We start from the raw sequence: 144179 nt of genomic DNA, 5'->3' as shown, positions 1-144179 counted from the left end.
CCAATTTCGGCTTTCCTTAGGGACCGCTCCCTTTGTGACTCCCTTGTCCATTCATTCTCCCCGCTGATCTTCCTCCTGGCACTTATCCTTGCAAGTGGAACAAGTGCTACACCTGCCCCTATACCTCCTCCCTCATACCATTCAGAGCCCCAAATAATCCTTCCAGGTGAGGCGACACTTTACCTGTGAGTCTGTTTGGGTCATATACTGTGTTAGGTGCTCCTGGTGTGGCTTCTTGTATATCGGTGAGACCCGACGTAGATTGGGAGACCACTTCGCTGAGTATCTACGCTCCATCTACCAGAACAAGCGGAATCTCCCAATGGCCACCCGTTTTAATTCCACTTCCCATTCTGATGTGTCCTCCATGGCCTCTTCCACTGTTGGGACAAGGCCATGTTTAGGATGGAGGAACAGGACCTTATATTCCATTTGGGTAGCGTCCAACCTGATGGCCTGAACATCGACTTCTCAAACTTCCAGTAATGCCTCTCCCCACCCCTTCATTATTTCCCATCCCCTTGTCCCTCTCTCATGTTATCTTCTTACCTACCCATCGCCTCCCTCTGGTGCTCCTCCCCACACCACCCCACCCCACTTTTATTCTTTCTTTCATGTCTCTTTCACTAATCAACTTCCTAGCTCTTTGCTTCATCCCTCCCCCTCCAAGTTCCTCCTATTGCCTCTCTCCCCTCCCCCTATCAAATCCACTCCTCAGCTTTTTTTCTCCAGTCCTGCCAAAGAATTTCAGCTCAAAACATCAACTATATATTTTTTTCCATAGATGCTGCCTGGCCTGCTGAGTTCCTCCAGCATTTTGTGTGTGAAGCTAGAATCAAACCTATGCCTCTGGAACTACGAGGAAGGAGCTTTCCAGTTGTGTCACTATGCTTTCTACACTGCTGCCCAATGATCTGTACAACTGGACCTGCAAAGCAGCATGTGAGGGATCATTAACTCGGCACCTGTGCATAATTATTTGTGCACCATGTTGAGAGTGAATTGGCTTGCAGGGGGGTCTATGATTTCTCAGGCTCATTTATGAGAATCATCTATCTATAAAGACATCCTTTACACTGCAGGCAATTCTTCTCTCTGCTGCTCAGCTGGGAGATGAGGCAATGGATGCTGAGCTAGGATATTGTCTGCATAGTTACCACTTTCCTCCCACTGCTTTTAAGTTCTGCCTCATGGTCCCCAGGTTCCCAATCTTCTTTCTGCTCTTCCTCTGGTGCTGTTGCTGTCTATATTCATATATTGTATTATGCAGCACAGTGTCGGGCCTGCACAGGCAAGGTAGGCATCTCCCAGTCTCCACCCAGTGAACAGGAATCACCTGCCACTCGTTAAGACCAGATGGAAAGACACACCTTTGTGCCTCTTTTTCACACGTTCAACTCTACACAGTGCTATTATTGAGCAGGAGACAGGGAGCTGCTCACTGTTAAATGGGCTTTGGAGGAATGGAGACATTGTATGAAACATTGAGACCTTCCTGATCTGGACCGACCGCAAGAACTTCATATCCATACAACAAGCCCACCAACTGAATCCACAGCAAGCTTGCTGGGCCTCCTTTTTCGAGCAATTCAACTTCACCATCTCCTACTGACCTGGCTCCAAGAACACTGAGGTGGACGCCCTGTCATGCCAGTTCAACCCAGCTGAAATGGAGACTGACCCTCAGCCCATCATTCCATCCTTGTAGATCCTCACCCCAGTTGTCTGGGACCTTGAGAACCAGATCCGCCAGGCCATCCAGCACGAGCCTGCTCCACCGGACAACCGCATGAACCTGCCGGCATCTATGTGCTTCGAGGCTCTCCAGAGGGCCCACTCCTCATCATTCTCCAGCCATTCAGGCACATTGCAGGCTTTGGATTTTCAGTGATGCTGGTTCTGGTGGCCCACCATGATTGAAGATATACATCAGTTCTTTGCTGTCTGCCCTCAATGTGCCCAGTCCAATTCCTACAACCAGCGTTCCTCTGTGGCCATTATGTTTTCTCGCTGCCCATGGTCACACATTGCCATGAATTTCATCACGGGTTTGCCACTTTCTGATGGGACCACAGTGATCATGACTGTGGTGGACTGGTTCTCCAAGGTGGCTCACTTTATAGCCCCCCCCAAGCTAATGTCAGCTGCTGAAAAGGCAGACCTTGTTCTCCAACATATAGTTCACCTCCATGAGTTTCCCACAGGACATTCTATCAGACCAGGTCCCACAATTCATCTCTTACTTCTGGTGAGCCTTCTGCTTCCTCAACTGCATCTCAGTGAGTTTGACCTCTGGGTAGCATCCGCAGACCAACAGCCAATCAGCAAGTGGAGAGGTTTCTGTGATGCTTTGCTGCCTCTAACCCTTCTACATGGAAGAAGTATCTGCTCTGGGTCAAGTTGTCTCCCAATGTACACACGGCCTCTGCCATGGGCATGTCACTCTTTGAAGTCCTTCATAGCTACCAACACTTATGTTGTCAATGGAGGAGCTAAAGGTGGAGGTCCTGTTTGCCAGACCTTTGGTTTGCTGTTGTTGGAATGCCTTGAAGAGGGCACGGAGTGCCATCCTGGCTGCCAATAGTGCCTACTGTTGCCAGGCCAACTGGCATCAGCACCCAACCAGACTACTCAGACCTGTGGGTGATGTCTGGCTGTCCACCCAAGACTTGCCCCATGTACTGATTCCCACAAGCTCTCGCCTTGGTTCATTGGTCCCTTCAAGAGTACCCATCACATCAATCCAGTCACTTACCGTCTCCAGCTCCCACCGTCCCTCAGGATCACACCTACATGTTCTGTTTTGTAATTCCAGAAACTAATTGAAAGAAAAGTACATGAGCCAGGATACTTGTCTACTTTGCTCTTCTTTTATTTAGTGAGGCACCCACATGTGATATGGTAGTGTAATGATGTATCCCATTCACATAGTTCTACTATATAAAGAATAATGTAAACAAAGAAAGAATGCTTAATCAAAGAATATATTTACAATATTACACATATATTACTGAAATATTAAATACACAACAGAACCTTCCATGTGTTCTGCCTCATTGTCCATAGACCACTTAACCTGCACCTAGGATGTTGGAAGACTATTCAGTATACAAGTTTTTCCAGTTGATGGATTCACGTTGTCATGGACTGGGAAGGGTACAACCTAGAGGAGAGGTCTTGGGAGCCATCCAGATGCATTTTGGATCCATTATTTATCAAGGAGGTCCACCAGACCCACTAGGATTGCCCTGAGCATTGAGGTACAGCTGTAGCATTGGGAGCAGGGCTGCAATCCCAGTCTCTACCCTGACAACAGGAATCACCTGCCACTCGTTTCCAATTCATCACCTGCCACTCGTTTTCAATTCATCAACTGCCACTCGTTTCCAATTCGTCACCTGTCACTCATTTCCAATTGATCACCTGTCACTCGTTTCCAATTCGTCACCTGCCACTCGATTCCAGTGCATCACCTGCAGGCTATTGAAACCCAGCTCATGGCATTTGTTCATTCAGCAAGCTAGCCTGTCTCAACCAGTTGTTACATGTGAGTTCTCTTTTTTGTGGCCCCTGGTGGGTTATTATTTTGTAGTGAATTATTGAAGTTTTCATTCATGGCTAAAATGTTTCTACTGCTCTTCTTTTGGGCCAAGCCTCCTCTACATTTCCTGAGACACAAAACATTGTAGTCTTCACACCTAGTAAGTACTGCACTGATGGAGGCAGTGGACTCTTCTTCAATAACCTTCAGTGTTTTTCATCTCTTGTCATTGAAACCATAATTATACCCAACATGGAAACAACACCTTCAGCCCAACTTGCCCCTATTGACCAACGTTCCTTCCAGGACTAATCCCATTTCTCTGTGTTGTACATACAGTACTCTAAACCTTTCCTTTCCATGTAAATGTCTAAATATCATTTGAAAATTGTAATTGTACCACCTCTACCACTTCCTCTAGTAACTGTTTCCATATAACCTCCACTCTGTTTGAAAAACTGGCCCCTCAGATTCTCTTTAAATCTTTCCCCTCTCACTGTGTAATTATAGAATCAATTGTTGATTCTCTTTGTACTTGTGCTTTGCCAGAGTGGTTGGAAGACTTTTCCCCAGAATGTGGGAAAGATTTGGCTGAGTAAAGACCATCATGCTCCATAATAGCATTGATTTCAGCATGAAGGATTTTCTTAATCCACAACAGCCTGCTCATTAAAGGAGTAGAAGTGTTTCATGATCATGAAAAAGGTCCAGATTATTAATAGGAACTGTTGTAGGCATGTGATTGGCTGCCTGCACTTTGGGGAGACCAGCAATGCTGTCAAATCTCCGGGCCTGAGGTACCATTGTCCCCTCACTGAAATTAAATGAGCTGAAATAATTAATTTGCAAAGTAACATGGTGAGTGGGAATTTGAGAGAAGCAGCAAAACTGAAAGTCAGTGTCAGCTGGATGTTCATAGAGAGACCAAAGCTGAATGTTTTCCCACAGAACAACACACCTACTACTATGTTTACTTTACAGTACTATGACACAAATTGTACATTGAAAATGAATGCAACAAATATAGTCCAGCAACTCCACACTATCTCATAAGAACAAAGCAATAGGTCATTCAGTTATTGGTGTGATTCACCATTTGATGAGAGTATGATACCCTTGGAAAACCAGTCTGTGATCTCATCCATGGGTTGGACATAACTTTAAAAGATGGACAGTGAACATTTACCCACATGGGTACCAACAAGTTTGGAAGTTGGTGCATTTGAATCCAAGTGCAGAAGAACCAGATTTCTGAATGGTCTTCCGAATGGACACTGATATCCATTCACTCCTGAAGGGCTTTTCAGTTATATTTTAACCACATCAGCTGGTCCTAAACAGCCAACAAAAGGAACAGCCCCTCTCCATTCTGCTTTCTCAATCTCACAAAGACTTCAACTGAGTCAACTGAAAGAAAGAAGGTAAGAAAATGACATGACTGTTCTTTAAATATTTCTGCCTGCTGTTTCACCCTTTATAGTTTTTGAATGATTCCAGATGCCAAATTAGGTCTATATTTTCTTGAGTGAAGAAGAACATCAGGAGATACCTTTGAAACATAAATTCTTACAGGTTCAATGGGTTGTCTCCCTTGTTGCTAAGGAGCCTATAACCAGGGGCACAGCTTGGGAATGTGTAATTTATTGAGGACTGAGAAAAGGAGACAGTTCTTCATTGAGGATGATGACCCATTGGAATTTGATACCACAGAGGGTTGTGGAGGCTCTATTAATGTATTCAAAACTGTGATTGATTTCAGGACAATAAAGGATTCTAGGGATATGGAAATGGTGTAGGAGCTGAGCTAGAAGATCAGCCACTCACATACTCCTGCCCCAATGTGCTATGCTCTAAAGTTCCTCTAAACTTGCTGACAAAATGTATATGGACAAATCCGATCTGATTAATTACTGCCCCACTCCACGATATCTATTGTTGTCAATTCTACCATAAACTTGCATACCAATGCTTGTTTGTATTTTCCCAATCCCACTCTGCTTCAGACCTCTTCACAACCTTGGGTCAAACCTAAACCGCTGAGGTGAGAGTGACTACCCTTGATATTAAAACAATATTTTTGACCAAGTGTGGCTTTCTGGACTGACTGTAAAACTGAAATCAATGGGGAAATAAAGCAAAAACATTCCAATGGTGAAAGTATGCACACAGAAAGATGGTTTTGGTTGTTGAAGGCCAATCATCTCAGTCCCAAAGCATCACTGTATGAGTTCTTTAAGGCTGCACCCTCAGCTGCTGCTTCTTTCCATAAGTGTCAGAAGTGGGAACACTTGCTAATTGTGCAATTTTCAATTTTATTCACAACTCTTCTAAATAAAGCAATGCATGCTAATAAGTAGCTTCACCTGAAAGTCCATGGTAATTCACTATCAATTTTGCAATTTGAAATTAGGGATGGAAATAAATGTTGGCTTTGTCAGCAGTATCTACACCCATTAATGAACAATATAACAAATAATCCGTTAACTTCCCAGTCATTTTCTAAATCTGAGAATCACATTATTACTTTTAAAGTAAATATGCTCCAAAGCAGTTAGAGGTAAAACATTGTGGGCATCACTGAGTTGTGGCTGAAAGAAGATTATAGTTGGGAGTTTAACAACCAAGGATGCACATCACATTTAAAGGACAGGCAGGTAAGCAGATGGGGTGGCATGGCTCTATCTGTTAAAAAATGACATCAAAATTATTAGAAAGAGGTGACATAGGATCAGAACATGTAGAATCTTATAGGTAGAGTTGTGGAACTGCAAGGGTAAAAAGACCCTGATGGGAGTTATATACAGGCTTCCAAACAGTAGCCAGATTGTGAGCTACAAATTACAATGAGAGAGAGAAAATGCATGTCAAAACTGCAATGTTACGATAGTCATTGGAGATTTCAATATGCAGGTAGATTGGGAAAATCAGGTTGGTACTGATTTTGAATCCCAAGAGAGAATTTAAAGAAAGTCTACGAGAAGGCCTTTTAGCACAGTTTAAGGTTGAGCTCACTAGGGGATCAGCTATTCTCAATTGCAAGGTGTGTAATGAATCACATTTGATTAGGGAGCTTAAGGTAAAGGATCCCTTAGCAGTGATCATAACATGATATAATTCTCTCTGCAATTTGAGAGGGCAAAGCTAAAGTCAGATACATCATTATTTCTGCAGAGTAAAGGGAATTACAAAGGCATGAGAGAGGAGCTGGGCAAAGTTGATTGGAAGGAGACACTAGTATGGATGATGGTAGAGCAGCAATGGCTAAAGATTCTGGGAGCATATTGGACAGTGCAGAATAGGTACATCCCAAAGAATGTGAAGTATTCTAAAGACAGGATGACACATCTGTGACTGATAAGGGAAGTCAAAGTCAAAATAAAAGGAAAAGAGGACATATAATACAGCAAAAAACTAGTGGGAAATTAGACGACTAGGAAGATTAAAAAAAACACCAGAAGGCAAATAAGAAAGCCGTAAGGAGGGGAAATGGGAAGGTAAGCTAGTCAATAATATTAAAGAAGATATTGTAGCGGTGTGCTACACGCAGTGCTGAAATAACGACACGTAGTCGGTGAGCTGCAGTTGCGAAAGAGGTTTATTCAAACTTCGCGGCCTCGCTTTAAAGCCTTCCTGTTCCACCCTCCCCGGGTGGGAATACTGTAGGGGGCGCGTATTCACAGTCCCATCCCCACGCGCGGGCTTTTCCCCTTGCTGGTGAAGCAGGCTTGGCGCCCTCTTTGGGACCGGCCTCAATGCCGACGCGCGCCGCTTTGTGAGCCGGTTCGAGTGCGCTGGGAAGTGGGTCGCCACATAAACCCCCCCCCCCCAGAACCGGCGATACACCCCCCAATGTCCACAGTCTGGGTCGGACTCTGTTTGGGAGGTCTGCCTCTGCGCCGCAGTGCCGGAATCTCGACCGGCTGCGCCACGTCCACATGGGCCGGTTTGAGTCGGTCCACCGTGAAAACCTCCTCTTTCCCCTCAATGTCCAGCACGAATGTGGACCCGTTGTTTCTGATCACCGTAAACGGCCCCTCGTAGGGCCACTGCAGAGGTGCCCGATGTCCGCCCCGTCGTACAAAAACAAACTTACAGTTTTGCAGGTCTTTGGGTACGCAGGTCAGGTTCTGTCCATGCTGTGAAGTGGTTATGGGGGCCAGGGCACCGAGCCTCTCGCGTAGTCTGCCCAGGACTGCTGCGGGTTTTTCCTCCTGCCTCCTTGGGGCTGGTATGAACTCCCCTGGGATGACCAGGGGTGTGCCGTACACCAACTCGGCCGACGAGGTGTGCAGATCCTCTTTGGGCGCCGTACGGATTCCGAGCAGGACCCAGGGAAGCTTGTCCACCTTGTTAAGCCCTTTGAGGTGAGCCATGGGAGCCGATTTCAGGTGACGGTGGAAACGCTCCACTAGTCCATTCGACTGTGGGTGGTAAGCAGTTGTGTGGTGCAGCTGTGTCCCCAAAAGGCTGGCCATAGCTGACCACAGGCTGGAGGTGAACTGGGCGCCTCTGTCGGAGGTAATGTGGGCCAGTACACCAAAGCGAGACACCCAGGTTACAATCAGTGCCCGGGTGCAGGATTCGGAGGTGGTGTCGGTGAGCGGGACTGCCTCTGGCCATCTTGTGAACTGGTCCACGATAGTCAGGAGGTACCGCGCTCCACACGACACTGGCAGGGGGCCCACGATATCCACATGAATGTGGTCAAAACGCTGGCGGGTGGGGTGGAACTGCTGTGGCGGGGCTTTGGTGTGTCGCTGCACCTTGGCTGTTTGGCAGTGCATGCACGTTCTGGCCCATGCACTGACCTGCTTGCGGAGTCCATGCCAAACGAACCTGTTGGCTACCATCCGGACGGTTGTCCTGATGGAAGGGTGCGCTAAGTTGTGAATGGAGTTGAAAACGTGCCGCCGCCAGGTTGCCAGGACGATGGGGCAGGGTTGGCCAGTGGTGTCATCACAGAGTAGGGTCCTCTCACCTGGGCCTACGGGGAGGTCCTGGAGCTGCAAACCGGAGACTGCAGTCCTGTAACTAGGGATCTCTTCGTCTGCCTGCTGCGCCTCCACCAGTGCTTCATAGTCTACCCCCGGGACAGGGCTTGGATGTTAGGGCAGGAGAAGGCGTTTGCCACAACATTGTCCTTTCCCGAGACATGCCGGACATCCGTCGTGTATTCGGTGATGTAGGACAGATGTCGCAGCTGGTGGGACGACCAGGGGTCGGATGCTTTTGTGAACGCAAAGGTAAGTGGTTTGTGGTTCGTGAACGCGGTGAAGGGCTTACCTTGTAAGAAGTACCTGAAATGCTGGATTGCCAGGTATAGCGCCAACAGTTCCTGGTCGAAAGCACTGTATTTGAGCTCGGGTGGTCGTAGGTGTTTGCTGAAAAACGCCAGGGGTTGCCAGCGACCCTCAATGAGTTGTTCCAGCACCCCACCGACTGCTGTGTCGGATGCGTCCATTGTGAGGGCGGTAGGGATGTCTGTTCTGGGGTGCACTAGCATCGCAGCGTTCGCCAAGGCTTCTTTGGTTTTAATGAAAGCGGCGGCAGACTCCTCGTCCCAGGTAATGTCCTTGCCCAGACCCGACATCAGGGCGAACAGGGGGCGCATGATTCAGGCTGCTGAAGGGAGGAAGCGGTGGTAGAAATTTACCATACCCACGAATTCCTGAAGGCCTTTGATTGTGTTTTTGAGTAGAGCTGGCAGAGGTGGAACAGATGCTCCTGATGACTACTGCTGGCTATAAGGATGTCATCCAAATAGATGAACGCAAAGTCAAGGTCGCGTCCCACCGCATCCATTAGCCGCTGGAATGTCTGTGCGGCATTCTTCAGGCCGAACGGCATTCGGAGGAACTCAAACAGGCTGAACGGGGTGATAAGTGCTGTTTTGGGGATGTCTTCAGGGTGCACTGGGATTTGATGGTACCCCCGGACGAGGTCTACTTTGGAAAACATTCTTGCCCCGTGCAGGTTTGCTGCAAAGTCCTGTATGTGCAGCACAGTGTAGCGGTCTGGAGTTGTAGCCTTGTTCAGTCTGCGGTAGTCGCCGCATGGTCTCCAACCCCCGGCTGCTTTGGGCATCATGTGCAGGGGGGAGACCCATGGGCTGTCGGACCTCCGTGCGATCCCCAATTCCTCCATCCTCTTGAACTCCTCTTTCACCAGTCGGAGCTTGTCCGGGGGAAACCTTCGAACACAGGCGTGGAGGGGTGGTCCTTGTGTCAGGATGTGGTGCTGTATGCCGTGTCTGGGCATGGCTGCCGTGAACTGCGGCACCAGAACCGATGGGAAATCCACCAGAACTCTGGTGAAGTCATTGTCGAACAGCGCGATGGAGTCTAGGTGTGGGGCCAGCAACTGGGCTTCACCCAGGGAGAACGTTTGAAAGGTCTCGGCGTGGACCAGTCTCTTCCTTGGCAGGTCAACCAGTAGGCTGTGAGCTCGCAAAAAATCCACTCCCAGAAGTGGTTGGGCTACGGCGGCCAGTGTGAAGTCCCACGTGAACTGGCTGGAACCGAACTGTAGCTGCACTGTACGGGTGCCGTAGGTCCTTGCTGTGCTGCCGTTCACAGCCCTCAGGGGGGGACCCGGTGCCCTGCTGCGGGTGTCGTATCTTGTCGGAGGTAAGACGCTGATCTCGGCTCCGGTGTCGACCAAAAAGCGACGTCCTGACTGTTTGTCCCACACATACAGGAGGCTATCCCGATGGCCAGCCGCCGTAGCCATCAGCGGCAGCTGGCCCTGGCGTTTCCCGGGAACTTGCAGGGCGGGCTACAGCGGCGGGCTTCTGGGCCCCACCGCTGGTGGTAGAAGCACCATTGTTCGTTGGTCTCCTCACCCATGCCTCTGGGGTTAGTGGGCTCTGCGGCCTGGTCTGGTCTGCTGCTGGGAGCGTGGCCTGGTGATCGGTGCGACGGATGCCCCACTCTTCTTGGCTTTCCACAGCACGTCTGCCTGGGCCGCCACCTTCCGGGAGTCGCTGAAATCCGCGTCGGACAGCAGCAGGCATATGTCCTCGGGCAGCTGCTCCAGAAATGCCTGCTCAAAAATGAGGCAGGGCTTGTGTCCTTCGGCCAGGGACAGCATCCCATTCATCAAAGCCGACGGTGGCCTGTCCCCCAAACCATCCAGGTACAGTAAGCGGGCAGCTCGCTCGTGCCGTGAGAGTCGGAAAGACCTTATGAGCAGGGTTTGAACTCTGTGTATTTGCCGTCCGCTGGGGGCGACTGTATGAACTCCTCAACCTGGGCCGCTGTTTCCTGGTCGAGGGAGCTCACCACATAGTAGTAACATGTGGCATCCGAGGTTATCTGCCAATTGTGGAATTGGGCTTCTGCTTGCTGGAACCATAGGTGAGGTTGCAGCGTCCAGAAGCTTGGCAATTTTAACGAAACTGCATGAACAGATGCGGCGTCATTCATCTCCGCTCCAAATATTGTTTGGGTCGTCAGGGTCACCAATTGTAGCGGTATGCTACACGCAACGCTGAAATAACGACGCGTAGTCGGTGAGCTGCAGTTGCGAAAGAGGTTTATTCAAACTTCGCGGCCTCGCTTTAAAGCCTTCCTGTTCCACCCTCCCCGGGCGGGAATATTGTAGGGGGTGCGTATTCACAGTCCCGTCCTGCACACGGGCTTTTCCCCTTGCTGATGAAGCAGGCTTGGCGTCCTCTTTGGGACCGGCCTCAATGCCGGCGCGCGCCACTTTGTGAGCCGGTTCGAGTGCGCTGGGAAGTGGGTCGCCACAAAATCAAGCTTTTCTCACACATATAAAGAGTAAAAGAGTGGTAAGAGTAGATATTGGACCACTGGAAAATGATACTGGTAAGTCAGTAATGGGAGACAAGGAAATGGTGGATGAACTGATTAAGGATTTTGCATCAGTATTCACAGTGGAAGACTCTAGCAATATGCCATATGTTTGAGAGTGTTGGGGCAGAAGTGAGTGCAGTTGTTATTTCTAGGGAGAAGCTACAAGGTCTGAAGGTAGGTAAGTCATCTGGACCAGATGGACTACACCTGAGGGTTCTGAAAGGTAGCTGAAGAAATTGTGTTGGCATTGGTAACGATCTTTCTAGAATCACCACATTCTAGCATAATTCCAGAGGACTGAAAAATTGCTAATGTCACTTCCACTCTTCAAGAAGGGAAAGAGGTAGAAGGAAGAAAATTATATGCCAGTTAGTCTGGTTGGGAAGATGTTGGAGTTGATTAGGATGAGGTTTCTGGGTACTTGGGGGGCACATGATAATATAGGCTAGAGTCAGTATGGTTTCATTAAGGGAAAATCTTGCCTGGCAAATCTGTTGGAATTCTTTGAAATAACACGCAGGATAGACAAAGGAGAATTGGTGGATGTTGTGTACTTGGATTTTCAAAAGTCCTTAGACAAGGTGCCACACATGTAGCTTTTTAGCAAGATAAGAGCCCATGGTATTACAGCAACGATAATAGCATTGACAGAGCATTGGTGGATTGGCAGGAGGCAAAGAATGCAAATAAAATGAGCCTTTTCTGATTAGCTGCTGGTGTCTAGAGGTGTTCTGCAGGGTTAGTATTGGCACTGCTTTTTATGTTGTATGTCAATTATTTGGATGGCAGAATTGATGATTTTATGGCCAGTGTACTTCTGACAGAGGTTGATAGATTCTTGATAAGTCAGGGAAGAAAGGTTAACGGGGAGAAGGCAGGAGAGTGGGGTTGAGAGGGAACTAGATCAGCCAATGGGTCAAATTCTGCTCCAGTGTCTCATGGTCTTAAAGACCTCAACTCCATGAGGCTTTTCACCATTAAATATGTTATGCCCGCAGCCCCCTCTTTTGTGAGAATCGCAAGAGCACTAGTGGGGTGGGTCAGTGGACCCAGGAAATGGGAGAGAGACGTGCCGGATGCCTCGTTCCCCGGCGATGCAAAATAACACAACATTGGCCATTGTCTCTTGGAAACACATTTGTGGATTGGGGACTAGGCTACGTGCAAGCCCTCAGGCAAAGTGGGCTGGTTGAGAGAGAGATTGCCTCACCCCCAACCTGATTGACATCTACTACCCTGCGAGTCAAGACAAAAGAGGGGCTGTAGAGACGGCCCCTCAGACGCACCAGAAGACACGCTAGCGATCCCGTAATAGCGGGCAGCCATTTGAAGGAAGCCACGTGCGTTCGGTTTCCTTGCCTGGGAGCCGGTGGCGGGTACCACAGAAACGATTTTCTTGAACTAACAACGAGGAACCAACTCCCCCGACTCAACGGATTGGCCTCATCAAAAGACCCGGGCAAGTTTCTTTTCTCACAAATCTCTCTCTCTCTAACAAGTGAAAACCCAGCTGTCCCCAAAGGCTGAAGCCTGCAGGAACTGAGTGACTTTTATATTTCCATCGGACAATATATTATCCCCTAGACAACGATAGAGCTATTTCTTATTGATGATTATTACTATACCCGCGCTTTTAGATTGAGTATTGACGACGTATATTATCTGAATGTTTGTATTAATCTTATTTTTGTGCCCCTTTATAAATAAAGACTTTTAAAAGTAGTACCATCAGACTTCAACGGACCTCTCTATCTTTGCTGGTAAGTGACCCAGTTACGGAGTACATAACAAATAAAAATTCTGTTTCATTCTTATTCAGTCAAAAATAAATGACCCCACATTTACCTAAAATAAAACAATTTTGTTAATGTTTCCCCTTTCACTTGGTCTGTTAATATTTCTGAATAATATCGTGCATTCATCAATACTGCCCAATGTCCCATCACGAGGTTAATTCCTGGGATGTCTGGACTGTCTTATGCAGAGAGGTTAGAGAGACTGGGCTTGTACACACTGGAATTAAGGAGATTGAGAGGGGATCTGATTGAAACATATAAGATTATTAAGGGATTGGACAAGATAGAGGCAGGAAATATGTTCCAGATACTGGGAGAGTCCAGTACCAGAGGGCATGGTTTAAGAATAAGGGGTAGGTTATTTAGTACAGAGTTAAGGAAAAACTTCTCCCAGAGAGTTGTGGGGGTCTAGAATGCACTGCCTCGGAAGGTAGTGGAGGCCAATTCTCTGGATGCTTTCAAGAAGGAGCTAGATAGGTATCTTATGGATAGGGGAATCAAGGGATATGGGGACAAGGCAGGAACTGGGTATTGATAGTAGATGATAAGCCATGATCTCAAAATGGCGGTGCAGGCTCGAAGGGCCGAATGGTCTACTTCTGCACCTATTGTCTATTGTCACATTCCCCCCCCCCCCCCCCCCCACTACTCCTCTTCCCTATATGTGTCATTGGAAAATTTCGATATGTAGATTTCTATCTTTTCACCTTATGGGTTATAAAAATGGTTGTGCCCTGTTCTCTGACATTCAATGCAGTTTGCAGGATTCAGAAACTTATCCATCTTGAAGGCTGATAATTTTTTTCAAAGCCAATTCCTTTTGCACATTATCTCTAGCAATTATTCTGTATCATCTGCTGGTAATCCTATGTTCTCATCTCAGCTACTCTTTGTAAAGCTGCATACAGGGTATTAATGTTCCATCTCTGTCATGCCATTCTGCTCCATTATTACATGTTTTATCCCTGAGCAACACTATCCCCATGAACAAGTCTTTTCATCTTCATATGCTCAGAATTATCTATTCAATTCCTTTGTTATCATCCCTTTCATATTTGCTTTTAGCCACTGTCATCTTTACACTGACCAACTTCTTCATTTTTATTTCAAAAATATGACCCTTAAATTCTCAAGCACTTTGTTCCAAATTCACTTTAGATTTACCCACATATTCACAAACTTTGATGCATTCAGTTTTTTGTGACGAGTTTAGACTTTGTACTCTCCTTTGAAACTTTCCCACAACTGATCTGTTGATTTTCCTGGCTAATTTGTATCTAATCCCATTTTACAATTGCAAACTTTTGACTATTGGCAGTCTGGCTCTCTTATCTTTCTCTTTTAATGATTTTCTTCTATTCTTGCAATGTTGTATTGAGATTAACCAACTAAACAATTACAGTAGTTAGTCCCATTTTCATTTTCCAGAACTAGTATAAAGAGTATGATTTGGAGATAGAGCATTATAGGGTACTGCCTGAACTGAGGAGCTTGAGTTGATGGACGGTGATTATTTCCTGTGGATTAATCTTTTAGTGACGTATAAAATCATTAGGGGGTAGATAGGTTAGATAGTCACAATCTTTCTGGTTATAACTGTCAACGAAAGCCAGCAAAGGGACGTGCTGCTGGTAGCATAGAAGTCTTCATTCAGCGTACACAAGCTGGTAGTATTTGGAATTTCTGTGGAGACTCCCTGATTCAACATTACATCACATTTTTATATTATAAGATCAAAGTTAACAGCAAGACATTTCTATAGTGACAATGCATTCATAATGCTTCAATTGAGTTACAAATAATTTTGAAACACCTAGATCTTCTCATCAACATTCTAGACACCCTAAATTGAATGTTAATCACCGCTCCCTCTCAGCCTACATTCATGCATATGCAAACATCTCAGGTAAATGGGGTATTTCATGGTTTACAATTGCCCTGGTCTGTAGTTCCAAGAAGACCATTGTTCTGAGTTGGATTTTAAATTCAATCTGCAATTCATATTCCGATCTGAAGATTGGTTGCTGTTGAAATTAATATTTGCTATATTCCATAACTCCAGAATATGCCCTAACAGGAAAGGCCAAACTTTAAGGAGGATCTAATGAAGTAGGGCAACAAAAATGCCCTGTACTTCTGACCCTTTTCTCAATTACCTATCACATCTCAATCTGTATATACATCTACCCTATCATCCCTAATGGACTCTTAGCAGAGTTTGTTTTATAAATTTGACCAGCAGTCTTTAAAATGCAGCTTTGTCATATGCATGCCTGTTGACCCATTCCCTGCTGGTTGCATGTACTTTAATCACTCTATTTATCTTCACCCACTCGTTCTCTGATAGCTAAAACTCAGCAGTGGCTAGCAGTGGTTAATCGCTGGTCAGGGGCATCAGCAAGTAAGTGTATCAGGCTCACAGGCAACCGTTCACATGCCATGCCATGAACAATGTCAGAATCTGATTGCTACTCTTTCATTGATGCACAGGAGGGGTTGGGGTGATCTCTATTTGATGATTGCAAGCACCTCACCCCAGCGGCACCCTGTCCTGGATTGTCAATTCAATTGCTGGCCCACACTGACAGGGCCCAAATCATTTGTATTCACTCCTCATTCAGGCTGGGTGACTACCTGTGTAATATCTTCTCTTTCTCAGTCTGCCACACCAGTGATGTTATGGAACCTGATGTCTCCACTGAAAACTTGGATCCCCTCCCTTCTATTTTTCCCAATACCTTTCTATTCCAATGCATACAATTAATCATCTGCCTTCAAGAACCAGCCTTCATTACAGAGTACCGTTACCATTACACTTTAACATGCCTTTCTCAGCTTGTTGTCCTGCTCTCTCAGTGCCTTCTGCATTTGTGTATGCCGTGTGTGTGTTTCTGTCAGATCTGATGCAGTTGGCTGGTGTTCATCACTTGGATTCACTGCAGTGATATGGTTACGGTTTACACAATCTCTTGCTCTGTCTGTGAGGCAACAAGAAGGTGAGTTTGACCTGAGTCCAGTGTTTCCACAGTGTTGGGTCTGCACACAAACACAGGTGCCATTTATCCAAAGTACCGCCTGATGTCCTATCCATTTGGGACCAAACCCAGCTCTCTCACCACCATGACCTGAGCACCCGCCTGTGGGAGGACTACTTTCTCTCCCTCTGACTCTCTGTTAGTAAGATGTTGCTGTTGTCTTGCTTTGTCCCTCAATGCATTAACCTGATTACAATGGTCCTTCCCATCTCCATATTGTCTTACAAAATTGGTTCCAGTAATTCTTCCTCTTCAATTTCTGTTACCTGATGTTCTTCTGTTGCTCCCTTTACCCCATGAGCTGCACACTCATTCTCTTTCTGCACCACACTCTGGTGTGCCTTTACTGTAATAACTGCTATCTCTGCAGGCAACTGCACAACTTCTGACAGCTCTTCACTGTGTTTGGCTCCGAACCTTGGGACCATCTGACATGATTCACAATTATTGCCCCATCTTCTACCCTGGATTGGGGCTGCTGTCTCTCCATGAGCCATGTTGTCTGGGGCTGCTCCTGTCTTGCCCTTGTTGTTTCTCCTTTTCCTGAGTCTATGATGGCACCTGCCTTGCTTAGTATGTCTATCCCCAGGGGAGAATCCTCATTGTTTGGACACAATCAAAAATGTACAAAAAGCTGCACTCCCTTTAACACAAGAACCTAGGCTCACTAAACTCTGCCCTCATTTGTTTCACCTCCTGCACTGGTAATTTAAATCACCTCTCCAGTCAAGGGCAGGGTAGATCAGTTATCAATACTGATGACCCTGTGTCCACTACTATTTCACATTGCTGGCCCCCTAATAAACTACTAGCAAAAGAGGCTACTGCCAGCTATTTATGTCTGAACTGATGCTGACCTCACCAGCACTATAATCTGCATTCATGCATGTGCAGACATCTCAGGTTAATGGTGTGTTTCTTTGTAAATGGAGTGTTTCCTGGTTTGCAATCAACCCCAGTCTGCAACTCCAGGAAGGCCATTGTTCTGAGCTGTATTTTAAATTCAATCTACCATCCGCATTCAAATCTGAAGACTGGTTGCTGTTGAAGTTAGTACTTGCAATATTCCATAACACCAGAATGCACCCTAGCATTTCCTCAAGCAAGGCTGTCTAAAACTAGAGGGCATAAGCTGAAAGTGAGAGGGAAAATATGTAAAGGTATCTGAGGGTACATAGAACCAGTTGCTACAGGAAGTAGTTAGGTGCACACAATTTCAATGTCCAGAAGATATTTAGGTAGTTACATGGACGAGAAATGTTTAGAGTGATATGACCTAAATGCAGAAAAGTGGAACTTGCTTAGATAGGCCTCTTGGTTGGTGTTTAACTCTGTCACAACGTGATGTCAACTCCAGTTTGTAGAGGATAGACATAAATGAGCTTCGGTTTGAGGCATCAGAAGTCATGGATTTTCTCATCATCTACAATCAAGGACCAAAGGTCAAAGATCAACTTTACTCATCATATACATTCACATGTATTAGGAATTTCAGTGATGTGTTGGTACGACATGAAATAAAAACAAAAAGTTCACAATTTTGAGGATAAAGAATTATATAAAAATAATCTGAGGTTAAACTATGATACTGAATAAAAATGTGCGTAAAAAAAATATACACTGGGCTCGTATGGAAACGGTTCGTTATCCGCACTGTTAATAGCCACATGACTTAGCAGTGAGAATGCCATCTTTCACAGACAATATATATCTAGGGCTGGTATGATTTGGAATGTTGTAACATACCGCCTAACAAAACTTCAACGTGAGCGAATGCTGTGTAAATACTGCCCATACACAATTGTCGGATGGCAAGAAATAACAGATCATCTACCGTATAAAATTATAAAGGGAGTGTATTTACTAATTTCAGTTTTATCAAGCAGTTAAGAGAAAGAAAAAAGGGCCCACGACAGTTAAACCAATCTAATGTTGGAGTTTGTACTGTCCAAAAGCTGGTTACTCATGGCATTGAATTCTCATTACCAATCACCAGTAGAGCTTGGACACCTTCATCTTGTGAAGCGTTCCTCGCAATCTCGTCTTCCTATTGGTTTGAATCTTATGGCTGTATCTCCCAATCTTCTCTTCCCTGCATCTCCTGTCGAAAAAAGACCTTGAACACCACCAGTGTCTGTCATAAATCTCTCTCCGCCCAGCTTTTTCTTGAACCTCTGCCCAATTCCACCATCCTGATTGGCTGACATGATATTCCTAAGCTAAACATCATAGCTGCTTATCTTTAGCCGAAACCAAAACATTCTGCCAGCAGGACATACAGAGGCTACTTAAATGAAATACCCACGGAATTAATAATAGGAATCTTAACCTGGGCACTGCAATGCTAGTATTATTTACAATATAAACAACATAACAAAAAATAGTTTAAAGTTTTTACAGTGTATTACTAAGGTAATAAATTTGACTAGAATGGTTAATCGGAATAACTGCTTGGGTGAAGAAACTTCTCAGATGGTATGATATTTTTTTCTGTTTTAATAGCCGTGTGCCACTTTCCAGAAAGGAGCTTTTGGTAAAGGTACTTTGCTGGGTGGGGAGTGTCCGCTATGATTTTTGTGCCTGCTTCTTTGTCCCGGATACATACAATTCCTGCAGTGATGGTAGACTGGTAGATGGCAGCCAATGACCTTTTCAGCTGACCTGACATTTTGCTGTAGTTTTTACATATTGAGAGAGGATGCTACACTAAACCAGACAGTAATGGCTAATGTGAAGATGATATCCACGATGGCAGTGTACTGCCCTAGCACGTTCCCGGGCTATGGAATTTCACTATCAATTTTATAATTCTAAGTTAAAAAATTCTGAAGTAATTCTAATTTTATCATTCCAGAAACAATGATCTCATGTAAATAAAACTTGCCTTAACCCAGCACAGTGGTATTGCTGTCTTTTCCAGATGTTTTGGCAACCATTGAACAGCAAGGATGGAGATACTGTGATATGCCACTCAACAATATCTGATGAAGGTATTCAAAATAATTAAGGGCTTTTAGTGAGGTGAGTGGATGAATCTGTTTCCACTAATCATTGGATAGCTGAAATATAACTTTAAGAAGTTACCAGAAGAAAAGTTTGCTGATTACAGGATAACAAGGAAAATAGAATTCTATACCTGTGGCATAGTAGTGGAATCTATCATTAGCTACAGAAAAGAAAGTGAGGACATAATTGAAAGAAAAATATTTAAATTACTGTATCAGAACAACCATGTATAAGATAGCAGTACTAATCTCAGTCTGTGCTAAATATATTTTGTTCCTTAATTTGATTGTTTATTATTATTATTTTTTGTTTTTTCCTTCCCAGTTTCTTGGGATCATTGATACTTTGCTTCCACTCTGCTTTTGTGGGTTTGGAGTTTACAAATGAGGCCAATGTGAGAACTGCAGACTCTCTGCAGATGTTTAGGTGAGGGATAGTTTGTATAGCGCTAGGCTCCTTTCACCACTTACAGAGGAGCATTGGGTACTCCTGATCATAGGATCAAGGTTCTCAATATCATAAACAAATGCTCCTTCCCCACTTTGAGCATTCATGGGCCAGGTGTACCCAAGAATGATCAAAGATGATGCATTTCTTCATGGGAAGCAAGTACATCTTTGAATCTTTTCTTCTGTCCACTTGGCAATCTCTGCCTATGGCAGAGCTCAATATATAGGGTCAGGTTTTGGAAATCTTGTGTTGCACAAACAAACAATGTGGCCTGTCTAAAATAACTGAATGTGCCCAGTGTCTCATGTTAGCTTGTGAGGGGATGCAGATACGTGTTTGCTTATTCCTCAAGTAAATTTGGTGGATTTTGTGGGGACAACGTTGATGGTCTTATTTTCTGTGACTTGAGATGCCTGCTGTATTACTGTTTACTACACTTTTGCTGATTCTTTAAGTTCAGAATCAAGCTTTTAATTCTCTGTTGGAGTTCACCTGCATTCTTTTTATCTGATCTGTCAGTTATTTTCATTATTTCCCAGTAAGCAACAGACTTATCTTTTGGTGTTTTAGTTTTGATTAAGTCCCTGGTTTTGAATCTTGTTTGTTTTGTTCTCATATCAAACCCAGCATTTGCAACACCATCCTACAATATTTCTCCTTAATAGAATAAATTCCTTTTCTATTAATCACCTGATTTTATTTTCTGATTTGCCATTCCATATTCTTTTAAATCTGGGCCAGCTCTATTTTTATCTAATTGTAAACTTTAAATACTTTGCCAGTAGATTCCAATGCTCCTTTCTTCATGTTTTCCTTTCCAAGGAGTCAAGATGGTGGCAAGCTCAGATGCACTGGTCACTTAGGATCCAATCAATGGTGTATTTGTTCATCCTGTACATTTTTTTTGATTGAAAGTCATTGCTGAATGCTAAGAACATCAAGCACTGCAGGAGTATCCCAGTGTGCAGTGACAGTGATTGTCTTGGACATTTTTGCTGAGTTTGCGAAACCCAGTTGAAAATTGGTAATGTAGTACTCAAAATTTAGTTCATTAGTGAGACCGATAGTGGGGAAACTACATTGCCCTGGTTATGGCGAGCTTTTGGCTGAGGCCATGGACTCATCTGGTGTACATAGGTGTACAAAGATGCCAATGTGCTGTGGGAGAGCCTCTGTGGACATAGGTGTACAAAGATGCCAATGTTCTGTGGGAGAGCCTCTGTGGAGTGTGTTAGAATCTGTACTGGTTTAGGGACTGGGATCTCCCATCAGTGCTGCTCTCCAGTATTCATTCGGTGGAAGAACAAGCTGGACAAAGAATTCATTCATGCCACTCAGGACTAGGGTTATGTATTTTTTTTATGATTGTGTTTTCCAGAACTTATAACCATATGTGTTATTTGTGCAAAGTGCTGTCGTGATGAGTGTTACACCTTGGCCATGGAGGAACACCATTTTGTTTGGCTTTATTTGTGTATGTTTAAATTTTGAACTTGATTCTCACCATTGATCTGTAACATCCTCAGTCTTTTCCACTGATATCTTCAATAGGGAGAACAGTCTTCATTTTTTCCATTGAAAGAGCAGCAAACAAAAGAAAATCATCTTTAACACAATGAAAATTATAAAAATCTCTCCTTTCTCAACATTTAGCTGTTCCATATTCCATCAGATTTTTTTTTCTCTTTTGGTATAACTGAGACTTCCTCCAATTGTGAATTAATAAATGAGCTCCTTTGAAGTTCTATTCAAAACTTCTTTTCATTGTTGAATCATTTTCTGTAAAATCCTGCCATTGTGAATGATTTCTTATTTCTTTTCATCAAAAATCACTTCATGTGTATTTTTCCATCTCTTTTCACATTGTAGAGAAACTTAAAATAGTGTACATTTAAGACTGTAAAATATCATCCTCAATATTCCATAGTATGATTTTCTTTTGCCTGCAGTATTGTTCACCTGTGATCATGTTGAATGACAATGCAGTTTTGTGAGGATACTTGGGTAGCCTACATCTGCTCCTGTTCCTTACACCTTTGTGTCATCTCCTATGCTATTGGTGCATAAAAGGTCCACAAAAGACAAAAGGAATTGCAAAGAGCTAAATACCAGAGGGGCGGTGAGAGTGATAGCCCTTGGCATCAAGGCTGTATTTGACCGAGTATGGCATCAAGGTGCCCTAGTTATAATGGAGTCAATGGGAATTAGGGGGGAAACCCTCCACTGGTTGGAATCAAAGGAAGATGGTTGAGGTAGTTGGAGGTCAATCATCTCATCCTCAGGACATCACTGCAGGAGTTCCTCAGGAAAGTGTCCTAGGACAAATCATCTTCAGCTGCTTCATCAATGACCTTCCTTCCATCATAAGGTCAGATGTGGGGTTGTTCGCAGATGACTGCACAATGTTCTGCACCATTCGTGACTCCTCAGATAGTGAGGCCATTCATGCCCAAATGCAGCAGGACCTGGACAACATCCAGGCTTGGGCATCAAGTGGCAAGTAACATTTGAGCCACACAAGTGCCAGGCAATGACTATCCCCAACAAGAGAGGCTCTAACCATTGTCCCTTCACATTTAATGGCATTGCCATCACTGAATCCCCTACAATCAACATCTTGGAGGTTACCATTGATAGGAAACTGAACTGGTCTAGCCATATAAACACAGTGGCTACCAGTGCAGGTCAAAGGCTAGGAATCCTGCTGTGTGTAACTCGCCTCCTGACTCCTCAAAACTTGTCCACCATCGACAAGGCTCAGGTCAGGAGTGTAATGGAATACTTGCCACTCGCCTGGATGAGTGCAACTCCATCAACACTCAAGAAGCTTGACACCATCCAGTACAAGGCAGCCCACTTGATTTGTACCCCTTCCACAAACATCAGATCCCTCCATCATCCATGAACAGTTGTAGCAGTGTGAACTATCTACAAGATGCTCTGCAGCAACACACCCTCTGAACCCACGACCATTACCATCTAGAAGGAAAAGAACAGCAGATATCTGGGTACACCGCCACTTGGAAACCCCCTCCAAGTCACTCACCATCCTGACTTGGAACCATATCGCCGTTCCTTCATTGTTGCTGGGTCAAAATCGTGGAATTCCCTCCCTAACAGTACTGTGGGTGTACCTACACCTCAGGGACTGCAGTGGTTCAAGATGGCAACTTATCGCCACCTTCTCAAGGGCAACTAGGGATGGGCAATAAATGCTGGCTTAGTTGGCGATGCCCCCATCCTGTAAATGAATTTTTTTTTTAAAAATCTAATCTTTTGTGATTGAGTCATTGTCATTTAAAAGCATTTTAACTCAATGTGCAATCTCATGACAACATTGGCTGCTGAGACTAGTAAGTTAACTTAATGGTGTGCAAGCTTTAATTCTAGATTTTTTGAGTAATTTTTATAATTATAATTACGATAATTAGTCACCTAATTATTACGCTTTTAGCTGGTCTGCCCTTTCTATGGGAGCCTGTCCCTATCTACCCTAACTCTCCAAGTTTGATTTAGAATAGTCAGATGCCAACTATGGTTTACAGTTTAAACTCTATTTATTTGATCAAGTCTTTGATGTGCTCAATGTCTCAGAACTGTGGTAATGCAGAGGAAAATAACATGACCCTGTTTTCCCTTGGAGCAGTTTTTTCAATTCCTTTAACCCTGATTGGTTCCCCCTGTGATATTTTATGGTAAAAAAAATCATTCATCTGAAGCATTATCCCAGCATCTTGGAAAGAGAAACTTGAATCCATAGTCCTTGATCTATAACCCCTCTACTTACATACTTGTTTTCATAGGAGCACATGGCTTGCTTCATCTTAAACATCTAGCAAGACTGCAATTTTATTAAATATTGTCTTTGTCACAGTCCTCCATATTATCTGAATTTGGTGCTATCTGGAAATGCTAAAATTATACTTTGAATTTTTAAGAAGGTAAGTAGAAACTGAAGCATGTCACACGGCTTCTTGAATCTGGTCCAATGTTTTGTAGTTTTATGGTTGGTCTGTGCATCAATTCCACCTTTCTACCACTTCCCCATATCCCTTCTGTACCCACAAAAATCTACCAATCTTAGCTTCAAATATATCAAGCAACTGGACATAGCTTCTTAGAATTTCAAAGACTCACGGTGCTCTCTGCATTAATAAAAAAGTTCTCCTTAACTCCAAGTAAATTGATTGATCCATCATTGTGAGGCCATCTAGAATTTGGCATCTACCTTGTCAACCCTTCTCAGGTGAGTGGATCTCAACACAGCCTAATCTTATTCTTATAAACTCCAGAGAATTCAGGTCAAGTTTCCTCGAGCCCTCTCAACCCAAGAATCTAATCTTCTCTGACTCCAAGTCCATTATTCCCTGCTCCATGGACTGAAGCTGATAATAAACCTCTTGCACTGATTGTTTGTTATATTTAGTTTCTAGATGTTTTATTTCATCAACATTTTGTGAACTGGAATTCAGTATTTTTGGGTCCACTGAATATATACTATGTATGCTATGTGTTATCTCTTTAAATACAGCAATCACAGTCAGCTGACTAAGGCAGTGAAGATCTTTGAATCCCTCTCTAGTCCAGTCTTTTCCTCTACAAAACATAAGTGCTATTACCAAAAGTGTCATCCACATTATTATTCCAATTTTTTTTTTTGTAAGAACAAAGGTTCAAAGGTCTAATTTAATGTCAGAGAAGTATATACTATATACATCCTGAAATGCTTTCTCTTTGCAAACATCCATGAAAACAGAGAAATGCCTCAAAGAATGAGTGACAGTTAAACGTGAGAACCCCAAAGTCCTCCCCCCAGCTCCTCCTTCCTGCACATAAGCGGCAGCAAGCAACAATTTCCTTTACCCCACCCAAGCAAAAGAAAGTGCACCTGCTACCGAGCACAAGCGTGAGCTAAGCGATAACAAAGACACAGACTTGCGGTTACCCCTAAGACTATCACATTTCATCCAGCATTCGACAAACCACAGGTTCTCTCTCTTCCTAACAAGGGAGAGGGATGTGTCCCTCATTTTCACTGCGAGAGGGAGACATAACAACAATCCACTGGTTTATGATGTTAATAAGTCCATTTCATCACTTTTTATGTGCTCTGTGCCAGAAGATCACAAAGATCTCGGGTCTTCGGGTCCACAGCGAAAGATTTTCTTGCCTCCCATGACACGACACATGAGTCTCCTGCTGTGACACTGGCCCCTGATCCGCCAGTCTCCAGAGCCCCGAGATCTTAGGTTTCCAAATATGAGCGAGACTCCCATTCTGAACCCATGGCATGCTGAACAACAACAGCCAGTCCTGATCCCCAAGAACAGGTCCCATTCCTGCAAAGAACATTCTGCGTTTAACTCCAGGTCAGGGTCTTCAAAAGAACCCTGAAAAGGAAATATAAAGGGATTAAAGATGGGAATGGAGCTGTTTCCAAAGATGCAAGCAAAAGTGTCACCATTTAGTGCCATCTTAACTCCGTCTCCGTAATAATGTTTGGCTTTAACTCCTTTATGATTAACTTTTAGATCTTATATCATTATATAATATTATTACATGATTTTATATCTTTAGACTACATTTCCATCAGAATCATGTTTAGTATCACCAGCAGATGTCGTGAAATTTGTTAAATTAGTGGCAGTAGTACATATATGTCAAACTCAAGGCCCGCGGGCCAAATCTGGCCCGCGGTGGAATTATCTTTGGCCCACGAGATAATATCTAATTACTATTAAAGCTGGCCCCAGTAATCGAAGTGCCTATGGCGTATGATATGGCTAATGCTGAGTTTATTCAGGTACCAGGTTTTCAGGGTTTTTAGTGTTTATTCGGCAGTCTTCTTCATAAGAAACGGAATTTGTAAAGTGAAACACTTTGTAGTTATAGCAGAGACTGAGACACATGAGAGCAGGCTGAAAAAACGGAGGCAACGAAAGCTGCGTTAGCACGCGTCCGACTGATCCGGCCCGCATGAAGCTGCATTTTGCTCAATCCGGCCCGTGACCTAAAATGAGTTTGACACCCCTGCAGTAGTACATTGCAATACATGATAATATAGGAAAAATAAGTAAGTGTGTGTGTGTGTATGTGTATATATATATATATATATATATATAAAAAATATATACATATTAAATAGTTAAATTAAAATATAGTGCAAAAACAGAAATAACAAAAGTGAGGTAGTATTCATGGGTTCAATGTCCATTCAGAAATCAGATAGCAGAGGGGAAGAAGCTGTTCCTGAATTGCTGAGTGTGTGCCTTCAGGCTTCCAGACCTCCTTCCAGATGGTAACAATGAGTACAGGATTAATGGTCAGTTACTTAAGAGTGTGGATGAACAAAGGGACCTTGGGGTTCAAATCCATACATCCCTCAGGGTCGCTGCGCAGGTTAATAGGGTAGTTAAGAAGGCCTATGGAATGCTGGGCTTCATTAACGGGAGGATTGAATTCAAGTTCCTGTTCATGTTCCTGTTCAAGTAGAGAAGACATGTTGCAACTCTACAAATCTCTGGTGAGACCGCACTTAGAGTATTGTGTTCAATTCTGGTCACCTCATTATAGGAAGGATGTGGAAGCTATGGAGAGGGTGCAGAGGAGATTTACCAGGATGTTGCCTGGTTTGGAGAACAAGTCATATAAAGCAAGGTTAGCAGAGCTGGGACTTTTCTCTTTGGAGTGTAGAAGAATGAGAGGGGACTTGATAGAGGTCTACAAGATTATGAGAGGCATAGATAGGATGGATAATCAGTACCTGTTTCCCAGGGCACCAATAGCAAACACCAGAGGGCATATGTACAAAATTAAGGGAGGGATGTTTAGGGGAGACATCAGGGGTAAGTTTTTTTCCACAGAGGGTTGTGAGTGCCTGGAATGACTTGCCAGGGATAGTGGTGGAGGCTAAAATGGGTATTTAAGATCCTCTTGGGCAGGCACATGGATGAAAGAATGAAAGAAAAATTGAGGGTAATGGGTAGTGTGGGTTTAGTACTTTTTTAAGGATTATATGGGTCAGCACAACATGGAAGGCTGAAGGGCCTGTACTGTGCTGTAATGTTCTATGGTTTTAAGAAGGCATATACTGGGTGATGGGTGTCTTTTCCACGGCACTATTCCTTGAAGATGTCTTGGATACTATGTTGGGTAGTACTCAAGATGGAGCTAACTTTCTGTAGCTTCCTTTGATCCTGTCCAGTAGCACCTCCCCCCCCCCCATACTAGACAGTGATGCAGCCTGTCAAAATGTTCTCCATAGTACATCTGTAGAAGTTTTCAACTGTTTTAGATTGCATGCTCTCCATTTCTGCATTTCCATTGTGTCCTTCCCCTTCTACACACAACCCACCTCCTCTTCTTTAGCTGCATTAGACCTCTGTAACTTGAACATCGATTTCTCGAACTTCTGGGAATCGTTCCCACTGTCCCCTTCACCATTCCCCATGCCCTTTTCTCTCTCTCACCTTATCTCCTTGCCTCCCTCTGGTGCTCCTCCTTCCTTTTCTTTCTTCCATTGCCTTCTGTCCTTTCCTATCAGACTCTCCCTTCTCCAGCCCCGTATCTCTTTCATCATTCAACTTTCCAGTTTTTCATTTCATCCCTCCCCCTCCTACCACCTTGTGTTTTTCCCACCCCTCCCCCCCACCTTTTAACCCTACTACTCATCTTTCTTACTCCAGTCCTGCCGAAAGGTCTCGGCCCGAAACATTGGCTGTGCTCTTTTCCATGGATTCTGCCTGGCCTGCTGAGTTCCTCCAGCATTTTGTGCATGTTGCTCTGTAACTTGCCTTTGCCAATACGAATAGAGCTATAGAAATAACCGGGTTGTGTCAGCCTCCACGTTTAATGCATAATGTATACAGTATTCCAACATATAGTGACATTATTACTGTTATTTTGGTGAATTGTAAACGACACATCATCAATCATTGTATCAGATTGCCTTCCCCTGAGAAACGATTCTAACATAGACCCACCTTCTGATGGAACGCAAGTCAGTGTGGGTGGCTCCAGATATCACCCTTTTACAGACTATGTCAATGCATTTATAAAAGCCTTGTTCAATAAGGGCCAAGCTACTGAAATCCATCAGCTTTCTCTCTGTCAAATGCATTGTAATGGATCCTTACAGGGTGATGAACTATTCATTGTTACTACATAACTGCAATACACGATCACACCCACAGGAAAGGTTTGTTTGCCAACCACAACTCACTCCACTTGCAAAAAGCAATGAGAACATTGACTCCTATCATTTATTTACAAGCCCTTGATACCGCTGTTCCACTAGCAGCTCCCGACTTCCATTCAGTTTTTTTTCTTTTGATGCGGTCTTCTCGCAAAGATTGCAGACTCTTATTGCTGTGTGCCTTATTGGAGTGGTGCTGTCTGGGACCACTGACTGCTGAAGCAGTGAATACTGGTCATTATTTATAAGTAATTGTGTACCTAATATTGTAATATGTACTTTTGTTTGACAGTTTTCTTGGAGAGAAAATGTGTTTGAAACAGCAGGGAGCACAATAGCCACGTTTGACTCTGGCTGATCACAGTTGGTCAGCTGAAGTCAATCATCAATTACTGAGATCAAAGAGGCCAGTTAGCTTTCTGTCTGTTCATCTGTCTGCCTATCCTCCTGACTTCCTGTTTGTCTGTCCGAATGCCTATCTGTCTCTGACTGCCTGGAAGAGTTTGACAGACTCAACAGAGCAGCAGACAACTTGCCATCTCATCAGGCACGGCTCCAAACATTGTGGATTATTCACCTAGAAAATAGACCTTTGTGCCATTTTCTGTAAGCTTTAACAGGACAAAAACAATTCTCCATTGAAATCTGTCTGATTTTTCCAAAACAGCTCAGCATTATTCAAAATGTTCTGGTGTCCTTTGCACAGATAATGATATCGTCAACATGTGTGAGACTCTCCTTTGCTGAACTGTAAGAAGTTAGATCAAAGATGTGCATCTATCACCATGGTTTTCGATTCACAGTCAGAAAGGGCAAAACTCACTTTAGCCCCTAAAGAAACGTGAATTAAAGACTCTGGTTATCAATGTGCAGCTAACTGCACCAACCTACCTTATTTCTTAAATGTTCTGCATATTTCATACATTATTTCTGAGTCTTGCGCTCTTAATAATTTGAATGCCAAATGCTGCAGATACCAACAATCCTGAAATAAAATCAAAAGCACTCAGCATGCTGATTAGATCAAGAGGACCAGAGCCAACAGTTTAGGTCAATCATCTTTCTTCCAAGATGAGAAAACATAGAACCCCAATATGTTTTGAGTTTCAGAGGAAGAGGACAAGTGAACTATCAATTAAAGTCTCACAGTAGGTTGAAGTTTTAGAGAGCCATGGTTTTCAAGGGATATTGGAAACTTGGTTCGGAAAAAGAGAGAGATCTACAATAAATATAGGCAACACGGAGTAAATGAGGTGCTCGAGGAATATAAAGAACGTAAAAGGAATCTTAAGAAAGAAATTAGAAAAGCTAAAAGAAGATATGAGGTTGCTTTGGCAAGTAAGGTGAAAATAAATCCAAAGGGTTTCTACAGTTATATTAATAGCAAAAGGATAGTAAGGGATAAACTGGTCCCTTAGAGAATCAGAGTAGGCAGCTATGTGTGGAGCCAAAAGAGATAGGGGAGATTTGGAACAATTTCTTTTCATCAGTATTCACTAAGGAGAAGGATATTGAATTGTGTAAGATAAGGGAAACAAGCAGGGTAGTTATGGAAACTATGATGATTAAAGAAGAGGAAGTACTAGAGCTTTTAAAGAATATAAAAGTGAATAAGTCTCTGGGTCCTGACAGGATATTCCCTAGGACCTTGAGGGAAGTTAGTGCAGAAGTAGGAGGGGATCTGACAGAAATATTTCAAATGTCATTAGAAACAGGGATGGTGCCAGAGGATTGGCGTATTGCTCATGTGTTTCCATTGTTTAACAAGGGTTCTAAGAGTAAACCTAGCAATTATCAGCCTGTAAGTTTGACGTCAGTGGTGGGTAAATTAATGGAAAGTATTCTTAGAGATGGTATATATAATTATCTGGATAGACAGGGTCTGATTAGGAGCAGTCAACATGGATTTGTACGTGGAAGGTCATGTTTGACTAATCTTATTGAATTTTTTGAAGAGGTTACTAGGAAAGTTGACAAGGGTAAAGCAGTGGATGTTGTCTATATGGACTTCAGTAAGGCCCTTGACAAGGTTCCACATGGAAGGTTAGTTAGGAAGGTTCAATCATTAGGTGTTAATATTGAAGTAGTAAAATGGATTCAACAGTGGCTGGATGGGAGATGCCAGAGAGTAGTGGTGGATAACTGTTTGTCAGGTTGGAGGCCGGTGACTAGTGGTGTGCTTCAGGGATCTGTACTGGGTCCAATGTTGTTTGTCATATACATTAATGATCTGGATGATGGGGTGATAAATTGAATTAGTAAGTATGTAGATGATACTAAGATAGGTGGCGTTGTGGATAATGAAGTAGGTTTTCAAAGCTTGCAGAGAGATTTAGGCCAGTTGGAAGAGTGGGTTGAAAGATGGCAGATGGAGTTTAATGCTGATAAGTGTGAGGTGCTACATTTTGGTAGGACTAATCAAAATAGGACATACATGGTAAATGGTAGGGCATTGAAGAATGCAGTAGAATAGAGTGATCTAGGAATAATGGTGCATAGCTCCCTGAAGGTGGAATCTGATGTGGATAGGGTGATGAAGAAAGCTTTTGGTATGCTGGCCTTTTAAATCAGAGCATTGAGTATAGGAGTTGGGATGTAATGTTAAACTTGTGCAAGGCATTGGTGAGGCCAAATTTGGAGTATTGTGTACATTTCTGGTCGCCGAATTATAGAAAAGATGTCAACAAATTAGAGGGAGTACAGGGGAGATTTACTAGAATGCTACCTGGGTTTCAGTACCTAAGTTACAGAGAAAAGTTGAACAAGTTAGGTCTTTATTCTTTGGAGAGTAGAAGGTTGAAGGGGGACTTGATAGAGGTATTTAAAATTAGGGTGATAGAGTTGACGTGGATAGGCTTTTTCCATTGAGAGTAGGGGAGATTCAAACAAGAGGACATGAGTTGAGAGTTAAGGGGCAAAAGTTGAGGGGTAACAGGAGAGGGAACTTCTTTATTCAGAGAGTGGTAGCTGTGTGGAACGAGCTTCCAGTAGAAGTGGTAGAGGCAGGTTCGATTTTGTCATTTAAAAAAAAAATTGGATAGGTACATGGACAGGAAAGGAATGGAGTGTTATGGGCTGAGTGCAGGTAGGTGAGACTAGGTGAGAGTAAGCGTTTGGCACGGACTAGAAGGGCCGAGATAGCCTATTTCTGTGCTGTAATTGTTATATGGTTATATAGTACCGTAGATTCCGGACTACAGAGCGCACCTGATTAAAAGCCGCTGGCTCTAATTTTAGAAATAAAATCATTTTTTTAATTGTAAAGGCCGCACCGGATTTTAGGCCGCACCGGATTTTAGGCCGCACCGGATTTTCGGCCGCAGGTGTCCCACGTTGTAATATGAGATATTTACACAGAAAGATATTACACGTGAGGATTTTTTTAACTTTTAATTAAATCCATATGGTAACAAAAACAAATACATATTGCAAATGCTTTTTTTCGAACCGGGCCCGTAGCGCGGCTACTTTTAAATATACGTTGCGTATACTTCTTTACTGAACAACATTCCAATATCTCCTAACGACTGGTAAAAAATATATATATTGCAGCCTACCAGGAAAAGTTATTGATCACCTTTAACTTAAAAGCAGCGTTCGCTCAGATCCAAAGCCGCTCGCGTAATGCGCTCTCTCCCTCCGTCCCGTTTCATCGCAAACCGGCATTTTCCCACAAGACACCGCGAAACCGGGTGTGACGTCATAGCATCCCGCGATGTAGTACAGAAAACAAATATAGTTAAAACTCTTCTAACTTTAACTAGAAAATGAATTACTAAGCAAAAATATTATAAACTAAGTAACTGCCATAAGGCAGCACAATGCTTCGAGTGTTTTCCATGTTGATGAGGGTGAGTACAAATGACTGATTTACAATAATTTAATTGTGAAAGTGCGCTTGATTTATCGTACAATTTCATTGGACCTCTGTGAACTACTCATCAATTTTATTGGTCTACTGTTATGAGGCAAAATGTTTACGAGGCGGCATGAAAAAAACCATGTATTAGCCGCTCTGGATTATAGGCCGCAAAGTTCAAAGCTGTTCAAAATGTGGGAAAAAAGTAGCGGCTTAAAATCCGGAATCTACGGTACTTATTGCAACTGAGCAGAGCATTGACAAATATTGTGCTCCCAGCATCAGTGAGGAACCTAGGCCTCTCAGTAATTTGGGGACCCAGATCAGGATGGGACTTAATCTGGGTGAGTTATGGCCTTATGCACTAAGCACACTAAACCCTCTTGCATTTTTCTTCAGTCTCACAGCAGTTCTATTGTGACTGATTTAGAAAGAGCACTTTAAAACTAAAACCCATTTCTCATTCACTGACTATTGTTTGAAGGCTCTCTTGTGCTAATTTTGACTGAGACAATAAACTAGGGCAGAGGTACTAACAATCTGCCTTTATTAAAGGCAGTTGACTGAAGCAGTTACTGTATATAATCAGAACTTTTTGTGCATGCAACACACATCACGGGTAGGTGTGATGGTTTGTTGTCTTAGAAAATAATCGGAGATGCCTACTGGTTGTTCATGGAATAACAGCTTTTTGTAGCAGCTCCTATATTACCTACTTTGTGTTTCCAACCTGTTTTTAAATCTTGCTTTTAAATGTAATATTGTTTTATTATGAGGGCTGCTAAAGATACTAAGAAAGAAGAGGACCCTCCTGTAATGTTGGAATCTATTATGGAGATGCTTTGGAAAAAAAAAAGAATTTTGAGGAATTCCAGCAGAAATTCCAGCAACTCAGCTCTGAAATTAAACAAATTGATTTAAAATTTGATTCTATTCAAAACACCTTAAGTGAACATGATAAACGATTACAGGAGAATGAAGATACTTTGACGATTTTGGATGCGAAAATTGAAGACCTGCAAATGCTTTCTGAAAAACAGTCAAAGTCTAATGAAAAATTAAGACAGAAGATTATTGACTTGGAAAACAGAAGTAGAAGAAATAATATGAATTCTGGGTCTTGTAGAGTTAATGGAACATAATCAACCTACGGATTTCTTTGCAAACTTCTTGCCAAAATTATTCTCTAAAATTTTAAAATCTCCACTTAAGATTGACTGAGCTCATAGATCGCTCATGCACAGACCTGCTGTAGGAAAGATCAGTGATGATCTGTCTTCATGATTTTCAAACAAAGGAACTTTTAATTCCTGAATCCCACCGAAGAGGTATGATTGATTACAACGGTCAGAAGATCAGAATCGTCGATGATTATTCACCCAACGTGATGAAAGAGCGCTTCAAGTTTAAAAAGGTTATGTCAGAATTGTACAACAAAAGTTTTAAGCTATCTCTCTGTTATCCTGCTCTACTCACTCAGAATTATTTTGAGGGATGATTCTCGGAAATGGCTTCGATCGACACAAGAAGCCCAAAAATTTCTAGATGCAGAAGTTTGACTGTTCAATGTCTTCCTACATGAATAATTGCTTCTTTTACTTTTGATAAGCCTTTATAGCTAATTCTGTTTCTGAACTCTTTAATGTTTTACTCAGAAAATAAGATTTTAATGAGTTAACACCTTACGTGTTAATTCATGCTTTGAATTTTGTTAGGGTGTTTAAAATATTTTATATTATACTTATTCTTTTGAGTTTTTTTTCTTTCACTAAGGTCTAGTTTGCTTTTTCTTTTATTTATTCTCGTTGGACTGGAGTTAACCTTGAAAATTGATTTGGAGCTAAACCAGTAGGTTTTTTTGGAAGGGTAATGCCATTAGGTTTAGCTGTCGACTGTCTATTGGTTGACTTTCTGACTGTGCGAGGTGGGTGGGGAGTTGGGTGTTTTCTGGGAGCTGGTTTGGTCTCTTAGCCACATTTGTTGCCTGGTTACTTTATCTCAAAGTTCATTGTTTGGATTTAATATACATTTCTGAGGTTACTATTCTAACCTTTTAAGTAGAATTTAAATGGATCATACTATTAATTTACTTAGTTTTAACATTAAAGGATTAAACAGAATAAGATATTTACCTATATTAAAAAAACTTAAGGTCCCAATTTTTTTTTACAAGAAACTGATATTCATAAATGTGATAATTTACACTTTTTCAGTCGTTGTATAGGACTACAATTTCATTCCTCCTTTCAGGCTAAGTCTAGGGGTGTTTTGATTTTTATAGATCATACAGTTTCTTTTGTTCAACATAAAGTAGTGTCTGATACCAATGGGCGTTTTGTTATAGTATGAGGGAAAATTAGATAATAAATTAATAGTATTTGCTAATTTTTATGCCCCGAATATAGATGATCCAGGGTTTTTTTTAAAGCTTTTTTTCTCTCTTCTACCTTAGTTAAGTCTTTACTGATTGGTCTTGGGTGGAGATTTTAATTGTTGGCTGGACCCAGCTTTAGATCAATCACCTTCTAAGCCAGAAGTACTTAGTAAATCAGCCTTGTTTGTTCAGTCTTTTCTAATGTAATGTGATATTGTTGATGTCTGGTGTTCCTTACATCCAATAGATAAGGAGTATTCATTTTCTTCCCATGCCCATCATACGTATTCCAGGATTGATTATTTTTATTGACAGCCAATTGATTCCATTAGTCCAATCCTGTGCATATAAAGAGATTGCTGTTGCAGATCATGCTCCTGTGTTTTTACCTTTAAATCTCCCTGATTTCCTTCAAATAAACAGATTTTAGCATTTTAACCCAACTTTGATATCAGATAAGGATTTTAAAAAAATTTTGAGACAATTTATTCTCTTTTTTGAAGAGAATATGTGGGAAGAAACTTGAAGTCTTATTATATGGGATGCCTTTAAGGCTTATATTAGAGGTCAAATTAATCCTTATACTGCAAATGTTAAGAAAGAAGCTAACAAAGAGAATTGAACTAGCTAATCGGATGAAACAACTAGATCAAAAATGTGCCTTAACTCCAGAACTTGCTTTATATAAAAGGCGTGTTGAACTTAAAACTAAATATGATCATCTTTTAACATATCCAATTGAAACTCAAACCTAAAAGATAAAAGTCAATTTTATATTCATGGAGACTTGGCTAACCAGTTAAAAACCTTTATAGTTAAATGACAAATTAAAGAAATCTGTAAAGCTAATGGTGATACAACAACTGTGACCATTTAGAAATAAATGATACCTTTAGACAATTTTACTCTAAACTTTATAATTCAGATTCAGTTTATTGTCATTTAAAAACCACAAATGCAATGCAGTTAAAAAATGAGACAACGTTCCTCCAGAATGATATCACAAAAACACATGACAAAACAAACTACACCAGAAAATCCACATAACGTTTGGCAATCCCCAATTCAGAGTCTGGAGAGGCTGCTGCTTATTAATATCACACTACCATCTTAGCGCGTTCCCCTGAAAGGAGCTGCAATCCCACCAGACAAACAAGACCAAAAATTAAAGCTACAAGACCTACACAGAACCATATATTTACAACATATAGTTACAACAGTGCAAACAATAGCATAGTTGATTTAAAAAAACAGACCATGGGCACAGTAAAAATAGTCCAAAGATGTTGAAAGGCTATAAGTTCGAAAGAAACCATCACACAGTTTCCACAAGTCCTCAGGGTCCCCAATTCACTTGTCATACAATGCCGGTGGCAGAAGGGAATACCCCCACTATGGACTTCCATGGCGCCACCCGACTCAGCCTCGCAGACACAGCACACACCAAAAGCAACCTGACCGCAGTGGACACTGAGTCCATCGAATCTCTGAGCCTCCGACCATCCCCTCCGGAACAGCTTCTCAGAGCACCATCCTCTGCCGAACGTATTAAGATGGCCCCGCCAACGGCCATTGGCAATGCGACCCCGAGGACTGGGGGCCTATTCTTCCCAGCAGAGACCCGGACCTCACAGCAGCAGCAGCAACGAAGAAGGTCTTCCTGGAGATTTTCAGATGTTTCTCCATGCTCCCACATCCGTTTTTCATCTGATTATGATTGTGCACGGCACCCCACTTCACAAATAACAGATAATCAGCTCTGGAGTGGCCGCTGCAAGCTGCATCGCGCCGCCATCTTGGATAGTTCTGATTCTCCTGAAGATAATACTATAATGAATAATTTCTTAGATCAATTAAACATCCCTACACTTTCTGATAACTGAAAACAGTTGGATCAACCTATTTCTCATGAGGAAATTGTCGAGGCTGTATGTTCATTGCACTTGGGGAAGGCTCCGGGTCCTGACAGTTTTTCTGCAGAATTTCATAAGGGTTTTTCCTCATGCTTATACCTCATTTATATTTAGTCCTTCGGATTCCTTTAAGGTTGGGTAGGTTGCCACAATCTTTTTTATGAAGCTTCTATTTTGCTTATTCTTAAAAAGAATAAGAACCCAACTGAATGTCATATAGACCTATCTCCTTACTTAATGTTGATACTAAAATCCTATCCAAAGTTCTGGCTCATAGGATTGAAAATATTTTACCATCTATTATTTTTGATGATCAGACTGGATTTATTAAAAATCGATATTCCCATTTTAATATTCATTGTTTATTGAATGTTATTTATTCTCCTTCTAAAGAGATATCGGAATGTGTGATATCCTTAGATGCTGTGAAAGCCTTTGATTGCGTTGAATGGAATTACTTATTTAAAACCCTAGAAAAAATTAATATTTTTATTTATTTTATTTAATATTTAAATATAGAATGGAGGTTTAGCCTTACCAAATTCTAGGTTTTATTACTGGGCAGTCAATATACGGAATCTTACTTTTTGGTTGTATTATATTAACCGAGAGGACTGTCTGGTTTGTTTTCTTTAGAAGCTAACTCTGTTAATAAGTCTTCTATCATCTCTCTTCTTGGATCCTTTATTCCTTTATTTTTAAGTAAACTAACTGGTAGTTTTGTAGTTAAACATACTTCGAGGATTCAGGTACAATTTAGAAAAATATTTTGTTTTATTGAGATTTACTCTTTCAAGTCCCATTTTTTCTAACTTTTTTTAAACTTTCTATGACTGATGTAATTTTTAAAGATTGGGATAGACAGGGTATTAAATGCTTCCAGGATTTATTTGTTGGAGGAAGTCTGTTTTTATTTGAGCAGTTGTCAACTAAATATAGCTTAGCAAAAACCCACTTTTTCGATATTTACAAGTTAGAAACTGTCTGAGGTCTCAATTACATACATTTCCTAAAAGTCCAGATAAGAATCTATTAGATGTAATTTTTAATTTGATACCTTTTCATAATGGATCAATATCTAATATTTCTGGTATGTTGTTGGGAATGAGAAACGTTCCTTTAGACAAAATTAAAAATCTCTGGGAATAAGATTTACAAACTTCAATTTCTGAGGAAACTTGGAATGAAATTTTTAAATTGGTTAATACCTCATTGTTGTGTGCCTGACACTCCCTCCTACAGTTTAAAGTGATCCATAGGGCCCACATGACTGAAGATAAGCTGTCTCATTTTTATTTGGATATATCTCCCTACTGTGACAGATTATAACAATGGAGAGGCTTCATTAATTCATATGTTTTGGACATGTCTGAATCTGGAAAAATACTGGAAGGAAGTATTTCAAACTCTTTCTATACTTTTTAAAGTAAATTTTAAACCAAACCCTTTGACTGTTGGAGGAAAAGATATTATGTTGGAGACACCTGATTTGCACATTTTGGCTTTTATTTCTCTTATAGCTAGGAGGGCATTGTTGCTTAGGTGGAAGGAGGTTACTTCGCCTACTCATGCTCAATGGCTAAGCGATGATATGTCATGCTTAAATTTAGAGAAGATTCATCGTTCAATTCCTGAATCAAGACAAGACTTTCTAACATTGGTGGGGCCTTTTCTGAATTATTTTCAAAATCTTTGATTTGTTATCAAGTACAGATGTTAGCCAATAATATATTTTACTATATGATAAGGATTTATTTTTCCTTTTTCTTTCTTTACCAAACAGCTTTCCTTGGTAGTGGGTTTAGATTTTTTTGTATAATAAAATTACTACTTTTCAAAATTATGATTCAATTTAATTTACATGAATATGGGGTAATGAGACTATAAGTGTGATTCACATATATTGTAATTGATATATGATGTAGATCATCCTGTATTCTGTATTCTTTTTGTAAGAAATCAATAAGAATATTGGAAAAGAAAGGAAGAAAATAATCAGATTTTTTTCCAGAAATCTGAAACCTCATCACCTTCAAGAAATGTGAGTTGGGAGAAAATACATTTTCTGTTTATTTTCCTTTCCTTTCATACAGTTTATACACGTAAATTTTATTGCATATCCTAATTTTTTGGCTAGTGATTTATAAAGTCTTTGAATTTGAATTTCAGTAATCTGAGCAGCTGTAATGTGGGGTCGCCTGTACATAATAGACAGAGCTCTTAAAGGTCAATACACACTTGTCTGATTATTATGAAAAAAGCAAACCTGTAGAAGTAATGACTAACCACATCTTAAATTACACATTTGTGAAATTCTACACTTAAATATTTATTACTATTGTGTATTTCATATTTCAGTAGTATTTGAATAATATTGTAAATATATTGATTAAGCATTCTTGTTTGTTTAAATAATTCATTCCGTATTATATGTAAAATTATGTGAATTGTATATGTCATCATGCCATCATATGACAAAATATCCGATAATGATGAGAGTGACGCAGGACTGTGTAGCCTTGAGGTATACAATGTAAAAACTAACAATAGAGAAGCAACGTAGTTTATACCAGAAGTGAGTGGAAAATTAATTAAAATGGAATTGGACACTGGCTTGGCTGTAACAATCATTCCACAAAATGAGTTCAAACAGCATTTCAAAGATACTGAATTGAAGCCAGCAGATATCAAACCAAGAACTTATGTTGGAGAAAATAAAATTCCTGTGGGAATAACGCTCATAACAGTGAAATGCAACAACCAGCAAGCCACATTGGGCTTGTATGTGGTAAAAATAGAAGAGTTAGCATTATGAGGGCATGATTGGCTGAAGCAACTACAACTTGATAGGACATCCATCCACCATTTGCATGCCGCATCCTCTGCAATAGAACTAACTGAAAGCAAATTAAGGTGGGTGCTGACTGAGGCCACAACTGTCTCCATGCTGAACACCATGAACCATTGCCTAACAGAAGGCAAACAGATGTTGGTGCCAACCTCTGTGCCTCTGTTTGGAAGGTATATTGGACCAAGGAAGGACCATGCTACTCAGAGTCATCATGAAATTAATGAAAGCAGTGATCCAACTACAACAGTTTTTGTAGCTTTTGCTTTTCTCAAAAGCTTTTTGAGAAAGCTTCTGATAACCAGTCAGTTACTTGCAAAATGTGGTTTGATTTTAAGCTGGAAGAGAGTTCAAGGAGCTTCTGGAAAAGCCTTCAGCTTTTGTGAATATAAAGATCCAGAATCTACTCTGTGTGCATAAAGGATATTGCATGAATTTCGAGTGGGAGACAAAAAGCTGCTTGTAAAAGTAGATGCAAAGACCAAATCCCAGCTGGATGAATGGAAGCCCAAAAAGAAAAGAGGCAATGGAAATTTGAAAAGAGAAGTGATATGGATACGGAAGTCAAGAGGAGAGATCAGATCATAAAGGGACCAACAGAAGAATTAATAAGAGAATACTCAGTGAACTGAATGCACTTTTCCAAGATCAAGATGCATATCATCGAAAGAAGAAAGAGGAAAAGAAAGAAGACTTAAGTGCTATGAAAGTGGAAGAGGATAAAAGAGACCTTTGCATACAGAGTAGATCTTCATACAAGAGCCGAATTTGTTGAGAAATTGGGAAATTCAGAGATACTCACAAGAAGCTAGAAGAAATAGGAAGGCAAGAAAAAGCAAGACAAGAAGTTGAAAAGGAGAGAAGCAAAAATCTAAATAGATCCAGAGAATAAAGCTGAGAAAAGGAGAAGAATGTTGTACAGTGCTGTCAGAACCACTTCCTGCAGTCTTAGAGTCAACTTGTACAACCACCACAGAGGAGGACCCAGAACCGGAGATTTTTTCCACATCCACAAGTCTCATCTGCCAAGCAGAGCGACCTCCCTTGTCCGGAAAGATGTTATCCCACAAGAGTAAGAAATACTTCACTGTAATGCTGTGGATGTCTGTGTTGTCGTTGTAATATATAGTTGAGATGCATTCTGAGTTTATAGCTAAGCAGGAAGGAGTGTCGTGTATTTAATATTTCAGTAATATTTGAGCAATATTTTCAATATTGTTTGATTAAGCATTCTTGTTCATTCAAATAATTCATTACGTATGTAATGAATGTATATATGCATCATATGTAAAAATAAGTGAATTACATACATCATCACACCACCACATGATTTGTACACACCTCGCTTAAAGTACAGGCAGTCCCCAGGTTACGTACGAGTTCGTTCCTGAGTCCGTCTTTAAGTCGGATTTGTACATAAGTCGGAACAAGTACATCCGGTATTGTTTAGCATCAGCTCGTCAAATGTTTGTCTTAGTATATAGTATATATTTTACATTTCTGTGCATATAAAACACTTAAGAAACTTATGTATTCCAATAATTAAACCGCTGTGTTGCTTAGTAATAATTGTAGCTTTCATCGGGGCAGGGCCTTTCACATGCTCCATTATTCTCACTTTATCCATTATCCTTTAAAATTGTTCCAATCATTGACCGACTGTAGCCTAATGCTTTTCCAATGACCGATGGCCTTTCACCTCTTTCCAAACGCTTTATTATTTTCACACTATTTTCAATCGCGATCGCTTCCGTCAATGGAACAGAAACACTGCGGGTGGCGGGTCCCGAGCTCCACCGGCTCCTGAGGTCCATTGGGTCCTAAGGACCACCACACTGAGACAGGCTAAATGGGACAAGCGAGGGCTGTGCTGGGTTTGGGTATTTGATCCTCGACAATATTCCATGTGGGAATTTAAACTGGAGGTGGCAGTGTTTTTTTTTACGAGGTCGAGCTGTGAGATCAACAATGACCCGGCACGGATGGTCCGGGAGTCACTGGATTGACATCAACTTGGCACGGGAGTGGTCTGTCACTGGATCGAACTCGCTGATCTCACTGCGCCACCATTCAACCGGAACTGGGGGGGGGGGAGGTGTTCAGGGTGAATCTTATTAAGAAAAATTTAAGCCAAATACAAAATTGAACACTCAACACAGTATCAACAGCAACAACTTAAAATGGCGGATGGTGTCGCAATCTGACTTAAAATGGTGGACAGTGTTCTCCTTCCTTGGTTCGTAAGTACGAGTTGTCCGTAGGTCGGACATTCGTAACTCAGGAACTACCTGTAAACACAAAGTTAGACTCGCATTTTGGACTCCCAAGTCTTTCTTTTAATTACTTTAATGCTCTGAAGTTACAAAGCACAATTACTAATGACATTATCTTGATAGCAATTCCTAACCTACAAGCTTAACACGAAATTACTACAATATCTGTCCCAGTACTGATAATTCCCATGTATCCCTTCTTCAGTTAGCCTTCATACATAACTATGCTCATATTCCATAATACAGTTGGTTCGTCCATCATCGTCGATGAAGACCTCAACACCATGATAGTGTGGAGATGAGCGCTTGATTTGGAATTAAGTGAGGGAGAGTTGCGCAGCGTCAGCCTCACTCTCTCTTCCCAGTTTCCATCTGGATCCAGTGACAAGACAAGAGTCGAGACAGCTGGAGATGGGACTAGGTGCAGTGGATGACCAGGACGTCTTCTGTGTCTTGTCATGCTCTATGCATTCCACGACGCTTTCAGAGACCACCTTCTTGACTGTTGAACCTTCCACTGGTCTCGTCCGCTCAATCCGCCAGAGTCTGTCTTCACATGCTGGGATAGACAACTCCCTATCTCACCGAAGGCTTGAGACCAGTCGGTTACCCTCACCTGGTTTATTCGGCTTGTCAAAGCCGTTGCCTGAGGTGTGGCCGCTGTTGCATGCAAACAGCTACAGGGAGACACAGGTGAGAACTCAGTGCCAGGTGAGGACCAAAGGTGAACAAACTGCCTGAAAAGGATGTGACATGCTCCCCCACTGGAGGTGCTACCCATCCCTGACACCCCATACATCCTGGTTCTTCAATTATGTGTAAATCTAGATATGTTGTTTACCAAATTGCATATGAAAAACAAACAGTACACTGTCTAGAGTGCATTAATTATTACGTTCTTTGAAGTATATTTCTAAATACTGTAAACCAACCATATCAATTTTTTATTTTTATTCCTCCTTAAGGATCCTTATTTTTATGGTTAGTGCCTTCACTCAGTCTGATATGTTAATTCTGTAGGCACCAAACCTTTTCTCTTCTCTGCTGTGTCTCCTGAGGTTAGAAAGTTATTGCCTTGGAAATTTCCTCTGTGGACTGATTCTGATTGCTTGCAATTTGATGCAATGCTTTTCAGTCTCTCTTGACCGCGCTATGTTGAACAAATGTTAGTGTGTCCAGGCCTATGGCTTTCACTCAGGGGATGGTCAGAATTTAAAATTGCCAGGGTATTGCAGTACATTTCTCCCGCAGGTTATCCAGCTTCATCTGAACTTGATTTTGGCCAATCAGTTGCTCTGGGAGAAAAGAAAGGCCTTTGGGCATCAGACACTCCTCTTTACCAACTGCCTCACAGAGAAGAAAATTTATGAGCAGCTGTCTGAACAGTCAACAAAGTCTTTGGAAATGTATCTTTAGTATTCTCTTTAGAAGAAAAGAGGAGGAAGAGCATGAAAACAAGCTCTTCAGCCCAACTATTCTGTGCTGACCATCAAACATGATTTTTCACTAATCCTATCCTAACGTATCCTTTATTCCCCCTACCTTCCCACCAGGGGCAACTCACAAATCTATGGGGTGTGGGAGGAAAATAGGGTACCAGGGAAGATGTGTAACTGATAGCAACAGAGCTCAGGATTGTGCCAGGATCATTGAAGCTGTGAGGCAGCAGCTCTACTAACTACATGCCCTACAAAATATATTCTTCACTGATCTTTTACTAACACACACTACATCTGGGGCTATCATTTTTCTATATGATTTCACTACTGCCTTCTACTCTATATACAGCAACTTTAACCATCTTTCAGTCTTCTTGGCATGTAAATCATTGAGGGTGCTGGTTCAACTGGCCTACCCTGTCAGAAGTACTTTGTATTTATTTGCTTAGCCTCGGATTCATATTCTCGACTACCTCATATTGTAGGTCAGCCTACAGCTGCCTTTAATAAGAATAGCTTTTGTGTTGTGAAGTCCTAAGTTGTTTTGTCTTTGCAGATAGTAAAATAGAAATGGAGCTGATATCTATGGTTTGACAGAGTTTTCAAATTTTAGAACATGGAAACTGGCCCTTCAGCCCATAGTGACCAACAACCATCCATTTATCCTCATCCCATTTTCATTCTTCCCACTTTCCCCATTTTCTACCTTTTACCTGCACACTCAGGACAATTTATACAGGTTTCCACCGCTATCCGGAGGTAGAGCGTTCCTAAGAAAATGTTTGTAAGTTGAAATGTCATAAAGCAAAGAAGCAATTTCCATTAATTTATATGGGAAAAATTTTTGAGCGTTCCCAGACCCAAAAAATAACCTACCAAATCAAACCAAATAGCACATAAAACCTAAAATAACTTGAACATATAGTAAAAGCAGGAAGTATATGATAAAGACACAGCTATATAAAGTAGAAATATTGTATGTATGGTGCAGTTTCACTTATCAGAATCGGGAAGACAGAGCCAAAATCGATTTGGAGGAGAAAAAATTGGCACATACAAGCATGTGCACACAACTGCTCACACAGGGCTTCACGGTCATGGTAGTCTTTCTCGGGGTAAACACACATATAAAGCGGGCGTCTTTTTTCATAAAAGTGAAAATCCTCTTTGGTTAGCGAAAACAGGTGCTAATGTATGTCTTTCGTAACAGTGAGCTGTCATAAAGTGAACATTCTAAAAACGGGGGTCACCTGTAGTGGCTAATTATCAATCGGAATTCAAAGTGAAAGTAAATTTTATTATCAAAGTACTATACATATAAGTCACCATATGTAAACCTAAGATTCATTTTCCAGCGGGCATACCCAGCAAATCTATAAAATAGCAACTATAACGTGATCAATGAGAGATCAACCGGAGTGCAGAAGACCAAGAAGTGCAAATATAAGTAAATAGTAGTCAATAATGAGAACATGAGATAACAAGATGAAGAGACTTTAAAGAGAGATCACTGGTTGTGAGAGTATCACAAAGGATAGACAAGTGAGTGTAGTTATCTTGTTATGTTTGGTCTTCATAACAATCAAATTTAGCACAGGTAAATCCAACACTTATTTACTTATAGTAAAATGACATCAGCTTGTCATGGATGCATGCAACCAGCTCCCCAACAATGATATTTAACTTTAATTGCAATGATCAAATGCAGCCCCTATTCACTCAGCTACTTTCAGTCTGCCTCTATGGTGGTTTAATGATCTGTTTTGGTCTGCTATTTGTTTCCACAGATATATTGCCTTTATTTGCTGTGTACAATCTCTGATCAACATCCTGACGAAGGGTCTCGGCCCGAAACGTCGACAGCGCTTCTCCTTATAGATGCTGCCTGGCCTGCTGTGCTCCACCAGCATTTTGTGTGTGTTGTTTGAATTTCCAGCATCTGCAGATTTCCTTGTGTTTGCTCTGATCAACATGTTCATTTCTTTCACATCCTTCTGCCAAGATCCTGTCTGTTCCTCTCTGTCCTTGTTCTTGCTTTTCAGTTTTAATTGGAAGTTCATAAGAGACAGATTTTGAACCAATGCTGTATAATGTGGAAGCATGACTGGCGACTCCATATGTTCACTCAGCACTGGCTTCCTGACTGTCATGCTGGTGTAGCTGGTATCTATGTAAAATGGAGTTTTGGTGCTTCTCTTTGGAACTCTCATGGATGCTGTTACGAGTTTCTTGAGTTCCATCTGGCAGACATCCAAACCCCTCAAAGACATCTGCACACTCTTCCATAAGTGAAGTGTGGTCACTTTTGGGCTGTGAAGCCACTATGAAAACTCTTTCTTCTGTGCACTCAGATCTAATATTGGCTGTATTCTCTTTTCTACAAATTAGTAGCTGTGCTTTTAGGTGTTGCCGCTTGTGCTGGAAGGTCACTATATAGCCCCCTTTTATTGGAACGTTCTCTCCAGTATAGCCTGTCATGTTTAACATCACAGAGTAAACTTTGCTCTTTAATTTGAGATTCTTGTAATCATCCATGGAAAACAGATTCACCTGGGCTCTGGTGTCAAACTTAAATGGAATTACCATCTCACAGTCACTGGAACAATCCATTCTGTTTTACCAGCACCCACAGTATGTAGAAGTCCAGGAAGACTTCCTCCATTTCCTCAACAACTGTGTACAGCTTTGCAGCACTTTACAAAAAGTTTCTTCATCCCACAATTATTGAAGTATTTTCCATAGGCAGGACATGTCTTTGGGATGTGCCTATCTCCACATTAGCTGATTTTGCTGTTTGAGTCCATGTCTTTGCTATCCTATTGCTTTGGGAAATGCCTTGTGCTTTGCCCCTCTGTTTTCACAGCATACACTATTGTTTCTGCCCTGTATTGTTCATTAGCTTGTGATTGTGTGTTCTCTACCACCCTACAGATATTTACAGCCTTTTCCAGTGTTAAATCTTCTTCATGAAAAGTCTATCTCCACAATTTGAAAGCTGATATAGATGTCCAAGGCATTTTCGCCAATTACATGTAGAAATATAGGAGCCTTCAATTTTTCTTCCATTCCCTGGCTCTACTGGTTGCTAAATGTACATTGAATCACTGTTTGAAGCATTATCAGTTAGAATGCCGGTAAACTACATAAGTGCGGGAAGACTTAGATTATCCATTGCAGCAAATTTTGGCATCTCTCACCTTAATCTCCCTGCATCTTAATCTGGCCACCTCACTGCATCTTTTATTTTCTCTTCAGAACTAGTATCTATTTCTCAGTAGTGCACGGTATTCATTTCCTCTCAGCGTTTAGATCTCATGCTGACTTTTGACACCATGCTATGCTTGTTCTTAATAAAGGACAAGCTTATTGTGGATAAAACTAACATATATTTAGATACAGTAAAATGGCTTCAGCTCAACACAAGCACGTGCAACCATCTCATCAATGTCACTTATGGTTCCGGGTGAACAGCCTACATTGCACACTGGGAAATTAATTTCTTTATTATGTACATACTTAACACATCCCCCTTGTTCAAAATCCTGATGGTTGGTGATTAGTAACTGTTCTTGAACCTGGTGGTGTGAGTTCTGAGCTCATGTGCCTTCTAACTGATGGCAGCAGAGAGAAGAAAGCATGGCCTGGGTGGTGGGGATCTTTGATGATGGATGTTCCTTTCCTGCGACTCTTTTTCATTTAAATGTGCTGAATGCACTACTGTTTGTGGGATTTTCTGTTCAAAGGCATTGATGTTTCTATAGCAAGCAGTGATGCAGCCAGTCAATACACTCTCCACTACACATATATAGAAATTTGTCAAAGTTTTAGATATCATGCCAAATCTCCACCAAGGAAGTAGAGGCACTGCCATGCTTTCTTTGCAATTGTATTGTCCAGTTCAGGTCCCCGAAACAGTAACACCCAGGAATATAAAGTTTCTAACCCTCTCCAGCTCAGATTTTCTGATGAAGACTGGCTCATGGACCACAGTTTCCATCTCCTGAGGTCTACAATCAGTTTTTTGGTATTGTTGACATTGAATGAAAGGTTGTTGTTATGACAGAACTCCACCAAATTTTTAATCTCCCTCCTGTATGCTGATTCATCACCACCTCTGATTCTGCCTACGACAGTGGAGTCATCAGCAAACTTGAATATGGTATTGGAGCTGTGCTTAGCCACACAGTCATAGATGTACAGCAAATAGAGCAAGGGGCTACAGACATAGCCCTGTGGTGCACTTGTGCTGATGGAGATTGTGAAGGAAATGTTCAAATCCAAAATGACTGGGTCTTTAAGTGAGGAAATCCAGAACTCAGTTGCACGAGGTGGTATTGAGGCCAAGGTTTTGAAGATAATTGATTAGTTTCAAGGGTATGATGGTATTAAATGTTGAGCAGTAATCAGTGAAGTGTATCCTGATGCATGCATCTTTGCTGTTCAGATGTTTCAGTGTTTAGTAATGAGCCAATGAGAATGCATCTGTTATGGATCTGTTGCTCTGGTAGTCAAATTGGAGCAGATCCAAGTCGCTTCTCAGGCACAAGCTGATATGTTTCATCACCAACCTCTCAAAACAGTTAATCACTGTGGATGTAAGTACTACTGGGCATCAGTATACTTGATGCCTATTTGAAGTTGTTCTTTGAGATGTGGGAGGAAACTGGAGTAGCTGGGGAAAATCCATATGGTCTCAAGGAGAATGTGGAATCATTACACAGTCTTCACCAGAGGTCAGACAGAAGTTCCATTCAATACTAATAAGCTGTACTCATACTGTATATATACTGTATACATATGGACAGTGGGTGTCCCTGCTTAATGTTAGCAGGATTGCCCTTACTTGGCCCTAAACCAAAAAGACACTGGGACTCATTGGTCAGACTGAAAAGGAATATACAATAGACCCATGAAGATTGGAATCAGAGATTAATGTCAAATAGATGCATTAAATTGCCTGGAAATTCGCGACTTTTGAAAGCATCTTTTACTTGCTAGACTTGGTCATGTCCAGTGGACATGTTCTCCCCCTCTCCCCCTCCCTCCCTCTCTCAGTCTTACTTTCTCTCACTCTATCTCTCCCTTTTTCTCTCCCTCTCTCTAAGTGATGCCTGGCTTGTTCTCATTCCCCCCACCACTTCTTATTCAGTCTTCTTTCTCTACTTTCTTTCCCGTCCTGAAGAGCCATCAATGGTTGAATCCATTTCCATAGATGCTGCCTGACCTGAGTTCTTCCAGCATTTTGTGTGTGCACTCCTGACCCTACAACTCTATCCCTATGGTTTGATGGCTTGCAGGGCTGGAAATCACCAATCATCCAATTGACAGTCATATTTAAGTATTTACTCCAGAATTTGATGAATGGTATCTCATGCTGAAGGCAACATACTTTGAAGCTTGGCTGAGTGATGGATGACAAGAAGCGGATGAAAGAACGATCCTGTGCATAACTTTTATTTTTTGATCTCTTCGGAAGTGCTGCTTTACTTGGCATGTTGTTATTTCTCAGTGTTGTCTTTTATGAATTTACCACAGTAGCAGAAACACATCAAATTCTCTTTACCACAGCGTGCAGTGCATTGTGCAATGACATTTAGCACTCAAACTGTTCTCTCTATGTCTCTAAGGCTGACTACTAACACATCTCTAGCCCGGGGGATTGATATTAAATCAGCTGAGAGAAATGAGCTTTACTGAACACTATTATCAAATGAGATGATATTCCTCCACTTATTAGCATAAAGCACTCTCCTCAGGCTCCAGGCCAGAACAAGAGGGATTCTTTCGGCTACAGTTTATGCCAAGGTGGTGTCATATTTGCAGCCAGAGCAGTTCGCTTGATGATTCCTTCTGCTCAAATGTTTATTCCTCCGCACTGACTCTTCACACTCAGATAAGGGATTCATTGTAATTGGAAGCAGATTATGTATTAGACTATATGACTTAGTAGCAGAATTGGGCCATTTGGCCCATCATGTCTGCTCTGCCATTCAATCATGGCTGATTTGTTATCTCTGAACCCCATTCTCCTGTCTTTTGCCCGTAACATCTAACTATCTTCCTAGACAATAATCTATCAATCTCTGCCTTAAATAAAATGAATTATTTGGCCTCCACAGTCCTCTGTGTTAATGAATTCTATAGATTCACCACCCTTTGGCTGAAGAAATTCCTGTTTCTCTCCATTTTAATGGAATGTCTCTTTATTTTGAAGCTGTGCCCTTGGATCAAAAACTTTAAATGAAAGTATCTTCTCCATGTCCACTCTATCTAAGCCTTCCAGTATTCAGTTGTTTTAGGGAACTTTTCGATTACTTTTCCATCCTCAGTAGTCCTAGATGTAGTATGTGTTGTAATATATGTAACTATTTATAACAGTCTTTATCCATGACACAGCTCCACAGCACCAGAGATTCGGGGTTCATCCTCACATCGGGCTCTGTCTTTTGCTGAGTTGGCATTTATCCTTGTAATAGTGTGAGTTGCCTCCCTCTTCAAAAAGATGTGTGAGTTAGGAGGTTAAATTGGCTACAGTAAATTACCTGTTGTGATGTTGGTAAGTGACAGCATCTGAGAGAAGGTTGCTATAATATGGGAACAATTTTAAAAAAAGGTGGTGATTAATGATCTATAGAAACATAGAAATCTACAGCCCTCAGACCCACAATGTTGTACTGACTGCATAACCTACTTTAGAAACTGCCTAGAGTTTCCCTACTGCCTAGCCCTCTATTTTTCTAAGCTCTATGTACCTATGTAAGAGTCTCCTAAAAGACACCATTGTATCTACCTCTATCACAGTTGCTGGCAGTGCATTCCATGCATCCATCACTCTCTGTGTGGAAAAACTTACCCCTGACATCCCCCTTGTACCTACTTCCAACCACCTTAAAACTATGCTCCTTCATGTTAGCCATTTCAGTGTGGGGAAAACCCTCTGGCTATCCACATGATGAATGCCTCTCATCATCTTATACACCTCTATCGGGTTACCTCTCATCCTCCATTGCTCCAAGAAGTAAAGGCCAAGAAGACAAGCTCTCCAATCCAGGGAACATCCTTATAAATTTCTTCTGCACACTCTGTATAGTCTCCACATCCTTCCTGCAGTGAGGTGACCAGAACTGAGCACAGTACTCCAAGTGGGGTCTGACCAGGGTGCTATATAGCTGTAACATTACCTCTCAGCTCTTGAACAATCCCATGGTTGATGAAGGCCAATGACCCTTTATGCCTTCTTAACCACAGAGTCAACCTACACAGCAGAATTGAGTGTCCTATGGACTTGGACCCCCAAGATCCCACTGATCCTCTACACTGCCAAGAGTCTTACCATTAATACTACAGTATATTCTGCCATCATATTTGACCTACCAAAATGAACCACCTGACATTTATCTGTGTTTCAGCTCCATCTGCCACTTCTCAGCCCAGTTCTGCATCCTATCGATGTCACGCTGTAATCTCTGAAAACCCTCCAGACTATCCACAGCACCCCTGACATTTGTGTTATCAGCAAACATACTAACTAAACTTGTACTTCCTCAACCAAGTCATTTATAAAAACCACTAAGAGGAGGGAGCCCAGAACAGATCACTGTGGAACACCACTGGTCACTGACCTCCATGCAGAATATGATCCACCTACAACCACCCTTTGCTTTCTGTGGGCAAGCCAATTCTGGATCCACAAAGCAGCGTCTCCTTGGATCCCATGCCTGCTTACTTTCTGAATGAGCCTTGCATGGAGAGATTTATCCATATGCACTACATCCTCTGCTCTGATTTGTGTAAATTGTTAGATAAGACTCCCTGGGCAGAAAGATTTGCTTCACGTTATGCCTCTCTAAGACTCTATGATAGTATTACAATAAACCTTTCCAGAAATCAACTTTAAAAAGTGCTAAATACAAGGCTCTCATTTGGCAAAGACTTGCTGCTTTTTGATACCTGGAGCACTAAGAGTAACCTGAGGTCAAAATTCCTTAAACCAGTCATAAAATAATACTTGAAGTGTTTTGAATTTGATCCAAAGAGTTGTCAGATTATTTTTGATGCATGGATGTGGCTGCAGGGGGAAACTAACTCTGGACACAGGCACAGAGGCAGGATCGAGAGGCGTTAGCACAGTCGCAAGCATAGAATAGATATCCAGGAGAGTTTTGACACAGAGACAAGGTTCACCTAGAGAATACAGGAAAACAAAGCGGTACTTAGAACTGACAGTCCTAAAGAACCATGAAACAAGGTTACTCATACAAGAGTCAGCCAATGAACTGGGAACTCCTTGTTGTGATTCCAGGGTTTTTATCCTGAATTTACTGATGGAAGGCAGGTGTGTGTAATTAGTGGAACTGGGAATGATTGGAAATTAGATGAGGGGACTGAAGCCCAATTACTGAGGTAATAGCAAGGTGGGGAATTGCCAGACAGGACCATGACAGTACTCCTTCCTCAACGAGAGCCTCCAGGCTTGTCTGGATGGTCCCAATGAGGGAAAGGTCCAGGAGGAAGGAGCATGAACCCAGGAGTGCTCTTCTGGACCATACCCTTCGCAGTCTACCAGGTGCTGGAAACTCCTGCCCCGATGGCGCACATCCAGTAGTCATCAGATGGTGTATGCCAAATGGTTGTCGATGATACAGGCAGGTGAAGGGGTCTTGGAGGACACAAGGGGCTGAAACTGACTTTAATTGGGGAAACATGAAAGGTAGGGTGGATGTGCATAGATCTTGGCAGTTTAAGTCCGACTGCTGTTGGATTGATGACACATTCGACCCAAGTTTCCTAGGTTCATTTTTGTGCAGGGTGTCCTTGGATGAAAGCCACACCATCTGCCCAGGTTGGTAATCAGGCACCGGAGTCTGGTGTCGGTCAGTGGTCTTCTTGTGATCTGCTGATCTGAGTAGGGCTGTGCATGTCTCTGAACAATGAATTGGCGGGAAGGGTTCAGATGGACCAGGGTGGGGGCGGTTGTGAAACGCCTCTTCGGTCCAGTGAGCACCGAGTCAGCTTCAGAGTCCCACAAAAAGGAGTGGTGGGCAAGCTAAGCTGGGTAAGGGGGGCCACCACTTGACTGTAGTCCCTGATAAATCGGCAGTAGAAGTTTGCAAACCCCAGGAACAGCTGAAGTTGTTTGCTGGTCGTGGGCCTGGGCCATTCTTTCACCGCCCGGATCTTCTCGGGATCTGCTCTCACCTGCCCACTCTCAATGATATAGCCCAGGAAGCTGACTGAAGGGACGTGGAACTCATATTTTTCTGCCTTCACAAATAACTGGTTTTCCCCACAGTCTCTGGAGGACTAGACTGACGTGGTGAATGTGTTCCTGGTGGCTGGTAGAAAATATCAAGGTATCATTGAGGTAAACGAATATGAAGCAATTAATAAAGTCCCTCAGCACATCCTTGATTGGGACTTGAAAAATGGCATGACCAAGGATTCAAAGTGGCCCAGAGGTGTATTAAAGGCCGTCTTCCACTCGCCCCCTTCCCTTATCCTGACTAGATGGTATGCATTAAGAAGGTCCAACTTCAAGAAGATGGTGGCTCCATGCAGTGGTTCAAATGCCGAACTAATGAGGGTACTTATTCTTAACTGTTATATTGTTTTGGCCTCAGTAATCAATACAAGAAGGAAGTGACCCATCCTTCTTTTCTACAAAGAAGAAACCGGCGCCTACTGGGGAGGATGAAGGTCTGATGATGCCCGCCGCGAGGTGGGTAGTGAAGCTCCAGGGAGAAGATCGATGGTACAATCAAACGGGTGGTGCGGTGGCAGGGAAAGAGCCCATTGTTTACTGAATACCTGTCCCAGGTCATGGTATTCTGTGGGACTCTGGACAAGTTGAGGGGTTTCAAGACAGGTGGGATTGTGGTAGTCTCCCTGGGAGATGTGGCTGACCACAGACAGTTGGCATGGTAAAACAGGCTCCAGCTGGCTATCCTCTCATTAGACCAGTTGATGTGGGGATTGTGGTGGTTCAGCCATGGGTATCCTAGAACTACAGAGGCTTGAGACGAATGGATGAGATTGAACCGTACCTCCTCCCGATGGTTTCAGGACAGAATCAAGGTCAGGGGCAGTGTACTGTGGGTCACCCGAGCCGGCAGATTTCCGTCCAGTGTCCGGGCCTCCAGAGGGGTATTTAGCAGCTCACAAGGTATTCTGGCCCGGGAGGCTATATCTTCATCCAGTAGATTGTCCTCGGCACCGGAATCCACCAATGTGGATAGGGACAGGGACTTTTGTTTATAATTCACAGTAGCCAAGATCTGCATCTGAGTTTGGGGAACAGAAGGGAGTGTCGTCTGACTCACCAGAACAGCAGGAGCAGGAGCTCTGCGAGGAATAGAGGGGAGAGAGAGGTTAGTGCTGGTAGAAGATGGTAAGGTGGGACGTTGGCTGACCCGAGGAGCAGGGCGACTAGTCTTTTCTCTCAGATGATCTCGAAGTCGATTATCTAGCCTGGTGGCTAGAGAGATCAGAGAGTCTAGGCTGTTCATGTCATCCCTCACTGCCAGTTCATTTTTGATCTTATCTGAGAGGCCCTGTTGGAACACCTCCCATAGGGCCTCATCATTCCACCCTGAGTCAGCTGCTATGGTTCGAAACTTGGTGGAGTACCTCACTATGCTCTGCGAACCCTGACAAAGAGTCAGCAAGTGCCTTATTGCATCCTTTCCATGAATGGGCTGTTTGAAGACCTTTCTCATTTCAGAGACGAAGGAGGGGAAGGAAGAGCACACCTCTGGTCAGTTATCCCATATCGTGATGGCCTATGCCAAGGCATCCCCTTGTAACAGCCCCATGATGTATGCGAACTTTGATCTAGCTAAAGTGTACATACATGGCTGTGGCTCAAAGATCAAAGAACATTGTAATAAGAAGGCCCAGAACCTCCCTAGGTCCCCAGCCCCTAGGTTCCAGCTCAGGTACGTACAGGTTTCGAGGGATTGTGTTGCTGATTCCAGGGGCGTAGCCATCCATGGCTGTGTGGTTTAGGCAGTTGGGGTTCTTGGAGGGGACGGAGTAAGGGAAGCAGATACCCGGCCCATTTGTTCACTGACCTTCCTCACATTCATGGATAGCATACAAAGGTTTTCTGTGACCTCCCTGAGCAGTTGATCATGGGCGCCCAGAAAGTATGCCTGGCTGGCGAGGGCCTGTTGCACGGGGTCCATGTCCTCTGGGTTCATTCTTGGCCAATTTGTTCTTTTGCATGGACGTGGCTGCGGGGGGAACCCAAGTGCCGGACACAGGCACGGAGGCAGGATCAAGAGGCGTTAGCACAGTCGAGAGTGTGGAATAGATATCCAGGAGAGTCTTGACACGGAGACAAGGTTCATATAGAGAATCCAGGAAAATGATGCAGAACTTAGAACTGACAGTCCTAAAGAACCATGAAACGAGGTTACTCATACAAGAGTCGACCAACAAACTGGCAACTCCTTGTTGTGATTCCAGAGTTTTTATCCTGCATTTACTGATGGAAGGCAGGTGTGTGTAATTAGTGGAACTGGGAATGACTGGAAATTAGACGAGGGGATTAAAGCCCAATTACTGAGGTAATGGCCAGGTGGGGAATTGCCAGATGGGACCATGACAGGATCCAGTGCTACTGTCCTAACAGAACCAGATAATGCTTCATGTAGCATCTACTCAGAGAAGAGGATGTGGGCATTTAGATTCTCTTTCCTCAATAAGTTGGTCTGGCAGGGATGATTTTTAAAAAATCATATCCTGAGACGGAAACTGATTTTGTTAGGCAAGGGTTTAAGGAACTGGAGAAAATGGAGTTAAGGGAAAAATCAGGAATTATGTATTCAAATGCGCCAATAGGAACAATTAGATTGAAAGTGGTTGTTTGGCATATGTTTACAAGAATCACCATGTCAAAATTGCATTTGTTCTGTTCACTCCATTTCATTTCCTGGGAATTCAGTGCAAATGATCCTCAATTCCCAATACAATGAAGCAACACTGCAGAATATAATTTGTCTGCTGTCTCCGTGATTGAAACCTCTTCTTTATAGTGATTATTACTCCTTATTCCCTCTCTCAAGCTCCACCTGCATTATACTTTTGTCTGGGCTCAAAAGCAGACAGTCTACGCCTAGTAAAATCATTGATAATCAGTTCTAACTTCCACTCAAATAGTCTCAGATCTGACAATTACCCCAGGCTAAGTCTAACAAAATTGCTCATAGATGAGCTGCTGCAAATTAAATACCTTACTTAATGTATTTCATTGAAAGGAATAGATCTCACAGCTGAAACTAGAATTTGCTTATCAACAATGATCTTTGTTCAAATTCAAGCTACTTTGCGGAGAATAAGAAAAGAATGTTGTTTGTGGTAAAGAGAATAGGCCAGATGACCTAAATCTTGATTGGGAAAAGTTGATTTGGCTTTCCAGGAAGAAGAGGATAAGCAGGGAGTTCAGAGTGTACGTCAAAGGTTCTTGAAGCTACTGCATATTACAGGTTCTAGAACAAAGGGAAAATGAACCTTATGGGTTTTTCTTGAGACTGCAACCTATATTTTTTCTGCAAATAAAACCCTTGCATAAATTGACATCATTTAAACAAAGCGGCCAAGAGAAGATGTCATAAAAGTTATGCAGGATCTGATAGGGTTTGGAGTGGGAATATTTCTACTTGAGTGCAATGTTGTTAGGGGCCATCATTGTAAGACAGTCACCCAATAATCCAATGGAGCAGTGAGAAGAATCATTTTTATTTAAAGTGTGGTGAGAATGTGGAAATGACTACCACAGGAAGTAGTTGTAATGAACAGCACTGTTAGATTTAAGTGGCATCTGGACAGGACTCTATGGGAGACATGTAGACAGGGATAAGCTGAGGAAATGTGGGGTATGTTTGAGTGGAGCATAAACATTATTGGGAAGTGTGGCTATTTATGGTGGTTCAAACAAGTCATGGAGAAACCTTCAAACAGTTGTGAATTTGTTATCTGAATTGAATACTGCAGGAAGGTTAGGAGAGCCATGAGAAATAGAGCATCAGGTGGCATCACCTGAACTTGACTAGGATCATTTGTGCTTCCTTGCAGACACTGGGCTGAAGGTAGTATTGTAGTACCCCCGGAGATTGACTGTGGCCATGGAGAACCCATAGTTGGGGCAGTAGGTTAACATGGAATTTTCTTGGAAGGGATTGAAGATAGCATCTTGGAGAGAAAAGGATCAAAGGAGAGGTAATGTAAACCAGGAACAAAAGGGAAATCAGAATGATGGGAATTTGCAGGATGGCTTTGCTGGTTTGACCAGGAGATTTTGTTTGCTATGACCAGCAAGTGGTAGTTTGGACAACCAGTGGTGAATTAGAGAAACTCAGAGCTGCACAAGACTATTTTCTTTACTACCACACTAGTATTTACTAGGCAAGCTCAGAATTACACACAGTATTAAAAATTAAATTGTTCTTTAAAATGTACTTACATGGCACAGTAACAACAGCATCAAATTTTACAGGGAAATAAATCTATGATGTTTTTATGCTTGGAAGAGGGATGGGTATTTTCAATGCTACTTACTCAACATCTTATTTTCTCCTTCACATTTTTTTCCTTTTCTTTAACATACAGAAGATTTCAAGAATGGAATCTTCAATTCAATTTATTTATTCAAGAATGGAAGCTTTCTAACTACCAGGAAGTGAAACTGTGGTCTGCTCTCAAATATAATTTCTCTTCAGTATACCAAGACATGCAAAGACTGTTCTTAGATCATTCAGGGCACATTCTGAGGATAAAATCCAAGTGAGCTTAACTTCTAACCATACAGAATGACTTGTTGCAACTGTACAGGATAGTGGTGAGTCATTTGGAGTACCATGTCCATCCCTCGAAATCAAGTTTGGAAGGAACAGCAAAGATTAACAAGGATGATAGTGGATCTATGTGCTTGAGTTATAAGAAGAGACTGGACAGGTTATGGCCTTTTCCCCGAGATTAGAAGATATGAGACTGAGCAATGACCTTATAGAGGTGTACTGTATAAAATGATAAGGCACATTGATAAGGCTTACAGTTTTTCTAGCGTAAGTTCAAAGATTCAAAGTATGCATACAGAATACAACTCTGAGAGAAGCACTTTTGACCATTGGTCAATCATGCAACAGGCTGTATGGAATCTCCTGTAATATTTGTGGGAAAAGGAGACATTGGGTTCTGTTGGATAGTTCTCTGAGTAGACTGACTTCATCATTAAAATGTTAAATACTTTGCTTATCTGGAAAGATGATACCCCACATCAGAGAGAGAGCGAGATTGATTGCCTGGCAGCAGCAAGTGAGAGGCCAGTGTTCAGCGCTGGACACTTGTTCACCTTCAGCACTCACTTCAATGTTTTCAGTCTTCCTCGATGCATTAATTGACGTCAAACATTCTCGTCCCCTCGCAATGAATGCTGACATCACATTTGCCATCCTCACTACCAACTCAACCTGCAACCTGAAAATCCAAGTACACAATATCCACTGATTTTCCATTAGTCTGCCCTGCTTGTTATTTCTTCAAAGAATTCCAACAGATTTGCCAGGAAAGATTATTCCTTGAGGAAACCATTTTGATTACAGCCTATTCTCTATCCATACTAATATCTTTCCTGTAATGCCATGGGCTCCTTTTTGGGTTAGCTGCAATTTATTAATGTAACATACATCTTTTATGCAAATAGAAGTAAACATTTTATGTTAATATGGATGTGCTACTTTGCAGATAGACAATCTGTGTGTTCTATGAGTAAAGAGATGGGGAAAATATATTTCCATTATGAGCAAGGATAGAAACAAAGTGGTTTTGGGTGGATGCTCCAGGCACTAAGGGAATGAAGGGGTTAGACTGAATCAAGAAGTGGGCCTAAGGGAGAAAATGACAATTGTTTAGGAAATTAGCTCAAGCAGCTATTGACTGAGATCTGTTTCTATTCTTTATGTTTGCATGTTCTAAGCAATCCCAGCCTAATCAGAGGCATGAGGAACAAAAAGTGGGATGCAAAAGAATTAAATTATTCATGCATTTAATATTTAAATTTGCAGAAGATGATGGGAAAACAGCAGGAAAAACAAAGCATTTTATTCTAGCTTCCTGCTTAATAATTCTATTGTTTATCTATTAGCTCCAAATCAGCAGTTACATAAAGCCTAAAGTTTGCAACAGGTATAATAGGTTAAATAAGCAGGATCACGCAAGAGAAGAGTGATGCATCAAATTAAATCTCTATTGGCATCATAAAATGTTAATGGTCATTCAGTTAGCAACACAAATAGATAAATGTTTTAAATATACAGAGTGGAAATAATAGCATTTGTCATGTATACGCACTGCAATGTGTAGGAATTTGTGGGCTGCAGAACTATCCCTGATGTCCAGTCCATTAGGAAGCATTCTACCATGAGTTTCCTCAGCATCATCTTGATCTGAAACATCAACAATTTCTTTCCTCCCACAGATGCTGCTTGACCCATTGAGTTCTCCCAGCAGATTGTTTGTTGCTTCAGGTTCCAGTATCTGCAGTCCCTTGAGTCTTCATTGAGAGAGGGACAAGAAATTCTGGATGACTTACTCTTCTGCGCATACACGGAAAGTACATAGAGAAAGGAAGATAAGTCTTTGTATGACCATCTACAGGGTTTGGAGGAACCTGGTGGAGAATATGCTGGTCTTGTACATCAGGAACTGTGATGATAAATACATGAAATCTGAAAATGACTGCCGCCCTATTTATCCAGAACACTATAACATGAAAAACAGACCAGTAAGGAACCAGAAGACTTGGTATATTCAACAAAACTGTAAATGAATCAAGTCTTATTGCAGTAGGTAGGACAAAAAAAAAAGATGCCTACACTTAAAGACAAAATTTCTGTGTCCAGATGAATTTTATCCAAAGATGCTAAAAGAAAAGAGACACGAGGAAATCTGCAGATGCTGGAAATTAAAGCAACACACACAAAATGCTGGTGGAACGCAGCAGGTCAGGCAGCATCTACAGGGAGAAGCACTGTCGACGTTTCGGGATGAGACCCTTCATCAGGACTAACTGAAAGGAAAGATAGTAAGAGATTTGAAAGTAGGAGGGGGAGGGGAAAAAGCAAAAAAGAAGAAACATCAGAGACACAAGTATTGATTTCCAAAATACAACAAATTAAAAAAATTGTTCCTGAGAAAAGTGATCAGAAAGTGTAATTCATATCTTCGAAGAGGCGATCAAACTGATTCTGTTATCTTAAAATCAGGGTAGTAAAATATTAAAATCTTAGCTAAAGGATCAACTAACATTATGTCTAGAGATGGAAGAGTTTAATAAATAGTCAGTAGAGATTGAAAGGGGGAGAGGAGAAGGAGAGAGCAGAGTGGACCATAGGTGAAAGGGGGTGGGGAGGGCTACCAGAGGGAGGTGGTAGGCAGGGGAGGCGAAGAGAAGGGGTAATAAGGAAGCCAGAATGGGGAATGGAAAAGGAAAAAATGTGGAGTGGGGAGAAACTACTGGTAGTTAGAGAAATCGATGTTCATACCATCTGGTTTCACTATTCGAAATGTCAACTGTTTATTCCTTTCCACTGATGCTGCCTAACCTGGTGAGTTCCTCCAGCTTTTTGTGTGTTACTCTGGATTTTCAACATCTTTAGGATTCTTTGTTGAGGCATGTTGAGGCACTTAACTAGTTAATGCTATCACAGTTTGCTTTCTCTGTTACCTTTCTTAGTAACGTAATCAAAATAGTTTTTGTATTTCAGGCACAAATATACACATGAGACAACACTAACCGTGAAAGAACAACAACAAAAACATTTTTTGATTGGCTACTACATAATTTCTTGCACCAAAATTGGAAGAATCAGATTCTAACCCTATCAACACATTTGAAAAATCTACGTACAAGTCGCCTCTTCAAACATTGCCCAGAAGTTTGATGAGTATTTTACTGCCTTGGGAGACAGGAGGAAGATGAGCTGAATGTGCTGAAAAGACCTGCTAATTTCTTACACAATTTGAATTTGTGTTTCAAAATGTAGCCTGGGGCACAGACGCTCTGCTAGAAATCCCAGAGGACATTTTAAATTTTAAGATTGATATTTAACTCTCACTCTTCATTTGAACATTGTAATACACTTGGAACTTTATTTCCCAGAGTCAGTGAATGGGGGTTCAGCCTTTTATTCTTGATGGATCAGGTCCAATAAGTTGTCGACTTGCATGATGGATTTGGTTCTTAAACCCATTCTGATGATGTTTTTGCTTCTGTTGGAATGCACTGATGCCATATACACACTTACTGTTTTCACATCTTTGCTAGAAGGTTAGAGTCATACAGCATGGAAACAGAACCTTCATTCTAACTCGTCGGTGCATCTGAGCTCGTCTTGTCTGTGTTTGGCCCATGTTCCTTTAAACCTTTCCTAATCATGGACATATCCAAGTCTCTATTAAATGTTTTAATTGTATCTCCCTCAACCACTTCCCTTGGCAACTTGCTCCGTGAACACACCACCTCTGTGGGCAGAAGTTGCCCTTCAGGTTCTTATTAATTCTTATTCTGTCAGCTTAAACTTATGCCCTCTAGCATTTTGTTTGCTACTCCAGATTTCCAGCATCTGCAGAATCTCTTGTCTCTCTCCCTGGGACAAAACAGTGCACATTCACCTTATCTATGTTCTTATACACTTCTAGAAGATTGCCGCTCAGTCTCTTATACTCCTTGAAAAAATATTAGATTCTTATTCAATTAAATTCTCTATTGTATCCTGCAATAAAATCAGAAAATAAAAAAGTCATAGATTGAGTTGACTCCAGAGGCAACAAGTAAACAAAAATAACATTAACCACACATAGCTGAATTTGTCATGTTGCCTTGCTTTTGAGAAAAGGAGATGATTGTAAAATGCTAGCCAATTAATAAGATGAGGAGGAGGAGAAGAGGATGATAGGGCTAGGGAATTGGCATGAGTGTGTTGGTGCCAACAAAGTTGAAGATGCTTGTGGCCATTCAACCTTTATTATGGACTTGCACCAAGAGGGCTGCAAATTAGTTTTTTTTCTTTATTATTGTAAATGGCCTGAAAGTATGGTAGACCATCTTGGAAGATCATGATGAACTTTATGAAGCTGATGCCTGGCACGTATCTTCTCAAGGCATTGTAGTACTGAATCAAAACATAAAGCCATAAGATATAGGGGCAGAATTAGGCTATTTGGCTGATTGAGTATGTTCTGTCATTTCATCATGGTGATTCAACTTTCCTTTCAGCCTCAATCTCCTGTCTTCTCCCCGCATCCCTTCATGCCCTGACCAAGCAACAATCTATCAACCTCTACTTTAAATTTACATAAAGACTTGGTCACTACAGCTGCTTGTGGCAAAGAATTCTACAGATTCACCACTCCTTGGCTAAAGAAATTCCTACTCATCACCATTCTAAAAGGACATCCCTCTATTCTGAGGCTGTATCCTTAGGTCTTAGGCTCTTCCGTCATAGGAAACATCCTCTCCACATCCACTCTAACAAGGCTTTTCACCATTCAATAAGTTTCAATGAGGTCAGCCCTCATTCTTATGAATTCTAGTGAACAGAGGCCTAGAGCCATCAGATGCTCTTCATACAACAAGCCATTCAATCCTGGAATCATTTTTGTGAAGCTTGTTTGAACCCCCTCCAGTTTGAATGCTTCCTATCTAAGATAAGGTGCCCAACCCTGCTCACAATACTCCAAGTGAAACCTCACCAGTGCTTAATAATGTTTCAACATTACATCCTTGCTTTTATATTCCAGTCCTGTTGAAATGAATGCAAACATTGCACTTACCTTCTTCACCACAGACTCAACTTACAAATTAACCTTTAGAGAATCCTGTACAAGGACTCCCAAATCTTTTTGTACCTCAGTTTTCTTGTATTTTCTTAATATTTAGAAAATAGTCAACCTGTTCATTTCTTCTACCAATGTCCATGATCATACACTTCCCGACGCTGTATTCCATCTGCCATTTCTTTGCCAATTCTCCTAATCTGTCTATGTCTTCTGTAGCATTTCTACTTTCTCAAAACTGACTGCCCCTCCACCTGTCTTCAGATCATCTGCAAACTTTGCAACAAAGCTATCAATTGCAACATCCAAATCATTGATATGTAATGTAAAATGAATCGGTCCCAACACAGATCCCTGTGGAACACCACTAGTCAACGGCAGCCAGTGGGCTCCCATTGCACCCACTCTTTGCCTCCTGCTAATCAGCCACAGCTTTATCCATGCTTGAATCTTTTCTGTAATACCATGGGCTCACTGCTTGTTAAGCAGCCTCGTGTGATACCTTGTCAAGTACATAACATCAACCGATTCTCATTTGTCTATCTTGCCTGATGTTTCTTCAAAGAATTCCAACAAATTTGTCAGGCAAGATTTTTCCTTGCTGAAACCACACTGTCTATGACCTATTTTATCATGAGCCTCCAAGTACCTTGAACGCTCATCTTTAATAATTGATTCTAACATTTTCCCAACTACTGAGATCAGACTAACTGGCCTATAATTTCCTTTCTTTTGCCTCTCTCCCTTCTTGAAGATTGGCGTGACATTTGCAATTTTCCAGTCTTCTGGAACCATTCCAGAATCTAGTGATTCTTGAAAGATCATTATTAATGCCTCCACAATTGCTTCAGCCGGCTCTTTCAGAACTCTGGAGTGCACACCATCTGGTCCAGGTGTCTTGTCGACCTTCAGACTTCTCAGTTTCCCAAGAACCTTCTCTTTAGTTATGGTAACCTCTCACACTTCATGACCCCAACTCCTGGAGCTTCCACCATAATTCTAGTGTCTTCCACCGTGAAGACTGATGCAAAATACTTATTCAGTTCATCCGCTATTTCATTGTCCCCCATTACTACCTCACCAGCATTGTTTTCCAGCGGTCTGATATCCACTCCCAACTCTCTTTTACACTTGATATATCTGAAGGGACTTTTGGTATCCTCTTTAATATTATTGACTAACTTACTTTTGTATTCCATCTGTGTCTTAATGATTTTTTTAGTGGCTTGCAGTTAATTTTTAAAATCTTCCCAATCCTTTAATTTCCCACTAATCTTTGCTCTATTATAAGCACTCTCATTGGCTTTTATGTCGGCTTTGACTTCTCTTGTTAGCCATAGTTGTCTGATCTTTCCTTTAGAATACTTCTTCCTCTTTGGGATATATATATTCTGCGCCTTTTGAATTGCTTCCAGAAATTCCAGCTATTGCATGCTCAGCCCTACCAGTGTTCTTTTCCAAACAATTCAGGCCAGCTCCTCTCTCATGCCTCTGTAATTCCCCTTACTCTACTGTAATATTGATACATCTGATTTTAGCTTCAGGGTGAATTAGATCATATTATGATCACTTTCCCCTCAGGGTTCTTTTAACTTAAGTTTTCTAATCAATTCTGGTTCATTACACAACACCCAATCCAGAATAGCTGATCTTCTGCTGGGCTCAACCACAAGTTATTCTAAAAAGCCTCTTCGAAGGGACTTTAGAAATTCCCCCTCTTGTATTTCAGCACCAACCTGATTTTACAATCTACGTGCATATTGGTGCCCCCATGACTAATGTAACAATGCCCTTATTGCATGCATTTTTTATCTCTCATTGTAAATTGTAGGCCACATCCTTCCTACTGTTAGGGGATCTGTATACAACTCCCATCAGGGTCTTTTTACCCTTGCAGTTACTTAGTTCTATCCACAATGATTCAACACCTTCCAACACTTTGCCACCTCTTTGTAATGATTCAATTTCATTTTTTACCAAAAAAGCAATGCCTTCCTGTCAATCCTTTTGGTACAATGTGTATCTCTGGACATTAAGTTTCCAGCTATAATCTTTCAGCCATAACTCTGGATGCCAAACTGAACACATTCAGAAACAACAGCTTCAGTCCTCTATTCACACTTCTTGATTTTGCCACACCATGCTCAACCTTTTGATTCCTAACTTTGCCAGAGGTCTTACCAATACCTGCCTCCACAACTGTTCTGGCACTCTGGTTCCCATCGCCCTGCAACTCAAGTTTAAACCCCACTATGCAGCATTAAAAACCTTCCCACTAGGATATTAGTCCCCTTCCACTTCTGGTATAAACCGTCCCTTCTGTACAGATCGCTCATTCCCTGGAAGAGAGTCCAATGATCAAAAAATTTTATGCTCTCCTTCCTACACCAATTCCTTAGCCACATACTAAACTGTATAATCTTCCTACTTCTAGCCTCACTAGCATGTGACATTGGTAGAATTCATGAGATCACAACCCTGGAGGTTCTGCCCTTCAACTTAGCAACTAACTCCCTGTCCTCCCTATGCAGAACCTAGTCACTCACCCTACTCATGTCATTAGTCCCTACATTGTCCACGACTTCAGGACGTTCACCCTCCCTCCCGCTAAAGAATGCTGAGGAATCGTTCCAATATAACCCGGACCCTGGCACCCGGAATGTAACATACCATCTGGGAATCTCATTCTTGACCACAAACCTCTTGTCCAGTCGCTAACTAACAAATACCCTTCTCCCGCATTCCCTTCTGAATCATAGAGACAGACTCAGTGCCAGAGACCTGCTGACCATTGTAATTGTTCTCTGTTAGGTCATATCCCCTCACCCCACTTACAGTATTCAAAATTATTTACCTGTTGTTGAGTGGCATGGCCACGGGGGTATTCTGCACTCCCTCCCTAACACTTTTCCCCTTTCTGACTGTCACGTAATTTCCTGTGTCCTACACCTTGGGTGTAACTACCTCTCTGTATGTCCTATCTATTACCCCTTCAGCCTTCTGAATAATCTGGAGTTCATCCAGCTCTAGCTCCAGCTCCAACACAGTTTGTTAGAAACAGCAGCAGGAGGCACTTCTCACAGTTGTAGTGGTCAGGGATACTGGAGGTATACAGTTTTCTGAGAAAATGGGGAAAACTTTTAGAATGGTATCATAATATTAAGTTGTATCAATGAGTGTTCATTCTCATAGGGGACATGATCAACACCAATGTTGCGACATTTTTTTTCCCACTAGCTTGGAATTAAAGGTACAGACAGAATCTCAACAAAGGAACTGTATTTTTCCTTCTGTAAATCTTTAATTTTTATGTGTATAATTATATTGTGAAATCATGCGGCTGGTGGATATAATTTTCGAGAATTAAAATGACACTTGCCCTTCTGTATCAACCAATTATTTCAAAACTTTTTTGACTAATCTACTGCCTTTTATTTACATCATATGACTCAGTGTGAGATAGGCCAAGGATTATCACCGGACAACAAAGATTTTGCTTCCTGAATACTTTTAGGTGTATCTTACGAATTTTGGGCTACTGATCATGAAAATCACCATGAAATTTCCCTATCATGCACCATTTTTTGAAATCACTTATGTATTATTTCAATTCATAATTCAAGTCAATTAAAATGTTGCCTACAATGTAAGCTGGAAAGTTTCCTATCTTGTCCAGGCATGCTGCATGGCAGGACAGGTTTTAGTAATAATTATTTAGTTCAGGACTGTAAGGATGAAATTTGTATCACCAGGCACAAACATTTCTAAGAAGGATTTTGATATTTGAGACAGATGCTTCCCAGAATAACTGATGCCAAGATTAAGGAAAGCATTTTTATTGGACCACAAATGAAACAGGTCATCAATGACAGGCAATTTGAAGAATTTCTAGTGGGACCAGAGAAAATCACATGGAAGGCATTCAAGGAAGTTGTTGAAATTTTTCTCGGCACCTACAGAACACCAAACTACATGCAGATGGTTGAAAGCATGTTTCAAGCATATAAAACATGTCACTAAAGATTCATTTTCTGCATTCCCATTTAGACTTCTTCCCTACAAATCTTGGTGCTGTTAGTGACAAGCATGGTGAAAGGTTTTACCAACACATTGCGGTCATGGAGAAAAGATACCAGGGCAACTGGAATCTTTAAATGCTGGCAAATTATTGTGGGACACTTAAGCAGGAAGCCTCAGACACTGAGTACAAATGAAAATCATTAACAAAATGTTTTAATTTAGTTGAATTATTGCAAAGCATCAGCACATTATGCAATTAAACACATTATATTCAATAAAAGTTAATTTGTTTTTTCTCCAAATTCCTGCATGATAAAAGTAGTCTGAAATTATATTTGTGCTCATCTTCAAGCAGTCTATCATAAACAAAAAAAATCCTGAGGAAGCAACACTTTCGAAAAAATTTGATGTCCTATGTTATAAGTGTAGCATTTGCATTATCATGAAGTTGAGAGGAGGGAATTTATGCAAAATAGTGTTGGAAGTTTCAGTGTAATGGATAATACCCATTGGTAGTACTAACATTATTCTGCATAGGCAAAGACTTCTGACAACCAGGAGCAATCATTACATTCCCCTTAGACAGAGTCTTTGCTGTGAAACTCATGGAAAAGACACGGGCCATCGCATGTATTGGGCTAGACATTCCAGGAACTCATCCCAAACACAAATAGAACACAACGCAAGCCATGAGAAGTTGAGCAAGGAAGTATGTGCTTGAAGTGTGCATGCTCTAAAGGTGAAATAGGGAGGTGCTGCTGTGCAAATAGTTGATGTGAATTCTGAAGCGTTGAAGAGGAGCAAAGTGGTTTAACCACAAATTGTGATGGATATTCACTTCTTGCTAATGTTTGCTAAGCTTTCTTTCTAAACACAAGCAGCTGCCATTTGAAAGACCACAAGCAATTGTAAGTAAACTTCTAACTATATTCCTTTGCTTAGTTTCTGGTTGTAAAAGAAAGTTAGGCTTCAGACCTTAAAATGTAACTGGAAAGCAGAAATCAACTTGAAGTTAAAAAAGCACTCGCTAAAGAACTGCTTTGTAAAAAAACCTATGCATTTTGAAGACATTATGTCTGTGCTGAAGGAGATGCTAATAACTGCACTTGGTTTACTATTGTTCAAGTGTAGAGTACAAGACATGGGATTGTTTAATTTGGGCTGTTTCAAACAGACAAGCTGACACTGAAGTTACTTAGTTCAAGGAAGCTTGCAGAACAGATGATAATATCATTTATCATATCAATAATGTCAGGCTTATTAGGAATGGGCTAGGGACATCAAGAAATTTAAAAGAAACATGGGTGAACAAGAATATATTCTTCCATCTTGAATTACTGCAATGGATGATTTGATTGTCTGTACCTTGAGGGTATGTCTTTTTTGTTTATAGGAATAGTACCTATGTTTTGGAAATCATAGAAAACTACATTGCCTGCTATCTCTATGTAGTTGAGCAGATCTAAAGAAGAGAAGGAAAAAACCGTAGCTCAGAAATCTGTTCTGTCAGATCATGGGATTTTATCAACTACATAGACAAACTATCCTTGCAAATTTCAGGGTGAGTTTGATCATACTGTGATCACTCCCCCCCCCCCCCCACCCCCAGGGCTCTTTTACCTTAAGCTTTTTAAGCAATCCTGGTTTATTACACAACAAACAATCAAGACTATCTGATTCTCTAGTAGGCTCAACCACTAGCTACTCTAAAAAACCATCTCCAGAAATTCCTCTCCTTAGAATCCACTACCAACGCGCCTGGATACTGTGACCAACTCTTTAGTTATGAATCTTTTTGGTTGTACAACTTCTGGTGAATCATGCAAATCATCTGCTGGACCTCCTGCTCCATTAAAGCCTGTTTTGCCAATTACTAAGAATGGAATTTGAGTGATATTTTGACAATTCACGTTGCACTTAATTTGATGAACTAATCCCACAACTCAGTTGACCACTTCACCAACTATTTCTACAATGCTTTTGAAGATGTATGAACCACACACTTTATTCCAAATCCCAGTCATGTTTGTTGACATTACGTTGCCCCAGGATAAAAAAATGCTTTTGCTGACATTTTAGTCCTTCCAAAATTCCTTAAGTCTTCCTGTTCCCTTCTTCTGTCGACCATAAGTCACTGGATTCAAATACACATATACCCCATGTTTAAGAAAGGATATGCTAGCAATGAAGATAGTCCAGGACAGATTTAGTTCTCTAATTCCAGGAATGAAAGAGATACTTATCATGTTTGGCTGCAATAGTTAGATTTGTATTCTTTAGAGAAGAATTTTATCAAAACATACAAGATCTAAAGGAGACATGAGTGAATCTGTTGATGCTGGAAATAAATAAAAACACAAAATACTGGAAGAACTCAACAGGCCAGACAGCATCTATGAGAGGAGTTAGTGACGACGTTTCAGGCTGAAACCCTTCATCAGGAGTGAAGTAACATGGGATGGCCAGGGGGATAAGAAGTGGGGGGAGAGATGAAGTAGAGGGCTGGGAAGTGATAGGCTGAAGGGAAATGGGTTGGGGGAAGGTGGAGAATTATGGGAAATAAAAGAGAAAGAAAGGTACGGCTGGGGGGAGATTATATTGAGGGGGGAAAAAGAGAGAAAGAGAACCAGACTAAAATTATAGATAGGGATGGGGTAAGGGGGGGTAAGGAGGGGGCAGGGGTATCAACGGAGGTCTGAGTTGAATGTTCATGCCGGCAGATAGGAGGCTACCTAGGCGGGAGATAAGGTCTGTCCATGGCCTCCTCTACTGTCAAGATGAGCAACATCTTATCTCCCGCCTAGGTAACATCCTACCTGCTGGCATGAACATTCAACTCACAAACCTCTGTTGATACCCCTGCCCCCCCTCTTACCCCATCCCTATCTATAATTTTAGTCTGGTTCTCTTTCTCTCTCTTTCCCCCCTCAATATAATCTCCCCCCAGCCCTACCTTTCTTTCTCTTTTATTTCCCATAATTCTCCACCTTCCCCCTAGCCCATTTCCCTTCAGCCTATCACTTCCCAGCTCTCTACTTCATCCCTCCCCCCACTTCTTATCCCCCCTCAACCATTCCATGTTACGTCACTCCTGATGAAGGGTTTCGGCCTGAACCGTCGTCACTAACTCCTCTCATAGATGCTGTCTGGCCTGCTGAGTTCTGCCAGCATTTTGTGTTTTTATTAAGATCTAAAGGTGTACAGCTTGACAAATGTTGAGATGCATAGGACTGCAGATGCTGAAATATGGAACAACAAATAATTTTTGGAGGAACGGCCAGTCGAGCAGCAAATAGGGAAGAATCTGAATGGTTGACATTTTAGATTGAAAGCCTCATGCAGGTGTTAATGTGGGGTTTTGACCTGAAACATTGATATTTCATCCCCCCTACCCACAGGATAGATGTTGAGATGTTTTTTTTTTGTGTGTGCAAGGTCATCTTTAACAAGGGAACGGATAAGGCTATAAGAATTCCTTCTAGAAGATTTGGTGAAGCTCTGAAATTCATATGCCAGACTTGAGTGGAAGTTAGGTCACTGGAGGTATTCAAAGGGGAAGAAGACATACTTATGAAAGATTGAAGGATTGAGAGCTATGGGCAAGTGGCACACAGAAAGTGTACAGGGCTGAGCAGTTCAGTCTGATTATATTGCATGAAGGGTCTGGTGGCGTACTCCCGTACATACTCACTCTGTACTTATGAAAAGTTTGAACAAGTGCCTAACAAAGATTGTACACCTTGAAGGTTATAAGGCCCATTGATCTAACAGAATCAACTGTGAAGTTTGTTGGATGGCATATATGCAAAATTAATGCCTGGTGATAATCAACCAAATATCCAGGATGTTGTGTCAATGATCAGCACAATTTTAAAGGATTCTCATGGCCTGGCTGAGAGGCATAGGTGGCAGTAAAACCAGGTCTCAAGTTTGATAATAATAAACTAGACAGGAAGAGAACACCAATAATTCCATTATGTATCCAAGGATTTTCAGCATTGTACACTGGAAGGGGTTCTCAGCTTGCAGTACCCAGATGAACTGCCCCAAGCAACAGAGTTAGACAAGACCAGTCCAGCCATTGATTTCTCCTTCACATTATATTTCCTTCCAAAGTAAACCAGTCTCAACACAATTAAACATCTGTCCAGGAAAGTAACATGCACACTTTCAGCTGAGACACTCAGGAATTGATGGCTGCCTGCTCAGCAGCAGCAGCCTCACCACGCACATTACAAAAGCCTTAAAACAATGAAACCACCCAGGAATTTCCCTCCGCTCCACTCTTCTTAGATTTACACTTTTAGTCTTCTGCATCGTGCTAAGCAGCATACAACATTAATTTCAATCCTCTATCCATTGTGTTAATACTGTTTCATCTTCTGAAAATACATCAGACTGCAGATTCATAATTATAATGGCTATCACTGGCAACAAGACATTCACTTTTCTATAATCTATTCCTTGTCCACTGTGGTGTTCACAAAAAGTACATAGCTAAACTCAGAACAGTTGATATCACAGTTACTATTTACCTAATAGGTATCCATACAAACTTGCACAAATCACAATTCTTATGTAAAATTAAATTTGTGGAAGTTGAATTAATTTTGTGCAACATACTATTTAGAATAAAATATGCTTTGACCTTAATGTTCCCATCTTCAATTGGAAGTCTGTGAGATAATCTCAGCCAAGATGAGGCTGCAAAGAGGACAGAAGAGATTATCTGAGTATTAGCTCTCTCCTGACCCCTGCTGTAAAATACATCAACTGAGTTTAGAAGAGTTCTTGAATTTCATGCCTGGGCCATCTGGCTTTATAGTTTCACCCAAAGCTTGGCTTTTACGGAGTGGTACAAGATGATTGGACTAGTACCAAGGAATTGAGGGATTGGGTTGTGAGTAATTATGTAAATTGGGCCTAGTTTTGCTGTAAAAGATTAAAGGGTGATATAATTATTGTGATCATAAGAGTAAAGTGAGTAGAGCAGGGTGCTAAGCACAGAGCCTTGTAGTGCACCTGTGCTGATGGAGATTTTGAAAGAGATGTTGTTGCCAATTCAAACTGATTGTGGTGTGCATGTGAGAAAATCGGGAACCTAGTTGCACAAGGAGTTGTCTAAGTCTAGGTCTTGTGTGAGATTAGGGTCAAAGATGAAATTGCAAATTTTGCTTTGAAATTTTCAATTGCACATAAATTAGGAAAGATGAAACCAGAGGGTGTATCCTCTGGTTCGATCCTTGGAAGATATTTGCTTGGAGGTTGCACATTATCTCTTTGACTCTGTTGGTTTCATCTTTGTGGTCTTGTTTCCTCATGCATCCAAAATACGTACAGACTAACACACATAAAATGCTGAAGGAATTCAGCAGGTCAAGCAGCATCAATGCAAAAGAGTAAACAGTCGACATTTCAGTCCAAGACACTTCCTTGGGACTGAGAAGGAAGGGGAAGATTCCAGAATAAAAATGTGGTGAAGAGGAAAGAGACTAGCTGGAAAATGACAGGTGAAGCCAGATGGGTGGGAAAAGTCAAGGGCTGGAAAAGAAAGACTCTGTTTGGACAGGAGAGTAGACAATAAGGAGAAAGAGAAGCAGGAGGAGAACCAGGGAGAATGAATAGGCAGGTGAGAAAAAGTAAAAGGTTAGAATGGGGAATAGAGGAAGGGGAGGCTGTGGAATTTGGTTACAGGAAGGGCAAATCTTAAGACCATAAGATACAGGAACAAAATTAGGCCATTTAGCCCATCAAGTCTGCTCCGCCATTTCATCATGGTTGATCTAATTTTCCTCTCAGCCCTAGTCTCCAGCCTTCACACCCTGACGAATCAACAATCTATCATCCTCTGCCTGAAATATACGTAAAGACTTGGCCTCCATAACTGGCTGTGGCAAAGAATTCCACAGATTCACCACTCTCAGCTAAAGTAATTCCTCCTCATCTCCATTCTAAAAGGACACCCCTCTATGTTGCGGCTGTATCCTTTGGCCTTAGACTGTCCTACCATAGGAAACATCCACTCAATCAAGGTCTTTTACCATTTGATAGGTTTCAATGAGGTTACCACTATTCTTCTGAATTCTAGTCAATATAGGCTCAGAGCCTTCAAATGCTCTTCATATGATAGGCAATTCCATCCTGCAATCTTTTTTGTGAACCTCCTTTGAACCCTCCAGTTTCAGCACATGCTTTCTATGATGAGGGGCCCAAAACTGCTCACAATGCTCCAGGTGAGGCCTCACAAAGACTCAACATTACATCTTTGCTTTTTTATTCTAGTCTTCTTGATATGAAGACTACCATCTTATTTGCCTTCCTCACCATAGACTCAACCTGCAAATAAAGCTTTATGGAATCCTGCACAAGAACTCTTAAGACCATTTGCACCTCATTTTTTTAGTATTTTTTCTCCATTTAGGAAATAGTTATCCTTTCATTTTTTTTCTACCAACGTGCATGACCATACGCTTCCTGACACTATATTCCATCAGCTATTTCTTTGCTCATTACTAGTCTATCGAAGTCCTTTTGTAGCCTCTCTACTTCCTTAAAACTGCCTGTCCCTCAACCTACTCTTTGTCTCCTGCCAATTATGCACAGCTTTATCCATGCTAGAATAATTCCTGCAATAGCATAGGCTCTTAGCTTGTTAAGCAGCTTCATTTGTGGCAGCTACTCTAAGTTTTTCTAAGAATCCAAGTACACAACATCAAATGATTCTCCCTTGTCTATCCCACTTCTTACTTCTTTGAAGAATTCCAACAGATTTGCCAGGCAAATTTTCCCTTGAGGAAACCATGCTGACTACAGCCTGTTTATCTTGAGCCTCTAAGTACCCTGAGACCTCATACTTAGTAATTGACTCCAACATCTTCCCAATCACTGAGGTCAGAATTACTCTCCTACCGTTTCCTTTCTTCTGCCTCTCTTGAAGAGTGGAGTGACATTTACAATTTTCCAGTCTTTCAGAGCTATTCCAGAATCTAATGATTCTTGAAAGATCATTACTAATACCTCCACAACAGCTTCAGCCACCTCTTTCTGAACCCTAGGGTGTACACCATCTGGTCCAGGTGACTTATCTCCCTTCAGACCATTAAATTTCGCAACAACCTTCTCTCTCTATTAATGGTAACTACAAAGACTTCATGCCTCCTGACATCTGGAACTTACTCCATACCACGAGTGTCTTCCACAGTGAAGACTGATGCAAAATATTTATTCAGTACATCTACCTTATCCCCATTGCTACCTCTCCAGCATCAGTTTCCAGCACCTCTCTTTTCTACCCTCACCTCTCTTTTGCACTTTATGTATCTGAAGGGACCTTTTGAATCCTCTTGAATATTATTGGCTAGCTCACTTTTGTATTCCATCTTTGCTCCCTTAATGACTTTTTATTTGCCTTCTGTTGGTTTTTAAAAGCTTCCCAACCCTCTAACTTCCCACTAATCTTTCCTCTATTATATGCTCTTCTTTTGGCTTTTACGTTGTCTTTGACTACTCTTGTTAGCCATGATTGCGTCATCTTTCCTTTAGAATACTGCTTCTTCTTTGGGATGTAAACATCATGTGCCTTCCCAATTGCTTCCAGAAATTCCAGCCATTGTTGCTCAGCTGACATCCCTACCAGTGTTCTTTTTCAATCTGTTCTGGCTAACTCCTCTCTCAAGCCTCTGTAATTCCTATTATTCCACTATAATACTGATACATCTGACTTTAGCTTCTCCTTCTCAAATTCCAGGGTGAATTCAATCATATTATGATGCTTTCCTCTCAGGGTACTTTTATCTTAAGCTCTTTAATCAATTCCGGTTCATTGCACAACACCCAATCCAGAATAGCTGATCACCTAGTGGGCTCAGCCACGAGCTGCCATAAAAAGCCATCTTGTAGACACTCTACAAATGCCCCCTCCTGCAAGCCAGCATCAACCTGATTTTCACTATCTACTTGCATGTTGAATACTCCTTCGTTATTGTAACATTACCCTTTTGGCATGTATTTTCTATCTTCCATTGCAATTTGTAGACAACGTCCTTACCACTGTTTAGGGGTCTGTATGCATATCCCATTAGGGCCCTTGAAGTTCATTAGCTCTATCCACAACAATTCAACGTGTTCCACCTTATGTCACCTCTTCCTAATGATTTGAGCTCATTTTTTACCAACGGTGCAACACCACCCCCTTACCTTCCCATCTGTCCTTTTGATACAATGTGTATCCTCATACATTAAGCTCCTAGCTATAATCTTTTCTCAGCCATGATTCAGTCATGCCTACAACATCATACCTGCCAGTCTGCAACTGTGCTACAAGTTCAGCTATGTTATTTTGCACACTGTGCACATTCAAATATTACACCTTCAGTGTTGTATTCACCCTTTTTGAGTTTGTCCATTTTTACATTGTAACTCATCCTGTTGACTGTGATTTTTGCCCTATCAACAGCTTCTCCTCACTACACATTGCTCGTTTGTAAACCAGCTACCTCATCTTCAGCACTATTATCCACCTTTCCTACCATACTTCTTGCATTGAGATATATGCAGCTCTGGATGCTAGTCACACCATGCTCAACCTTTTGATTCCTAACTTTGTCTGTGGTCTTACCAACATCTGCCTCGACAACCTCTCCACTACTGTCCTGACACTCTGATTCCCACCCCCATACAACTCGGGTTTAAACCCCACTATGCAGCATTAACAAACCTTCCCACTTTGATATTAATCCCCCTCCAGTTCAGGTGCAAACTGTCCCTTCTGTACAGGTCCTACCTTCCATGGATTAGAGCCCAATGATCCATTGCAGGAGCCCTCTCTCCTGCACCAACTTCTTACCCGCATACTAAACTATAATTTTCCTAGTTCTGGCCTCACTAGCACCACTAGCACTTGATATGGATAACAATCCTGAGATCACAACTCTGTGTTTCCTGCGGTTGTAGTCATCAGAGATATTGGAAGTCTCCCAGCCTTCCCACATCCCACAAGAGGAGAAATCAACTATCCTGCCTGGTATCTCTACTGTCCTAGCTGAAGAGATATGAAGAAAGGAAGGAAAAAACAAATTTAACCTGGAGCTTTTCTTTCTTTTGCTTAGTCTGACTGGAGGCTCTCTTTCTTTACTGAAGCCTTGAAGAGCTAAAGCCTCAAGATCACCACTCTGACTCTGTCCACTCAGATGATGGCCACTGCGCAAGCCCCTGCCTTCCTTTAATTGGCTGTTGCTAATCACTCCCAAACATAAATTGGTCGCTGGTCAAAGCTCTTTTTCTGCAGTGACCTGCACCTGCCTTTTCTACTCAGACAATGCACCTAAGCAAAATCCCCTCCTCTCAAAACTTCAATGTCTGAATTGATTGTTGCTCTAAACTGTTTTTGCTATAGCAATCCACTGCTGCCTTTTCTACTTGGGTAGTGGACAGATGCAGATAGCTAGGTCAAGTGGCCACTGTATGTTGCCACCATACATGAGTTGTCAGGAATATAGGGACAATAAATGTGAGATGTTTATGAGATTAGCCTAAGTGGGTGTTGATGGTCGGTGCATAGTCAGTGGACCAACTGGCTGTTTCCATGCCATATGAATCCATGAATCTTCTGCTTCTTTTAAGTGAGCAGAGAAGTAGCTACATAATCAATAAGGCTGGAAACCATTTTAAAAGCTCACTTGTAATTAATTTGATGAAGTGTAACATCTTCAAGGCATTTTTTTTAAATCCTAGAAATTTTCTCAGCTGTTCATTGATTTATGAAGATTCGATTGAAGAAAACTATAATGCAACACAGCCTGTGTTGCAGGAGAAAATCACTGAATGTAACTTCTGAGATTCCTATGAACAGCACATGAGTGGATTCCAGAATTCATCCTTTCAATGTCATTACAACTGTAAAATCTGCACCATTGTTTCAATGAGTCATCAGTGTTTGAAGCGAGCTCCCTGAGGAATAGGTTGGAGGGAGCTGGTAATGATTTGTTCAAACGTAAATTAGAATTTTCTGAAAATTATTTTGGATCTAGTAAATGAATAAATTGACTATTATACAGAGCCTACAGCAGAGAATTAGGGCAGTTGACCTAATTCAGTTGTCCTAGTGTACAATTCCACGCAAATCTCCCCAGTCCTTTAAATTCCATTCTGATAGAATGTACCTCTTTGTTCCTTTATCTTTCATGAAAGTATTAAACTTCTTCTGAAGCTATATTTTGGGAAGGAGTTCCAAATCTTTGTTACTGTTTAAGTAAAGAATTTTCTCCTTATTTTCTTCTTGAAAATATCAATATCTATTCCGTTCTTTTGTTCTGGCTGTTATCACAAGTGGAATATTTTTTCCTTGTTTACCTTGTTGAACACTCCAGTAATTTTGAGTTCCCTTTAGACTTAAGTTTTTGGAGAATGAATTCTAGCTTGCTTGGTCTTTCTCAACATGCACGACCATTTAATTTTAGTGTAGGGTTCTCAGAATATTAACTATGATGTTAACTGTTAACTGCTAATAATAAAATGGCTTCTCTGTAGTGTTATACTGGAATGGCTTCTCTATAATGTTAACGAATGAGGTAATGTTTTTCTGTAGCTACGATGTTTGGGTTATAACCACTGATAACAGGGAACTAACCAATGGAAGTCATGTTATTCTATCTGTTTGTGTGGGAACCAGAATTGGTACAGGGGAGATTCAGTGAGGAGAAGCGAAGAGGAAGGACGTGCAGGAGCTCTCAGGTAGACTACCGTGGTTGGTCCCAGTCCGAGGGTCGAGGAGTTTGGAGGAGATTGCTCGGTGGAGGAATACCTGCTACGTGAGCTCCAATGATTTATTTGTGCACAAACTATTTTATTAAAATTGGCGCCTTTTTCTTTTTCTTTTATGTTCTGTTTCTCTGTTAACCCCTTAGCCAAAGTAAGAGTTATAAAGTGTAACCATTTAATCGCATATTGTGTACTGTCTGATATTTTATGTTTTGATTTTGTAGCGGAGCGCCTTATACAGCATCCACACAAACGGGATTACACTATTTAGAGGGGCAGACATCAGCTTTCCCTAGACGAACGTGAGTTAATCGAGCCTGAGTGTTACATTTGTGGGGCTCTCGTCCAGGATTGAATTCTGTAGATGCTGTGTGACCACTCTGTTTAAAGTACAGTTGTGATGGTGACAACTGCCTTTCAGCGATGGTGTGCAGCTGCAGGGGTGCCAGTGAGCAATATGTACGTGTTGAGGGGGGGTGGAGACTAACGTATTGGATGAAGTGGTACTCCGAGGTTTGAGTACGGTTAAAGCTGTTAGCAAAGTGGAAATTGTATTGTGAAACTTTGATTTTGAGACGGGCACAGGCCTAGTGTTGGTGCGAGCAAGCAAGGACTTACAAGAGGTGGAGTTGCCGGAGAGGACTGGCGTTCTAGAGGAGGTGGGACCATGGTGTCTGCAAACTGTTGGGGAGAGAAGGGCTGGAACTGAGCGAGCTGAGTCACCAGCAGAAGAGGGAGGAGATCATAGGGAGCGAATTCTTTCAGTACTGAAGAATGAAGGGAAGGAGTGGTCAGATTTGGAAAATTTGGTTAGTTCCTGCCCCTTAACGAAAGGCGAGAGTTCCGAGTAGGCATCTGCCATTACCTCCCTGGCGAGAAAGGCAGAGGAACCCCGCCAGAGGATAAGAATTTTCTCTGGGATAACACCCACTCCCGAGGGTGAAGAGGATTATGAGACATGGTTAGAGCAAACGTAACAGTTGTTAAGTGAGTGGCAGTGCTCGGATGAGGAAAAGCGACAGCGATTGGTTGAAAGTTTGCGGGGAGTTGTGGCTGGGGTAGTGCGCGGTGTGAAGGATAACCAGCCCACTATCACTCTGAAGGATTTTCTGGAGGCCTTGGAAATTGCTTTTGGGTTGACTGGAAGCTCCTGGAAGCTCCTCGGGGTGTTTCAAAACATGGGTCAGGAGCAGGGTGAGAAGCTCTCCGCGTACCTTTTTTGGCTAGACAGACGGCTTAGGGGGCTGTGGGAACGGGGGGTCATTTGGTCTGAGCAGGTGGATCAGTTAAGGATGGATCAGGTAGTTAGGGATGCCCAGGCCGAGGACAAGATTGCTTGGAGTCTCCAGCAGTCTTATAAGATGCGCCCTCCTCCGATGTTCGTTCAGTTGATCAGAGACGTGAGGGGGGATGAGAAGACATTGAGGCTGCGGGAGGACTCTGTCAGTAGGGCGAAATCCTCAGTTGCGGCCCTGCTGGTGAAGTGATTGAAGCTGGCTCCACCCAGAAATTGATAAAGGAGGTGATGGCCAAGCTGAGAACTGAGGGGCCGGTAGGGAGGTCTTCCCCCCTCAGGGGATGGACAGCGGGGAGGGCTGCAAGTGGCGGGGGGTCTGTGAAAAGAGGGGTGGCTGGTAGTGTGTGCTATAACTGTGGGAAAGAGGGGCATTTCTGGAGAAGATGTGAGTGGCAGGGAGCCCCTCAGAGGGCAGGTCCCTGGGCATCCAAGCAGGGAGAGGTGTCGGGAAACTTTGAGGAGAGCCAGTGAGGGAACGGCCTGGTGTGTCTAGGGTAACACGTTCCCACCAATGTACCAAGGAGCCCCCCCGAAAGCAAAGGACCCTATTCCGGAAGAGTGAATCTATGCTAAAGCCATACTCGACACTGGGTCGCAGGCCACATATCTATATCATTCATTTTACAACCAGTATTTAAAGCATTTTCCCTTGACCCCATTCATTGCGCTGGAGATTTGGGGCATCATTGTTGGTGATTATCTATATGATAGGTATTTGTCAGTGAGACTGGAGTTTTCAGAAGCAGATGTGGGAGTGTCTGAAGTTCTGGAGACATTAGTGCTGGTTTGTCCGGACCCACTTGAGATTGGTTGGGGGGGGGGGGGTGGCACTTCAATTCTGGTGGGGACCAACGCTCCTATGGTGCAGAGGCTCATGGGGGCCTGCCAGGAGAGGGTGGGTGAGAACTTCTTGGAGACCCGGGCTGTGCACCCACTTTTTAGAGCTGCTTTTGAGGAAGTACAGAGCTGCCCTGGGCCGGATACTGAATTTAAACGAGGTACTATGTGGTGCACCCAGTCGAAGCCCAAGGTAACAAGGCCCAGCCGGGGAAGTCGCGAGAGTGATGGGAACCCCCAGGTTTCCTGAAATGCCTGATGGTGAGGCCCTTTTAGTGGACGCTCTGGAAGACCTCGAGGGGGATTCATGATTTCCGGCTGGGGTGCTGGTGAGGCCCCAAGTGCAGAGGCAGTCGGTGGTGCAGGCGAGCAGGATGGCTGTTATTGTTAGGAACACCACGAAGAGAGAAATCATTTTTAAGAGAGGGATGCCGCTGGCGCATTTGTTCCCAGTGACTGTAATGTCTAGCGCCCCCATGAGGCCCGTTTGGGGGGAACTATTGGAAAACAGAGGAAAACTGACTGCTGAGGCCTTTAACTTTAGGAGCTCTCCTGTGCTGCTGGGTTGCAAGCACAGGCTGGTGGAGAAGATGTTGAAGCTGGAAGATGTTTTTTCCCTTGGTGAGTTTGATGTGGGTTGTTCCAAGAGCACTCGCCACACCATCTGGGTGACTGAGGACACCCCGTTTAGAGAGAGGTCGTGGTGACCAGCCCCTGCAGAAGTGGAAGATGTGCGCCAGAACCTGCGTAAGTTGAAGGAAGCTGGGATTATCTCTGAATCCCGAAGTCCTTATGCATCCCCAATAGTAGTGGCCTAGAAGAAGAACGGAAAGTTACGCATGTGTGTTGACTATAGGACGCTGAACCGGCACACTATCCCTGACCAGTATATGGTCCTGAGGGTCGAAGACGCGCTGGCCGGTCTGAGTGGTGTGAAGTGGTTCAGTGTGCTGAACTTGAGGAGTAGATATTACCAGATCCCCATGAGTGAGGCTAACAAAGGGAAGATGGCATTTGTATGCCCTCTGGGATTTTTCCAGTTCAAAAGGATGCCCTAGGGCATATCGGGAGCCCCTGCCACCTTCCCGAGTGTCATGGAGAAGACAGTGGGGGATATGAATTTGCCTGAAGTGTTGGTGTATTTGGATCCACCTTGGAAGAACACAAAGCGAGGCTGCTGAAGGTGCTAACTCAACCGAAAGCTGAAGAGTTAAAACTCTCCCTGGAGAAGTGCCGGTTCTGCAAGATGTCTGTTAGCTATGTTGGGCACATAATCTCATGCAATGGAGTAGCTAATACCCGGCTAAGATAGAAGCAGTGACTGCATGGCTGAGGCCCCAGACTGTGAGAGCTCTGCGCTCGTTCTTGGGGTTCTGTGGTTATTACTGGAGATTTGTGAAGGGTTACACCAAAGTGAGTCACCCCTTGAACCAGCTTCTGCGTGGTTACCCTCCCATTGGAAAGAAAGGGAGAAGGGGACAGGAGGTTGGAGACTATCTCAACCTGTCGGAGCCCTTTGGACAGAGGTGGGATGCAAAATGTGAGGAGGTGTTTACATCACTGAAAGAGTTGCTGACACACGCACCGTTGCTGGTTTTTGCGGACCCCTGATTGCCCAATGTCCTACACACCCATGCCAACCAAGAGGGATTAGGGGCTGTCTTGTAGAGTCTTGCACAGTGAACACTGATGCAAAATGCTTATTCAGTTCATCCACCATTTTGCTATCCCCCATTACTACCCCTCCAGCATCATTTTCCCGCAGTCCGAATTCCACTCGCACCTCTCCTTTACACTTTATGTCCCTGAAGATACTTTTGATCTCCTCTTTAGTATTACCAGCTAGCTTACTTTTGTATTCCATCTTTAACTTCCTAATGACTTTTTTAGTTGTCTTTTGTTGGTCATTAAAAACTTCCTAAACCTCTAATTTCCTACTAAATTTTGCTCTATTATAGCCCCTTTTTTCAGCTTTTATGTTGGCTTTGATTTCTCCTATAAGCCCCAGTTGTATCATTTTGCCTTTAGAATACTTCTTCATCTTCGGGATGTATATATCCTGTGCCTTCTCAATTGCTCCCAGCAATGATCTATACATCGGAGAAATACATGTTCACTGCAGATGAGCTGTCTCAAGCAGTCACCAACAAAGAAGAGAATGATGAAGAATTCATTGCTTAAATACAGGCCTATGTCACCTCCATTCCAGTGTCTCCTGATAGAACAGAGATTAGGACAGCAGCAGGGACAGATGAAACAATGAAAGTACCCAAAGAGGCAATACAGAAATGATGCCCCCCCAACTAATAATGACTGTCCAATGTATTCAGGATTATTAGGCATGAGGAGATGAACTGTCAGTAGTGGAAGATATGGTCTTCAATCGGAACAGATTTGTGATTCCAGTGTCACTACACAAGGAAATGCTCTAGAAGATACATTTGGTGAGGACAAATGTAAACGAGAAGCTCATGAAATATGTACTGACCAAGAATGTACCAAGGCATCTGCTAGACCACTGCATCATGTGAAATATGTCTTACCCTGAGACCAAAGCAGTGAGCCGAACTGCTTACATCACACCCTGTAACAGACAGGCTGCACTTCAAAGTCGGAGTGAATTTGTTTGTATGTAATGGAAAGAATCATATTGTTGTAATAGCAACACACACAAAATGCTGGTGGAATGCAACAGGCCAGGCAGCATCTATAGGAAGAAGTACAGTCGACGTTTCAGGCCATGATCCTTCGTCAGGACTAACTAAAAGAAGAGATAGTAAGAGATTTGGATGCATGTGCTTGTGTTGGGCTGAAGCCATTTTCTGTAAATAATTATGTGTTAGTGTTAGCCACACTAAGTTTGTTTTAGTTAATGGGTGAAATGTAAGAGAAAATAAGTTGTAGGGAGACAGAGTAATAAAGAGAGGGGGAATGGGATAGTTCAACTGAGAGCCAGAAAAACAATAAAAGATTGAATGGCATGTTTTGCATCGTTGTAAAATTTTTTGGTTCCATACTTTTGGTTTACTCTAGGTGCCTCTGCCAAATGTGGGTAAGATTGTCTCGAAAGTAAAACTCAAAGTGCTGGAGATTGGGCAGGAAGTGGCTGGATAGCCAGTTAACTGAGTTAGAGAGATACTTAAAGTGAGGTTGGGAGCCTTTAATTTGTGGAGTTATGGCTACAACGTGGAAAGTTTGGTTAGGGTTAAAATGAGAACTGCAGTAGGGAACCAAAGCGAGGACAGAGGAGAGGGTCAAATCCATTACATTTTCCATTTCTTTCAAGGAAGCCAAGAAATCCCCTACAGATTCTTCTAGCAGAGATTCACTCCCTGTGCACAGGATAATGCTAGTAGGCCATCCAAGAACATCTCCCCAGGCAACCTTTGGGCTCTACTATTGTGGTGAACTATATATACCTGTCTGGACATGCCCCTCTGCTGACTGCTCCTGTGGCTCCTCCCACAGACCCCTGTATAAAGGCGGTTGGAGGCACTGCTCCTCCCTCAGCCTCCAGGATGTTGTGTGGTGGTCTCTTGCTACTAATCGTGGTCTCTTGCAGCTAATAAAAGCCTATCGATTGCCTCCCATCTCCAAGAGTTATTGATGGTGCATCAACTATTGTCCTATCACTTCCTGCAGAGTGCCTCTGGCCTTGTAAATGGACTAGCAGGCAAGCCTCTGAACATTCTTGAGGCTTTATTCATTGGAGTGCTGGGGAATAAGGGGTGATATTATAAAGGTGTATAAAGTCATGATGGCTTTAGATGGGGTGAACGCACACAGTAAATTTCCCAGTGTTGTGAAATCAAGAAAAAGAGAGAAGAGGTTTAAGGTGAAAGAAGAGAGAGGTAGTAGGAACCTGACAGGTAACTTCTTTTCACCTGGAGAGAGCTCCTTGTATGGAAGAGTTGCCAGAGGAAATGGCCGAAGAATATACATTAACATTTAAAAGACACTCGGATGGGTACTTAGGTAGGAAAGTTTAAGAGGGATATGTGTCAAATATGAAGAAGTGCATTTATCTTAAGTGGAAACCTTGGCCAGTATGGGCCAGATTGTATGAAGAGCCTGTTTTCATGCTGTCTTGATGACTCACTGACTCATAGTAACACCTGCCTGTCTTAAGTAAGCCTTGGGACACTGAATAAATCACCATTAATAACCATGTTTCTTCCAAAGTTCTTGGTTATTAGCCTTCAGTATTTAAGTGCAATGATGCAGTGTTTGTCCATATTATACCTATTTCAATTCAGCACATTGTATGTTTGAAATGTATTCTTTGTTTTACACATGCCTCCACTCACAGACAAGTACTCCAGAGTTTGCAAACTGTGCCTTCCAGGCCAAATATTTGGGATGTTGGAGGGAACTGGTGTATCCAAAAGAAAACCATACTGTCACAGGTAGGAGGTGAAACGTCCTCACAGACAGCATCGGAGTCAAGGTTGAACCCTGTTTACTGGCGCTCTATCAGCTGCCTGTTGTGGACTGTGAAGTACACTACACCAGAAGAAACTCACCAGCTCTTCTCCATCACTGCTGCTTAGCAATGCTATTTAACAAAGAGATGGAGGAATGTCATCCTAACCTTAATGATTGGCACTGTAGCAGAGTTGCCATGGAAACCATCCAAAGGCTCTTGTTTGTTGAATTCGATGGACAAGCTTTGCTGGAATGCGTAATAACATTCCAAAGCAGAATGTTTAGCCAGGAAATTAATGCCATTCTCTATCTGAAGTGTTGGACCTCTCACTGGATCTGTTTACACATTAATCTAGTCCCTACTTTCTGCTTTTGATTATTGGCTGCTGCAGGGTTACCAGGTGTTAGTTCCATCTGAGTTGCACCTTGCCACTTGCATTTGTATGAGAAACCTCAGCCAGAACTATTAACACTGACTTGTTTCTGGGTTTGGTGATGATTGAGGCTGTGTCCAAAGTATTATTATCATTACTGAAGCCTTCCTTATTTTGTGTTGTAATATGGAGATAGCAAAAAAATGATACAGGCTGCTCTGAACTTGGATATACATTGTATTGTCTGCCTTTGTCTTGATGAGTGATTTTTTAATTAGGGTAACCTTTCTTCCCTGGGGTAGATTTTCAAGATAATAATAGTTTTTACAAAAACAAGTACTGTAATTTTAAAACAACACACACAAAATGCTGGAGGAACTCAGCACCTGAGGCAGCATCTATGAAAAAAAAAGTACAGCTGATGGTTTGGGCAGAGACCCTTTGGCAGGACTGTCCTGCCATAGATGCTCCCTGGCCTGCTGAATTCCTCCAGCATTTTGTGTGTGTTGCTTGGATTTCCAGCATCTGCAGATTCTCTCTTGTCTGTAGGTTTAAAAGTTAGGTACTAGTAACTCTAAACTTTTTTTTCTGTATGCTTCTTAAATAACATTTTCTTAAGTGAGTTAAAAACTTTAATGTGCCACAATTTCACTATTTTGGGCTTGTCCCCCTACCCAGATTCTAACTTTGTCTTCAACATAAACTGTAATGCCCCCATTAAGATTTCTACTGCAACGCTGTGAGGTATTTTTATTTTAACAGTTTTCTGCAAAAGCAGTGTGTCCTGTTAGTAAGCTTTGCCTAAAGATAAGGAGCCATTTTGTACAACATAGGTACGTTGTGTCAGCCAGTCGGGTTTGTCTCGGTATGTATTCTAACTTTCTACCTAGTGGGAAGCTATGGAAGATTGAAGAGAGGTGGGTGGGACCAGATTTCTGAAGGGCAGTAGTCTGGTCTGGGGGCTTTTGGCAGGAGATGCAAGTGGAGCACAAGGGAAGATGCCACCAGAGGGCAGACCTTATTATAAGAAGTGCTTTGTGCAGATGAATAGTTCAGAGGAGGAGGAGTCAGTCCTCCTGAGATAGCCAGTTCACTTGAAATGGTCTTTGAGGGAAGTTCAAACTGAGGCTGGTGTCCTTAATGCAGAATGTCAGTTCAGCGTGTGAGTAATCAAAGCGAAGCACCTGACTATTTCAGAAACGAGCTAAATGCACATTTAGACTAGGTTAACTATAATGGGCCCTTTTCTTTTTTTTTGTTAAATGTGAGTTGAAGTTGAAATATTGGGAAAAATACTTCCCTTGATATTTTATGCCAGTGTATGATCTGTAATTTTCTGCTTTAACTATGTACAGAGCAGTATTTACACAACATTCACTACAATCAATGTCTCATAACCGGAATATCGCAGCTTCCCTGTTTGGTTGAAACCAAATCATACCAACCCGAGATGTGTGTTGCTTATGGAAGGCGACCTCCTCACTGCTGAGTTACATGGCTGTTAGTAGAGTTAGCTAACAAACTAAGTTTGTACATGAGCCCCAACGAGAGGGTTAAAAAAGTAATAGTAATACAAATTTTAGTTTATATTTTTTCACAAGAACTTTAAAAAACATGTCATATTCATGTGGGAGCTTTTTTTGTACAATTTATTCATTTTTATGACAAAGGAACCTCTGTCCCCAACACTTCTGTCATTATCAACACACAACACATTTTAGAAACCAGTCAAGTTTTTTCAAACAATCCCTTATGTGGTTGCCATGGAAATGAGTCATGGCAGAAGACTGATATTTTGATGTCCAGAAATGTGAGTAATTTAGAGAGTTATACTTCCTGATCTGAGAGTATGTTTATTACATGTCAAATGAGTTATGATTTGAGTGTTTTAACTGAGAAATAAATAACTTCACTTTATTTCTGTATATTTGAATTACACTTACAAGCTGGCTAGCCAGTTGAATTAACAAGTGCGAGATTTAGCCAACTTTTTCTTTAAAAAGTGAGAAATGCCACTACCATCACACAATTGGTTGTGAGGTAAAGACAGTGATGGTACAGACAGCTTGTTAGTTTATCAACCTTACTTCTATTAAAGTACAACAATAAGATATAAGTATACAGTAATGTAAAATTACATGATTTTAATTAAATTCAACAATTCTCCACTTGTACAACATGGTTGAGCAGACCCTAAATTAAACTTAAGTGCTTTTATTAATGTTGTCAAGATGGCCCCAAAATCATCAGCAGACCAATCAAAAAGTACGGAGACCGAATTAAAGAAAACCCAATGAAATATCAGCAGTTTTTTGAAAGAGAAACTGAAAGATACAAAAAAAAGAAGGAAGACAGGAAAGCTTAGATCAAAGAAACAAAAGGGCTGCTGATAAGAAAAAAAAGGCAGTACAATGTTTTATAGCAGGGAATACCACGTCAGGATCTTCAGTAGGCCAGCAACAAGAACAGATTGACTTCTATCTTCCTGAGGCTTCACCTCTGCATGCTGACAGGGCGAACACACACCGAGAAACTTCTCATAGAAGAGGCAGGCAAAAATTGAGAGCAAACAGAGCTAAAGTATACTGTGATCCCAATACAAGATACAACCGGCTTTCCCAGAAACTGAGCACTTCAGAATCCCCAAAAATTAAAGTGAAGAAACAACTGTGTCGAAATCCCAAGTGCCTAAGGAAGGCACTGCCTTTCCATGATATGGTGCTCTATGAGCTTAAAAACAACATATCAGCAATCAGCAGACATGCCACCCTGCAAAAACTCATTTCAGGGAGGTAGCACCACCACCCCAACCCCCTGCAACTCCATATCCCCCCCCCCCATCAACCTCCAAGGGTGTATGTATACAGGATATTTGATTATGAAAGAACACAACAATTTATTTGATCACATATTGAAACTATTTACACACACACACACACACACACACACACACACACACACACACACACACACACACACACACACACACACACACACACACACACACACACACACACACACACACACACACAACAATGGGGTGACTCATTGGGGCACCCTTTGAGAGAATGGTATTGCAGTCTGATATGACCAGAATGAACATTAAATTTTCCTGAATGCTTTTGGTATCACTTTGCTTTGGAAATTGGAAAATTAAAGAAGAAAACCTCAGTTATTAAAGAAGAACGATGCGTTGCAAGGCAAATACAGCTCCTCCCTGTTTAATGAAGGTCACTTTCAATGGCATAATTTCTGGTTGATCTCTCTCCCCCTTATTGTTGTCATTCTGGAGATGTGCATGCCTCTCCTCCTCTGTCTTTTCTTCTCTCATCTTTTTTGTTTGTGACTGATCCTGGAGTCGTACGGCCCTGGCCTCATCCGATTCTTGTTCTCTCTCTCTCCTTGCCACTTCCTGACGACGTTTGGCGTCATCTCTTGACTATAATGTCCCCCTTCTCTTTCCACGTGGCATATTTAGGCTGACCATATATTTTTTTTACCCTAATGCTGGATAGAAGATATGAACCAATAACACCAAAGCCTCCAGGATGCTGATTATTCTTGATGATGTGGTTGGTACTGTCCTAAATGGACGTGATATAGTCACCACTGTCCTTCGACTGCAGCAAAGGGTTTTATGGGTGTCTGAAAGTACGCCATTACAATAAGATTTAATTATCTCTTATTGATGGGTGGCAGTTAGATCGGTCCCAATCCTGCACATGCTGATGGTTATTAGCAGAATGTGACAGTTTGAAATCGAGCTGCCCTGCCCTTTTGCTGTGGTTGGTGTCACTGCTGTGAGCATCGCGAGTCGCTTCTGAGGCTGGCAGGGAGCATGCGTCGTGGTGTCGCATCGCGGTTTCCATCATGGATGACATCGGCTCTCGGGTGAAAGCGGGGCTGTTGATTTTGGCAAGTGAGCAATTTTATATGAATATATAACCCAGAACTTCACCTGCATTCTGTAAGTTAGTGCATTTTAAGTCGATTTAGCCAAAAATAGTGCCGCTGTAATGCACCATTTGTGTTAATTGGAGGTCACAAACAGAGCACGAGAGTTTTAGTGGTATATATATATTCCTTGTTGAGTATTTTGTTGGCAGTCTCAATGCTAATAGCTAAATGCTAATGCAAATAGCTTTTCTACTTCTTTTGGAAACTTTCCTTGTACTGTGATGTGGCTTACTCAGCAGATTTGAGCATTTTGCTGGAATTCTCAACATCATAGCAGTCTGTGTCAATGAATTTGTTCATTTTGCAAGACATCAGATTCACAAGTGCTTTGTGAGACAGCTGACTTCTGAATTCTGTCTTAATGTAACACACCATGCTGAATGCCCTTTCTACATCACAATTAGAATTTGGCAGCACCAAAAGCAGCTTCATCAACTGACAGAGCTCTTTGAATCTCAACTGCCCTGTGCTCACAGATTTTACTTTGGACAGCTTCCCCCAGAACTTATCAACTGGCAATCTTTTGTAGTAACACTGTCATTATTTTTTACCCCTATTAGGCAGGGGTGCGCTTTAGTGTAGTCTGGGATGAAGTACGATTTATATTTTCTTTTTTTGGAACACTCTGCCATGGTGCAGCAGGACACTAAACTGAACTGATGGACAATGAAAGAGAGAGTGAGGTTGACAGTAAAGCCGCCCACGGAGAAAACTGATAGGTCTACTTAGCCCAAAGAGAGACCAATCAGGATGCTCTCTCTGTCACTCTCTCGCTATGTCTGTCACTCACTCTCTCTCTCTCTCTCTCTCTCTCTCTCTCTCTCTCTCTCTCTCCCTCTCTCTCTCTCTCTCTCTCTTCCTCTCGCTCGCTCGTTCTCAAAAAAATTGATTTCCGGGATATTGCATCAGGGAGCCACTATCGATATGCAGGAGACTCCCAGAACTTCTGGGAGAGGTGGGATGTCTGAATCAGCCATGAAAGACAAGCAAATAAAGTTCAAAATTCCAGCTGGGAATATTTTAAAGAACTACCATTTGGTGAAAGAACCAAACAACAACTTGGTTTCTCTGCCAAGACAATGCATAAAAATAGAGTAAGGCCAGCTGGTCTTAAGTTCTACAGGAAAGTCAGACAGATGTTTTGGCAGGGTTAATATTAACCTAAAACCATTGTTTGTCAATGTCAGAAGAATTTTGTCATTACAATCACAGTGAATATTGTGATCTGAAATAAAGTTTTGTTTAGTAATATTGGTTTGAACTGGAGTCAAGTGCTTTGATGCCAAAATCAGCAGTCTGTCAAAATGGGTTAAAATTCCTACAGTCTAATTAGTAAACAAATGTTTCATTGTTTAGTGAAGGAAAATATTGACATGATTAAGAAAATGTGTCTCAAAAATATATTCTGAATGTACTTAAAAATGAATCGAATGAAATTTATTGAAGGGCATCGTTTTTATTTGCAGGATTGACTTCAAAATCTTTATCATTTCATTTTAAATTAAATTCAGTATTTTGATGCTGTGAAGGTAATGACACTCATCTGTGAAAAGTCTGCAATAACACCTTGAAATATAAAAGTTCTCATAAAGGTTGATCAATGCCAAGATGTGGTCTTCATTCCAGAGCATAAAGTAAATGTTACAAAATAAACAAGCAGAGTTTCAAGAAATTTAATTTTCAGAGTTTCAAGTACTCAAAAGTGCCCCTAATTGAAGAATCACCCTTACATAAATGAATCAGCTGTACTAAAATGCTTCCATACCTCAGTAAATATATTTAAGACTAGGTTGGATAGAGTTTTGCATAGTAGGGAAATTTAGGGTTCTGGGGAAAAGGCAGGTAGATGGAGATGAGTCCATGGCCAGATCAGCCATGATCTTATTGAATGGTGGAGCAGGCTTGATGAGCCAGATGGCCAACTCCTGCTCCTATTTCTTATGTTCTTTCAATGAGATATTACAGACATAATTTGGATCTATGAAAACAATTTGTTAACTGAAATTTTATGAATCAAAAATGATTTTGATTCTAATGAAGAAGGAAAGGCTGAGCATGTCACCTACATGGATTTAGCACAACATTTGACAAGATCCCTCATGGCAGGTTTACCTGAAAGATTAAGATGCAATGTGAGCCATGGCGATGACTGTAGAAAACAAAGGATAATGGACAATGAGACTTATTTGGGCTGGAGGTCAAAGTGCAGTGGTGTTCAGCAGGGATCTATACTCAAACCTCTGCTGTCTGTGATAAATATAAATGATCTGGATGAAAGCGTGGGTGGATGAGTTAGTCGTTTGCAAATGATACAATGCTTGATAGTGTTTTGCGGAGTATAAAAGATTGTTCGGTGGTGGGGTGGAGATACGTCTCTACTAAAGGAGGTGTAAGCAGCTCCTTCCCTCCTCTAGCCTGCAGGTCACCCTTGGGCAAGGTGTCGCCCTGATTAGCTCTCTGGCTCAGAGTCACATGAAGCCATGAGAGCAGGAGGTGGATGTTCGTACAAGCAGCTGGTGCACATCACGTCCTGTTTAAGCAACCACCGATGCCAGCTAGACAATCTCTGAAGTGTATTGATAATGACTGCGGTCTCCTACCATGAAAAGACACTGCCCAGAAGAAGGCAATGGCAAGCCACTTCTGTAGAAGCATTTGCCAAAATCAATTCCCCACGTCATAATGACACAACACATAATGATGATGATGAAAATATTGACAAAATGTTTGGTAGGATATAGATCAGTCCTAGATATGGGTGGAGAAATAGTAAGAGGGATTTAAACCAGCCAGCTGCATGGTGCTGCACTTTAAGAGATCAAATGTAATAAGACAATATACAGTTAATTGCAGGATCCTTAATAACGTTGATACGTAAAGTGATCTGAAAGTAGCTGCAGATGTTGATAAGGTGATAAGGAAAGCACTTTGCATGATTGCCTTTATTGGTTGGGGCACTGAGTTTAAGTCAAGATGGTATGCTGCAGTTTTAAATATCTCTAGTTCCGCTGAGTCTGGATCATTACATTTAATTCTGGTCACCCAATTATAGGATGGGTGTAGAGGCTTTGGAAAGGGTGCAGAGGAAGTTTACCAGGATGCTGCCTGGATTAGAGAGCATCAGCTATAAAGAAAGGTTGGATGAATTTGGTTTGCTTTCTCTGGAACGGTGGATGCTGAAGGGAGACGAGACAGAATGTATAAAATCATGGGAAGCATTGAAAGGCTTAAAGATGAAGCGCCTATAACCATAAGGCATGCATTTGAAGTTAGAAATTCATCTTCAAAGGAGATACATGGGGTAAGTATTTTTACACAGAGTGTCGGATTCTTGGAATGCACTGCCAGGGACGGAAGAGAAGGCAATTACGATAGAGGTATTTAAAAGTCTCCTAGACAGACACAAGAATGTGCAAATAATGGAGGGATATGGACTTTATCTCGGCATTTCAATTTAGTTTAATTACTAGCTTAATTAGTTCTGCACAACATAATAGGCTGAAAGACCTGTTCCTTTACTGTTTTCTTCCCTGTTCTATGTGCAGAACAGGCATTCCTGACTGAAATAAATCATTCTGTTTGCTATAGTGAAAAATTGCTTTGTTAATCTGTTAATCTTGTGGCCCCAAGAATTCATGGCATTATAGTGAAAATGTATGAGTCATAGAGGGTAAAATTCTACTAGTACTGCTTGTCCTCCCTGCTCTCCTCCAGCACCCCTGTAGATGGTGATGACTCTTGAATGTACAGCACTACTTATGAGACACAATTGAATTAAAAGAGTGAATTGCAATAAGATAAATTGATTTTATGACTAAAAGTAGAGAGCTGTGTAAATAGTGATTTTTTTGGGGGGAATGGCAGGGTGTAATACTATTGAGGACACAAAGCTGCAAACTCTTCTGTTAATGAGGTGAATGTAGGTTGAAGTTGCTCTCTGCCACAAAGAGCAGCCCAAGGAGAAGATGGGCAAGAATTCGCAGAAGAAATTAAATTGGGTGATATGGTAAACTGTGAGGAGGATGTTTATAGGCTACCTGAATGGCAGACAAGTGGCATCTGAAATTTAATACAGTGCTTTGTAAAGTGTTGCACAGTAATTAAAAAGCAAAAAGAAATATATATATATAGATGCTGGAAATCTGAAATAAAAACAGAAATACTGGTGAGGCAGCATCTGTGGGGAGAGAAATAACAGCTAACAACAAATATCAATGTCAAATTTATTGTCATATAGATTTATCCAGAATTGCACTGAAAATCTTGCAGTGGAATCATAAGATAAGAAGCATTTATGAAAAACATGAGCATATATTGTATACAATTGTTTTGAAGAATAAAAAAACACATGAGAGCAAAACAAAAGTTCATTGCAATGCAAAGTGGTCGAGTGGTCATAGTGTTGATCATAGTGTAGTGACTGTACTACAACACACAGCTCGAACCACATCATCAAGTTCGCCGATGACAGGACCGTGGTGGGTCTCATCAGCAAGAACGACGAGTCAGCATACAGAGAGGAGGTTCAGCGGCTAACAGACTGGTGCAGAGCGAACAATCTATCTCTGAATGTGAACAAAACAAAAGAGATGGTTGCTGACTTCAGGAGGGCACAGAGTGACCACTCTCCAATGAACATCGACGGCTTCTCCATAGAGATCGTAAAGAGCACCAAATTTCTTGGTGTTCACCTGGCTGAGAATCTCACCTGGTCTCTCAATACCAGCTCCATTGCAAAGAAAGCCCAGCAGCATCTCTACTTTCTGTGAAGGCTGAGAGAAGTCCATCTCCCACCCCCCATCCTCATCACAGTCTACAGAGGTTGTATTGAGAGCATCCTGAGCAGCTGCATCACTGTCTGGTTCGGAAATTGCACCGTCATAGATCGCAAGACTGTGCAGTGGATAGTGAGGTCAGCTGAGAAGATCATCGGGTTCTCTCTTCCCGCCATTACAGTCATTTACACTACACGCTGCATCCGCAAAGCAAACAGCATTATGAAGGACCCCATGCACCCCTCATAAAAACTCTTCTCCCTCCTGCCATCTGGCAAAAGGCACCAAAGCATTCGGGCTCTCACAATCAGACTGTATAACAGTTTCTTCCCCCAAGCCATCAGACTCCTCAATACCCAGAGCCTCAACTGACACCAACTTACTGCCCTCTACTGTGCCTATTGTCTTCATTGTACTGCCTATCATTTATTGTACTGCCTGGACTGTTTTGTGCATTTTATGCAGTCTGTAGTCTAGTGTAGTTTTTGTGTTGTTTTACGTAGTTTCAGTGTAGTTTTTGTATTGTTTCATGTAGCACCATGATCCTGAAAAAGTCTTGTTTTTACTATGTACTGTACCAGCAGTATGGTCAAAATGACAATAAAAAGTGACTTGACTTGATTAGAGTTGTGTCAATTGAAGGGAAATAGCAGTTCTTCAACCTGATAGTGAGGGACTTCACACTTCTGTACCTCTTGCTGCAAAATGATGGCATGTCCCAGATGGTGGAGATCTTTGATGATAGATTTTGCCCTTCACCATGACATATTCTGACAAAGGGTTATTAATCTGGAATGTTAACTCTGTTTCCTGCTCTGCATTTGCTTCCTTGTCTGCTTAAATTACAAAGCAGTACAGAAGGCAAAAAAAACACGTATCCCAAATAGGGAGAGAGGAGGCTGAGCACACATGAGCATACATCTTCAAAAGTGGCAAGGCATGTGGTCAATAAAGCTGGTGGTTTTCTTGGATTAAAAAAACAAAATCAGAAAGTTTATTTTAAGCCATATTATATAATGATAAAGCCTCAACTTAAGTATTGTGACTAATTACGTTCGCCACACTTGATGGAGCACGAGAAGGTCCTGGAAAGAGGGATAGAAGAGATTTACTGGAATGGTTCCAAGGAGAAGGTCTCAGATACATTATGAGACTGGAGAAGTTGATACTAATCTCAATGCAGTAATGGAAGTTGAGAGGAGATTTAACAGAGATCATGAATGGTTTTAGATTGAATACTGGAAGATGTCACTTTTGGCAAAAGGCTCGATGAATGGATGATATGCACTGATATAGAAGTGATCCAAATAAAGCCAGTTTTCAGCTGAGAAATAGGTAATAATCCTAAACTCTGCTTATAAGGATGATTCAAACATTCAATCAATATTTTCAAAAGGGAAGGTGGAAAATACTTACAGTATTACAGAGAAGAAAAAGGGGAATAAATCAGAATTGAAATGAGATTTATTATCACCAATGTATTTCATGACATGCTTTGCTTTGCAGCAGCAGTACAGTGCAAGACATAAATTAGTATGTTACAGCAAATAAATAATGCAAAAAAATGAATAATAATGTAGTGTTCTTGGTTCATGGACCATCCAGAAATCTGATGGCAGAGGGGAAAAAATTCTTTTTAAAATGTTGAGTGTGGGTCTTCAGGCTCCTGAACTCCTCCCTGATGATAGTAACAAGAAGAGAGCGTGACCTGGACGGTGAGGGTTGTTAATGATGGATGCCGCCATCGAGGTACTGCCTCTTAAAGATGTCCACGATGATGGGAAGCGCTAAGCCCATGATGGCTGGCTGAGTCTACAACCCTTGCAGTCTCTTGTGATCCAATGTGAAGTCTCCATATCAGACTGTGATGCATCCAGTCAGAATGCTCTCCACTGTACATCTGTCAAAATTTGCAAGAGTCTTTGGTGACAGATCACATCTCCTCAAACTCCAAATGAAGTAAAGCCGCTGGTGTGCCTTCTTTGTGGTTTCATAACTATATTGGGTCCAGGATAAATCCTCTGAGACATTGAATCAGCTGCTCACTCTTTCCATTGCTGACCACTCATTGAGAGAGCTGTATATTCTCCTGACTTGCCCTTCATGAAATCCATAGTAATTTCCTTGGCCTTGCTGACATTGACTGTGAGAATGTTGTTGTGACACCACTCAACCAGATGATCTATCTCATTCTTGTACACCTCCTTGTTACCATCTGAGATTCTGCCAACAACATGTGTCATTGGCAAATTTATAGATGGTATTTGAGCTGCTGTCTAGCCATACAGTCATAAGTTTGGAGTGAGTAGAGCAATGGGCAAAAAAGGCATCTTTGAGGTGGGCTGTGTTGATTGTCAGCAAGGAGGATAGGTCGAGCAAGCTGGTGTTTTTCTCACTGAACTGAAGGTGGATGAGAATTTACTTGATAGAGGTGTAGAAGATGATAGGAGGCATAGATCAAGTGGGTAAACAGTGATTTTCTCCCAGGATAGAAGGGGCTAATATGAGGGGGCATATTTTCAGCATATTGTAGGAAAATATAGAGGGGATGGGAGAGGTAAGTTTCTTACACAGAGTGTGGTGGGTGTGTACAGGCAGAGGTAGGTTCATTGGGGACATTTTACAAAACTCTCAGTGAGGAACATGGATGATCGGTAAATTGAGGGATATGTAGGAGGGAAGGATTAGATTGATCTTAGAGTTACAATGTTGGCACAATATCGTGGGCAAAGTGCCCATACTGTGCTGTACTGTTCTGTGTTCTCTGCTCTATGAATGAGACTGTGTACGAATAGCTGTCATCGATTCAATAAGCCAAGTAGTCTCCTCTGCAGCAGAATGACTCTGTTGTGCTGTACTCTGGATTGGCTGTTTGACAATAGATGCCTTCATTTTTGAGCTTGATCCTAGATGCCTTGCACCCTCAACATGAGTCCCAGCAGCTTTCACCTACTTCAGCTTTCCCTTTCTTTTCCAACTGAAGTCATGTCATGTACAAAGCAGAAAGATTGTTTCCAACAGACCAGATATAATAGTCTTCAGAATGAGAATCGGAATCTGTTTTCATATCACTGGCATATGTTGTGAAATTTGTTGCTTTACAGCAACAGCATATTGCAATACATAATAATAAAGAAAACAATAATTTACATAATTTATATATAAAAATTAAATTAAATCAGTAATGCAAAAAGAGAGGGAAAAATAGTGAGGTAGTGTTCATAGTCCAATCCGAAATCTGATGGTGTAGGGGAAGAAACTGTTCCTAAAATGTTGAGTGTGTGTCTTCAGGCTCCTTTACTTCCTCCTTGATGGTAGCAATGAGAAAAGAGCATGCCCTGGTTGACGGGGTCCTTGATGGTGTATGCCCTTTGAAGGTATCCTTGATGCAGGAAAGGCTAGTGCCCATGATGGAGATGGCTGGATTTATTACATTCTGCAGCTTTTTCAGATCCTGTGCAGTGGCTCTTCCATACCAGACAGTGATTGAACCAATGAGAATGATCTCCATGGTACATCCATAGAAATTTGCAAATGTATGGTGACATACCAATTGTCATCAAGCTCCTAGTGAAATACAGCCATATAGTGCCTTCTTTGTAAAGCATCAATATGTTGAGTCTAGGATAGATCCTTAGAGATGTTGATATCCAGGAATTGAAAACTGCTTAACCGTTCCACAGCTGATCCCTCGATGAGGACTGTTGTGTATTTCCTTAACTTCCCCTTCCTAGCCCACAATCAATTCCTTGGTCATACAGATGTTGAGTGCAAGGTTATTATTGTGACACCACTCAACCAGCTGATCTATCTCACTCCTATATGCCTCCTTGTCACTATCTGAAATTCTGCCAACAATAGCTGTGTCATTGGCAACTTTATAACTGGAGTTTGAGCTGTGCTTAGCTACACATTTGTGGATGTAGAGAGAGTAGAGCATTTGGCTAAGCACAAATCCTTGAGTGGCGCTAATGCTAATGGTCAGCAAAGAGGAGATGTTATTTCCGAACCACACAGACTGTGGTCTCCCGGTACAAAGTCAAGGATCCAGTTTTAGAGGGAGGTACTGAGGCTGAGGTTTTGGAGCTTCTTGATTAGAAACGAGGGTATGATTATGTTAAGTGCTGAGCTGTAGTCAAACAACAGCCTGATGTAGGTATTGCTATTGTCCAGGTGGAGAGCTGGTGAAATCACATCTGCTGTAGACCTATTGTGGCAAAAGGCAGCTTGCAGTAGGTCCAGGTCCTTGCTTAGGCAGGATTTGATTGCCATGACCAACCTCTCAAAGCACTTCATCACAGTAGATGTAAGCGCCACTGGGTGATAGTCATTGAGGAAGCTCATTCTGCTTTTCTTGGGCACTGGTATGACTATCGCCCTTTTGAAGAAAGTGGGAACCTGCAAATGCAGCAGTGAGAGGGTGAACATGTCCTCTAACATTCCCACCAGCTGGTTGGCACAGGTTTTCTGTACCCTACCATGTGCACCATCAGGATGTGATGCCTTGAAAGATTCTCTTGAAAGACGTTCTGATGTCGGCCTCCAAGACAGAGATCACAGTGTCACCAGATGCTGCAGGGAGTCACACTGATATAATTTCAAAGCGTGCTTGAAGACATTGAGCTCAGCTGGGAGTGAAGAATCACAGCCATTCATGATGTTAGGTTTTACTTTGTGAGAATTAATGGCCTGCAACCCTTTTCAGAGTTGACATGCATTCTATTCCATTTCTAACCTCAAGCAGAACTTTTTTTCTTGCTCTAAAAATAGTCTTTTGTAGGTCGAACCTGGACTTCTTTGCATAGTTCTGGACTACCAGTATTGAATACCACCCATATAGCCCTCAGAAGACAAATCTCTGGTTCATCCACAGTTTTTGGTCTGGGTATGTCTGATACATTCTCGAAAGCACACTCTCATCCACAGATCTTGATTAAGCCAGTGACAGCAACGGTTTATTCACTCATATTCAAAGTTGAATCCCTGAATATTGTCCAGTTCACTGATTCCAAGCAGTCCTGTAAGTGCTTCTCTGCCTTCCTTGACCATACCTTCTTGGTCCTCACAACTGTTGCTGTGGTCTTTTATCTCTGCCGGTACGTCAGGAGTAGAAGTACAGCCAGGTGATCTGATTTCCAAAGTGCGGGCGAGGGATGGTATGGTAAGCATTCCTGATGTTGGTAAGCAGAGGTCAAGAGTGTTGGCTCTGCTGGTTCCACAGATGATGTGTTGGTGGTAGTTGTTCAGAGACTTCTTTAAGCTGGCCTGGTTTGAAATCCCCACTATGCTAGGAAAGGCATTTGGGCATGGCTGCTGATTATGGTGCTCAGCTTCTCTAATGCCTGCCTGACATTGGCCTGAGGTGGAATGTTAACCACTACCAGGATGATGGCAGAAAGCTCCCTGAGCAGATAAATTAGACACTTGTCCACTAGGTTGGGTGAGCTGGACTGAGACAGAACCATCATGTCTGTGCACCACAGTAAGTTAATCATGAGGCATACTTTCCCTCCTCTATTTTTAAAAGCTCAGATGAACTGTCTTTGCCAAGAATGGTAAAGCCATTGGGCTGCAGCGCTGCATCAGAAATGGTAGGGGTTAGCCACGTTTCCATGAACCAAAGTACACAGCATTCCAGGATATTCCTCTAGTACAGGAATCTTGTTCTAAGTTCCTCAATTTTATTTTCCAGCGACTGTACATTCACTGTACATTCAGAGTGGGGGTCTAAGGCCACTCCCAACTATTTTCATCATACTTGTAGACCAGCGCAACTTCCCTGCTTCTGTTTTCTTAAAGGGGAACTTCACTTGCGACCTGTGTCTGCCATTTGGATTTTGGTGATTTTGAGTATTGACAGAGTTTTTTAACCATCTTAAAACGACCCGTGACTGTGACTATGACTGTGGATTTCAGCTGTACTAGTCCTAAGCGGGATATTTGATTACTCCCATCGGAGCTGTCAGAGTTGCCACTTACCGGTGCCATCTTTACCAGAAAATTTAAAAAAAATTTTAAGATAAAAATGAACCACAGAATTTGTATTTGAATTACTAAGTTTGCTGGCAATAAAATCAATGGCATTATTGGCACTCTCATCTTGTGCTTGAGTTTTACATAGTACATAAAGTGCCAATTCAGTGAAATTTCAGTTTCCTTGTAGATGATTGTTAGGTACTTTGCTGTTTTTCATTAGTTGGAACCAATACACTATCAAGTCAACTTCATGACCATTTATTGCTGCTGTTTGTCTGATGATGTTATATTTTCTTTTTAAATTTAGGATTAATCTTTCAAAATCAGGTAAATCCCAGTAGTAAATGATTGCTCATTATGAACTTTCTAATTGGGATTTTCAGTGTTGGCGCATGGCCTAGTGGATAAGACATCAGTCTAGTGATCTAAAGGTCACTGGTTCAAGCCTCAGCTGAGGCAGTGTGTTGCGTCCTTGAGCAAGGACACACTTAACAACACATTGCTCTGCAATGACACCAGTGCTTGGGTCCTAGTGCCCTTCCCTTGGACAACATCGGTGGCGTGGAGAGGGGAAGGCTTGCAGCTTGGGCAACTGCCGGTCTCCCATACAACCCTGCCCAGGCCTGCACCCTGGAAACCTTTCAAGGCACAAATCCATGGTCTCACGAGACTAACGGATGCCTATATAAACTGGGATTTTCTAGCACTAGATATAACAATCTAGTTAACGTTACTTTTATGTAACCACAACACTGAACACATCACATCTGTTTACAACTGTCACAATTTTGTTATCCTTTTCATTTGCAGACTAGGTCCTGCAAAGATCTAGTTTGCAAATAAAAAAAAATAACAAAACTGTGTCATTTTCTAAGACAGTGCCTTGGATTGTAGAAGATCTGCTTCCACTGTGGTTTTGTGGGTTCTATGGTTGTTGTATGAGCCCAATATGGGAACTGCAGACTCTTCAGCAATGAAGCAGGAGGTAGTTTGTGATGTACTGTGCTCTATTCACCACTTGTGCACAGATTCTGTACAATATTTATATATTATTTTATATATATATATGTATTATATATCTCTTTTCTTTTTCAGTTACTGCTTCTCCACTTTGAGTGGTTATTAGCTCAGGATTCACTTTCAGGAATCAGTGGCGAAGTTGCTCTTTTTCATCAAGGAAGCTTCAGTACATCCTTGAATCTTTTCCTTTAATCATTTTGCGATCACCACCAAAAACAAAGCTCAGAATACAGGGAATGTTTCAGGAACCTGGCATTGGGCACACAGTGACATAAGCAGCCCATGAGGCTTCAGTTGAAGGTGATGATGTGCTGTGTAATTGTGTAACATCTATGTGGATCTCAGCAGCCAAGAAATCAAGGTATTCTGTCCACATGAACCACTAGAGAAAGACAACCACCAAAGCTTTTATCTATAAACAAGGAATTGAAGTCATGAAATCTCAAGGGACACAGGTCACTCTTGTAGATGTAACCACAACTATAATGTATGCAACTATAATTTTAAAGAGTCAAATTGCTATGCTTATCAGAATAACAAGTCAACAGATATGAGTGTTGTCGTGCAAGCATCATCAGAACTGAGAATGAGGTTTTCATTAGTCACACAATGTGAATGATAGCACAATTATGGCAGGTGACAGCATTTGCTTTAATTTGCTCCTCTGCAAGCGACTGTACTACAAGGCGACCAAATTATAAAGTCACAAACCTGTCTGATGGGAAGTCGGTGAAGATGCAAATCAACAGCGGCAGACTTCCGTTGTGAAGAATGAGACATACAAAAAGCTATTTAGGTGTCTATCTTATTAATGAGAAATATAGCCCTAGGATTTATTCATGAGGTTGTCAAAATCTAGGGACAGGTGCACCCTAAAGCATGCTAAGAAAGTCAGAGTTTTATAGCACATTGTTTATTGCATGTGGACTGCACTGTGTGTCCAGAGATAACAAGAACAGAGATCGAATGGGGAGAAATGTTAGCTGTCAATGCTGATGCTCTGTGCAGATTACTGCATGAATTGTCTGTTGCTAGGAATGAGAGTCCAATTTCCACATTCCAGCTCATTGTTGTCGATTTCTCATTAGGTTGTTGACGTGACTCTATTAGACACATTATTAAGGCAAGTCTATGAACACAACTTGAGAAGATGCAGCAACCTGGACAAATATCCAGCTGAAGCCTTGATGCTATTTGACAATCGCAGTTTGAATTATCAACCAATCAAGTCTACAATTTGTGTACAGTACAGAGTAATACACCCAAAACTTAGTATGACCATTCGCTGAACCATGTTAATTTTATCCAAACAGAATCAACTCTTGTGTTATATAAATACCCACTCAAAATGAACTGAGTTCAGTTATGTAGACAAGAACCTGAAGACATGAATGAAAATGTAGAAGGATTGTGGACCTGAATGCATACAGTGAGATTATGGCTAATCTTTTAGGTTTCATTCATGTCCAACATATCTTTGTAATGAGCAATGCAGTGATTGAGTCTCCTTGCATAAAGAATTCCAGATATTTACCACTCTCTGAATGAAGCAATTTCTTCAAATGAAGAATGAAAACCATTTAAGACTGTGAATTCTGGTTTTAGGTAACCCAGCCTGGGGAAACATTCTCAAGCCTTGATATGTTTCAATAAAATCACCTCTCATTCTCCTAAACTCAAGAAGGAGAAAGACAGTTTACTTAACATTTCCTCAGTCACACCTGCTATCCAGAAGTCATAGAATTGTATTACATGGAACCAAGCCCTTTCAACCTGCTTTGTCCAAAGCAAGTATGATGCCTATCTATGCTAATCAGATTTGCCTGCACTGGGCCTGTAATCCCTTATGCGGTTTGTATCTAATTATCTGTCCAAATATTTTGGTAACATTATAATTGCATCCGTCTTTACCACTTCTTTTGGCAGCTTGTGCTGGGTAACTATTTCCCTTTGTGTGAAAAACCTGCCCTTCACATCTCGATTAACATTCTCCCCTATTCCTTATGATGAATCATTGCTGCATTCCCTCTGAAGCAAATATATGCTTCCCTGTACCCCAAACCTTTACACATTATTTCAGATGCTATCACATCAGGCCCTATGTAATGGGAGTAAGACATATCTACTCTTGTTCTCAAATTCTCTTTCAATGAAGGTCAATATATACTCCTGCCCTCCTAATTGTTTGCAGGATGCTTTTCCAAGGATTTATATACAACCACACCCAAGTTCTTTTGAACATCACAACCTTTCAAGTTATCACCATTTAACAACACTCTGCCTTTGTTTGCCCTTTTCATGTCTTCATTCATCCTTTATCCAGTCTACTTCATGCTGCAACTTTAAAAAAAGCAAACTCCTAATAGATTTGTTGAACAATATGTCCTTTTCGTGAGTTCATGATGACTCAGTCCATTGCTACAATTATTTTCCAAGTGCCTATCTGCAGCATTTTCCCTATTTCTGATGTCAGCTACTTTATCACACATATTTCCACACATTTTCCTGCTTATTCACAGTTTCACTCAAACTGTGGGATTATTTTTGCTATTTTTTAATTTATTCAATTGACCTTGGAATGAGACAACTGGCATCCATTATTTGCCTAGCAATCTCTGTCATAAACTTGGGATTTATCAACTTTTTGACTATTGATTCATCTAACACATTTAATACTTATGCCGGAGGAACTCAGCAGGCCAGGCAGCATCTATGGAAAAGAGTACAGTTGACGTTTCAGGCTGAAACCCTTCGCCAGGACTGGAAGGAAAGATTTAAACTTCTTCAAGGTAGGCATCCCTGGAAGAGAATTCATGGTGTAGTACTCCAATCACAAACAAGAGAAATCTGCAGATGCTGGAAATCCGAGCAACACACAAAATGCTGGAGGATCTCAACAGGCCAGGCAGCATCCATGGAAAAGAGTAACAGTTGATGTTTCGGGCCGAAACCTTTCAGCAGGACAGGACTGTATGTGTTGTTTGGATTTCCAGCATCTACAAATTTTCTCTTGTTAATACTTAACCTAATTTTTTGGACCTGCTGTCTACCATTGAATATGAACAGAGCTTGGAAAGGCTGAATTTGTTCTGTATTTCTAATACATGACACCAGAACTAGCATCCAGCAATGAACCACATTTGATAATATATTTCTGGGGAAGCTTTATTGATACAATCATGTTATAATTTCTTCATCCCGTTTGTAATGGGATTGCAGATAGATTTGGGTAAGAGCTACAAGAATCCCTGAAAAAGCAAGTATCACAGGTTACATGGTAGATCAAAAATGGGCTAGCTTCTTGTGCACCACTTCACACTCTGCCACTTGCCTTAGACTAGCAGAGGAATTAATGGCTTTGCACAATTTATCCATGTTCAGGGAGAGCAGAAAGAAGCCAAATAAAAAAATCCTGATTATGTTAAATCTGAACAGTGAGCAAGTCTGTGACTCAGGAAAGGGAGCTTTATGAAGCACTGCAAATCTCTTGTCTTTAAATCATGTCAGAGATATCAAAGTTGGGTTGATTGTCATATGCACAAGTGCATTTATGCACAAATGGAATGAAAAACTTACTTATAGCAGCATCACAAGCACATAGCATCAGATACAAAACATTCAAAAGAAGAAAATCAATTAACCATTACACAATTTTTACATAAAGAGCACAGTTAAAACAAAGATAAATCAAGACCATTGTAGTGCAAATTGATCATTGTTTTCCTATACTGAAGTAATGATTAATATTGTGTAGGTTGGTTCAAGAACCAAATGGCTACAAAGTCACAAAGTACAGCACGGAAGCAAACCCTTCAGCCCATCTAGTCCAAACTGAAACTATTTAAACTGCCTATTCCCAATGACCTGCACCGGGACCATAGCCCTCCATATCCCTACTATTCATGCACTTATCCAAACTTCTCTTAAATGTTGAAATCGAGCTTGTATGGACTGCATGTGCTGGCATCTCATTTCACACTCTCACAACCCTCAGAATGAAGAAGTCTCCCCTCATGTTCCTCTTAAACCTCACCTTTCACCCTTAAGCCATGACCTCTGGTTGTAGTCCCACCCAACCTTAAAGGAAAAGGCCTGCTTGTATTTACTCTATCTATACCCCTCAGAATTTTGTATACCTGTATAAAATCTCTTCTCAATCTTCTACATTTTAAAGAATACAGTCCTAGCCTATTCAATCTTTTCTTATAATTCAGGTCCTCCAGAACTGGCAATTTCATTGTAAATTTTCTCTGCACACTTTCAACCTTGTTTACATCCTCCCTGTAGATTGGTAACCAAAACTACACACAATTGTAAGGAAATAAATGATCTTGAAAATGCTGGTGTTGGAATTCAGGCTTCTGCACCTCCTATCTGACGGTAAATGTGAAAAGATGGCATGGCTAGGGGATGTTTGATAATAGATGTTGCCTTGTTAAGGCATTGCCTCATGGAGCAACTACCATTGGTGGTGGCTTGCTAAACTATGTTATATGTTATTAGCAAGAATATTTTATAAGCCAGGAGAGTTATTATGATCACTATTTCTAACATATAGTCACATCAATGACTTATCTAAAGAGGGCAAGGGCATAATGAATGTAGTGATGAAGATTACTTGTATTTCTTTATTTTAATCAGGCTCTTTGCATCGATATTTAATTTTCAAATAACATCAAGCTTAAATGATGAAATTTTCCCTTCTGTATCAATCAATTATTTCAAAATTTTCTTAACTAATCATTTATATTGTCATTTATTTAGTTCATATGACTGTGTGAGATAGACCAACAATTATAGATACAACATTTGCATCCATCTGGAGTTGAGAGAGGTTGAAAGGAGGGGCTTTATGCTAGTGTAAGAAGTTTCAGTGTAATGGATGATAACCTTTGGTAGTGGTAACATTATTCTGCATTGGCAAAGACCTGACAATCAGGAGAAATTGTTCCTTTCCCTTTAGACAGAGCCTTTACTGAGGACATCATAGAATATACCCTGGGATACTGCATGTCCCTAGGGCTAGACATTTCAAAATTTCATCCCAAACTCCAATAGAACACAGCGCAAGCCATGAGAGGTTGAGTAAAGAAGAGTGTGCTTGAAGAGTACATACTCCAAAGGTGAAAAATGAGGGTGTTATTGTTCAAATAGTTGACCTGAATTCATTAAAGAGTTGAAGTAGAGCAAGATAGTTTAACCAAGAATTGCGGTGGATATTCAATTCTTGCTCATCTTTGCTGAGCTTGCAAACTTAACTTATATTTCTAAACACGTTTGAAAGATCACAAGCGGATACAAGTATATTTCTAACTTTATTGCTTTGTTTATTTGGTCATAAAAGAAAGTCAGTCTTCAGTTCTTAAAATGTAAATGGAGCAGTAATCAGTTTGAAGGTGAAAAGCATTCTGTGGAACAGCTTTGCAAATAAGCTATGCATTTTGAAGACAGTCTGCGTGAAAGTCAATGTCAGTAAATGCACTCATTTTATTTTTGTTCAAAAGTAAAGTATAAGACAATGTTGTTTAATCTAGACAGTTCAAACAGACTCTTGAGTTGCTTAGTTCAAGGAAGCTTGCAGAACAGATGGAAAAGATTTAGCATATTAGCGCATCCGTAACTGATATATTTATAGTTGGGAAGGTTTCATGTATTCAGAAGCTGGCTTTACTGCATTAATTATGGAACTATGTCTTCAAAAGAGTTCTTAAACGGTTTGTGTTAAAAGGTAATCTGAGGAAATATCACAAACAAGAGAAAACAAGAGATGCTAGAAATCAGAACACACATAAAATGCTGGAGGAACTCAGCAGGCCATGCAGCATCTAGGAGAAGTATACAGTCGATGTTTTGGACTGAAACCCTTCAGCAGCATCTTTTCATAGATGCTGCCTGGCCTGCTGAGTTCCTCCAGCATTTTGTGTGTGTTGCTGAGGAAATACCATACGTGTGTCACCCAAATGGGAGGAAATAAGATATAAATGTAAAGAGCAGTTCAGGTTTAATAAGAATGTGGTAAAGAACATTAAGAAACATGGAAGAAACACTAGTATCCATTTCTCCAACTTCTGATTCTGTGATGGATGATTCATTTATCTAAAACTCAAGGGTATGTCTTTTTAGTTTATAGGAATTGTACCTGTGTTTTGGAAATCCCTTGTGTGTTGAACATGGTTTATATGGAAATCGTTTATCCTTTGTGTTTTGTGCTTAATGGTTTGTGATTTAGAAACAGTTTGTAATTTGGAAATGCTTTATGAGATAAAAATCCTCTGTGTGTTTTAAATGTGCTTTAACAGTGTTTGGATTTAAAAGTGTATCACTGAAAATGAATGAACTGTGTTTTGAACTACTTTGTTAGCTGGAAGTATCTTCTCCTTGGTAGGGGGAGAGGACCCACCACTCAAATAGTAGGTATTGGCAGCTATACACACCATGGAGAGCAAACTGGGAAGTAAACTGTTCCTTGGAGATTGGCTAGGTACAGTATAATCTCACTTTAGTCAAGTATTTGAAGCTATTTATATCCAAATAAGGCTTAAGGTCTTTGCTTGAGTTTGGAACTTCGTGGTCAGCAAACCCAATACCATCACAGTCAACTCCCACTGTAGTCATTTTATACTAAAAGTATTACTTTATAAATAATTGTTATTTAGCAGCAGTTGAACTCAGAGTTCTCAAAAAGTGTGATGGCACCCTACCCAGTACTATAAAATGTTCAATATCCTGGTTTCCAGCAGTGGTGCAGACAAATGCTAGTTGATATTATGAATGTGTTAATAATATAGCAGAAATATGGGATAATACCACAACTGCTCCTCAAATGGAATTTTGTGGCAACCCACTTTCTGCGCAGGTGAACCGGCTTACAAGTAGCCAGAGCGCGGGGGGAGACTTTGGTAATGCACCTCTGACGTCATTTCCACCCGGAGAGGGTGGGCGCTAGGGACTAAATGCCCGCGCCGCGAAGTTTGAATAAACTAGTCTCGAAACGACTTACCGACTGCGTGTCATTATTTCAGCGCTGTGTGTAGCACATCGCTACATTGGTGACCCGGATGGTCCAAATGGGATTTGGATCGAAGATGACCGACTCTTCATCTGTTCACTCAGTTTCGCTAAAACTGCCGACTTTCTGGACGCTGCGACCACGCGTGTGGTTTAGCCAAGCGGAAGCCCAGTTCCAGATTCGGCAGATTTCTTCTGATTCCACGTGTTACTACCACGTGGTGATCACCCTTGACCAGGAGACGGCCGCCCAGGTTGTGGATTTCATACAGTCGCCCCCAGAAGAAGGCAAATATGAAGCATTCGAAGCGCTGCTCATTGGGACCTTTGGCTTCTCACGGCGTGAGCGAGGTGCCCGCCTGCTTCACCTGGATGGTTTGGGAGACAGACTGCCGTCAGAATTGATGAACGAGATGCTGTCCCTGGCTGACGGACACAAGCCCTGCCTCATGTTCGAGCAGGCGTTCCTAGAGCGACTGCCCGATGACATACATCTGCTGCTGGTCGACGCAGATTTCAACGACCCCCGGAAGGTGGCGGCCCGGGCAGACGTGTTGTGGAAAGCCAAGAGGGAGAGCGTGGCGTCCGTCCGTCAGATTACCAGGCCATGCGCCCAACAGCAGACCAGACCAGGCCCGGCAGGGGGGCGCACACAACACAGAGGCGGGAGTGAGGAGGCCAGTGAACAGTGGTATTTCTACCACCAGCGGTGGGGCACAAAAGCCCGTCGTTTTCGTCCGCCCTGCAAGGGCCAGGGCCAGGGCCAGCTGCCGCTAATGACTATGGCGGCAGGCCACCAGGACAGCCTCTTGTACGTCTGGGACAAACAGTCCGGACACCACTTCTTGGTCAACACCGGAGCGGAGATCAGCGTCTTGCCCACGACGGGGTACGACACCCGCAACAGGAAGCCAGGACCCACCCTGAGGGCCACAAACGGCAGCACGATACGGACCAATGGCACCCACACAGTGCAGCTGCAGTTCGGCGCCAGCCAGTTCATGTGCGACCACACTGGCCGCGGTGGCCCAACCACTCCTGGGAGCGGACTTCTTGCGAGCTCACAGCCTGCTGGTCGACTTGCAAGGGAAAAGACTGGTACATGCCGAGACTTTCCAGATGTTCTCCCTGGGTGAAGCCAAGTTGCCGGCCCCACACCTGGACTCCATCACGCTGTCGGACAGCAAATTCACCAAAATGCTGGCGGACTTTCCATCGATTCTGGCACCGCAATTCACGGCAGCCATGCCCAGACACGGGGTACAGCACCACATTCCGACCCAGGGTCCACCCCTCCACGCCCGCGCACGAAGGCTCCCCCCGGAAAAGCTCCGCCTGGCGAAGGAGGAGTTCAAGAGGATGGAGGAATTGGGGATCGAATGGAGGTCCGACAGCCCATGGGTCTCCCCCCTGCACATGGTGCCCAAAGCAGCCGGGGGTTGGAGACCATGTGGCGACTACCGCAGACTAAACGAGGCTACAACTCCAGACCGCTACCCCATGCCGCACATTCAGGACTTTGCAGCAAACCTGCATGGGGCAAAAATCTTTTCCAAAGTAGACCTCGTCCGGGGGTACCATCAAATCCCAGTGCACCCTGATGACATCCCCAAAACAGCACTTATCACCCCGTTCGGCCTGTTCGAGTTCCTCCGAATGCCGTTCAGCCTGAAGAATGCCGCACAGACGTTCCAGCAGCCAATGGATGTGGTGGGATGCTACCTGGACTTTGCGTTCATCTATTTGGATGACATCCTTATAGCCAGCAGTAGTCATCAGGAGCATCTGTCCCACCTCCGCCAGCTCTACTCCCCCCTGCGTGATTTCGGCCTCACAATCAACCCGGCCAAATGCCAGTTCGGTCTCAATACCATCGACTTCCTGGGCCACAGGATTACCAAAGACGGGGCAACACCTCTGCCCGCCAAGGTAGACGCGATCCGCAACTTTGTCCGGCCCAACACGGTCAAAGGCCTGCAGGAGTTCGTTGGTATGGTGAACTTCTACCACCGTTTCCTCCCCTCAGCAGCCCATATTATGCGCCCTTTGTACACCCTGATGTTGGGTAAAGGCAAGGACATTACTTGGGACGAGGAGGCCGCGGCCAATTTCATTAAAGCCAAGGAAGCCTTGGCAGATGCCGTGATGCTGGTGCACCCCAGAATAGACGTTCCGACCGCCCTCACAGTGGACGCATCCGACACAGCAGTCGGTGGGGTGCTGGAGCAACTCATCGAGGGGCACTGGCAACCCCTGGTGTTCTTCAGCAAGCACCTACGACCACCCGAACTCAAGTACAGTGCTTTCGACTGGGAGCTGTTGGCACTGTATCTGGCGATCCGGCATTTCAGGTACTTCTTAGAAGGCAGGCCGTTCACCGCGTTCACGGACCACTAACCATTGACCTTCGCGTTCATGAAGGTGTCCGATCCCTGGTCGGCTCGCCAGCAGCGACATCTGTCCTACATCTCCGAGTACACGACAGACATCCAGCATGTCTCGGGGAAGGACAACGTCGTGGCAGATGCACTCTCCAGACCAGCTATCCAGGCCCTGTCCCTGGGGGTTGACTATGCAGCACTGGTGGAGGCACAGCAGGCAGACGATGAGATGCCCAGCTACAGGACCGCAGTCTCGGGTTTGCAGCTGCAGGACTTTCTCGTAGGCCCAGGTGAGAGGACCCTCCTGTGTGACATGGCTACCGGCCAACCTCGCCCCATTGTCCCAGCAGCCTGGAGGTGGCGAGTTTTCGACTCCATACACGGTTTGGCGCACCCATCTATCAGGATAACCGTCCGGCTGGTCTCCAGCAAGTTCGCGTGGCACGGACTTTGCAAGCAGGTCAGTGAATGGGCCAGAATGTGCACGCAGTGCCAAACAGCCAAGGTGCAGTGGCACACTAAAGCCCCGCCGCAGCAGTTCGAACCCACTCACCGGAGGTTCGACCACATTCATGTGGATATCGTGGGCCCCCTACCAGTGTCCCGAGGAGCGCGGTACCTCCTAACTATGGTAGACCGGTTCATGAGGTGGCCAGAGGCGGTCCCGCTCACCGACACATCTGCCGATTCCTGCGCCCGAGCACTGATTGCAACATGGGTAGCACGCTTCGGGGTACCGGCCCATATTACCTCCGACAGAGGCGCCTAGTTCACCTCCAGCCTGTTGGGAACGCAGCTGCACCACGCAACTGCCTGCCACCCACAGTCGAACGGACTAGTGGAACGCTTCCACCATCACTTGAAGTCAGCTCTCATGGCCCGCCTGAGAGGACCTAACTGGGTGGACAAGCTTCCCTGGGTCCTGCTTGGAATTCGCACAGCACCCAAAGAGGATCTGCACGCCTCGTTAGCCGAGTTGGTTTGCAGCGCACCCCTGGCCATCCCAGGAGAGTTCATACCAGCCCCAAGGGGGCAAGAGGAAGAACCCACAGCAGTCCTGGACAGACTACACGAGAGGCTTGGCAACCTGGCCCCCGTACCGACTTCACAGCACGGATGGACCCCGACCCATGTACCCACAAGACCTGCAGAACTGTAAGTTTGTGTTTGTACGAAGGGGCGGACACCGGGCACCGCTACAGCGGCCGTACGAGGGGCCGTTCAAGGTGATCAACAACAACGGGTCCACGTACGTTCTGGACATTGGGGGGAGAGAGGAGGTTTTCACAGTGGACCGACTCAAACCGGCCCATGTTGACTCAGCGCAGCCGGTCGAGGTTCAGGCACCGCGGTGCAGAAGCAGACCTCCCAAATAGAGGCTGATCCAGACTGTGGACATTGGGGGGTGTATCGCCGGTTCTGGGGGGTGGGGGGTTATGTGGCGACCAACTTTCTGCGCAGGCGAACCGGCTCACAAATAGCCAGCGCATGGGGAGAGACTTTGGTAATGCACCTCTGATGTCATTTCCGCCCGGAGAGGGCGGGCGCTAGGGATTAAATGCCAGCGCCGCGAAGTTTGAATAAAGTAGTCTCGAAACGACTTACCGACTGCGTGTCGTTATTTCAGCGCTGTGTGTAGCACATCGCTACAATATAATGAATATTTTATTCTTGAAGTAAGAGACTGGAATATGTAAAGTGCTGGGTTGATTAAACACAAACAGTTCAGGTGTCCAGGAGATGTGGTAGTAGGTGTACAGCACAACAAAGCAACAATCCTAATTCATTATCATAAAATAAACCACACAAAATACTACATAGTAAGTTACAAAGATTTCCACAAAGATTTCAGAGCTCACAATTCTTTGTCTCCATTTGATTGTTACTATCTTCGGGGGAGTTGATTGTTGCGGTTGTCAGGGGATCTCTGAATTCCAACTTGTGAGATCATTCTGGGTCTCCTTGGAACTGATCGTGATTCTTTGGTCTAGGTGAAGTCCCAAGAACCAAGGGAAAGGTGCCCTAGTAGAGGTTCCCAGATCACAGAAAGACACATGGAGATGAACAAACTCATTGATTTTTTTTGTTCTCATTCCACTAGCTCAGCATGGTTTCTTCAGGAATTCCACAAGCGTTGAGAGACATGCAAAGGCAGATAACCTCGGTGGTCTTTTGTTCACATGCTTTTGGTGCCTGTGCCAGGAAAGAATCCAGGCACTCTCAGCAAATACAAACATTATTTTGTATTTGACATTAATAAACCTACAGTATTTAACTTGTAAAGACATCCTGCATGCTCACAAAGAGTTGAAGTATCCCTTGGAGCTTTTCAGGCTTTCATCCAATATTTTACAGAATTTAATACATCACCACAAAGAATGATGAAGGGATAGAATGTTAAGTGGGAATCAGATTAGACAGACCAAACACCATGTATGACCTGCTGAACTTAAACTATCATAATTTGTACCAGATTCCAACAATGCAGCAATAATTCTCGCCTGGAGATAACAAATTGACTCCTTTTTAGGTAAAAACCTAGCACCCTGGTGGGGACCTCATGCTTATGTGATAGGACTTGATGAATCATATCATAATCCCGGTGCATGGGGATGCTGTGTATTCCATGTTCCAGGCACGCATGAGGTAGTGCCCTCACCAGCAAACACTAGAGGTATTAATGAATCCCGGAGAACAGATGCAATGGAATTACTAAAAAGTGACTGCAGTCAATAAGAGAGTAACACAGGGAAAGGTTCCTGCTCAGAAGTCTCAGCAGCTTCACTAGTACAAACCTCTCATCAGGTTTTAGGCCCTTTGACAATTCAGAGTTTGCAGGCAGAATGAGCACACTTCCAGCTAGCGCTGAAGGAATTCTGAAGCGATTACTTCAGAATGCCAGGAGCCTACAGGGCTACTGGGCTACTCATTCTACCCAACATAGTCAGCAATTCTTATTCATTTTATTTCCCATAGTCTCGGTGGCACCCCCACACGAGTGTGGAAATCCATATCAAATATATTTATAAACAAATAAATGACACAAAGGTACAGGGAGTCATCATACTGTATTCAGTAAAAGAGTCAAAAAGTGGGGATAACAACAGCCTATATCAGAGAACAAATGGCAAGGGCAGACTGGGACCTAGTTCATTCTATAATGTCCCCCCTATATCCCAGTGAACATCTCCGCACCATGCGTGGAGTTGCCCTTAATCAACACCTGATACATGAACAATTTCAGAATGTTGGAAATATCCTGTGCACCCACACGGTGGTAGCAGGATTGCTGCTTAATCCCACAGAAGGGCAATAAGGTGCCAGCACAGGGTCCTCCCCTTTTCCCCCTAGTGGGAATGTAGGGTCAGTAACAAACTCATCAACCTGGCATCGTTCCGATGAACAGGGGCAGGCATCTGAGTTTCAGCAATCTGGGGAGTATGGTTAGTTGCCACTGTTCTTTTTAAGCCTCAGTCTGCCACATTCCTTCAAGGAAAGTTTTGGTGCTCAATTGTAGGAGTCCTATTTTTGTACTACTGTTTGTGATTTTGCCTTTGGACCAAGTCTGAGTCCATTCCAGACCTTACTTTGCACTTGGGTTCACCACCATCCATAGCTCTCTCATTACAGCCCGATTGAGCAACGTGAACCTAGCAGAGCATAGATACCTGTGAACCACATTTGCCTACCAGGGAGCAACTGTAGGCAGACATGACAATATGCTTCAGGAGATGCCCACCACACTCCAGAAACTCTTCTACTCCAGTAGGCAAGATCCAGGTTTGGCCGGTGTGGCTGCCAGTTCTGGGCAAGTTCAAGCTGGAGACTCCATGAGGGATCGTTGCACCTATCGGCTCCCGAGCGGTTTGATAGTAACCCTGAAGTACATCAGGGATTCCTGGTACAATGCTTCTTGGCCTTCAAATTACAGCCAACCAAGTTCCCATCGGAATGCAGTAAGGTAGCCTATATCTTCTTGTTCCGTTCAGAAAGGGCTCTTACCTGGTCCACGGCACTCTGGGAGAAGGGTTCACTCATCTCTGCCAGTGCAAACCTATTCTCAGACACTTTGAGGAAGGTATTCCATCACCCTGCTGGAGGACATGAATGTGTGATAAAGCTCCTCAACTTGTGCCAGGGGAATCAGTCTATGACCGATTATACATCTTAGCCACAGAGAGCAGATGGAATATGAAAGCACTAACTACCCTAATCCATAATGGATTAAGTGATGAGCTAAAGGATGCTCTTGTGGTTCAATATCCAGTAGATGATCTAAAGAGTTGTATAGACCTGGCAATTCGACTTGATAACCGATTAACTGTCATGGTCCCGTCTGGCAATCCCCCATCTCCTTGATTGGGCCTTAATCCCCTCGTCTGATTTCCAATTGTTCCCAGTTCCATTAATTACAGCGCACCTGGTTTCTATCAGCGAATGCAGGATAAGAACTCTGGAGTCACAGCAATGGGCTGCCAGTCCGTTGGTTGACTCTAGTGTGTGTAAACCTTGTTTGCTGATTCCTCAGGACTGTCAGTTCTAAGCTCTGCACCATTCCCTGGATAATCTACATAAACCTTGTCTCCGTGTAAAGACTCTCCTGGATACCTGTACCACATTTGTGACTTTGCTAGCACCTCACGACCCTGTCTTCGTGTCTGTGTCCTACACTTGGGTTCGTCCCCAGCTACATCCTTGCAACATTAACAGAAAGGAGAAGGAATAGACAAAGGGGTTTATCCTGAAAAGACTCTTTTCCCTGACTATCCTCTGTCCTCTCCTATCTCCTGGGCTCAGACTCCTCCTCAACCGCTGCTGATCCCAGCCTCCGAGGAGCCTATAAATATAGGTCAGACAAGGCTCTCTCAAGCTGAAAGAAAGAAAAGAGAGGGATAATGTCCAGCATTTACTGTAGAGAGGCTGGACATTAGCAGATCCCTTGTCCCAAGCTGATGAGAAACCCCTGGGACCGTCCATTGAATGGAGGGCTGTGATAGTTGCTAGCATCACTTCCGGTTCAGCTCTCTCCAGCATGGTGCTTCCCTTCACTTCATGAGGAGAACAAAAACATTCCCTAGATGCCTTGATTGACTCCGATGCAGAAAGGAATTTTTTTGGGTCCCAGAATGGCCAGAAGATTGAAAATCTCCTTTTTGTGTCTCAGCCAGTGACTCATTGACAAGGCCTGGATGGGAGACCTTTAGAGTCAGGGCCGATCAATCACCAAACATGCCTGCTTAGGCTCAAGATTGGCCAGCATGTGGAATCAATCTGGCTCCATTTCATTCACTCCTCCAGAAAAGCCATTTATTCTGGTTCATCACTGACTGTCATCCCACAACACGAGAGTCAATTGGACTACTGGGTTTGTTCTGGGCTGGTCAAACCAATGAAAAAGGAAATACCTTCAAAAGAAGCAGAAGACCTTCAAAGTTACATCGGGAAATAGGGTTTACTTCTGAGACTACTTCCAACATATCTCCTAAATTAGCAGTTGAATCTTCCACCTCTAACCCCATTGCATCCCATTTGTCTAGAGTACCTCCAGAATATTCATACCTGCTGGAGGTCTTCAGAAAAAGGCCACCGCTCCACCAGCTTACCGGGATTACAACTGTGCCATTGATCTGATAATGGGTACTTGTACTTGTCCTCCCCTTGATTCTTAAGAATCAATTATTTCTCAAGCTTGAAGAGTGAATTCTGTGTATCCATAATCTCCTTCCATAAAATGTCCTACTCCCTCTCCTGCAGCTCAGAGAAAACAAAAGGTAAAGAAGGGGAAAGATCAATGTTAATGTTATAAAAATTGCACAAGAGTATTTTCATAACAGCTCTAATCAAAATGTTCCATCTAATGAATAGGATTATTACTCTTGCCTTTCCATATGTCAGTGCTCATATTTTTGGCAAATTTCGACCCTACCATTTTGATACAGCAACAGACATACAACAAGTGCTGCAGGGATTGACTCGTAAAAGTATATATCTTGCATAGATCTGGCTAATGGCTTCCGGTCATACCAACTTCTTGAAAGTGGCAGACAGAGGCTATGCAATTGACATTAAAAACTTTCTGCTTTACTGAAGTAAAAATTCCTAGGTATGACAATTACTGATCAGGGACTTGGTCTTACCCCTGAATTAGACAAAAAAAAAAATCACTGGAATAGGATATCCAATGATCATAAAAGCCTGCCAATCAACCATAGACCTATTGAATTATGGTAGAGCTTTCTTACCTGACTAGGCTCAGTTGTTAAAACCACTGCCCAACAGATGTAAACCAAAAAATGCAAAGACTTGTTTTTATCCCAGAAGACTGAGGCACTAGAGAACTTGATGGATGCAGTTCAGCAAGCAATAATCCTCCAGATAAGAGACTTAACAAAATCTCTGGTTCAGCGAATTTGTGTTTCTCCAAGAACTGCTGTAGCCATCTGCTCTAATGAGGGGGAAGAAACACATATAATTTCACCTCAACAGAACAGAAATGTACTGCTTTAGAACAATGCTTTACTATGGTATTCTATAGACTTATTGCAGTAAGACCACTGCAAGGGGACAAACCAATTACTACATAAACTTTGCTTTGCCTCTTTACCTATTCCTCTGGTGTGTCCTTAACCTTGGCAGAGTGAAGAGCAGAAGCTGCCCTGACCATATTATCCTTGCTCTTCTCCCTTTCCTAGTTCTGATCATGAATGTTGTGTATTGGTATGCATGTTGCTTGCCACAGCTTGAGGGTGGTTGGAATGTGTCTGTCATGAATAATTGGTCTAATAACACAAGCCCATGGAAACATGATTTTTTCACTCACCTATTTGGTTGTTACACATTTACTTATTCTATACACAGTTCTTAAGGTTTTCTAAAATGTATAGTGTAAATGTGTTGTCCATTGTTAATGATGGTACTATATCAGAATCAGAATCAAGTTCAATATCATTGGCCTATGTCATGAAATTTGTTGTTGATATTAAACCTGATTCTGATTCTGTCATGGTTTACACCTTTGACTTTTAAAACCATCTATCTTACAATATTTACTCTGTTATATTACACAGTGCTAAAACACTAGGAATAAAAAGGTATCTACCGCCAAGGAACAAGATAGCCATCCCTGAGCAATGACATACTCCCAATAGTCTTTTTACCTATTCTGCTGTGATTTCTTTAGAAGCAAAGATGTAATCCTAAGGCCTCTGAGATTCATAAAGCATTATACTGTCACAAGGTAGAATTGTTTGAATGTGTTTCACTTACTATTTGGGTATTTGTATATATTGTGTAGGTGCTACTCCTACATTGCAGCAAATAGGACCACTGGGCCTATCAATATTGGTATTCTGGTTACACTTAATAGTTGTTTATTTGGTTGATAAAATCCCATGGTCTAACAGAACAGACTGAGTAGCCTTGCTATGTTAAAATTCTCTTTGAAGACATAGAAGTTAGAAAGATGTGTCAAATCTTCTCAGTTAGACTCAATTCCTATCAAAGGAAACCTTGAACAATTGTGCACAGAGTTCAGAATCACTAAAATGAGGAAAAAACATAAGCAGATGGTGTTAGATTGTTATACGCAGGCTTCGGTTTATTGCGGGAATGGGTTCTGTTCTTGGGGTTCAACAACTGGCCACTATTCAACATGCCAAGGGTTTGGCCTGAGAATCTTGATCATGTTTGGAAGCCGAAGATCTGGAGACGGCGGATCAAGGGTTGGTGTCACGGTAGGCGATCTCATGCGTTGTCGGGGTGGCCAGAAAATCTTATGCTGTGGGCCCGAAGACCCGAGGTCTTTGCGATCTTTGGACACAGAGCTCGAAAAGAGTGATGAAATGGACTTTTAAGATTGTAAACCAGTGGGTTGTTGTTACGTCTCCCACTCACTGTGAAAATGGGGGACACCTCCCTCTCCCTTGCCAGAGAGAAAGAGGACCTGTGGGCTGTCAAATTTCGGATGAAATGCAAAGCTTTTGGGGTAACTTTGGTTTGTGCCTTTGCTATTGCTTAGCACACACTTGGGCTCGGTGATGGTGCCGACGCACGTTCTTTTTGCTGTTGGAGGGGAGGGGGTATTGTTGCTTGCTGCTGCTTACGTACAGGAGGGGGGAGTTGGGGAGACTTTGGGGTTCTCACGTTTAACTGTTGTTCATTCTTTTGTAGCACTTCTCTGTTTTTGTGTATGTTTGCAAAGAAAAAAGCATTTCATGATGTATATTATATACATTTCTCTGACATTAAATTTGACCTTTGAACCTTTGAAGTTGCACGATACCCAATATACTGCAGTAAGGGTGCATTTTGGGATTAGGGCATATAGCAACAACCAACCTCCTGATCTGAATATGGATTGTAGATTCAATTTACAATTCAACTCAGAACAATAGAATGCAGACCAGGAAACAGGCACTTAACTGATTTTGTCTGCATAAGCATGAAGGCAACCAACACCCCACTGCACGAATAGGACTCAGAAAACAGCACGTAGATATAGGAGACATTTGACTGAAATGCCTGTGCAGGCATGAATGCAATTAACATTCCATTGTATGAAAGTGACAGTAATTAACTCTTGTTTTGACTATGTTGGAAAGAACATCCAGGCATTTGAAAATGACATGTAATTTAAAAGAAGCATCATGAGGGTCTTGTAACTATAGAAATTTTCCTGTTACTTTTGTTTCTTAACACATAAAAACTTACTGTAATGTTGGGTTGAGGAGTCTCTCTCTCTCTCTTTCTCTCTTCCTCTCTCAATATATAAGTGACTTCAAAAGGCTGGCATCTTTTTTGTGTGTAGCATTGAATAAAAGCCTACTTTACATCTATGGGCTGTGTCTCTCCGGTGACTCTGTTCACATTATAACACTGCCTTTTAAAAAAATTATAGAGAAATGACACTTGGAGTAATCTGATTATTTAATCTATGTTGCATATTTTAAGACTAGAATGCAAATCTGGTTTTTAGATACAACAAGGAATGTTCCAGAAAGACTTAATATTCTTTGCCGATGGCTAGAAGAAACTTGGTCAAATTTAAAGACTATGATATGCAACCTGACGTTGTTTCTGATTCTGTCACGCTTTACGCCTTTGACTTTCAAAACTATCTGTCTTACAATATTTAGTATGTTGTATTATACAGCGCTAAAACACCTACTCGGAGGGAAAAGATACCCACCCCTCAGGAATGCTATCCTCCCAATTATCTTTCTACCTGTTGTGATTTCTTCAGAAGCGAAGGTGTAATTTTGGGGCCTCCAAGGTATAGAAAGTATTACTGTATATTGTCGGTAGAACTGTTTAAAATGTGTTTTACTTACTATTGGGGTAAAGTATATATTGCGTATGTGATACTCCTACAATGCAACAAATAGGACCACTTGGGGTATCAATGTTGCTATTTGTGTTATACTTAATGTTACAAGGATAGTTTGTATATTTGTTTGATTAAAAACCCATTGTCTGACAGAACAGACTGAGTAGTCTTGCTTTGTTAAACTTTTCTGGGAAAACATAAAAGTTGGGAAGATGCGTCAGTTCTTCTCAGTTAGACCTAATCCTTAACAAAGTAAGGGGGGGAAACCGGAACAATTATACACAGAGTTCAGAATCACTAAATTGGTAAGGAACTTATGGTTGGTGTCATAATGTTAAGTTACACCATACCAGACATACTGTTATCAGAGGATCACCCGTCTAACTACGTATATAATCAATGTTGTGCATTTCAAGGCAGAATGCAAGTCCCATTTTTGGATGCAACAAAGAATATTTTAGAAGGATTTGATATTCTTCAACTTTCGATTTCAGATGGTGCCAGCAAATGCATGCGACATCTCACTAGCAGTTGAAAAGGCAAGAAATTTGACTAAAAACATTACAAATAACACATTTTCTGAAGTAAATTGAGGTAAATTATCACCGCAAACAATGAAGAGGCAAGTGAATTTGAGGGAGGAACCATGCTGCTACGTTATAGAATTGATGCAAATGGAATAAGCCATTTGTAAAGAAAAGCCAAGGCAGAGGAGTTTTGATGTCCATACAACTGGCCGAGGTACAAGGTTGGATTGCTATGGGTGGTGTGCCAATTTGGAGAAATTGAGAGTAACTTTGGGCTGGGCGGTGATATCTGGGTCCACAGCAAGTCGCTGGGCAGAATGGTCGAAGCCTGGAATCTTCCGCTGCAGCGGTGTTCGAGCCCTAGTGTGAAGTAAAATACACTGTTTGGACAATTTATACTGTCTGGATCAGATAGACTGGAAGGACAGGGTGTCAGGACTGGAGGCGAGAGCCAATTTTGCTTGCTGTCTGTAATGTTCACTCCTTGCTCCACGGCGCAGAGGTTATGCTGTGCTCCGTGCTGCTAATATGATGATACCGAGGCTTTTTACCTGCTCCGGCGTTCAGACCTAAGGACTCATTTTGGTTTGGAATGTTGTTGTTCACTTCCAATTGTTTGCAAGATTTGTGTTTTGTTTCCCTTTCTCTGCATGTCTGGTGTTGGTCTTTTTTTAAAATTAGGTTCTTTCACATTTCTAGCTTTGTGGCTGCCTGTAAGCAAACAAATCTCAAGGTTGTATAACTTATATATTTTTGATAATCAATGTACTTTGAAACTTTGAAACAATGGCAAGAAAAAACTCAGTCAAATTACAAGAATATTTTTCTCTACATTCTGAGAGTCACTGAACTGACATAATCAGATGAGTGAGGCACAAGTTTCTTTCTCATATTCATACTCAGCCTGACTGGATTAAAATGCTAGCTACAGCAACAGCTGAGACCTTTCTAGCTGTTGCACATTTAGCTTCCACAGCTGGGAATACAGTTTCTGAGTGGATTGGCACTACCTTAAATTGGGTAGAAGATTTTTTTTCAGTTTCCAGTGGACGTTTTCCCTAGCCATTGGAATTATTGTTTTTGTAGTGCTCTTTTTGCTGAAATGTTGAAGCCTGCAAGGATGGAAACTTGGAGAACTCTGCCTTTTTTATAAAGGCTCCACACTTAAGACTCTGTGAACTCCCATACATGACCTGTGGTATAATGGGTTACCTTTCCTATGACAGCTGTGCTATTCCCCGCCTTATTACTTATTCCTCTGATTAATCCTCAACCCTGGAAGAGTGACGTGTGGGGATTGCTTTGACCACTAACCTTGCGTATGGGTATACATGTTTCTCAATCCCTTGAGGGGCTTTGTGATGTGTCCATTATGAATGATGAGTTGACAAACATTATTATTTACTTACCTATTTGGATGTTGCATATCTATTTGATAACATAGATTGTAGTGAGCTCCTTGGGCCCGTGCAGGAAGCTCAAGAGCAGTGGGCTCCAAGGTTTTTAAAGCAGCTGAATTGGTGAATTGTTGTTTAATTTAAGTTGTTAATCCTCCCTGGTGCTTTCTATTTAAGCTTGTTAAGTTTACTTTTACAGCCTCAGGAATTCCGTGTTACCTGTATTATTTAAGCGGAAGGTCTATTAGTACTATTGTGGAGTCCTAGTTTTGAGAATATTACATCTCAGAGTGTTGCTTGCCCTAACCATCTATGTGGTAATTCTTATGAAGAAACCCTGGTTGCCCTCTCTGCATGAAAGTCTGTCTTTCCTCTACATTTGGGTCCCATCATTGCCACTGTACTTTGTGCCATGGGTAACTTTGTATATATATATATATATATATATATATATATATCTGTGATTCTTAAGGTTATATAAATGTACTTTGTAAATGTGTTCTTCACTGTTAATGATGGTTTTATACCACAGTACTGCAAAGACTTAGGCTCTATAGTTTCTTTTTATGGTTCCAGATGGTATGGCCCCATGGAGCCTTGATCTCAAAATCATCAGAGCTATCTGGGATTACCTTGAGAGTCAGAAGCAAGGAAGAAAGCCAAAGTCTGCAGAACAACTGTGGAATGTTCTCCAATATGCTTGGAACAAACTACCAGCTCGTTTTCTTATAAAATTGCATGACAGTATACTTGAGTATTGAAGCAGTATTAAAGTCAAAGGATGGATATACCAAATATTAATTTGATTTCATTTTAAAGTAATTTTTTAATATTTAGAAACTTCTCATTTGATTATTTTTGAAAGCATCTTTGCTTTGCAGATTTTTTTACATATGCCTAAGACTTTTGCACAAACTGTATCATAGTTCATATTTTTATATTCAAAAAATAAATAAATCAGGGATGGGGTAAGAAGGGGACGAGGTTCCCCCTCCTTTTTTTTCTCTCTGTCCATCACTCTTTGCCTGTTCTCCATCTCCCTCTGGTGCTCCCCTCCCCCTTTCTTTCTCCCTAGGCCTCCCATCCAGTGATCTTTTCCTTTCTCCAGCTCTGTATCCGTTTTGCCAATCACCTTTCCAGCTCTTAGCTTCACCCCACCCCCTCCTATCTTCCCCTATCATTTCAGATTTCCCCCTCCCCCTCCTACTTTCAAATCTCTTACTGTCTTTTCTTTCAGTTAGTCCTGATGAAGGGTCTTGGCCCGAACTGTCGAGAGTGCTTCTTCCTATAGATGCTGCCTGGACTGCTGTGTTCCACCAGCACTTTATGTGTGTTGCTTGAATTTCCAGCATCTGCAGATTTCCTCGTGTTTGCGTTCTGTAATCCCTCTTAATCACCTTCTTGACCTGTGTAGCCACTTTTAAGGAGCTATGAACTTGGATCCCAAGATCGCTCTGCTCAGCAAAACTGTTAAAGACCTTACCCTTAACAGTGCACTGTCTCCTTGCATTTGCCCTCCTGAGGTGCAACACCCACATTTATCTGGGTTAAATTCCATCTGCCATTTCGCATCCTGCATCTGCAACTGATCTATATCGTGCTGTCTTCTTTGCCAGTCTTCTACACTATCCACAGCTCCAACAACCTTGCTATCATCCGCAAAATTATGAACCCACCCATCTACATTTTCATCCAGGTCATTTATATATATTACAAACCCAGATCCCTGTGAAACACCACTGATTACAGACGTCCAGCTCAAATAAGTTCCTTCTACTCCGACTCTCTGTCTTCTATGGGCAGGCCAGTTCTGAATCCAAGCAGCCAATTTGCTGTGGGTCCTATGCATCTTAATTTCTGTATTAGCCTCCGATGAGGGACTTCATCAAACGCCTTCTTAAAATCCACGTAGATAACATCCATTGTGCTACTCTCATCAATCTCTCTCATCACCTTGTCAAAAAAATCAATCAAGATGTTAAGACACGACCTGCCACACACAAAGCCATGCTGGCTCTTCCTAATTAGGCTATGGGTTTTCAAATGCTCACATATCCTATCCATAAGAATTTTCTTCCCACAACTGATGTGAGGTTCACTATCCTTTAGTTCTCTGGATCTTCCCTTGTTCCCTTCTTTAATAGAGCCACTTGCCAGTCCTCCAGGATCTCATCTGTGGCTAGAGAGGACACCAAGATACTGGTCAAGAACCCAGCGATCTTGTCTCTTGCCTCCTTCAATAACCTGGTGTAAGTCCCATCAGGCACTGGGGAGTTATCACCTTAATACTTTTTTAGGAGGACCAATACTTCCTCCTCCTAATGTCCTCTGAATGTCTAAAGTATTTTAACATTCAGCACTGATCTCCTGGTCTTCCATATCCATTTCCTTGGTAAATATTGAAGCAAAATACTCATTATTATCTCACTCACATTCTCTGCATTCAAGCAAATGTTTCCCCTTTTGTCCCACTTATCCTCTTACTTTTTTTTTCCTTCTTTTTTTACAAATTAAAAAACCCCAAATCACAATGAGGAACATTAATACAGTGCAAAATTAAGCATACAATGACAATATGCTACAAAGGAAGAGAATTTAACAAAAAAGCACCTAAATTGAAGACAAGTAAACTTAGTATCCTCCCCAAGCCCCACAACACAAAAAAAAACTCCAGACCAACCACAACACAATATAGAGAATATAAATCAGGACAATCAAACTCCCAGACTGTGAATACGCTTAGCAACAGAGGATAATAATGCCTACGACCAGAAAAAAAAGGGAGCTGAAAGCAAGGGACCGAAAAGAAAAAAAAAACCCTAGTCAAGAGGAAGGTTATGAAAGTACTCGATAAAAGGTCCCCAGACCTTATGGAACTTTAGATCTGAATTAAGAACTGAATAATGAATTTTTTCGAGGTCCAAGCAGGCCATAATGTCGTTAAGCCATTGAGCATGAGTGGGCGGGGCAACATCTCTCCATCTAAGGAGGATCAAGCGTCTAGCCAGGAGAGAGGCAAAGGATAATATTCGGCATTTGGTCGGACTCAGACGTAAATCTGTCTCGCCCCAGAAACCGAACAAAGCAATTAAGGGGTTTGGTTCTAGGTGCTGATTCAGAATATACGATAACGTAGTGAAGACATCATTCCAAAATTTCTCCAAGCTAGGACAGAACCAGTACATATGAATGAGAGAGGCCACGCCCCTCTTGCATTTATCACAGAGCGGACTAATGTTAGGGTAGAATCGAGATAGTTTAGATTTAGACATATGGGCTCTATGAACAATCTTAAACTGTAAAAGGCAATGGCGAGCACAAAGAGAGGTTGAGTTAACCGATTTGAGAATCAAGTCCCAGCTGTCATCAGATAAGGAGGTATTTAAATCCTGCTCCCAGGCCATTTTAATTTTATCCACAGGGGCCCGTCGTAAGGCTGCTAATTTATCTCGAATAATTGATATTAAACCTTTACCTAGTGGATTAATGGAAAGAAATAAGTCCATAGCATTTTTCGCAGGCATTTCAGGAAAGTTAGGAATTAAAGGAGCAATAAAGTGTCTAATTTGGAGATATCTAAAAAAATGAGCATTGGGCAGATTGAACTTAACAGAGAGCTGCTGAAAAGAAGCGAAGCGATTATCAATGAAAAGATCTTCAAAATGTCTAATGCCCTTCCTATACCAAACATGGAATGCTGAATCGTACGTAGTAGATAAAAAAAGGTGATTATGTACGACAGGGCTGGAAATAGAAAAACCATGGAAACCATAGCATTTCCTAAACTGAGCCCATATACGTAAAATGTGTCTAACAAGAGGATTAGCTATTAATCTGGACAGACTACTAGGGAGTGCAGAGCCAAGAAGTGCAGAGATAGATAATTCTTTAGTGGAGCTCAACTCCATTGCCACCCAATTAGGGCACTTGGGTTGGCCATGGAAGAAAGACCAAAAGGTAGCACAACGTATATTAGCTGCCCAATAATATAAACGAAAGTTAGGTAAAGCCATGCCACTCTCTTTTTTAGATTTTTGGAGATGGATTTTATTAATTCTAGAGTGCTTATTCTGCCACAGATATCACAAAATAATAGAGTCTAAGGAATCAAAAAAAGATTTAGGAATAAAAATTGGGATAGATTGAAATAAGTATAAAAATTTGGGGAGAACATACATTTTAACAACATTAATACGACCTACCAAAGACATAGATAGAGGTGACCATTGTACCAGACTCTGTTTTATAGTATATGAAAGATTGGCAAAGTTTTCACGAAAGAGATCTTTAAACTTCCTTGTGACTGTAATTCCAAGATAAGTAAATTGATTATGGACTACTTTAAAAGGGAGATCACGAAATGTTAGTTCTTGTGCTTCTTTATTAATTGGGAAAAGTTCACTCTTATGTAAATTAAGTTTATAGCCAGAGATCTGGCTAAACTGGTCAAGAAGTGAAAACATTAGAGGTAAGGATGTAGACGGATTTGAGAGAAAGAGTAATAAATCATCAGCATAAAGAGAAACTTTCTGCTCAACACCCCCTCTCCAAATCCCTGTCAATTCAGGACAATTTCGAAATGCTATCGCCAAAGGTTCCATAGCCAAATCAAAGAGAAAGGGACTTAAGGGGCATCCCTGACAGGTGCCACGTTTGAGATTAAATAACTGGGATATCCTCTTACTTTTGATGTATGTATAGAATGCTTTGGGATTCACCTTAATTCTACTTGCCAAGGACATTTCATGGCCAATCCTGGCTTTCCTAATTCCCTTCTTCAGTTCTTTTCTGGCTTCTTTGTACTTCTCACGTTCTTTATTTGATACTGACTTCTGAAGCTTTGCATACCTTTCCTTTTACTTCCTGACTAAATCTATCAGCTCCCTGGAAATGCAAGGTTCTTTTATCTTTCCATCCCCATCCTTCCTTCTAACAGTAAAATACCTTTCCTGTACTCTGTGCAACTGATCTTTAGGTATCCTCTTCATGTCTGATGTAGACTTGCCAGAGAAAAGGTGTTCCCAATTAATACTTCTTATTCTCTGCCTAATACCCTCATAATTTGCCCTACTGCAATTTAAAACTCTCCCGCAGAGACCATACCTATCCTTATTTATAGCTATCATGAAAGTTAAGGAGTTGTGGTCACTCTTCCACATCTGTTCACCCACTGAAAAGTAAGTCACCTGGCCAGGCTCATCACACAACACCAGATCCAGTAATGGCCCCTCCTCTCATAGGACCACCCACATATTGATTTAAGAAACCTCCCTGGAAACACTTAACAAATTTAGCCCCATCTAAACACCTTACTCTAAGAAGGTCTCAGTTTATATTAGGGAAGTTGAAGTCCCCCATGACAGCAACCCTATTATTTTTACCCATTCCCTTAATCTGATTAAATATCTGTTCCCCAATGTCCCAGTGACTATTGGGGGGTCCGTAGTACAATCTCATCAGTGTGATTACACCCATCCTATTCCTGATTGCAGCTGTGATATTCTCCCTGATTAGTATTGCAACTCCATCCCCTATTTTACCACCACCTCTAACTTTTCTAAAACTTTGAAAACCTGGAACATTAATCACCCATTCCTGCCCCTCTCTCAACCAAGTTTCAGTATTGCTACGATATTGCAGTTCCATGTACTGATCCGTGCCTTGTTCATCACCCTTACCCATAATACTCCAATCATTAAAACGTACACACTTCTCACTATCCGACATATCATACCTGTTATTTCAATTTTGCCTTTCAATACTTACCCTAACCTTCTGGTCGGATCCTTCAGAGCCCCCTGCAAAATGAGTTTAAACTCTCCCGAGTGGCAACAGCAAACCTCCTGGCCAGGATATTGGTTCCCCTCCAGTTTATGTGCAACCTGTCCCTCTCGTACAGGTCATGATTTCCCCAGAAAAGATCATCCAAAACCTTGAAACCCTGTTCTCTGCGCCATCTCTGCAGTCACTCATTCATCTGTGCTGTCACCCCATTCCTACCTACACTACCCTACCACACAGGGAATAATCCAGACTTGGAGGACCTTCTCTACAGCCACTTTGCTAACTCTGTATACTCACTGCGTAGGAACTCTTTCCCGTTTCTGCCTATGACATTGGTGCCAAAATGCACCACGACCTCTGGCGGTTCCACCTCCTACAAGAAAATCCTGAAGCTGCTGTAATAGATCCTGGACCCTGGCACATGGGAGGCAACACACTATCCTGGTGTGTCTTTTGCAGCCACAGAATCTTCTTTCTGTCCCCCTAACTATTGAGTCCCCTATAACTACTGTAATGCCTGACTTTACCCTTCCCTGTCAAGCCTGGCAGCTGCTGCTATAATCTGATGGGTCATCCCCCCCCGCCCCCCCCGCAGTATCTGATGGGACTTTGCTGAGGGGAATGTCCACAGGGAACCCTGCACTGACTTCTTAAACCCCTTACCTCTCCTGGTGGTTACCCATCTACTATCCAAAGCCTGTACTCTGGGTGTGACCACCTATTCAAAAGTCTCGTGTATAATATCTTCTGCCTCCTGAGGACATCCAACTCTAACTCCAACTCCTTGACCTGATCAGTGAGTCGCTGAAGTTGGAGGCATTTCCCACAGATGTAGTCATCAGGCAAACTGTCAGGTGTCCTGAATCCCCACATCTGACAGGAGCAGCATTCCATTCTGACTACTCTATACCAAAAAGAAAAAACGCTTGCTTCTTGTTAACTGTGCCTTTGGCTTTTCATGCCGAAGCTTACTAAGCCAAAACCTCACACTCTATCATTGGCGCACTCCGACAATGGCCACTCCAACAATCACTGCTCCACTTGAGCCTCCCCCTTCTTTAATTTGCAGCTGAGGTTAGGTCTGTGGCACTGACACTTCCCAAAAGACTGGCTTTGCCCAAATCTGCTCCTTTTATCCTCTGTTTCCCAAACATCCATGGGGTTCTGACACCAAAACACACTCCTCTCACCTGAGCCACTAAGGAAATACTGGCTTTACCCGAGTTTACACTTTTTATACTTGCATTCCTTACCTAATAATACTTACTGTTGCAAGGATAGTTTGTATGTTTGGTTGATAAAATCCCATGATCTGACAGAACAGACTAAGTAGCCTTTGCACAGTTAACATTTTCTGGAAAAATGGGAAGAATCTTTTAGATTGGTATCACAATTTTAAATTGTATCAATGGGTGTTCACTCCTATGGGAGACATAATGAACCCCAATGTTCTGGTATTTTTTTTCTCTCTGTGAGCTTAGAATTAAAGGTACAGACTGAATCTCAACAAAGGAACTGTACTCTTTCTTACTTTTGAAAATTTTAATTTTTATGTATATAATTATATTGTGAAATCATGTAGCTGATGGATATAATTTTCTCAAATTAAAATGATGAAATTTTCCTTCTGTATCAACCAATTATTTCAAAATTGCTTTTCTATGAGCCAAGAGATGAGCCAAGAATTATAGGTGCAGCATTTGCATCATCATGAGAGAAGTTGAAGGAGGGGCTTTATGCAAAATAGTGTTGGAAGTTTCAGTGTAATGGATGATACTCTTTGGTAGTGCTGCACAGGCAAAGATCTCTGACAACCAGGAACAAACATTACATTCCTTTTGGACAGAGCCTTTGCTGTGAAACTCATGGAAAATACACTGGGGCATTGCATGTGTGCGTCTAGGGCTAGACATATTAAGATTTCAACCCAAACACCAATAGAACACAGCGCTAGCCATGAGAGGTTGTGTAAAGACGTGCGTCCTTGAAGTGTGCATGGTTTAAAGGTGGAATAGGAAGGTGCTGCTGTGCAAATAGTTGATGTGAATTCATGAAAGTGTTGATGTGGAGCAAGGTGTTATAAGCACGAATTGTGATGGATATTCACTTCTTGCTAATGTTTGCTAAGCATTCTTTTTAAACACAAGCAGCCACCATTTGAAAGACCACAAGCAGTTGCAAGTGAATTTCTAACTATATTGCTTTGCTTAGTTTGTGGTCGTAGAAGAAAACCAGTCTTTAGTTCTTAAAATGTAACTGGAAAGCAGTAAGCAGCTTGAAGTTAAAATGCACACTCTATAGTACAGCTTTGCAAACAACCTATGAATTTTGAAGACAGTCTATGTGTGACAAAGCAGATTCAAATCATTGCATCTGCTTAATTATTGTTGAAGTGTAGAGTATAAGGCAATGAATTGTTCAATTTAGGCTCTTTCAAACAGACAAGTTGACTCTAAAGCCACTTAGTTCAAGGAAATTTGCAGAACAGATGGATAACATCATTTAGCATATCAATAATGTAGAGAGCAGTTCAGGCTTATTAGGAACTGGGTAAGGAACATCAGGAAACTTGGAAGAAACACAGGGTGAACAAGAATCCATTCCTCCAACTTAGGTTTCTTCAATGGACAATTTGTCTGAAACTTGAGGGTATGTCTTCTTAGTTTATAGAAATTGTACCTGTGTTTTAGAAATCCATTGTGTTGCAAATGGTTGATATAGAAATACTTTGTCATTTGTGCTTTATGCTTAATGGTTTGTAATTTGGAAATATTTATAAGTTAGAGATCCTCTGTGAGATTTAAAAGTGTTTTAAGAGTGCTGTTTGGATTTAAATGTGTATCACTGAAAATAAATGAACTGTGTTTTAAACTATTTTGTTAGCTGGCAATATCTTCCCCTTGGTAGTGAGAAGGGAACCACCACTTGAATAATGGGTATTGGCAACTAAATTCACTGTGGAGAATACACATAGAAGCAAACTAGCTTTTTGAGATTGGGTAGTTACAGGATAATCTCCCTTTAGTGAAAGCACTCATAGCTATTTTATTATCATATAGTGCATAGTTGTTTAGAGATCTGTGGTCAGTGGGTACAATGGTGGTGTAGCAGTTACCATGACATATTTCAGTATGTGTTCCACTTGCTCCACTTCATCTCTTCTATAAATTCAAGTCAACTATTTGCACAGCAGCACCTTCCTAATCCACCTTTAGAGCATGCACACTTCAAGCACACACTATTTCTGCATGCAGAGTTTGGAGTTCAATCTTGGCATTCTCTGCAAGGAGTTTGTATGTCTCTCCTCTGGAATATGTGGGTTTTCTGCAGGACCACCGGCTCCCACCCCCCTTACTGTCCAAAGACATACTGGTTAGTAGGTTAATTGGTCATTGTAAATTGTTCTGTGATTAGGGTAGGGTTAAAACTCAAGTTTAGTGGGTGGCACAGCTCAAAGGGTCAGAACAGCCTATTATTCCATGATGCACTTCTAAATAAATAACTGAAATATAAAGAAAGCCAGTACCATCACAGAATGATTTGAATCAGAACATGTAATCCAAATCATTTCCTGGATTGGTTTCAGTTGCTTGAGAGCCATGGAGGTTTTCTTTTTACAGCTCTGAGATTTTCTCAGTTTGTTTCTCAAGATATTTTGTGTATTGTTACGAATGTGCCACAGCTCTGAGGGGCCGAAGGGTGCGGGGTAGCCCCCCTCCTTTGTGAGAATCGCAAGATCACTATTAAGTCAGTTCAGGAGACCCAGGAAATGAGAGAAAGACATGCAGAATCCACAAAGAGTTGGAATGTGTCCTGGCCTCTGAAAGGCGGACCCATTGTTACCGGCTATTGTCTCCTGGAGACGGACTTGTGTATTGCATCCTGTACGATGCAATCGAAGCCTCAGGCAATGAACCGAGGGGGAGGTTGGTGGAGGGATTGCATCATCCCAACCTGATTGACACCTGAGACCCGGTGAGTCAGGATAGAAAGAGGGTCTGTGGGAACAGCCCCTCAGACGCACCAGAAGAAACGCTAACAATCCCGTAATAGCAAAAACCAGTGGAAGGCCACGTGCGTCCTTTTCCGTTTGCCCCGGAATCAGTGGGCCCTGTACCATGGCAGAACGGTTTTTAGCTAACAATGGGGAAATCAACTCTCAACGACTCTCGAAGGATTGACATCATAAAAGGAATGGGCAAGTTTTAACCCGTCTTTCTCTCCAACCCAAAAGCTGCAGCTTGAATGAACTGAGTGACTTTTATATTTCCATCGGACAATACATTAGCCCCTAGACAACGATAGAGCTATTTCTTATTGATTACTATTAGACACGCGCTTTTAGATTTAGTATTGACGACGTATATTATCTGTAAGTTTGCCTTGATATTATTTTGTGTATTTTTATCAATAAATACTGTTAAAAATAGTACCATCAGACTTCAACGGACCTCACTATCTTTGCTGGTAAGTGACCCAGTTACGGGGTTCGTAACAATTGGGGTTCTTGTCTCAGGATTTGACACCAAATTGGGAGGCCAGTGAATCGGGCTTGTAAGTCCAAACTTGGATCTGGTTACGTGGGTACCCAGACGGGAAACCAGCAAAGATGGACATGGGTGAATTTATAGAAAACCTGACTCTGGAGGCGCTAGAGGCGGCCACCAAATCAGACTTGATAAATTTGGTGAAGGGGTTAAACCTCGCAGAGGTGAAGTTGTCAATGAAAAAGCGGGAGGTGCGAAGGGCAATAACTCAGTATTATATTGAGAAGAATGTGTTTGCAGCTGAGGTATTGGAAAATATCCCTGAAAAGGTACCAGCTAGAGGGACGGCTCAGTTAGAGTTGGAGAAATTAAGGTTGGAACATGCAATTAAGTTAAAGCAGCTGGAAGCAGCTGAGAAGGAGAAAGAAAGGGCCGAGAGAGAGAGAGCGAGAGAGAAAGAAAGGGCCGAGAGAGAAAGGGAGCATGCGCTCCAGCTAAAGGAGTTAGAGGTGAAACGGGAGAATGAAAGAGCTGAGAAACAAAGAGAGCACAAAATTCAGTTAAAACAGCTGGAAGCAGCTGAGAAGGAGAAAGACAGAGCCGAGAGAGAGAGAGAGAGAGAGAGAGAGAGAAAGAGAAGGAAAGGGCCGAGAAGGAGAGGGAGGCAGCGAAACAGAGGAAACATAACTTGGAGATGGAGAAGTTAAGGCAGGAGCGGTTTAATGTTAGTCGGAAGTTGAGGTTAGTACCTGCGTTCTAGGAGACGGATGTTGATAGTTATTCCTTGCTTTTTGAAAAGGTGGCAGTGAATCAGAAGTGGCCCAGAGATCAGTGGGTGGCGTTGTTACAAAGTGTGTTAAAAGGGAAGGCACATCGGGCATATACGGCGTTGTCCATGGAGGAGGAAGAGGAGGAGAGTTATGACAAAGTAAAGGCGGCCATTCTCTGGAGTTATGAGTTAGTACCTGAAGCGTATAGACAAAAGTTCAGAAATCTAAAGAAAGGGTGGAATCAGACGTATACCGAGTTTGCCTATGAAAAGGGTGTGCTCTTGGACCGTTGGTGCACAGCAGAGATAGTGGAAGAGGATTATTGGCGTCTCAGGGAGTTAATTCTGATTGAGGAATTTAAAGGTTGTGTTTCGGAGGATATCCGGATGTATTTGAATGAGAAGCCGAATAAGTCCATCTCAGAATTTGCTAGGTTCGCAGATGAATATGCTCTAACCCACAAGACAATGTTTTCCTCAAATAAAAGTTCCCAGAGAGACCGTGGGAACAATTGAGAAAGCCCGCCGGGAGCTAGTGGTAAGATTGAAGGGGAAAGGCAAGACGGCCAGAGATTTCCGGGCTTGACCTGTTTTAATTGTGGAAAGGGGGGGCATATTGCATCTAGGTTCTTTGATCCGAAGAAAGAGACAGGAAAAGGGAAAGCAGCAGTCCCTATCGGATGTGCCGTGGTAATCAGTAAATCGACAAGAGAGCCCCGGGTAGACAGAGTACGAGAAGGGTCTGAGACTTGTATGTCAAACGGAACCGTGTCTGTGAGGGAGGGAGGCACCCCAGTTCTAGTACGGATCTGGAGAGACACGGGGGCTGAACTATCATTGATCAGCAGTAAGGTACTAGATTTTGGTCGCAAGACGGGAATGGTAGCTGTGAAAGGAATAGGCAAAGGGATGGAAATGGTGCCCTTGCATAAGGTTATTATGAATTGTGAGCTAGTCTCTGGACCAGTAGAAGTGGGGGTGCGATCAGAATTCCCGAGCACCGATGCGGACATCCTCCTGGGTAACGATTTAGCCGGTGGTAAGGTTTGGTCAGCAATGGCGCTGACAAGCCGGCTGGTGAGCGTTGCAGCCCCGCCCCTAGCGTCCAAGATCTATCCCGCATGCGCGGTTACTGGCAGCATGTCGAGAAAGGCAGCTGAGAACGAGAGCAGTTTAAATCTAGCCAATGTCGATTTGGCCGAGATGTTTTTACCGACCCTGTACCACGAGGGTTTAGAGGGTGGTAAAACGAAGGGTAGTAAAGTGAAAGAGAGTAAGGGAGAGGAGGTAGATCTACCCTTAGCGAGGAGAAAAGTTCCAGAGGCAGGAGATAAAGATGAGAAACAGATAGAGCTGTTAAAAGGTCCAGAGTTGGACATGGATGATCTGTCTGGTTTGGCAGAACTGTTTGAAGAAGTTGAAAATTCTAAAGGTGTTCCCGATAATGAAATGAGGGCAGTCCTAGATGAAAAGGGTGCCCTTACCTTGAAGAAGTCTGCTGGGTTTGCCGATGAGGTTGTTTCAGCCCACGGGGTTGAGTTTACTCCGGAAGGGAGTTGCCCAGAGAGTAGCTGGGAGAATCAGGGGAATTTAGAGTTTGGACTGGGTACGGGTATTGAAAACCTGGAACAGGCAAATGTCCGATTGGAGTGTGTCCAAGATGTGGATGCACGTGGTACTGAACCTAGTAATGAAGCTCAGAAAAAGTCTGAGGTATTTGATTCAGTTGACAAGGAAGGCAGTCCTTGTGGGTCAGATAGACTTGGTTCAGCGAAGAAAGGGTTAACCTTGGTAATAGTGGGAAGTGAGAGTTCCCAGGTGTTTGTGCTCGAAGGTGTGTTAAAAGTTAATGCGGAGATCAAAAGTGGGGAGATGAGTATTATCATTGAAGGAAACAGGAAATATTTAGTTCCCAAATCGAATGAAGAAAATTTAAAACCTGCGGATCACTTACAGGTTGAGTTGGAAGATGACGGGGGCCCCCATGCTATTGTTATTCCAGAGTGTGGTGTGAAAAGGCAGAATTTGAAATGCTGCTTGAACAAAGAGTTCGAACTGAAAACTAATAGCCTGAAGGGTCCTGAAGAGAAAGCTAGCAACTTGCGTAAAATTAAAGAATTGGGTGGAAATTCAGAAGATGGTCTAAGTTTGGGACACAGTGTTGATAAAATAACTCCTATGAAAGAAGCGGGCGAAAGCCTATTTCGCCAGGGTACCCAAGCTCCCCACGTGGGAACTAACTGGAAACGAGACGAGGGTTAATGGGGATGCCATTTTTAAATAGTAGAAACCGGTTTTAAGGGATTTCAACAAAGCCTGTGAATAATAAAAGACAACCCCCATGGAAGCCTGCCTGTTAAGTTTGAAAGCAACATAACGATTAGTATTTGCATGAACTTTTGTAGTATACATGTAAGCTTAAGATCACAACTCTTTAGTTTTGTTTGCTGAAGAAAAAAAATAGGTGGTTACTAAATTGGAGTCTGATGCTACAAGACTTTAGTAGGGTACAAGATGTTAAGATATTAAAGGAAGTGACAATTGTAATCGGTAACCATCTAGATGCTGAGTTGAATGTATAACTGTATTACTCTGTAGTGAAAAGGAAAAGCTTTTGTATTGTGTTAGATTCTAAAATCCTGTAAGACTCTGTACTACTTCGTTTTCACCGCTGGTGAAAACGCTTTGAAGAAAGGGGGTGTTGCGAATGTGCCACAGCTCTGAGGGGCCGAAGGGTGCAGGGTAGCCCCCCTCCTTTGTGAGAATCGCAAGATCACTATTAAGTCAGTTCAGGAGACCCAGGAAATGAGAGAAAGACATGCAGAATCCACAAAGAGTTGGAATGTGTCTTGGCCTCCGAAAGGCAGACCCATTGATACCGGCTATTGTCTCTTGGAGACGGACTTGTGTATTGCATCCTGTACGATGCATCGAAGCCCCAGGCAATGAACCGAGGGGGAGGTTGGTGGAGGGATTGCATCATCCCAACCTGATTGACACCTGAGACCCTGTGAGTCAGGATAAAAAGAGGGTCTGTGGGAACAGCCCCTCAGACGCACCAGAAGAAACGCTAACGATCCCGTAATAGCAAAAACCAGTGGAAGGCCACGTGCGTCCTTTTCCGTTTGCCCCGGAATCGGGGGGCCCTGTACCACGGCAGTACGGTTTTTAGCTAACAACGGGGAAATCAACTCTCAACGACTCTCGAAGGATTGTCATCATAAAAGGAATGGGCAAGTTTTAACCCGTCTTTCTCTCCAACCCAAAAGCTGCAGCTTGAATGAACTGAGTGACTTTTATATTTCCATCGGACAATACATTATCCCCTAGACAACGATAGAGCTATTTCTTTTTGATTACTATTAGACCCGTGCTTTTAGATTTAGTATTGACGACGTATATTATCTGTAAGTTTGGCTTGATATTATTTTGTGTATTTTTATCAATAAATACTGTTAAAAATAGTACCATCAGACTTTAACGGACCTCTCTATCTTTGCTGGTAAGTGACCCAGTTACGGGGTACGTAACAGTATGCATATCTCACAGCCATTGAGCTTGGCCTACCAAGAGTGTAATGATTGTTAAGAGCTTCCACTTATGCATGTCCCACACTAATCATTTTATTTTTCCTACATTCCCATCAACCCCTCAGTTATACTCATTAACATTACTCATCAACAGTAGAAGGGAATATGCACGCATGGAATTAACTCATCGACTAATAAACTCAGGGAAGTCTGCAGATGCTGGAAATCCAAAGCAACACACTTGGAACTCAGCAGGTCAGCACCTATGGAAATGGCTAAACAGTCAACATTTTGGGCCAGGACCCTTCTTCAGTGCTGGAAAGGAAGGGGGAAGACATCAAATGAGGGGAAGGGAGATAGCTAGAAGGTGATAGGTGAAGTCAGGTGGATAGGAGAGGGGAAGGAATCTGACTGGACAGGAGAATGGACCACAGCAGAAAGGGGGAGAGGAGGGGACACAGAGGGAGGGGATAGGTAGGTGAAAAGAGGTAGGAGGCTAGTGTTGGGAATAGAAGATGAGTGGGGAGAGGGGAAAAAATTACTGCAAGGAGAAATCATTATTCATTGCATCAGGTTAGAGGCTATCCAGATGGAATATAAGGTGTTGCTCCTCCTACTAATGTGCCTTTGAGTTATGGGAGGAAATTGGAGCACATGACGGACTCAGTGAGAGAGAGCAAATTCCACATAGACAGCACAAGAGGTCCGGATTGAACCCAGAACACTGCAGCTGTGAAGAGGAGTTCTTCTAACTGCACCACTGTGCATGTTTTAAGAAAGGTCGAGTCATTTAAACATAACACCAAAGACACAGCAAATTCATCAGCATTTGAAAGATTTAATGGTTTCCAAAATCCTCAGTTTCACTGAAACCAGAAGAAGTAGTAGTTTGCTAAAATAAATTAAGAACAATTTAAACAAAACTGCAGTTCTTCTGCTTGGCAGTTACTGCCCGACCTGCTAAATGTTCTGAGATTTACTGCTCTTGCAGGTGGCTGATTGTAGGTTTGGACCTGGTAGGCAAAGGGCCTATTTTGTGTCTCTCTCTCTCTCTCTCTCTCTCTCTCTCTCTCTCTCTCTCTCTCTCTCTCTCTCTCTCTCTCTCTCTCTCTCTCTCTCTCTCTCTCTCTCTCTCTCTCTCTCTCTTTCCCTACTTAAGAATGTCAGCATCTGCAGTATTACATTTTATTTGAACCACATTCATTCCTTCATGAATGTTTTGTGTTCTCTCTCTCCCTCAATGACTCCTAATTTCAGAATGTCAGCATCTGGTATACACATTTTATCTGAACCATAAAGGTTGTTAGGTTGGCTGGAATTAACTCCTGTCAGCAAGAGTAAAGAACTGATTGTTGGCTTCAGAAAAGGTAAGACAAGGGAATACACACTAGTCCTCATATGGGGATCAGAAATGAAAACAGTGAATAATCTCAAGTGTTAAAATCTCTGAGGATCTAACCTGGACCTCACATATCAATGCAGCTATAAAGAAGGCACAACAGTGCCTATATTTCATTAGGAATTTGAGGATTTTTTGTATGTCACTGGAAACACTAGCAAATTTCTATAGATGTACAATAGGGAGCATTTTATCTGGCTGCATCAATGTTTGTTATCACAAGACAAAGGATCCGAAGTAGGCCATTCAGCCCATCGAGTCTGCTCCACCACACCACCATGAGCTAAACTATTCTCCCATCTAATTCCAATATCTGTTTTTTTCCCATATCCTTTGATACCACAACTAATTAGATACCTATCAATCTCCCCCTTAAACACCCTCAATGACTCGGCCTCCACAGCTCTATGTGGCAACGAATTCCATAAATCCACGACCCTCTGACTAAAAAAATTTCTCCTCATCTCTGTTTTAAATGGGTACGCTCTAATTCTAAGACTGTGGCCCCTTGTCCTGGAGTCACCCACCAAGGGAAACAGCCTTATGGGGGGAAGTGGGCTACTGCACAGGATTGAAATATGCTACAGAGAGTTGCAAACCATCTAGCATCCATAGTATACAGGACATCTTCAAGGAGCAATGCTTCAAAAAGGGAGCGTCCATCAGTAATGACCCCCAACACCCAGGTCATGCCTAATTCTCATTGCTACCATCAGGAAGGAGGTATAGGAGCCTGAAGCATAAACTCAATGATTCAGGAACAGTTTCTTCCCCTCTGCCATCAGATTTCTGAATGGACATCGAACCTACTTCACTCCTTTTTTATTTCTATTTTGGCATTACTTATCTAATTTAACTGTTTTATTCTGCCGCAAAGACAACAAATTTCACGGCAAATGCGGCTGATATTAAAGTTGATTCTGAACACATGAATGATGCAATAAACACCCATCCACCAAATGAGGAGGCACCTCACTCCTTTTCTCTTATTCCTGCATGCTTTATGTAGCAATTAAGTGCAGAAAAACGACAAAGGGTGTTAGTAGATATATAGTACGCAGCAAAATGCGAAGTGGAAATCTGAACATTATTAGCTTCACTCATGAGAAAATCAACATTACTCAGCCAGGAAGGCAGAAATCAATTGTCTGATACAACTTATCTGTATTCCTACATTATAATATATTAGCTACACTCTGCTTAAAAGGAATGCCTGGAAATAAAGCTAAAATGCTTAGCAGGTCAGAATCATAATTCTGTGAGCAAATCATGACTTCTATCCAATTGAGAAAGGCAGCAACAAGACTTGGTAAAGGTTGCTGCAGTTATAATGCACCTCTCTGCATCTTTATAAATGACAGTAACAAATGAGGCTCAATGCTAGCTAATAAATCTGTCAGCAGGCGGGCAATGAATCACAATCAAAGTCCTGTACAAGAGATCTTCAAAGCTTTCTGTATGTTTCCTCGACTGTGACCATTGAATAACAATGTTACAGAACCTCTCTGTAAGTAGAGATAAACAATATCTGTGCCCACCGAAGTAATCTCAAAGACATCATGGATAACTACAGGATACCACATCCTGTTTTCATAAATCATTCTCCAAGTTTCATTTTTTCCTCCCCACCATCCCCCCACGAAGCTTATGCATTTATCCTGGTTAAGAATTTAACATTATTTTACCTTGAACGTGTTGTGCCAACATCACTTATCGTTGGACAAGGTAACACAGAGGTTAAATGCGGAATAAAGAACTGTCTACCTTCTTGCTTCAGGCACTGTCAAGGTAACCACAATGACATCCAAACACATCACAGAGCAATGCTGCACAGAAACAGGCCCTTTGGTCCATCTAGTTCCTGCTGAACTGTTAGTTCCATCAACCCACACCTGGGTCATAGCCCTCCTATATACCCCTCCCATTCATGTATTTATTCAAGCTCCTTTTAAGTGTTGCAATCATTCCCACATCCACCATTTCCATTGGGAGCACATTCCACACTGGCACCACTCAATGAGGGAGGAAATGCCCCCTCATGTTCCCTATAAGTACTTCACCTTTCACGTTAAACATATGACCTCTAGTTCTAGTCTCACCCAACCTCAGTGGAAAAAGACTGTTTGCATTTGTTAGGGCGTATTCTGGAATTCTGGTACATAGCAAATATTAATTTCAACAGCAATCAGTCTTCAGATTTGAACGTGGATTGTCAATTTAGTTTAAAATGCACCCAGAGGAATGCCCCCAAATGTTCTGATTGTGAGCATAGTCACTGGAGAGACACTGAAGTTGGTGGATACAGAAGTCTTTATTCACCAAAGCAAGTAGCAGTCACCATCCTGCAGACGCTCTCGGAAGAAGAGGCCTGTTTGAGCCGACACAACATGATGTGAGTTGCTGTTGAATGTACTTTTTTCCATAGATGCTGCCTGGTTTGCTGAGTTCCTCCAGTATTTTGTGTGTGTTGACTGGATTTCCAGCATCTGCAGATTCTGTCCTGTTTCTCATTGCTCTGGATGCATTTTAAACTCAATCTTCAATCCACGTTCAGGTAAGAAGACTGGTTGTTGTTGAAATTGATATTTGCTACATATCTTAACTCCAGAATACATCCTAACACATTCACCCTATCTATAGCCCTCAGAATGTTATATACCTGTATCAAATTTTCCCTCATTCTCCTGCACACAAGGGAATAAAGTCCCAATTTATTCAACCTTTCCCTATAACTTAGGTCCTCAACTCCTGCCAACATCCTTGTAAACTTTCTCTGTATTCTTTCAATCTTATTGATACCTTTAGTGTAGGTAGGTAAGCAGAACTGCACACAATACTCCAAGTCCAGGATGTTAACTATCAGTTAACTGCCGGTCAGTTGGAGCAGAAAAACAAGGGAGAGGTAAAGCCTCCTTCGTGTTTCCATCTCAGACTCCCCAATCAGTTAGCTCATGTAGACTAATGCCTACTCTGCGCTACTCAAGAAAGAAATCAGTGATATTTCTACTTTCAGAAGAAGATTTGATATTTCATTTGCTTTATTAGGGACAGCTCTTTCTTTTCAATGAAATTGATTTCTTTTCTCTCAGCAAGTGGCAATCAGCGTGAGAGGTTGTTGAGGTTTAAAGAGAGCCCTGGTGCCTTTCAGTTCTTTTCTTGGTGGGCGGCAATCAGCGCGAGAGGTCATTCGTTGTGATGCAGTGCGATGTTTAAAAAGATCTCAGGGTCTTTTTTAGCCTTTTTTCTTGGAGGGTTGCAATCAGCGTGGAGCCAGCAAAAAGAAAGAAGGTGTAAGTGGAGATGCCATTGTTGGAGTGGGTCATAGTGTCTGCATAAGTAAGACATTTTCTAGTAAGTTTTTCTTTCTGTTATTCCATAGCTAGTGCATTGAGCATGTATCTGGATGTGGGGGTATGTTCCTTGTGTGAGATGTGGGCAACTTTGGAGACCTTCAGTCTCCATGATAACTACATCTGCACAAAGTGCATTGAGCTGCATCTCCATAGAGACTGTGTTAATAAACTGGAGCTGCAGCTTAATGATTTCATCTGGAAGTTTAAGGCAAACGAACACTTAGGAGGCAGTGATTGTAATATAATAAACTTTACACTCCAGTCTGAGAAGGAGAAGATAAATTTGGATACAGTGAAGTAAAGGGAATTACAGTGGCATGAGAGAGGAGCTGGCTAAAGTTGATTAGAGGGGCACATCAGCAGGAGTGGAAGCAGAACAGCAACGGCTGTTCTGAACAAGATTCAGGGATTCGGAACAAGAAGGCAGTGGGAGAGTACCTAAGGATTTCCAGCGGGAAGACATTTTGAGTTCTCGGGGGAAGAGAGAGGCCAGACTGCGCAGGCGCGTGACGTCAGCCAGTTGAGCATGAACAGTTTAAAAAGAAGGCAGCCATATCCAGCGGGCAGCGTTGGGAACTGTCAGTGGTGTGAGAGGCAGCAGAGTGAAAGGGCTTTCGCTCCACGGGCTTCGGCGGTAACAGGACGAGCTGAGGCAGTTGTTGATTGCAAAAGGAGGTAGTATGTGTGTGAGGACAGTTTTCTGTGGTTGGTGTCAGATGTGGGAGGTCCTGGAGTCTCCCGGCATCCCGGACGGCCACATCTGAACCCGGTGCATTGAGATGTAATTCCTAAGGGAACTGGAGCTGCAGCTCGATGACCTTCATCAGGGAAAGTGAGGAGGTGATAGAGAGGAGTTACAGACAGGTGGTCACTCTGGGGCCACGGGGGACAGAGAAATGGGTCACAGTCAGGAGAGGGAAGGGGAAGAGTCAGGTACTAGAGAGTACCCCAGTACCCCTTGACAATAGGTACTCCTGTTTGAGTATTGTTGGGGGGGACAGCCTACCTGGGGGAAGCGACAGTGGCTGTGCCTCAGCACTGAATCTGGCCCTGTTGCTCAGAAGGGTAGGGAAAGGAAGAGAAAGGCAGTAGTGATAGGGGACTCTACAGTCAGGGGTTCAGTCAGGCGATTCTGTGGATGCAGGAAAGAAACTCAGTTGGTAGTTTGCCTCCCAGGTACCAGGGTCTGGGATGTTTCTGATCGCGTCCAAGATATCCTGCGGTGGGAGGGAGAACAGCCAGAGGTCGTGGTACATATTGGTACCAATGACATAGGTAGGAAAAGGGAAGAGGTCCTGAAAGAAGACTACAGGGAGTTAGGAAGGAAGTTGAAAAGCAGAACCTCAAAGGTAATAATCTCGGGATTACTGGCTGTGCCACTCGACAGTGAGAATAGGAATAGAATGAGGTGGAGGATAAATGCGTGGCTGAGAGATTGGAGCAGGGGGCAGGGATTCAGATTTCTGGATCATTGGGACCTCTTTTGTGGTGGGTGTGACCTGTACAAAAAGGATGGGTTGCACTTGAATCCCAGGGGGACCAATATCCTGGTGGGCCGGTTTGATAGAGCTGTTGGGGAGAGTTTAAACTAGTTTGGCAGGGGAGTGGGAATCAGATTGTGAGTGCAGGGATTAAGGTAGAAGGACAGGGGCATGATGCTAAGAGTTCTGAGTTGATGAGGAAGGACAGGCAGGGGACAGAACATAATTGTAGCCAGTTAAAGGGGTTGAAATGTGTCTATTTCAATGCTAGGAGTATTAGGAACAAGGAAGATGAACTTAGAACATGGATTAGTTCGTGGAACTACGACGTTGTGGCTGTTACTGAAACTTGTTTGGAGGAAGGGCAGGATTAGATGATGCAGGTCTCTGGGTTCAGGTGTTTTAAAAGGAATAGGATGGGAGGTAGAAAAGTGGGGGGAGTGGCATTGCTGGTCAGGGATAGTATCATGGCTATAGAAAGGGAGGACGCTGCAGAAGGAGTGTCCATGGAGTCAGTCTGGGTGGAAGTCAGAAATAGGAAGGGATCAATCACTGTGCTGGGAGTAGTCTATAGGCCCCCCAAATAGCCCTCAGGACACCAAGGAGCAGATAAGCAGGCAGATTTTAGAATGGTGCAGGAAATACAGGGTAGTAGTTATGGGAGATTTCAACTTCCCTCACATTGACTGGCACCTCCTGAGTGCAGGGGGATAGATGGGTCTAAATTTGTCAGGTGTGTTCAAGAGGAATTCCTGACACAGTATGTGGACCGGCCAATGAGAGGAGAGGCTATACTGGATCTAGTTCTGGGTAATGAACCTGGTTAGGTGACAGACCTCTTGGTGGGGGAGCATTTTGGTGAGAGTGACCACAACTCCCTTAGCTTCAGCATAGCTATGGAAAGGGATAAAATCAGACGAAATGGTAAAGTGCTTAACTGGGGAAGGGCTAACTTTGAAGGGATGAGGCAGGAACTAGCCAGAGTAAATTGGAAACAGATGTTCAAAGGGGAAAGCACAGAAGTGATGTGGGACAAGTTTAGGGACCACTTGAGCTGGGTTCAGGATAGGTTTGTCCCACTGAGGCAAGGAAAAACTGGTAGGAAAAGGGAACCATGGCTGACGAAACATGTGAGGCAACTCGTCAAGAGGAAAAAGGAAGCATATGTTAGATATAAGAAGCAGGAAGTAGGAGGGGCTTATGAGAAATATAGGGTAGCCAGGGAGGAGCTAAATCAAGGACTTAGGAGAGCTCAAAAGGGGCATGAGAAGGCCTTGGCATGTAGGATTAAGGAGAAACCCAAGGTGTTCTATGCGTATGTGAAGAATAGGAGGATGACGAGAATGAAGGTGGGACCGCTAAAGGATAAAGAAGATAACATGTGCCTGGAAGCGGAGGAGGTTGGGGAGGTCCTAAATGAATACTTTGCTTCAGTATTCACAAGTGAAAAGGATCATGATCAGGATGAGGTTGAAGCAGAGCAGGCCTGTGTGCTGGACAATGTGGAGATTAAGGAAGAAGAAGTGTTGGATCTTCTTAAAAACATTAAGATTGATAAATCCCCAGGGCCGGATATGATACACCCCAGGTTATTGTGGGAATTGAGAGCAGAGATCACTGGAGCATTAGCTATGATCTTTGAATCCTCTTTGGCTGCAGGAGAAGTGCCGGAGGACTGGAGAATGGCAAATGTAGTTCCTTTGTTTAAAAAAGGTAATAGGGAGAAACCTAGGAACTATAGACCGGTGAGTCTTACGTCGGTGGTATGCAAACTACTGGAAAGGATTTGATGAGGGTAGGGCAGTGGATGTGGTCTACATGGACTTTAGCAAAGCATTTGACAAGGTCCCTCATGAGAGGCTCATCCAGAAAGTCATGAGGCATGGGATAAGTGGAACCTTGGCTGTTTGGATAAAAAATTGACTTAAAGGAAGAAAGCAGAGGGTAGTTGTGGAAGGAAAGTATTCTGGCTGGAGGTCGGTGACTAGTGGAGTGCCACAGGGATCTGTCCTGGGACCCTTGCTATTTGTGATTTTTATAAATGACCTGGATGTAGAGGTGGAAGGATGGGTGAGTAAGTTTGCGGATGACACGAAGATTGGAGGAGCTGTAGGTGGTCGAAGGTTACAAGAGGATATAGACAAGATACAGAGTTGGGCAGAAAAATGGCAGATGGAGTTCAATCTGGACAAGTGTGAGGTGATGCATTTTGGAAGGACAAACCAGAAGACTGAGTACAGGATTAATGGTCAGTTACTTAAGAGTGTGGATGAACAAAGGGACCTTGGGGTTCAAATCCATACATCCCTTAAGGTCACTGCGCAGGTTGATAGGGTAGTTAAGAAGGCCTATGGGATGCTAGGCTTCATAAACAGGGGGATTGAGTTCAAGAGTAGAGAGGTCATGTTGCAACTCTACAAATCTCTGGTGAGACCGCGCTTAGACTATTGTGTTCAATTCTGGTCACCTCATTACAGGAATGATGTGGAAGCTTTGGAGAGGGTGCAGAGGAGATTTACCAGGTTGTTGCCTGGTTTGGAGAACAAGTCATATGAAGCAAGGTTAGCAGAGCTCTTTGGAGCGTAGAAGAATGAGACGGGACTTGATAGAGGTCTACAAGATTATGAGAGGCATAGATAGGGTGGATAGTCAGTACCTGTTTCCCAGGGCATCAATAGCAAACACCAGAGGGCATATGTACAAAATTAAGGGAGGGAAGTTTAGGGGAGACATCGGGGGTAAGTTTTTTTACACAGATGGTTGTGAGTGCCTGGAATGACTTGCCAGGGATGGTGGTGGAGGCTAAGACATTAGGGGTATTTAAGAGCCTGTTGGACAGGCACATGGATGAAAGAAAAATGGAGGGTTATGGGGTAGCGTGGGTTTAGTACTTTTTTTTAAGGATTATATGAGTCGGCACAACATGGAGGGTTGAAGGGCCTGTACTGTGTTGTAGTGTTCTATGGTTCTATGGCTGGTGTTTCTAGGGGAAATTCGCAAGGCACAGGAAAGATACATCCCAAAGATGAAGTATTCTAAAGGGAGTATGGGGCAACTATGTCTGACAAAGGAAATCAATGACAGCAAAAATATAAAAGCGAGGACATACAATATAGCAAAAAAAAAAGAGGGAAATAAAGGATTGAGAGGCCTTTCAAAACCAGCAAATGGCAACTAAAAAGACATAAAGTGAGAAAAGTTGGCATAGGACAGTATAAAAGAGGATACAAGAAATTTTTTTTCAGATATACGAGAAAAAGAAAGATGTGAGTGGATATCAGACCACCAGAAAATGATGCTAGAGAAATAGTAATGGGGGACAAAGAAATGGTTGAGGATCTTAATATGTATTTTACATCAGACTTACCTGTGGAAAACATTGGTATAATGTTAGAAATGGGAGAGTGTCAGGGGCCAGAAGTGAGTGTTATTGCTGTGATGAAAGAGAAAGTGCTTGGAAAGCTGAAAAGTCTGAAGATAGGTATGTTACCTGGACCACGTGGAGACACCCCAAGATTTTGAAAGAAGTAGCTGAAGAATTTGTGGAGGAATCAGCAATGATCTTCCAAGAGTTACTAGATTCTGGAAAGGTTCCTGAAGACTGGAAAATTGCAGATGTTACTCCTCTCTTTAAGAAGGGAGGGAGGCAGAAGAAATGAAATTATAGGGCAGATAGCCTGAATCTGGTTGGAAATACATTGGAGTCCACTATGCAAGATGAGGTTTCAGGGTATTTCCAGGCACATGATAATGTAGGCCAAAGTCAGCATGGCTTTTGAAAGGGGAAATCTTGCCCGACAAATATGTTGCAATTCTTTGAGGAAATTACAGGCAGGATAGATAAAGGAATGTCAGTGGATGTTGTTTATTTGGATTTTCAGAAGGTCTTTGACAAGAAACCACACAGGATGCTGCTAAAGAAA

At 42.2% G+C, this 144179-nt stretch overlaps 1 long non-coding RNA gene across 1 annotated transcript; it reads left to right on the top strand.

Annotated features, from left to right (window-relative positions):
* The first annotated feature begins 31502 nt into the window (after positions 1-31502).
* On the top strand, positions 31503-120198 carry LOC140736609 (uncharacterized). The gene is made up of 3 exons (XR_012100987.1): positions 31503-31687; positions 76379-76456; positions 120030-120198. It is a non-coding gene; the product is annotated as an uncharacterized lncRNA (long non-coding RNA).
* Positions 120199-144179: the final 23981 nt, after the last annotated feature.

This window comes from Hemitrygon akajei, chromosome 12, assembly GCF_048418815.1.
Source record: "Hemitrygon akajei chromosome 12, sHemAka1.3, whole genome shotgun sequence".
Classification (NCBI taxonomy): domain Eukaryota; kingdom Metazoa; phylum Chordata; class Chondrichthyes; order Myliobatiformes; family Dasyatidae; genus Hemitrygon; species Hemitrygon akajei.
This window is presented reverse-complemented; position numbering and strand designations above follow the sequence as displayed.